This window comes from Amia ocellicauda, chromosome 2 (genome assembly GCF_036373705.1).
Source record: "Amia ocellicauda isolate fAmiCal2 chromosome 2, fAmiCal2.hap1, whole genome shotgun sequence".
NCBI lineage: Eukaryota > Metazoa > Chordata > Actinopteri > Amiiformes > Amiidae > Amia > Amia ocellicauda.
In genome coordinates this window covers 9,049,808-9,188,506 of record NC_089851.1, presented here as the reverse complement: position 1 = coordinate 9,188,506, position 138,699 = coordinate 9,049,808, and the positions used below count along the sequence as shown (strand labels likewise).

The window sequence follows — 138,699 nt, the reverse complement described above, 5'->3', positions numbered from 1 at the left end:
CAGGCTGAAGAGTTTTGGTTTCTTCGGTCTGTGAGAATACTACATTCCCTTCAGTCCTGGAATGAGTGTGGTTGCTCTCCTCTGAACCACCTCCAGAGCAGCGATATCTTCCTTTTTCTAGTGCAGTGACCAGAACTCAACACAGTATTCCAGCTGAGGGCTGATGACTGGATTGTACACTTCTCATGTTTTAGATTTTACCAGTATGTATGGTACAGCCTGGGACCGATGCACTGCCAGGGTAGTGTTGTGTCCCTTCTATATTGTTCATGTGGACATTTTTCTAGTTTCAGTATTGTTTTAAACATATACATCTGTATCATCAGCCTCTATCGATCCACTGCTGCATGAAGGTGTTTCCACTTGTTTACATGTACAGCATCTCTTTTCCAGTATACATATTGATGTTTCAACGTTAATAAGTCTTAATCAGGGTAGAAATGACATGTTGGCTCTTTATTACTTGTGTATACTGAATAAGTAATCCAATTGAAACTTTTTATTTTCCTTTCAACTTGAAATGTTACTCGACTGACTATATAGAGAGAACTTGGAGAAATGCAGTGAGATCACGAGAAGTGCTCCAACTTTGAATCGTAATGTTAAAAGGCACTTCAGTTGAAGTTTTTTCCTTTCCTGTTTTGTTCCACTTTCCCTCTGCTCATCAAACATTTAAACAGCCTGCTACATTATGTTCTGTGTTTTATTGAACTAGGTTGGCGGGGTCTGGCCACTTACAGGAATTATAACAGCAACTCTATTCCTGTGCCCATTTTCTGTAACCAGTACAGTTTCTACTGACAATAAATGCAACAAAACAAAGGAAATAATTGCTAATGCCTTTATCTTAAAATAAACGTATGGGTCATATGCGTATATATATATATATATATATATATATATATATATATATAAGTATGCAAGGATTCCCTATACAGTACCCTAATGTTTTATCATCCACTCTATCACCTGCTACAGCGTTGGCCTTTTCCAATAGATTACACAAGGCCAACCATATGGGGCTGCAACACTTCCTGCTACGACAGTAAAGTTTAACATAAGTCCTGTGATTGGAAGCGGAGAGAATACAGTGGGAGAGGCTCATCCACGCACGTCCACACACACACAACATAAATAACAACACAGTACACAGTGCAGTACTATATCAGAGTACAATACTATATTGTGTATTACAGTACAATACAGTGTATTAAAGCACAGTGTATTACTGTACATTAAGGCTATATGTAAATATAAATTATATGTATAACAAGCATTTTGCTGAAACTCACCCTAACTAACTATGTAATATGGATGCATTTTGTCTGTCCCCAAGACAAACAGTTATGCCCCCCCCCCCCGCCACAAGTATTTAGAATTTAGAACCATATGATACTTTTTTGTCCCATTTGGAATTTCTAGCTCTTGTGTGAGATTGCGAATTATATTTTTGATTCTCGTATGATATTTTTTGGGCTGTACTGTACAACACTTTTTCTGTTTTTTCCTCATTGGGCTCATATTTGCAAATTAAATGGGTAATGATATAAAAGACCGTAAAAATGTATTAGTCTTGGGGGCTATTTCTAGTGTTTGATCAGTAATATCAATCCATAATAATAATAACTCTATATTGTTCTTGTATATATCATATCTGTTCTTCTCACTTTTGGTCCTGTTTCCCAGACTGCATCACCAGTTGCTGCACTGAAGTGTCTTCATCAGACTGTATAAATATCTCTCAGTCATGTGCTCACAGAACAGATGCCAAGGTGGAAGAATGCCAGGACAAATCAAAAGTGCTCTGGGCTCAAAACTCGGTCTCAAAGGAAGAAACGAGGTCTGATAGCTTATCACCACCAAAGAGGGAAATCCAGCATCTCGGCTCTCTGCCCTTCACTACACCTTTTATCACAAGGCAGGCCAGGGCTGTCACACTACTACTGGCTTTTCTTTGCTTAGTAGGTGGAAACCACTGGACAGAGAGATCCAATGGGTCACTCTCCGCCAGATCAGTCAGTGTCTACAACGTAGGCTTACCAAAGGACACCAGAGTCCCCAGGACAGCTGGGGATAGATCCAACGATCTTTAAACAACATCACACAATGCAATCTACTGTTTATTGTGCTGTATATCTTAAAACGTGGAAGTGCAGAAGTATGTTCACAGTAAAATAGCTACAGTGTAAAGCATACGCTTCGTTGAACATAACGTTGTTATCCCCTCAGATTGGTCCATTGAAACCCATGTTGATATTTATTTTACAGTTTCTATGGTATCTAATGTCATCAAAGCATCTAATGTACTAGACTGTATAGCAGTTACATGGTCATAGAGAGCTGGTTAAAGTTATAGGATCATCTACAAATCTTACTGAAACCCTGAAGAAAATTATACTTTTACAATTGAAAGAAAAATAGTACAGGACTGACTTCATGGTGTGTTCTGTAACGTGTCTCCAAAGATTACATATACTTGATAGTGTATTTTTCCTATCAAACTAAAGACTGCCAGCTGCTCCCAAACTCATGTAATGCTATTTTGAGGCTGTGATACAGTGGGACAGCAGGATTTCTCTATTTTAAAAAGAGAGATTTTGTTCTAGAGCCATCAGAGGGTGTGGTAGTCACAGCCAATGCCATTGTTCTGTAATCAAAGCTTTATTGTAGTTTTACCTGTTGAATATAATTTGACTATAACACTGACACTGTTACAACCAGTTTGGTCGGTTTGGATAGAAGCAATTCCTGCCAATGCTATTAGAATCCCAGTTCAGTCATTTTCATTATTATTATTATTTTAGGATTTGGTCAAAGGTCTTTTCTTTCACCGTCAATCAAGTAACTCTATTGTTATGGAATACTATATCAACAAGGAGAGTGAAGCTGAATTCGAGTAGACATATACAGATTGGGCAGGACAATGTGAAAAGGCATCTGAAGATGTACATCTTCATTCCTTCCAGATGTGTCCTGCTGACATTGTACATTGCTGTGCTGAGATTTATGGTCTCCTACAGAGACCAGTGTTGAATAGATTCCAGTGGCTCTGATATATCAGTGTCCTAAGTCTGGACAAATATTTCATCTTGCTGGTAAAAAGTGAAGATGATAAAGATAAAGATAATGAATTTAGTGTGCTTTAAATTCCTGCAAGCCCAGAGAAATGGTTTTGGTAAACTGTTGAGGTGGACTTGGCATTCAGACAAGGGATGTCTTAATTCGCCCTGATATATCTTTTATTTTCTAGAACATAAGAAAGTTTACGAAGAAGAGGAGGCCATTTGACCCATCGTGCTCATTTGGTGATCCAAGGATCCTATCCAGTCTATTTTTGAATGTTCCCAAATTGTCTCTTCAACCACATCGCTGGGGAGTTTGTTCAGATTGTGACGCCTCTCTGTGTGAAGAAGTGTCTCCTGTTTTCCATCTTCAATGCCTTGAAGCCCAATTTCCATTTGTGTCCCCGGGTGCGTGTGTCCCTGCTGACCCTGTTCAGGTCCCTCAGTCTCTCAGTAGGACATTCCCTTCAGACCTGGAATAAGTCTGGTTGCTCTCCTCTGAACTGCCTCTAGAGCAGCGATATCTTTCTTGAAGTGTGGAGCTCAGAACTGCACACAGTATCCAGATGAGCTCTAACTAGTGCATTGTACAGTCTGAACATCACTGCCCTTGTTCTCAATTCTACACTTTTGACAATATACCCTAACATCCTGTTTGCCTTTTTTATTGCTTCCCCACATTGTTTGGATGGAGAAAGTGAGGAGTCCACGTAGACTCCTAGGTCTTTCTCATTCTATTCTCATTCTATTCTCATGTAATACCTGCATGTAATTCCTTGCACTTGTCCACATTGAATATCATCTACCAGGTGTCAGCCCACAACTGAATATTATCCCTCTGAATAGCCTGTGCTGCCGAGATTGTATCTGCTGAGGCACCTATTTTAGTATCATCGGTAAATTTGACAAGTTTGCTAACTATCCCAGAGTCCAGATCATTAATATAGATTAGAAAAAGCAAAGGCCCTAGTACTGATCCCTGTGGAACTCCACTAACAACCTCACTCTGCTTAGAAGCGACTCCTCTAATCGACACCCTCTGTTTCCTATACATCAACCAGTTCATAATCCATCTACTTACATTACCTGTCTTTGGTGTAAACCTTATCAAAAGCTTTTTAATGAAAAATAACCATTATAAACAACAATCTACTAGTCCTAAAGTTTAAAATACATACATTGAATTTAGACTTATACCAAATATTCAGCTGAGCCGATATTCAGACAGGTAATCCTTTAAAAATTCCAAAACGTATTGTGATTTTGGATAATTTGCCTTGGTGAACATTCTCAATATCGTAGAATGCATATATGTTTCATAGATAAAGATAATAACAGATATCACATTTATAACGGTCATTTACCAGTAAAACTAAATTTAGAAATCTATTCATGTTTGGGGAAAACTGAAGAAAACTCGATTCTCAAAGTGGTATGATATCAAGGGACGACTTCAGAAAGTGTAAATGAAAATGGGTATGTGGGTATGATTCTTCCATTACTGCAGTCTGCTACTGTTTCACTTTTTTGCTTGAAAGAAATGGGGCTCTGCCATAATGTGTTACATTTGTGCTCTGACTGACTGGCAGTGAATGATGGCCACCAGAGAGCTGATTCAGTTTTACACTCCCTCATTTGGAAGCAGGTGCAGGAACAGGGAGTGGAATTCAGCCACAGCTTTATTCTACGTAGAGTAATAGAACAAGGAAACTGATTTGAAGACAGCCGCGTATGATCATAAAAAGAAATGCCTTCAAGGGATGTTGAGGCAGACACTTTTGTATATGCATTTTGTGTTTGAAAAATGACAGTTTAAATATTTGGCCACATTATTTGTCCAGAATTTAAACTTGATATCAGCCTATATGCAATATAAGCTACATAAAGATAATGCCAACTGTCATGCAACCAAAGCCGCTGTCTACAAACAAAAACTTTCAACTTGAATGGATACCTGAGTCTGTAAATTAACCTTATGGAAGGAACATAAATAGGAAAACCTACACTGTAAATCCTGAAGGCGTTCTTATTAATAATAATTTAGAAAAACAGTCATTTTTATATTTTTTACCTGAAAAAACTACGCCATCTGATATTGTATTCCATAACTCTCCTGTTAGAAAAGAAATTATGTTGTTTAGACATTTGTGAGCAAGAAGTAGTTAAAATATATCGATTTGATGATTTTAAGTGCTCCCTACAACAAAGTTAAAAATAATGGTAACTGTTTTGCAGTGAATATTTGACCTTTTATTAAGTAAGCTCAACTTTTCAGGGTTAACAGTATAAACTGGCAGCTCACATTTAATTATCCAAGTCCTACTAATGCGATCCTCCTGCAGTTCAGTGCCGGCACAATCTTGCTCAGAATGTGATCCAAAAGATGAATAGTCTTTGCATAGATGGCACTACATGCTGCCTATAGAGGAAGTAATACTAATGCATTGTTTTCCCCTTTAAGTATAACATGAATGTGGTTAATCAAATTAAAATGCATGCTAATTGTGGAAAGGTCACATCATGTAATATCAAACCAGAGACTTCAACCTTCAAGTCCTTAATATGAATGCAAGCGTGCACCTCTATGCTAATATAAGGATTCACTCTATGCACTTCGTATATCCTGAGTCTTTTCTGTGATATAAACAAAGGACTGGTGCCTCTTAAACACCTCTTCCACACAGAACATTTAATTCATGCTGTCATTATGCCGCTCCAATCCAGTTGTACCGGTTTTGGGAAGGCACCAGGCCCCAGTCAGAGCGCAGGGTGTTTATCGCTACTGAAGGCCCGTGCAATGTGCTGCAGAATCACTGTGGGATGAAGACCAGGGCTATTTTTATAATCAGAGGTTTGTCATAATGATGTCATGCCACAGTTATTACCATTTCTGGAAAATAAAAGCATGACTGAAGCAGACCTTCTAAAAGAGTTTTCACATGCATTCAGTGAATTGAAGTTGATTTCTCTGTATTATACATGTATTCTGTGCAAGTAAAACATTTTAAATAGCAAACTGTTCATCTAAAAACTTGATGCATAGCTTTCAATTATATTCAATATCTTCTCCAAAAGAAAACCAGCAAATTTTCAGGCACTTCCGTAAAGGTTGAAGTGCATAGCAGATAAAATGTTGCCACAATGCACAATAAACAGTGTACTTCCTCCATTACTGGAGGGTAAACCTATTTACTCTCATACAGAGCACTTTGTATCTGGAGCAGATATAAATAATATGAAAATATATACTTCTGCATGTTTGGTTTCAGTTTACCGGTGAAGAGAACAGAGTGTATAGTAACATCAACAAGAAAAGAAATAGCAGAAAAGAGCCACTGTGAATCTGTTCCCTTTCAGAGTTTATTTCGGGTTGCCTGTCAGTCACGGACAGAACTGTGATCTCCACAATGGGGCGTCTACTAACCAGCTGCTAATGCAAAGTCTGTTTTCGTCCAAGGTGGTTCACTCACAAAAAACAAAACCAGAAAATATTCTTAGGAAATGAAAATGAAACAGTAGATATCTTCAAAAATAGTGAGTTGTATTTATTTATTTATTTATTTTAAGAGTAACACACGTCACTCAATTACAGTTATATCCTCACAACTCAAAATAAGTATAAACTAATGTCAATACAGGGACCTGTAAGTGTATATTTATATAGATTCCCCAATGGGAAGGAATTGAATGAGACTTAGCGTATTTGCAATAAATAAATCATTATTGAATTTACATAGGAAATACAAACCTAAGTCCAAATCTTACTAAAGACAAAGGAATCCTCCTTCCTTCACAAAGACCTGTCCTGTCCCCATGTATTGTCTACAATTTAACAATTTATACAGTCATTAGCAGTCTGTTTAAGGACTGTGCTGGAGGGTAAGTTAGTAGTTTGCCTGTGTTTGGGTCCAAACATAAAATCACAAAATCTCCAATGATCAGATGATAATTAAATTCTGCTGTGACAGGTCAAAAGGATTTGGTCCATGTGAGGATTTACGAGTTAAAAAACATCTCAAGAACAAGGACTGTCTCCTTGTTGTCGCTACTACAGACAAACATAGATATACAATAAATAACCTGTGCACATAGCTATTGCTTCTTGATGATATTTAGGTATTTTAAAATTGCTGGTTTAGGAAATGATTTTCACTGGATTGATTGGGCCTACTTCCTGGCAATGTCTTGAAAATGTATAAGTTGTGAATACAGGGTGCTTAAAATTTGCCTTTTCCCCCAATCCAGTATCACCCCCTCTGATCTCACTTTATGATAACTGACTATGAAACAGGATTGTGATGTCATTTAGCTGTATTTTGATGTCATGAATCTTCTTCTACTTTTTTTCTTTCTTGTTTTATGTAGAATAGTAGCTTACCCTTCCACTAGAGTGCATTTTCTGGCACACTGTCCCATACATCTAGGATAGCGCAATTGGCCATGTCTGGCAACAGATGGCGCTACAAGCTTTTCATTCTTTAATAGAAGTGAAACCTTTAACAATTAACAGACTTATTTGCAATTTCACTAATGGTGCATGGATCGGGGTGGTGTAGGAAGACTCAAATCATTGTTTAAAAGTAAATATTGTCTCAGACTGGAATGGAGAGAGATACTTCTGATTAGCTGAGTTTGCAAAGATGTCACAGAGTGTCAAGGCAATAAAATCTTGGTCTCCCAAGAAACCATTTTGAAGTTTCTGCTCACTTATAAGGTGACGAATGCAGCGCAGGTAGCATTCCCAGTAACGACAGCGTGAGAGTAATCCTGCCGCTGACAACCTCAAACAAGCAAGCCGCAGTTTGGGAGCTCTTCTATTCAGACGTCTGCAGCAATTACACAAGATCCAGTGCATACCTCAACACTTGTTGTTTTGCTTATAGCATTGGAAAAATATCAATCTACAATAAAATAATACATTGATCAAATTTTAATAATATTTACTAAATTCTACAAACAACAACAAACAAACAAAAAACCTTAGCAAACAGTGTCACAGGCTGTTCATTCAGCTGAGTGTTTGTTATTTGTCATGATTAAATGAAACATAATTCCCAATTTAAGTTGGAAAATCTCCACGGTAAATGCTGATAAACATAAACCTTCCAGGACAAACATTAAATTAGGTAACACTACAGAGATGGTTTCATTCTTGGAAACACAATGGCAGATGTCATGAGAAGGCTGCTAAATGCCGAAGCATCTTTTATCACTCTCCCGAGTGTCCTGAGCTATTGACACACCGGCTTGCCAAGCACACGCATGGCGGGAGCGGTCTGTGGAGTACAAACACACCTGTGAATTGTTTTCTCTTTAAAGTTGGAATTGTTATCATTTTCATATTGTTTTAATCAGCTCAGAGAAACAGAACACAGTTGGTTAAACACATTTGGACATTTTATGACTGGCAACATAGATAAATGAATCAATAGATACATATACACCGATCAGCCATAACATTATGACCTCCTGCTTAATATTGTGTAGGTCCCCCTTTTGCCACCAAAACAGCCCTGACCCGTCGAGGCATGGACTCCACTAGACCTCTGAAGGTGTGCTGTGGTATCTGGCACCAGGACGTTAGCAGCAGATCCTTTAAGTCCTGTAAGTTGCGAGGTGGGGCCTCCATGGATCGGACTTGTTTGTCCAGCACATCCCACAGATGCTCCATTGGATTGAGATCTGGGGAATTTGGAGGCCAAGTCAACACCTTGAACTTGTTGTTGTGTTCCTCAAACCATTCCTGAACCATTTTTGGTTTGTGGCAGGGCGCATAATCCTGCTGAAAGAGGCCAATGCCATGAGGGAATACCGTGTCCATGAAAGGGTGTACATGGTCTGCAACAGTGCTTAGGTAGGTGGTACGTGTCAAAGTAACATCCACATGAATGGCAGGACCCAAGGTTTCCCAGCAGAACATTGCCCATAGCATCACACTGCCTCCACCGGCTTGCCTTCTTCCCATAGTGCATCCTGGTGCCATGTGTTCTCCAGGTAAGCGATGCACATGCACCCGGCCATCCACGTGATGTAAAACAAACGTGATTCATCAGACCAGGCCACCTTCTTCCATTGCTCCGTAGTCCAGTTCTGATGCTCACGTGCCCATTGTAGGCGCTTTCGGCAGTGGACAGGGGTCAGCATGGGCACCCTGACTGGTCTGCGGCTACGCAGCCCCATACGCAACAAACTGCGCTGTACTGTGTGTTCTGACACCTTTCTATCAGAACCAGCATTCACTTTTTCAGCAATTTGAGCTACAGTAGCTCGTTTGTTGGATCGGACCACACGGACCAGCCTTCGCTCCCCACGTGCATCAATGAGCCTTGGCCGCCCATGACCCTGTTGCCGGTTCACCGCTTTTCCTTCCGGACCACTTTTGATAGGTACTGACCACTGCAGACCGGGAACACCCCACAAGAGCTGCAGTTTTGGAGATGCTCTGACCCAGTGGTCTAGCCATCACAATGTGGCCCTTGTCAAAGTCGTCAGATCCTTACGCTGCCCATTTTTCCTGCTTCTAACATATCAACTTTGAGGACAACATGTTCACTTGCTGCCTAATATATCCCACCCACTGACAGGTGCCATGATAACGAGATTATCAGTGTTATTCACTTCACCTGTCAGTGGTCATAATACTATGGCTGATCGGTGTATATATCTATCTACTAACAAAAAGAGTAATACACATTGACAGATATGTATCTGTTTTAGAGAGTGTGGAGTTAATTATATTTAGGAGTGGAAAGGCTTTGTCCATTCCTGCAGCACTGACACCTCCCTCCCCCACAGCAGCAGTGGGCTGCACTGCAGACAGAGCACTCCCTCTCATTAGCATGTGCAAATGAGTGCTATGATTGACAGCTCCTGCACTTAACAGTCACATCATCTCTGTGGGTTGTAATCCAGTTTATATGAAAACATGCGTGACATTTATAATTATTCCGGTCTTAGCTGAACTACCCCATAACTGCTCCTCAATGGAATCATGCCCTGCTTTCGGTCCTCTTATTAGGTCTGAAGGTGTATACTATATTGCTTATACATTTCTTGAAATGTGTATTTTTTGTGGCAACTGCAAATCCCTATATAACCCAATGAAACAAATAAAGTATTGTCACTGCAGTTCCTGATTTGGGGGGTTCGTCAGCTGTAATGAGTGTCTGCCCAAAGACACTGGGAACGTCCTCTTTAGCACGAGTGCAGCGCGTCTGGCTCACGAGCAGGAGGCGCAGAGACCGAATCTCCTGGTTGCTGCAGTGAATGTGAACAGAAACAAGACAAAGTAGTTTCAGTAGTATTTGTTGTACTGTATTGTTGTAGTGCTGATTTACAGAAATCTATTTGTCAGGAGATACCTAAATGCTAAACAAATGAATAAACACACAAAGCACAAATGGCTTAGATATAAAATAATAAAATGAGTGACTTTTTTAACAGCAGAATCGGATGTCATTCCTCTTCGTGAATCATTTTAACTAGACTATGATTAATTCATAAGTTTCATATTTGTTATTTACTAGTTGAAGAGATGAGTGTAATGGCTTCAGATGCAGCTGACAGGGCCTCGATGTATTCCCCTTTTTTGTTCCAGCTGATGGGTTTTACAGGTGCTATACAACTGAATCGCTCAGTTCAATTAAACTCATCTCTTCACCTCCAGGTCAGTGTTTGTGTTGACTCTCGTAGTGCTCTAACCTAGCTTGTGTGCTACGAAATGAAAAAAATTAAAAGCAAACTCGAGTTTTCATTTTAATTTAAGGCTGGGAAAAAGGCAGATTGAAATCAACATTGAGTGGTGCTGATTACATCAATATTTATTGACAGAGTGGCACACAACACAAAGACGCCACACACACGAGTCTCTGTGTTTGAGGACCCATCTTAAGAACACTGCGGACGGCACGCGAGAACGAAAAGGTGATTTTCAATTGTGCCTGTGAGACTGTAGCCATGGTTGCAATGTAGCTGCTTGTTAAAGATGAAAGAAGGCCTAAAACCAGTTGTCAATAACAATGCAAAAAACACAAATCAGAAGCTCATAGAATTGATTGTAAAGGGATAATTGTAGCATAAGCACCGCTTCCCCCACACAAAAGAAACCTGGCTGTTCGGGAATAAAATATATGCATTTTCCCTTTTTATGATAAAGGAATGTCTATTATTATCTGCATTTACATTTAATTGCAGTGGCATTCATAATCAAACATCATGCATTTTCTTTGAACAAACTCAAAAATGTGTCACGAAAGTAAAAGGCGACTTGATAGCGCAGGGCTTTGTTCGGCACAGAGGATTACATTTTTGTTCGTGACATTTACCAGCATGAGCTTTTATTAACAGGGATAATGCAGGCAATCCACAAAGCTGGTCTGTCTTGAGGGATATTATGAGAAACAAACATTGTAAGGTTTTGAGCAGCATAATGCTTTTCAGTTATATATGCCCATTTATTTATTACAAAAATATGTACCTCTGTTTCAATTCTAGGAAAATTGTACTACAGAGAATATCTGAATTTAATTTCTTGCAGACAAAGAATATTTTCAAAGTTGGTACATAAATGGTCATTCTCTAAAACACAAAAACATTATTATTAAAACACTTTTGTACTGGTTGTATGACCGCACGTTTGTAATGCTTCTTGTGTAAACTGTAAGTTGCCTTGGATAAGAGCCTCTGAGAAGAATAATATATGAATAATGAGCTTACTACTTCGCATACTTGTATTTCCATTAATACTGTATTTGTGTTTTTAATCACATTTAGTTTCTTCTTGGATTTGGGGATATTATAAATGGTTTCAAGGCTCTTTTGACCCATCCTTATGGTTTAGGAATCTTTACAATAAGTGGGTTATGATAGGATTAGACTTAGACTTTCATATAATAAATGAGCTTTTCTTTTGGTTCTGTTCTCCCCCTTTTCAAACATCGTCCCCTTAGGTTTACATAGCTACCATTTTTTTTGTACCCACGGTTAAGATAATAATCGTACAACATTGCCTTCTATTACAATTTCCCTTACAGAATACCCTTCCTTCTATTAAAGTGGAATCATTAGATGAAGAGGAACAGTTTAATGGGAGTATTCCATAAATAAAGATTCGCATTAACCAATGTTCATTCTATAGTGTTCTTTCTTTAGTAGCATTTCATGATTTCCAGAATACCTCATAATTGTGTTGCATTGTATATATGTGGCATGTATGTATGTATGTCTGCATGTATGTATGTGGGTGTACCATTTCCATGGCAACCCTTCTGGCATTTGAACGATGATTAGAGTCTAGTAGTTCTTCTCATCTGTTTTTGTTAATGCAACGGGGGTTAATTGCCTAACCTTTGGAATCACTTCACAGAGAAGTAATTAGTCGAGGCAGAGCCCTGCGAGGTGCCAAGGCTGGTGACCTGTGCGTTTCCGAGGCTCGGTTGGATAAGCACAAGAGAGCAGGGCAGCCCTAGCAGTCACACTTCCATGAACCCAGAGAGACGGGGACACCACTACAGACCTGAGGCAAGTCTTGCAAAATGTGGATGGAAACCCATATATAGCGTTTGAAAACAAATAAACTGTATTATATGAGAATGAACCATATTGCCTGGCGTATTCTGGCACTTTTAGCATGGTTTCACTGATGTGACAGTGATGTAGTAGGTCCAACACGTCTTCAATGGCTTTACTACACTGGACCGTGGGAAGAGCATGACAGGCCATGAAAAACCTTTACTACAGCAGGCCATGGTTTACTCATGGTCCACTGAAGTAAAGGCATGTAGAAACCGCTCTAAATCAAGAGTAAAATCAGTGAACTAAAAAGGGTTATTAATGTAACCACTAGGTGGCAGAAATGTTTATGTAAATACATGTAAACAGTTTTTACTCCATGAGATGTTTAATCAGCTTAACGTTGTAGATGGGAGGAAGAAGCCAAGATTGTATTTAAACTCTGGCAAGTTTCCTTGTATTTATTTAGTGAGCTTCATATTTGGGCTGAATAGAGGTCACTGAAATATTGGAGGGACTTCAAGCTTTCTTGGAAATACAGCCCACACATAATAGTGTTTCTGTTTATTTAGTGTTTTGGTTTGGTTTCTTTGTTGTGGTTTGTTCATTGTAAAATGCTAATACAATTTCGCTCTGCAGCAGCAGTTGGTTGTTTTGTCATTTACTTGCCACTCACAAGGTCCATAAATCTGTTTGTCTTCATTTACTGTATGCATTACTCGCATGTCAATTCATTATTTGCTTGCTATTAATCTGTCTCTCTTATTGTACACAGTAAGACATGTACCAAATACTGCCGCCAGGGCTTATAAAATGGTTCTGCGATTATTTACAATACTATTCAATGCATACTTTTAAGTCACAGCTGTTTATTATCATGAATTGTGTGTGACCAATATTGAAAGAGCAGCGTACACCCCCTGCATCGTACTGCTTTGTTATTGTTTCCTGGTGTGTGTAATTACTTTGACATAATAGTTTGTGTAATTGGCCATGTGAAGTCTCTCTTCAGTTATAAAATATCTCTTGAGAATTCCTTAGTGCAGATTGAGCCGCAAATTGGGCTTTGTGTGGCACAGAGTCCCATTACATCGTATATCCTTTGTAGTGCTACTCTGTCCCCAACAATAGGGCTCTGCAACCCTGCTCTTAAACTGATAGTTTTCTCCTTGGTACCTTAAAATAGTCAATTTGTTATAACCTGGACAACTTTGTAACTTCCACCAATTAAGCAAATAATTGCTCCACTCAAAGCACAGTGGCAGTAGAAACCAGAAGATCCCAAGGCTCCCCTGGACCAGGGCTGCAGATCTCTGCCCTGCCATCTGGGAGGGTTGTCCCAGTCCTTAGGGATTAAGGCACATAGCAATTAAGCTGTAACAGTAAGAGGGAATCAATACAAACTCACACAATAGACTATCAAACAGTACATAAAATAAATGAGACATATATATATATATATATATATATATATAAACATATACATATAATTTATCTTTTAACTACAAGCTATCCTGAGTACCATACATATATGAAATATGAGCAGATATAGTGGCATCCCGAAAAATTCTATGGTGTTTCTAAAACATAAAAAATCTATCTTAACTACTGGCTAAAAGGCTTTGTTAGTCTATCCATAGGCTTGTGTATGTCTACAGAAGAATACAGATGCGTAGGCTTCCTCTGAAATATTCATATTTCGCTACTGAGCAATAAAGTGTCCCTAATAAAAAGCAGAGGTTTCTGTGGAGAAAATACAAATTCATGGGCCGCAGATTAAAACGTATTTGCTATTTGCCATATTCAATTAGAGCCCTTATTTCTGCTTTCCTTTGCTCTTGAGGCTCTGTGTGCTCGGAGTGGTTGTAACTGTTCTTTCAAACCTGGCAAGGTAAAGTCCTAGCAGGATCTGTCATGCCATGATCTTGGCAGACACTCCAGCTGCACGGACAACCCTGTTTAGAAGGATGTCCTCAAGCATCGGTCAACAGAGTAGTGGCAGTAGGGGCAAAACAAGGGGAATGTGGTTGAAAAGTGTCCATTCCCTTCTTTTCCTGATGGGAAAGACAGAGGCTGGTTTGTCTACCAGAAAAAGGAAGACGAATTTATAGACATGTTCAATGCAACGCAGCCTACACCCATTATAAATCATGTACAAAATGTTAAATCAGAGCCTTAGGACGTAGTGAGACATTGAATATACTTCATATAGGAGTGTGTTTACTCATACTACCATTTTGAGCATGTACTTTTTTAAAACAAGTATCCAGAAGCAAAACAACATCCTCAGATTTGACATGCCGCATCAGATTGATCAAATCTGTTCTAGCTATTCCATGCGCTGTTCTTGTAGGTGGTACAGAAAAATACACTTAACTCTGTTCATGTTGCAAGACCAGTTGTATTCTGATCCCTGGGTATCATATTTAATTTATCAAGTTGATTGCTTACACACTTTTGGGCCGCAGAATGCTGTTTGTGTTTCTGCAGATGTTTACAGTGACAGGAATTTAAAACAAAAAAACAAAGAGGGGCAGCCTGCCAAAACCTAAGCAGCTAATTTAGCACACACCATTACACTTTAATTTAGCAATAACATGCAACAAGATGGATTGAATTCTGTTCCTTGTAAATCCATCAACTCCATAGCTCTTTGTATCTTTCTTGGGCAAACTTTGTATCTCTTTCCCCACCTATCTCTCGCAGATAATTACTCATTTACTTTGCTTTCAGGGAGCATGGTTTCATGATTGCAGTACATTTCTGGGACTATTATTCAAGGTTGACAGTGTGTGTGAAAATGATTGAATAAAGTTTTAAAAAAGGTTTCACATTTTTTAAAAGTATATTATTAAAATTTACAAATATAATTCAATCATCTCTTTGTCTTCTTCAAAACTCAATTTCCTCATGGTACATCCCCCAGGAAAACACATTTGTAGTACAACACGGATCATTATTCCTTTAACCCTATTTATTTCACAGATGGGTTAAACATTTTTGGGACTGTACACTTATGGCCAACAAAGACCTTCACACAGAGTAATCAACACCAACTGGAGCACTTGTTGCAAATGCAATCAAAGACCAAAATCATCATCAATCAGCCCAAAGGAACTCCTCCTGGAAACCTCATCAGCTCTATTGATTGCACAGAGGGTTGCTTCAGCAATAATACAAAGCTCAACCCAATGATGTCACGTCACATGACTTGAATTCAGAAACAGTTGAGCTACTGTAGCATGTGAGAGGGTGCAAGAGGAGCAAGAGGTGTGAAAGGCCACTGGGCTGGGTAGCTCCTCTGTTCTCTTTGGCTCCTCACTAAATGTTGAGTGAAAACAGCTGCTCCACTTTATCACTATGAGCTCCACATAAAGACTGACAGGAGCAGGACCTCCGTGTGTCTGGGCTACTTCCCCAGTAAACAAGGTTAACAACGTCTCTATCCTAAACATGGAAGTGTGTGCAGCCCAATACACAACGTATGTATTGTTTCCCATGTCATATTGTTGACTATAAATAAAATATAATCATGTTTTTGTCTGTTTCAGCAGTTGTAGCTGGATTTCATGGGAAGAGGCAGTTTGGGCTTTTCATTATAGACAGACAAGGATAAATATTAGAAATGTAAGCAATAATCCTATAGGCTGATTATGTTTGTCGTAAAATGCTGTGCAGGGATTTATATGAATTGTCATGTTTTTATGTAACCGGTTTATTGCTAAGGTCCCCCTAATTCATTGTAAATGTATGAGTCTCTTCATACTAATTTGTATTTATCTGGCCAAATTGCAGGTGACCTCCTGTTTAAACACAGATTACATGAGCAGTGGCTGGATCTGGCCATTCTTGATTAGGTTTCTGTTTGAATGATGAATCAGAGCAACCTTAATCCCTTAAAATCACAAAAACAAAAATCGCAGTGGATTAACACACTTTTGATTCAAAGAGAGGAGATAAATATAGCTTAGACTAATTTCTAAACAAGCTTTGAAGTCAAAAATATAATATCCAAGGAAGAGCGTGGGGGTGAAATCTTGGGGAATGTACGGCACACACAAGCTGGACAAACTGCCTATTATGCACAAATAAACCTTGGCATGTTTTTCTTCATGTTTAAATGGCAAGCATGGAAATATGTTATTTGCACATAATGGAAATAAAGTGATGCAAAAGGTGCAGATTTGATACAATGAATATTTTATATAATATCTTCAATTTGGAATGATAGCTTGACAAATTACAGTGAATCAAAGCACTATTTCTACTGTTTTAATCCTAAATATGTATGTATGTATATTTGTTGAGGGGGGCGTGTTCATTTTTTAAGGTATATTAAATGTATTCTTGTCTAGGTCCCTTTTGCATGTTTTGAATTGCAGTTGAACCCTTGCACCTGAAAGATAGGTGAGCGTATGCAGTCCAGTAGCATGGTGCCATAGGTTTTGTATATGCAATATATACCCTCCAGTAGTTGCACAAAATCTTCATTATATCCTCACGGCATCAAAACAAAATAAAAACCACAGCCATCCAGACAATAGTTCTCCTAGCTTTATCGTGTCTCATCCTGTTTCTGCCGTGAGTGAGTGCAGGTAGGTGCTGTATAGGTGTTAAATTGATTTCTGTTATTCATTTCTGGTTGGGGCCCTTCTGTACCACCATTGCGAGATTTGGGAGCAGTTGTAAGAGCGATAGAGGTTTCTCAGAGTGTCGTGCAATTCTGAAAGCTTTGAAGGTGATTATAATCTTTTGGGACAGATAGAGATCAGTATATCATGGTGAAATTGAGATTGAAGGCAGTGTAGAAAGATGTGTGCATAGATTGTGATGTATTACCCTCCCCCCCTCCCTTAACCAGTGAAGAAAGATGTTTAAGGGTGAAGAGGAAGGAACACACCAGGATTTTGAGTATTTGGGTCGTTTTGTTTGTATCTAAACCGGTGTCAAGTGAATGCCTTTAATTAAGCTTATGTATATACAGTATATACATCTGTAAATCATTCAAACAAAATATTTAAAAGCTAGCATGCACGTTGCAGAGAAGTCAGTTTGAATGTCAAGGGGTGTTCAATAATTCCAGGTTATGATAGGTTTGAATCTCTAGACTACACTTCTGCTTCTGGGCTCAAAGGCAACCAGATGAAATGCCTTGCGATCTTTGAGCCATACCACTACTATTTTTATTTCTCACACTTGAAAATATACATTTTTTTCCATGTCTTTTCTACGACAGTTATTCACTAATAAGTGTGCATCCTGTCTGATACACATCATTACAAGATGCCTGTGTCACAAGAAAATTGGAAACAGGGTTTCTCTGCAAACTCATTAGCCTTCTCATTCTGCTGTACTGCAGAACAGCTCGTATTCGAGTAATTAAACAAGCCATGCAGCCTTATTTCTCCAGCTCACCCACAGTCAGATAATTACTTACATGACAATGCATTAAGTTCTGAAAAAAGAAGAAGAAAAAAGCAAATCCTCTCATCATTTTCTACTGATCCAAGAGGGTACCTGTCATACTGAAAATAATTTAAGGAATAGGCCAAAGGCTCGTGCCAATCAGTCTTGGTTACAGTATTCCTCTTTTATAAGGGTTTACAGGTCTCTAAAGAAGGGACAGTTCTCATTTTGTTTCGTCTTGCCAATGCGACACACTGGCTGTCTCAGAAACAAGGCAATTGAGAAACACTTGGCTACATTGTTCTTGGAAGTACAGAATGTTCAGTGAAGCTTTTCTTTCAATGTTACCAGTCAACTCCAGTCAACAGTCCTTGAAATTGTCTGCTGTGCATTTTGTGTAACTTACTGCAGCTGGAGCAGTCAAGCTCCCACAAGCACATGCACAAATCTCCCCCCATCTTTTTTTGCTAATCGTTTTTTTTTTCTCCCTCTCCCTATTTTATTGTGCAGTTTACACCAAAAATATGTGAGCTGTCTTTAACCCTTAGTGTTTCCTCCGGTTGAGGGAATCATGTTGATGAAGAAGGTGTACAGTTAATAAATGCTTTAAAAAGTGCTTACCGAGATCCTAAATCACCTTAATTAAATTGCACAAAACAAAATCAAAGTTTATCATTTTGAATCAGCATCAGACATTTCATTTTATGTCTAAGTGTCGTGCTTTCCTGACTCTGGTTCTTGGGTTGCCTGTGCACATATGATCTGCATTGCAATGAGTTCTCCTCTCTCTTGCACATATCCACACACACAGCTTAACTAAAATCAAAACAGAACGGTTGGATTGATATCCTTTCCAGGGTCAAGTCTGCTCTTCTAATCTGTCTTTATCAATCATCTCTATGCATTCGGTCTCACACCAGAAACCCTAAACCCCTTGGAAAGAGAGTCTGTAATGCTGCTCTCCCCCAGGTGGCATCAAATGCACTCCATACCTGCCTGACCGACAGTCCGGCCCCCACTCGCGCTGTCATGTCCCAGGTCAACAGACAGTTATGGCTATTAAACGGTTACTAAAGGGTTTCTAAAGCTATTTCAGCATTAAATCATTCTGGGCATGTTTTTATCCCCCTCCACTAAAAAGTTAATTGAATTGGAGCCTTAATCCTTACATGAATAGATTTTAGAAGGAATAATCTATAGGGATTAGTGTGACTGTATTCGGGAGGCATTTATCTGTTCACAGGCTTCCACAGCACAGTATTTGTGGTATTAAAATGCCAGGTAAGAGGTGAGAGAGAACAAGGGAAAAACAGTGTATGTGGGAGGAAAACTTGTACAGCGTCCTGCACAATGGGAAATGAATGAGATTAATTTGATTTGACGGTGACAAATTGGGTAGGATTAGGTAAATGCGAGCTCCACCAGCTGCCACTGCTGCAAGTGTCTACAAAGAGACCCTCTCCTCATTGGAAGTCACTGGGGAATCCAATACAGACCTCGTTTCAATCTCTTTCATAACACAGGCTTGGGTTTACTGCCACATCAATATGCCAGTTTCAACATTCAGAGGTGTCTGAAGCCTTACGTCATAATATAGTTCCAGGTTTAAAAAGTAACAATGATAATAAAATAAACACAATTAAGACATGTCATTTGTTGAAACACTAACTCTGTCACCCCCTTAAAAAATAATTACCAAAATTGTGCATGTGTCCTGAATCCATTAAACATCTATTGAAACATTCTGCACAAGAGATAAGAAGGTTCACAGGGATTTTGTGGTATTGAAAAAAGAGAGGTTTTAAAGGTAAATCTAAAAATTTATCTTTTTACTGGTATTGCAGTAGATTAAAAATTAACCAGACTGAATTAATCTACAGGGGAAAGAAAGCAAAAGGGTTTAAATGACAATTCGCTCTCTGGCACAGTATGAGATTCTATAAAAAGCAGACTACTGTTATTATAATTATATTAGTTTACCAGGCATAGAGGGATTTTTTTTCAATAGGGGACATCAATCAATTAATCAATTAATCAATCAAAGGAAATGCTAAAGTAAACAGTTCCTAGCCCTTCCATTTTTCTTTGAGCTAATAAATTATGCTTCTCAAAGTATTTCCTTTTTAACATTAGTCACACAGTTCTGCCCTGTCTGTTAATGATTGCATTAACAGGGCAGAACCTATGAGACATCAGTGTAATCCTGTGAAACACGGTCAGAATTCATAGCATTTTGTAGCCCTTATTTTACGGTATGATGAAAGCTTGGGCTTTGGGCTGGTTATTGTGCTACACAGGACCGCTGTCTTCACGACTGGAGACCACAGCCAGGGGGCATGTGTGGAATTGATATGGGAGAGAAACTGTGATGTCAAGATATCAAGAGATGCTGCTTCACACAGAGAGTGGAGGGTGCTTGGATTTAGCTAGCCATCGTCTGGATACCTACTCCACAGAATCGATCAAGACATGCCTTTGAAAGAGCAGGATCTGCCAGTAACACATTCTCTGTAATGCACAATCACTAGTTAATAGTGAAGAGATCTTCATGGACCAGATGGCTTGTTCAGGACACTGGCAGGCAGCAGCCTCTGTTGATGGCTAGAATGCTTCACTGGGTTGGTAAATAATGAGGGAAAGTCGAATAAATTACAGTGTATTGCCTTTTGGGAGATACAGGCCTATATTAGGGGTTAGAGAAGAATACTGGGGTATTAACAGCCAACCACTTACCATCACCTGACTAGTCTACAGAGCTGCAGCCCGTCTCTGTGTATTCAGATGGGATCTGGGCAGCTCATTCTTTCAAAAGGCTCGGCTTTATACGAGTGTGAATGCTGGTTATGAGCTGTTGCCTCACAGTGTTATTTCTAAAGATCAGCACATTTTGTTCTCATGATGTTTCTTATGTTGTTATTTTTTAGCAGAAACACTTTTTCCTTTTTCTCACAGATGATTAATTCATATACAGTATACCCTAGTTTCCATCTAAACGCTGCTCTAATCCTCGTTCTGAGGATTTGGTTGTAATCACTCAAATCAGGGTAATACGTACAGGAGGGAGAACAATGTTAATTACATATTGTATAAGCAATGATAAACTTACTACAGTATCCTTCATTCAAATTCTGAGAGGAAAGGAATTTTAATGGTGGTATTTGTGTCCTGTCATCTTAATAGTTGAAAATAAAGATTTGCAAATATATTAATGCAATATTAATATTCCATCTCAGTACATTTGCATGAGCTTCACCATCAAAATATGAAATTAATTGGTACTCCTTTTAAAAACCAAAGTAGTACAGTCATTGTCATTTTTTTTTCAGCATCATAATTGAATAAACATGGGTAACCTCGACAACAGCAAGACAAAAGAAAATAATCAAACTCAAACAAAACGGCCACAATAGCAATAGAAAGTCCACTTCAATGAGACAACTGCGACCAAGGACACATACAAATAAGCATCTTAAAAAAAAAAAAATCTCCTCATCCACTCCTTAAAGACACCTACCTTGTCCACTCCAAACAATGAACTGCAGAGGAAGTTATCATTGTAACATTGTTTTTTCTTTCTTGTGCATCTTTTTGTAGTTAAGAGACTCAACATGCAAAGGATAAAATACCTGAATCTCTCTAGCTTGTAATAACATTCAGTGGGAGATCTGCCCATGATGTACAAGGTCCTAACCCAAAAATGTATTCAGATTCAAATCAGAGTGGGACCAGAGAATCCAAACAGAAACATGTTCAATAAGTTCAAGTGCATTACTGTCTGGGCACAGCAGGCACTTCATTACACACATGGTGGATGTAAGAAGTTGCTATAGTTTTTAAACATAGTTTCCCTCCTTAAATTATGCATGACCTACTATGAATATGATTTTTCTACCCCCAATCCCCCTAAGCATCCTATCTATAAATATGACCATGGTGTACACAGCTCCTTGAGAACTCAAACTTTTAAAAATATGTGCTTCCAAAACCTTCAATAGCGAGATAAAAGGGATATTTTTAAAAGGGGCAATTATAATGCCTTAGAGTTTGTTTACACACTGCTTTGAGAACTTGTAAAATCAGTACATCATTATTACTTTAAGGAACTCTTCTGAACCAGATTCATTTTAAGAATTAAACAAAAAGTTATGTTGTTATTATACAACTAATTTAATGAATCAGGATATAGGCTTACAAGAGACCTACCACTGACTGAAATGGCAGAAATAGCATATCAGTTTGTCGACATGTCCTTAATGCTTACAATTATGGGCATATTATCTGTGTATATACCCCTGTTGTTTTATTTTTCATTTTCAAATGTTTGCCATTCTTCACATTATTGTAATAAGTGTTTTTCCAAACTAGGCACCAATAAAGCATCGCAGCTGCACTGGGGAGAAAATGAAAGACAGGTGCGGGGAAATCATTGTAATTAGCAAACATTTCCAGCGTCCATCGAGACTCAGGTTAGGATTTAAATCGCATCTAACATCTGCTCGAGTCAGTGTGTAATATTGAAATGATGTGATGGAAATGCTGATGCGCTAGAAAAAAACAAAATAAACAATAACGTAAAACTAAACTGATTAAGACCTGCACAAACTGCTGATTTGTCACGGCAGGGGGACATGTTCAGAGACCATTTATAACGCAAAGATGAAGAAAATGAAATCTTAACAACGGCTCTTGTGCACGGTTTCTAGTTAGGACTAGGTAGTTTTATTAACCATATTAATAACTACACAATTTCACCTTTTGTCTTAAAATAAAATGCTGTCACTTAACAACCTTTGCCCCTGATTGTATTCAATGTGCTTGAGCAGGTCTAGGGACTCAAACTAAAGATGGGTCTGAGTTAGCCTGCATGCATGTGAGATCTATCGTTTTTCTTTCAGTACTTTTTATTATGTCCAGCATTGTGTAGGACCTGCCCTGTGGTCACTGCGGACTGTGTGGACCAGGGGGCTGTGACTGCGGCAGGGACAGCACATTAAACTGAAGAACATCCATAGTAAAAACAGAAAAATAAACTAGTCTATCTGAGAAGTATATTTGGTTTATGTTACAGCATAATTTAACCTCATTTTCAAAAACCTTTGTTGTGTTTCAGTGTTTGTTCTCTGTAACTTCAGTCTTCCCTGCCAAGCACATGTAAGCGAACAGACCATCTGTAGCCTCTCACCATCAGCCGGACACGTTTAACAGAGGCCTGTGCCACGGGCATTCCCCAGCCCTCTACACACAGCGACACCCATGACAGTTGTCCTGCCAGATGATGAGTCCCATACCTCTCTGACTCCGTGTCCACCGATCCAATTTAAAGCTATTAGCCCATTAGTTGTTCAGAGATCTGAGCGCCAGAGGTGAGGCCACATCCTTGTCAATATGCTGTCACAGTATCTTCTCTTGAGCCAGCTAAGAGCTACTGAAAGCATTTCTCCATCTGTAGAATTACTCCTCAAAGTGTTGTTTCAGACTCTTACACAATAATGTTGTGAACTTCCACAATAATTCGGCGGTGTTACCACACTCATGCCTTTGTACTACTACTTTGCATCATTGTTTATTACAGTTAGGGGGTTGTTTTCTATATACAGACATCCACCAGTGCATGTTGAGGTCTGTTTTATTATTTTACAGTGGCTATTTAATATTGTTCATTCAAAACTATATATATATATATATATATATATATATATATATATATATATATATATTTAGTTGTCCTCAGGGGAAGGTCACAGTGTTCAGGAGCAGAGAAGGTGGTTCCTATCAGAGCATTCCCGATCCCAGTGCTGCTGTCTACCGGTCTGGCTGGAGATGTGTTTAATGTTTTAAACCAGATCAAAACAGCTGGGGAGATTGTAACTGTCACGGTTTAACAAGTGGGGGCGACAGTCACATCTGGTGAGGTGTTTACAGATAAAAGGGGTAAAAAGACTGCAGCAGCAGGAGATCTGTGGAGGGGGAGCTCCCAGCTGGAGCACAGCAGTCATGGAGAGACAATGCTGAACAAGCACAGCTGGAGGAGAGCTGGAAACTATCTGTGAACAAGCCCGGGATGACAGAGACCGCCATGAAACGAGTGGTGCCACAGCAGCCTTGCCAATTTCGATCTCTGTGGGTGAAGTCCACACAGTCTCCGAGGGTGGCGGCTTCGCGGCGTACGTTTCTATTTCCCCAGAAGGAGTAATCACGGTCTCCCCCCTGAAACCAGCATAAGCTGTGGCAGGAGCAGCCTCTTCTTTCTCTCCACTGCCGCACTCTTAACACTTCATATCGCACAGGGTCACGGGTTCATCACTAAACATGTTTTAAATGATACCCTTGGAATCATTCAAAGCCACAGTGAGCATCATTGTGTGGACAGGGCTTTTGAAACAGTAAATACTGTCTTAATCACAGTGTCAAACTGACTAACATTAGCGAAAGCAGGTGTACCTCCTATAATTATTTACCTCCTATAGTTATTTTGGTACTTTGATTGAAAGTTTATTATATATATATATATATATATATATATATATATATATATATATATATATATATATATATATATTTATACATATTTTGTATAAATGAGAAAAAGTGAGAACAGGGTATCGCAGTACATCTTTATCTTCAGAAACTTTAACACCAAACTGAGACATAAATCACTGGTTAAGGTCTAATGGGAAATGTATCTATGATATAACTGCATCTAGTTTGGATGCCCAACCTAATACAGGATAAACTGTTTATGAGGAAAATATGAACATGAATATTTGTATTTACAGGTCAGTTTAGAGCACATAACATTTTAATTTCTGATATTATACAACTATATTACTTATACAGCGTTGTTATGCTAAGCATGTACTTTATAACCACTGGGTTTTACCCAAGAGCAAAGCGGGGATCAGCTTGAACACTTATGGCTGGATTTTAAATAGTATGTATACAAGCACAAACACAATTAACTCTTCATTTACTTACCTATAACATTTAAAATCAAGCCCTTAGTTTTTGTATTGGAAAACACAACCTCCCAAACATCTTCCATGAGTTTTCTATGGACTGATATCTCTATTACCTAGTTTTATGAAAGAAGGGTTTAAATACAAAATAAATAACGGAAGACTGTTTTTTGCTGTTGTCACAGGATGTAAAACACAAAGACAAGAAAAGGATCTAATGCTTACTGGAGAATGTAAAACTGCTTTTAACCAGTAACTGGGTTTTTAAGGAAGTATAGTATGATTCAAATTATTCTATTATTAGTTGTGGGTTTATAATACAACTATTTAGCTGAAATGAAAAAAATGAGAGTACCTAGCAGAGAAAGTTAATTTTGACTGTCTGGTTTCATTGGAACTACAGAATGGCTCTTTAGTGCTTGTTTTCCATTAAATTGCCCCATACGAGTGTTTCCGGAGCTCCCCTCTGCGCTGGCCCCTGCGTATCCTCTGAGCGGAGGGCCGTGTTTCACAGCTCAATGGGATCCAGTGCAGGCGGCTGTTTTGCATGCAGTAAGGAGGGTACTAGGCAGGTGGTTTATTTGAATGTGACGGTTTAGCAAACAGGCCCTCTCTTGTCTGGCCTCCTGGAGCCCAGTCACTGCAGGCAGCTCGTGTCTCTCTTCAAATACCATCTCCGCCAGGGAGCCCACTAACCCAGGACAACCGGCACAGGTGCACCTGAATCGCTGCACAGAGCCGCTGAGGAGAGAGGAAGTCCATACTCAGTCACACAGCTCTCGCTCTCGTCTGTGCCAGGGGACGAGCAAACGTACTACAGAGGAGCTCTCTCAGATCACAAGAGCACGTCCTGTTTTCACTGCCTGAAGAAACTCTTAATACGACTGCAAACAAGCACTGACTTTCTGTGCCGTGACTAGTTTATTTATGATTTGTACATTTGTCCACATTTCTCAGTTGATGAAGTCTAATCGACACAGTTATTGCTTCAGCTGGAATCAAGCGAACACAGTCTGTTTACTGTTGCAATATGGGGTGGTAGTCTAAAAAAGACAACCATCGACTGTCTTCACCGTCTTCACCTCTGAAAACTAATACCGGAGATGCACTGATTTCTGTAGGCTGTCAAAGAGTGGTTTGCACTCATCCAAAGTGCGGCGGGTCAGCGAGCCCTGCCTTTGATCTAGACTCGTTTTATGTTTCACCAAGCCTTAATGAATAATAAATCTGACAGATTCATCTAACAGATAACACCTTGTAAACCTGCAATTTATAATTGAAAGCGCTGGCTTAGGATGTGTAGTGTAAAAAATGTCTGATGCAGGGGAAGTTCAATGGCTCCTTAAAGGCAAGTAAATGAGGCTGCATGTTTCCTTGCATTTTCAGAGAATTTGAGCTCCTGTGTCCTGATTGGTCCCATGGAAATCAATTGCAGTAATCAGGCCGCTGTTCATATCATTAGAGGATCCACTGAGACAGGAGACATGATGGACAGCTAACCGTATAACCACAGTGTCATGGATCTGGTTATTGACAGGTCACTTATTCCTCGTTGAGTGACAATAGCCCAGATTAAGTCTAAACTTCCATCTGCTCTGTAATCGCATAATAAGCCCACATATGCAGTGGTCTGGTTTTAATGGGAGTCGGCTCCTATCTCAATACTGGTCAATGGGATTTGTTAAATGTTGGAATAAACTCTAATGTCTGAATTTATAATTGCACCTGCAGAACCATAAATTCATGTCTTTCTGTATATATATAACAAGCAAAAGACATGCATTTCAATTTCTCAATACTTTTTACCTGTAATGCATCCATTATGCCATGAAGCTAAAATTGCTTTTATTCTGAATGGCCCACGACATAAAAGTAAACCATTCATTTTTTAGATATACAATTTCCCAGACTCTTGCATGGACATCTGCACTTTAATTTATTGTAAGTTTTGAAAGGTGAATGTTAATGAAATAAATAATTAAACTTGTTTAGGGGAATTATTGTAATACATTTAGAACCGCAGTACACTGACACATCATTTTCATTAATATTACTAAATAAAATGATTATTAAAAAAACAACAACAACAGAACCATCACCAATCCCAGCACATCTTTCATTGCTGCCTTTCATTTGTACGTACTGCTTGAATAAAAACGTCTTTACGGTCACTTTTAGCTTGGTTTATAACATTCATATTATCATAAGGTTTTCATAATTAATTTATATTAAAGGCGGACAACCTAAAAAAACTATTTATTTTCACAATATTGTCAGTACTCGAGCCCGCCAGCCGATTTCAGTCAGACACATCTAGTATACGCATGAGCAAAATATGTTTCTTAGATGAGGTAAAAACATCCCCATAGCACCAATACATTATTTGTTTATGTATTTTATATTAAAATGGTGTAATCCTAACGTATTCCTCAGCCTGCTTAGTTTCAACAATGCTTGTGGGTAACAATTGTTTATGTAGATGTAGAAGGTATATGGACCAGGTGGGATTTGAGCACCTCAGTGTGGACCTGCTGAGATCTGGAGTTTACAGTGTAAACCCAGAAACAGATATGGGATTCAGACAGCCAATATTAAAAAAGCAAAGATCACGTTTCCTCTGTATTTGGTTTACCCCGTGGCTGTAGGTAATTCAAGACGGAAAACAGGAGACGCTTCTTCACACAGAGAGGCGTCACAATCTGGAACAAACTCCCCAACGATGTGGTTGAAGCTGAAAGTTTGGGAACTTTTAAAATAGACTGGATAGGATCCTTGAATCACTTAGTTATTAATGGACACCAGACGAGCACGATGGGGCGAATGGCCTCCTCTCGATTGTGAACTTTCTTATGTTCTTATGTTCTAATAAGATGTGGAAGCTGGAAAGATCCTTACGTGAGAAGCTGGATGAGGTGAATCAGATCTCCATTTAGCCAACCAACTGACCAGCAGCTCCCACTGAAGCTTCCAGTCCTCCGGTCCACGACAGGAGGGAAGATGAGATACATTGTGATTATTCTTTTAATCTGTGAAGTGCTTGCAAAGGGTGCTATACTCAATAAAAAATGATCGATTGATTGATTATAAAATGACCTGTGTTTGATACACCAGCTCTCACAAGTCTATCAGATACACTGATGCCATTGTGTTGAAGACATCTAGAATTGTATTGAAACAGGGTTCATTGTTTTTATGAAAAGCTCATGTCTCTTTATTTGACAGTAGCAAATCAAATCCAATCTTCTCTTCATGTTTGGTTTTATTGTTGGCATGCAGTTGTACAAGGCCTTGCTGCCATAGCAACCCAGCCAAGGCTCTTCCACTCTTTTGTCGAAGCGGGGCCGACGTTCGTCCGTCTCCCAGGAGGAAAAAGAAAAGGTCACTGCACCTCTTTATTCTTAGATCAACTGAAAGAATCTCCAGAATACCCATTTGAGGGGCATTTTGTCAGAAACAACAGGTCAATCTGCAAAGGCAGGGTTCAATATGTGGGCCATCCGTGGGCCTCGAGGATCGCGTCTCTTAGAAGACAGTGATGATTCAGAATGTTGATTTAACTTGATGGTTGTTTCACATTCCTTCCAAAATGTGGTGAACGCTGTAACTGTTCACAGGATTTGCTGTTTTCCGGGTTTGAACTGACTTGTGTCTGCACATTTCAAATGTAGTAGCATCATCTCTTCAAGGCATGTTCCTGACAGCATTACTGACTCAACACACTCTTGCATTTTGTTTCTCTTACAAGGCACTTTAAGCTTACAACAATATTATTTTGCTTAAGAGGCTGTAGGGTCATATTAAGTTAACGGAATACATTTATCAATGGAAGTTACAGGCATTTGCAGGAAATCATGGAATGGGAATACATCTCAGGGTACTTGGAAAGAGGGTCCCAGATGTCTTCTGATATTCTGGGACTTGGATAGTACATTGTGCTGCAGATAGAACCATGTCTTTATATATTAAAGAAGATATAAAGACACCATTATTTAATGATCACACGTTGTTCCTTCTTGTAAAGTGAATGACATTTTAATACCTTGCAGTTCATAATTGGGGCAGCAGTTTTGAAAGTAACATTATGTTACAGAGATGAAAACATCTGAATATGACAATCTTAAGCAGCTCGGTTTTCCCCATCTGATTTAGAGCAGATAAATGTGCCTTCCTTTTTATTAATCCTTAACATTTCATCTTCTAATACCTTGTGTGTATGTCCTGATTTTGTCATTTTCTCTTCTGCTCGTTTCTGCACCGAGTGGCTTATTTTGTCATTTCCTTCACTTCTAAAATGCATGACCTTTTCCGTGCTCTGATCCATGTCTAAGAGAATACTTTATGTCCAAAAAGCCCACGAGGTCATTTTGAAGCTTTTAAGGGAAGAGTTATGATGGGGCAATAGGAGTGGAAACTTCAATCATTGATTGTTCCGTTATTTCACACATACAGATCCTGTATTTTTCTGTGGGAATGACTGAGAGCAGGGGGTGTATGCAATTTCTTCGTGAATGTGCGTGAATGTATTACCGTGTGTTTGCAAATAAACTGGTCAATTTTAAACTGAATTCAAAGGTGCAAACATAAAAACGTGATCAGGGAAGTTTCAAACTCATAATCTCCTGTGAACAAAGATAAATGCTTGCTAGATGTAAATTGCCATGTATACATTATTGATGACAAACTGAATAAACATTACAAGAAGAACAAAAAATAATCAGTACATTAGGTATGCACTGTTACACCTGCGGAATGAAGCTTGCCAGGAAATAAATATACTTGTCGGTTTGGATACTATTTTATTCACACTATACACAGTGTAGAAATTGAAAAGCCAAATAAGCATTTGTTATTTACGCAGTGCAGTAAAACCAATATTGTGGTTTATTTTATTTTTGTTTGAACAGACATTTCTGGGTTTTTTCTTCCATATTCTTGACCTTCATCTCTGCAGAACCCCACTCGAAAGCACATCTAAGCCCCTCTAATCCTGCTCTCTTATTATACTTGTATTGCTTCTCTATAAGCAGCTCCCACAGGCCTTGCTGAAATACTAATGTCCTGCAACCACGTCCTGCAGATCTGTGCGTTACAATTCCTGTTTGTGAAGTGTGTGAGGATTTCTCTCCAGTGTTGTGCATCGAGCACTTTCAAGAGCTGTTCAATAAGGAGCCACGCTCTCCAGCCCAATACAATCAACTGATTCCAAATATCTTAACAACAATCTCGGCCTTCACTTCTACCTTGACACTCCAGAACATTGTCTTCTCATCAAATCAGGACAACGCCGACTGAAATGAAAAATGTCACTCTACTGTGTTCACTTTTCAGATACACGCTGCTGTGAAAGGACGACTGTATTAAAAACGGAGAAGTACAGGCTTAAAATGAAAGAGTTCTTTTTTCACCCCCTCATAATCAATTGGCTGCTTTCTTTTTGTCTCTCTCAGAGAACCCACTCTGCCGCTTGCATGTTGATCTCTGCCTGTGACGACATGACACAGGGCATTAAGGGACTCATAAATCCGAGAAGGACTGCTATTTAGAAACGCACTGAAGTTTGTTTCAATGTTCACCTTTGTTTTTTTTAAAAGCCTTTTAGATTTCCGTTCACAGACCTGTGAGTCATGCCTTTTTTTGTTCCCTGCCGAAGCCTGTCCTTGAAAATCTTGGAACACTTCTGAAAAGTACTGAGCTGAATATGGTTTGGTTTACTAAGATACTAAGAAAGAAGCTATGTTCCCCCTCAGTACAGCCTCCAATGAGTAATAAAATCACAAAGAGACATTGTGAACTGTGGACCTCAATAATGCATCTACAAAAACAGAGACAAGGCTTGATTGGCCTATTGTTCCCCATAGACTTGGGAAAGCCTAGCATGGGAAAGTTCACACTGCATGTCCCGAATGGTATCTGCTCTGTGCAGGGCTGTGGCACTACAGTTCCCAGTGTCATCACATCCTGCAAACTCCAATAACTCGGGTAGCAGATGACAGTGCACAGGGAGAGATTTAATGTTTTGACAATTAGTTGGAGCTACAATTGTTGCTGCTATATAGAGGACTGGATATGGGTGCTCTGTGCTTAATTTGAGGGTTTTTCTTGGGAACCTCATATTAAAACCTCTGGGCTCCATAGTCAATATGGTGTCGGCCAACTTTTAATTTTATACACAGAGGAACATGGCTCTGACCGCATGAGACCCCAGTATCTTTGAGTTGGAAGTCTGACAACAGCATGTCCTAGTGTTGTGTGTTGTTATACTATGACTGGTAGTGGGTTAGATATTGTGTTTTGAAGGAATATTGGATCAAAGTACCAAAATGCCTGGGATTTGGTTGTAAAAGTTAAAACTGGAAGCTCCAATGTGGCCTGATGGATCACAATATTGAATTCATACAAATACATTGTGAACTGGGATCAATTTGAGACTACTACTGCAGGAGAAAGTATTCTGGCTCATTCTGCAGCAGTGCCTTGACTGTATTGTAGCACAGCTTCGTGACTTGGGAAGAACATGAACTGTGACGCCATGTAAATAATTGTCTGTACATCCTATAGACGTATTTTATAAATGACATTTAGGAAGTGTAATGTTTTTCAGTACCATTAGACTTAATGGACCCTTTTTATACAAGTTGTTTTCTGTGGGTTATTCATTGGCAGCAGATATAATCCATTGTTGAAAAGCCTTTATAGTTCAATGCAGTATTGACTTCAGACTGCATGCTTTATGTTTACAGCACATTTATAAAAGGCAGAACTTCAAAGGTTGCCATGGGACCCCGCATTGCTAAAACACTTAAATAAAAGCATACCTTATAAAGCAGAAACCATGCCTGGACGATGAGTGCTCATAACAGCATAGCGTTCCTTTAGCAACTGGGCTGTGGATTCAGTGGAGTAGGTTCCCTCCGTCCTCATTAATTCTTTTTTGCCCGAGGTTGTTATTCACTGATCTCCCGTCTACATATTTGAGGTTCTGTTTCTTAAACAAGCACAAGTAATTTTTTCAGGGGCACCACAGGCCAAAGGTTTGCTAGCAACAAATAAAGCACTGAGGGACCTGAGGAACAGTCAATAAGTAAGCTTTTCATCTTTACTGCTGCTGTGCCACTAACAAAATACAAACAAACCTATTTGACCATGACAGACACCACACTTTGTCAGATACCACGTATTTAGACTAATAATTTTCTTACCTGATAAAAACACACCCAAAAGATGCTACATTGGCTTAAGGCATGGAGAGCTATCTGCTCTGAACTATCTAGCCTCACCAGAAGCGAGCAGGAGGCTCACCAAGGTGTACTGTGGGAACAATGTTGCATTGTGCATCTCGTAGACTTTATTCAGATGCAAGTGGAAACAAACTCCATACAACTAGACTTGTATCTCACATGGGATCAATGTTGAGCACTGGACTCCTTCAAGAATTAGTTAATTATTGTAAAGATCCTTTAAATCAGGGGTCGAGCTCAGTCTCATCTGGCTTTTATTCCAAGTAAACTGCCATTAACATACTTGGTCTGATTGAATAACTGGATATTTGTAATACACCTCTGCAGGCTGAGAGTGATGTTAGAAGTAGCACATCATCCCATTTTTTTAAGCCAACAACAGTAAAATACCTTAAAAGCAATATTATATACAGCCAATGAAACAAATAAGTAGAAGAAGTAATCAAGATGATCCAGCTGCAATGAATGCTGGATGACAGTGGCCCATGAGGAACAGAGTCCCCTGTAAACCCTGGTGGTTTAAAGGTCTCCTGAACCCGGTCTTTGCACAAGAGATGTGTGAGGTGTCCCAGCCCTAGAACACAGTCATACGCATCCAGATCAAGCAGTGTTTGGAGGGAGGGAGGTTAAAGCCCTGCCAGCTTGGGGTGGGCAACTACAATTAATTTTCTGCTCCTCATTTTCCAATAGACCAACTGATCCACAGGTGAAGTGGTGAGAGGAAGAGATGATTCAGCCTGATGAAAATCATTCAGGGCAGATATAGCACATGCAACACATTTCAAACAAAGTACCAGACATGCAGGGCAGTTCTGCTACCAAAGCACATTTGGATATGAAATATAGAACTATACAAGGGACTTTTCACCATTTCTACACATTAAGAAGGTTAATTCAAAAAGTGATTACCTCTCATTTCTCCTGCTCCAGCCTTGGAGTTGTCATGTTTAATGTGCCTAGGACTGTTAACACATTTCTCAGCTGTCATGGCTGACGAAGCGCCTCTCTCTCTCTCTCTCTCTCTGCCAGAGCCATGTGCCTCCATTGCGTGCTAAGCTTTGTAATTTTAATTGATTCCAGAAGAAAGACCCTAAAATTGAGTTAATGTAGTCCCTTCAGGGAAGCACAGTTATCATACAGTAAGTTAAATTCAGTTACTGTAAGGAAGAATAAGTGAACTAATTCAAGGTTTTCATACTCCATTAACCAGTAAGAGTTCACTTTCTCAGACGTCCATTATGACAAAAGAGGGAAATATTTGGCCTTGAGAATGTGTTTTCGTGCAAAGATCTTCCGTATATTGTTAATGCAATCCTTTTCATGTCAGCTAATTATAGGAGGTTATATTTGGATCCAATACTCAATTTGCTGTAATTGTGTTTGTATAGTATCTTGCAATGTTTTATTTATAGAAAAGTAATCGGCAAAATGAATAAGTACAAATGTATGCGTGGGTGGAGCTGGAGGACAGACTAAAGCCACAGTCATTGGCTGCGTTGGGTTCCTTTCAAATGCGCAAAGTGGTTGGTAGACTTTTCATTGAGTTGAAAAATGACAGACATGGAGACAATCCTAATGAAAGCACTGAATGCTGCGTGGACCTCGAATGAAATCATGGGAAGTGAGCACTGCATTGTGAGCCTTGATACGTTCGTTCTGCATTTGGCCCTGCCCCCTCGTACCCAATTTGGAACCTACATTTTTTTAATTTGGCTCATGCCGTATCATCTTTGAGTCTTAAATTAAATGATTCAATTTTGATGGGGGAAACACTGAGTAACCTAAAGAGACACCCACTCCACACCTCCTCAACACACACACACAATCATTTAACAAAGTACAAGAGACATCTGCTGGTCAACATATAATGCCCTGGGGTTTATTTTTTTTGTGAGAGTTCTGTCACAATTTTTTTTTTCTTTCATCTTCCAGGTGGGACTAGAAAACCTCAAGGATAAATTATGCCATTGGATTGGGCATTCAGATTCAGGTACTGACAAAAAACTACTAGTAGTCTTAAGTACCATACTCTTCACAGAAGAGAGCTCAAATATTTCCAAAGGAAGGCACCCGATATTTGTGGTTCTGGCCTTGCAGCCTTCTGGAGAATCTTAAAAGGAAAAGCTGGCGTTATTTTTTTTTTCTTTTTTTTTTCTTTTTTAGAAATTGGAATGATGATACACGTACAGCAATTACTGCATTCATCTCCCTTATATCCTTTTTTTATGAACAAGTAACAAAAGAATGAAGTCTTTCAATACAAGGAGCATACAATCATTATCACAAGAACGGAAAAAAAAAAAAAAAAAAAAAAAGATACAAAAATAACTCCATATTCTTTCTGAACATTTTTACAAAAGAAAAAAGGGAGGTAAGAGCTATTAAAAAAATAGCAAAGAAAATGTATCCGGGACTCCATTTTCATGAAAAACTAGGGACAAATTATATAAAAGCAGCAACAATTAAAACAATAACAAAAATAGTGCTTAATCAGAAGCTTCACTGGCTTCTGGGAAGAGACTTCACCCCTAGTTTGTTACTTGTCTTGGGACAATACAAATGGAAGATCCCAGTAAGTAATAGCAAACCGATGCCTTTCCCCCCCCTCCCCCCCAATTCTGTATGTATGTCACCATTAATTCCACATGATACACAGAAAACTCAGGGACCCAAAGGGGAACCTAGTTATGTTCACAATATACAAAATACCGAGGAGTCCATAGCTACCTAACACATTTACTACAGCACAGGAACCAATGAAGGTACAGTGTACAAAGAAACTGTAAACACAGCACAATAAATAGATAAAACAGCAGGGTCCGCACCATGCACATGATGTGATGACATTTCATCTCTATACAACTCTCACATCTCACACTCTTACCAGTTGCAATTTTTTTTTTTTTTTTGTCATTTTTCCCAAGTGCAAAACATCACAAATGAACAGTTCTGTATTCAAGTAACGTATATACAAGGGTATTACAAATATGCAGTACTGTACATATAATTGCCATATTCATAATTTACAGATGTTGATTCCTCTTATTAACAGTAACAAATAAAAAATGAAAGCATGAGATGAGCATTGCAATTAAGTCCCAGCAGTTGCCATGGAAACACAATGTGCTGCATTCCGCCATCCCTTGCACTCACAATGCTACCGATGCATAGCACCTGAACGGGTTCCCACGCCGAGGTCCTGCCCACAGGCACTACGTGACTTCCATGGCCACTGTATTGTCCGCTATACTGTTTAGTGCTGGCTTTTCTTTATCATGGTTTTCCCTGTAGCGAGAACAAAAAAAAAAAAAAGAAAAAAACACAGAAGGTCACTTCCTTACCCCAACGAACCTCTTCACCACGGTCACACGTTCAGAACTTAACGCTTCTTCCAGGCAAAGACGCCGACAAACTATGCTTTGAAATGGGAAACATGCACAGTGGCTGCAAAGCAAGACTGGCTGAATTAAGCTCTCTCATGAAGACTGACAATCCCGAACGGCCATGAACACGAGTGCAATGGTGGACAGGAACTGCCTGCAATTCTATAGCAATCCTTTCACAAACACACAAAATTATATATGTGTGTGAGCATATTCTTTATCATTTGGAGCTTATAATGCATGTACACACACAGCACATACACACAGAGCTACACTTGGGTCAGGAGTACCATTTACAATTCTTGCATATTTTAAAAATGAATCATGTTGCTTAGATTGAAAATGTACCTGCATAGTACAAACTAATTCAAGGTCTGCATGTTGTTTTGCAAATGTCTTGGGGATTTAAAAACACTTCTTATTGTGTCCACTTTACAAAAGGCCTCTGATGCAGCCTTTGTTTTCTGACAAGCACCCGACACAAAGCCCGGCGCAGATGCTTACCTCGGTACTATATCCATGGAGGACGAGGCGGTCACCTTGGGCATTTGACAGTTGGTCGTTGCAGCCAACTTTAAGGCAGATGAGGGAACCGTGTTTATAGTCCTCGGTATATGCCGTGCGTTCAGAGTGGCGATCGAGTTCACCGCCCCCCCTGACGAGGGCATGCTCAGCCGGATGTTATTCCCGATCAGGACCTGAGTTGTGGAGTTGGCGGCAGTCCCGTGGTGACTCAGCGCACTGTGGGAACTTGAAGTCTGTGTGTTGTTGGAGGGCTGGAGAAAGGTAGAACCCACCGCCGTCGTCGACTGGCTTGTGTGTACAAGTGCAGTAGGTGCGGAGCTAGTGAGGTGTAAGCCCTTGTATACTCCTGAAAGAAGAGGGCAAATTCAAGCCATGTCCAAGAAGCACGTTGTACATCACCCTGTTCTAGCCATGCTGGTGCTCAAGGATTAAAAGGCAACAAGTCAGGGCATCGTATACAATTCCTCATTATAACTGCATATCATCTATTTTGTCCAAACAAATAAAATAAAGTAAAGCACCACATATAAACAAACAAGGCAATGCATTCCAAGTTATTTTGGCCCTGGGCAACATGCAGCTACACTTGAAATTTGCTGGCATGTACACAGTATTTACATGAGCCAAACAAACATTTGAGAATCTGCCATGAAAAGGAACATGGAGAACTTTGAATGTAGGGGTAGGACATCCTCTAATTACCTACTTTAACCCCACAAGTTGCAAAGCATACACTAATATGACATTTAACAACTAAACTGGTTCTCACCCCCTTTCCAAAATCCAAGAGGATGAGACCAGAAGTGCATTTTAAACAAATCTGAACTCTCTCTCACCTGAGGCCTGAAGGATACCATTGACTCCGATTCCCAGCACCACCTCTTCCTTCGGCTTAAATGACATGAGCTGTTCTGTCGTCACCAAAGCAGAGGCAGCATACTGGGCAAACTGGGAATCCAATGTCTTTGATACCAAACCCTAGGCAAGACATTAAACAGCACTTCAGATTGGATCATCAAATGAGGGGCTTGAGGAAGGAAACTCACGAAACCGGCTGCATTTCAAACACGTACTCATGGCCATTGCAGAAAACGGTTAAACCCCACACAAGCTGTTCACCTCAGGTCGACACAGTGCAGCGGTATTGTAGCGAGCAGAGAGGAGGGGCTCACCTGTGTACTGTTGGTGGCAGAGACATTATTGGCCTGTTGCTGCTGGATCTGTGCGAGTTGCTGTTTCTGCATCAGTGCGAGCTGCTGCTGATGTTGCTGGTATTGTTCTGCTGTGAATGCTAAGGAGGGACATAGAAAGCTTTAGTCAAAGTCAACAAGTCAGTCTGGAAGCTGGTAGGGGTGATATCTGCCCTTTTTCTGCCATTGTGTTTAGGTTAGGGAGTTAGGGAAGTACTTTGTTTATTTTAATACGTTATATGATTACTTCTCTTAGTCAGTTTTGTTTTTTGTTTTAGGGCATCAGTGCTTCCCTTTATAAATATCTGAAAATAAACAGCATCATTTGTCACATAAACCCTTTTCTGTGTCTTGGTCTGGGAGCGGGCTCTGTTGTATACCTCGTACCCTTACATTAATTGGTCGTAACATTATATATAATGCATATTTAGATGTATAGATCCACAAACATTGTATTAACGGTCATTGAGCTACTTGAGCGCAATACGTAGTACAAAAATCATATTGATGTAGGTCAGAAACATTTATAACAAACTGACAATGTAAAGCAAAGTCCACTACGAATGTTAAACTGGGTTTCACAGAAAGCCTTGATACAATCTCTCAGTACGAGATGGACACCCTCTGCCAAATCTACACTATGGCCAAATAAAAAAAAGTTTAAAGAAATCCAATTTGTAATTACCAGCAGCTGTTTCAGAAGTTAAGGCACTGGTTGTATTTGCATTAAGGAAAATATGAATTTCAGATAAGAATGCAATTTTAAAATGCTAGCACTACAAAGCAGCATGAGGCAGGTTTCCAACCCAGTAATGACCTTAAGAAAATTGCTAAATGAACCCATGCATTTTTCAAAAGGAAACCCATCAATGAGCTCCATCAAACGTTACAAAACCCCAAGCTTATTCAAATACTGAGAAAATATAAAAAAGCCATACTGACAGCCCAGTAAATAAGGAAATCATATGTGAACATGTAAACATAATACTAGCATCTGTAATCTGAAGATTTCCACGATGTGCACTTTCATAATTTTGCCTTTTCATTAATTTAAAATTAGTTGAACTGTTCTCGTTTATTGCCATGGGCTTGGTCCAAAATCTCTATGGATCAAATCAAAGATGACTATCTGTTGAACAACCATTAAATGCCAGTTCTTCATAGAGATTTTATACATGTGCTCTAACTGGTGCTGTTAACAACAGGTTAGGGCTTTTATTTTAGTGGCAAAATCTGCTTGATAAAAACACATTTAAATGGTTAGTTAAGAGTGCATTTCAATGTTTAAAATCGATCCAGAGTTCTAATCTCTCTAAACGGGTTAATTATAAATTGTCACTCGAGTGAGAAATCTAATCCTGAAGCATAATGGGATTCATGTTAATTCACTAGTGGGATAATTACATTTATTTTACAAGCCAAAGGAAATAAAAAGGAAAGTGGTGTCATTACACATCAAAAGGTGTAGTACCCTAAAGAGTGATACAAATATTGAATGCCAGGAGAATCTATGCAGTCTAACATCCTACACATGGAAGGCCAAATAAGGACAACATTCATAGTTCATATTTATATTCACAGAAGGATGTCTACACAATCAATAAGAAAGCTAATACATTAATAATGTATTCATTAAATACTTGCACTGACTCTCGAAGCTTAATCTCAAGCAGGCAAAAAAAGCCAAGATGTGAATGCAAAATGCCTCACTATTTAAAAAAAAAAAAAAATCACTAGGTATCTTAGTTGGAAAGCTTCTATAAAACCTTTTGCTGTAGAACTCTTGTAAATCAAGCATCGTTGCCCCAACCCACCTCCGAACAAAAAAGCCATTACTGAGCAGACGACTCTACAGAACCAAAATAAATAAATAAAATCAATGAAACGTCTTAAATAAATTTCATGCATGGCGGCACTTTCCAATTACCTCTTGAACACAAAGTTTCTAATTCTCTTACCCTGTAAGAACCTTTTGATTCCTGCTAAGATCCCCAGATGCACAAGTCAAGAGAAGTAAGAGAAATTGCTTGGGTATACATAGCCATAAACAAAAAACACAGTAGAACAGAAATAAATGAATTCTCAGTGAAGTACAGAGCACACTACGCAACATACCAGCAATGGGTGTGGAGCCAACCCCACTTCTATTTTGGGTAGAGGTACCGCCAGCCTGGGTCCCAGGTTGTGCCGAGGATGTCCGAGTCAAACCCCTGTACAGTTTCCTTGAGGAGACTTCTACACTGTCTGTATCATGTAGTGGTAGTGTCCGGGGCCTAAAATGTCTCCATCTACATGATTTAATGTTCAATAATATCTGACTGAGGTCTCTAGAAGGATTTCTGTCCGAGGTATTTGTTTCTGAGGTACTGGCAATCTTGTCAACTGGAGAGAGTGGCGGAGAGGCAAGCATTTCCGGATCCAGCCGATGAAATACATTGTCAAAGTCCGTGTGTAGTCTGTCCAACAAGACCCTGAGGGGAAGAATAAAGAGGGACATGAGCAGCCATTAAAGTGGCATTATGCACCTCAGCCATCCCGTTTTGTCTTGGAAATAACCTGCAATTTTTAGCCATCTTAAGAAAGGAACCACCAGTATGAAGTGTGAGTTAGAGAACATGGTGCAACGTTCACAGTCAACACTTTCTGCTGCCTTCTGATGCAGGCATATTATTGCGATCATTTAAAAAGATTCACAAATTATTAAATTTGGAGAATGGACACAAAAAGCATATTTCACACTCAGAACCACAGTTTCAGTTGCCAAAAAAATCCTCTAAATGACATTTTCTCTGACTCCTTCACCGATGAAAAACAAGCATGTGCTGAGCTGCAGTGCTACATTCAATTTAGTACTTTTGTTAACATGCAGCCAAAAAAAAAAAAAAAAACTGTCATGCATGCTTTTCCCTTACAGTGCAACTTCCAATTTGCCCAGTCAATCCAATATCTAATCTATTGATATCCAATAGTTTCAATTCTATCCATTAAGAAAGATTTTATTATTTCACAGATTGCTTATTTCCCTTCACCTCACTGTGGTAGTTAATTACTTATATTTGTGCACAAGATACTTCCCTTGATTATAGTCTTTCTGCCGTTTATAATAAAAGCAATTAAAACATGGCCGCAGAATAAAGTTACAGATGGTTAATTCAACTAAAATCAGAGCTGCTTTGGTTACGTTGGGAAAATAAAAGGCCCTGTGTATGATCTGAATAAATTACTTATCAACTGGTCTAAACTGGCATAGCCTTAGTCACAGTTCTCCCCTATAAAGCCAAACTGCAATGGAGTGTGAAGTCCAGGCTGTACGGGAGGCCTGTTTCCAATTGATCACCCCCATCTGTTGTGGAGACCAGCAGGCGGTTGTGAAAATACCATTGGAGTGCAATCGACAGATGAGGTACAGTTGGTGAGGCAGATAAATCTGTATGCAGCTTCTCACAGCACCGTTATCACATGGAAAGCTCATTTCGGTCAAGAAGTTCAACTGTGTAGCAAGATGATAAATATGCCAACCTGCCACCTCGCCCGATGCGCCGCCGTGCAAACCCCACGCAGCGGCGGGGAACAGAGAGCGTCGTGAGGCAGTATCTGTAGCGTACATCTCCCAGACCTCCCTCCGAGGGACTACACCAGGGCCAATTGCCAGTTTGGTCCAACCTAGACTGAAAGGGGGAAGAGAAAAAATAGCTGCCATCATTTACTTGTTGTGACCAAACATACCTACATGCAATTGGAAAATTACTTACAGCATAATATTGACAGCCTGCCTTCCTACGGAAAGCAAATGGACCATCTGGGTCATTTTCTTCCTCAGCTTCTGAGGAACCTGAATGAATCTGGAAGAAAAAGGAAAAATGAAACATTTGATTGCTACAGGTTTGAGATATGCTGCAGATCCTAACCATTAGTATAGGTCAAGCCTGTAATCCTACAAAAAGGACCAGGCTAAATTGACCTAAATTACATCTGAAGATTTGTCGGGCTCTCGAGACTCATGATAAATACCTGGGAGAAGGGTTCTTCATCGGAGCTGGGGAAGTCGTACTGATTTAAGTCCTTAGGATTGAAGACTGGCAGTACAGAGGGACCTGATTGCTGAGGAACAGCCGAAGTAGATAAAGGTAAGACTTTGGGCTTCTTCTCATACTTCCTTTTTGTTCTGACAACTTCCGTCTTCTCTGGCTGAAACAAAAAAGGAAACCAGAGATTCATGAGATTGCATGAAAACATTTTTCTTTTAGTTCCCAACGGATATTATTTCTTTTCTCTTTATAAAACTACACAAATATTGTCTACTGGCTGTACGGAGTATGATACATTAACTAGTACATTTCCTAAACATTCGGGGAGATGGATTGGATGATGGAAATGAGGAGACATCTCGTTCTCCCTGACAAACTCCTCCATCCCCTCAAAGGCACTTGAACCTCACCTTAGGTTTGTATTCTTTAAGCTCCAGGTGATCCTGGTGCTTGAACTGATTTGATAGGGGAATGATTGGCATTGTGTACGTCGGTTTCACTAGCTGTCGCTGAGCCAACACCTCGGCCATAATCTCACCACCAAAGTCCGCTATACTGTACCTAAGCAACAGTTGAAAAGAGCACGTGTGAGGATAATACAAATTCAAAACTAGAAGGCACAAGTTCAATTTTGAGTACAGCCCTGGACAGATCATACTGAAAACCTTGTGGATGATGGTCAAAACATTGTGAATTTAAAGATTAGTGTTCCTGGTGTGGCATTTCATCTATAGGGTCTTTCCCCTGCTGCTTTTGAAAATTGTGAAACAATATGAAAGTTGACAAAATCCATAAACAGTCCCAATTTGCTCGGTTCATATTTCAACTCAAGTTGACGGACGATCACACTGCTGAAGCACCAATCCAATTTTTATTATGCAAAAATATTCCGCAGTGCGTTCAGTCTAACTGCGAGATTGATTAAACCAAACCTTGTGCATCATCTTAATGTGAACGATGTATAATCAGACTGCTTCCCTGCAAACATCAAAACTAATTGTGAAATGTCAAGTTCATCAGGAGAGTATTTTAAGAACATGAAAGGTCAACGCGAGTTATTTTGCCAGGTTTCTGACCCTGAAGGAGAAATACGAAGGTAATACAATTGTTCTGAAGCAGACAATCACAGCATCAGTCTGTGGGGTAGAAGTGGACTGTTCATTTATCTGGTCCATTGAGTCATGTGTATTTAAAAAAACAGTGCTCCTCACCTCTTCTCTATGATCTCCAGTGTCAAGTGCAGCAGCTCTCTTTTACTCTTCTCTCTCCTCTTAATCATCTCCAGGATGGTCACTGCTCGGCTCAGATCTCTCCGCAGCTTCAGCATTTTCTCATACGATGCCTCATCGTTCTTCCGATTCTGTGAAAAAAGTTAAACAAGGTGTTCTATACACACACTTTGATGTGCACAAATGTAGATGTTATGACCTGACAGAGGAGGAAAGGAGCCACGTACCATGAAACTATCTGTATAAACTCCGGAAAGATGCACTTATGCCAGAGATCTGATTCAAAGCAGGAATTAAAAGTTAAACCTTACCTCCTTTTGAAAGATTTTCACGCCTTGGTGTCAATTAATTTCAGGCATCAAATCAGCGAACCACTAAGTATTTCTGTGGTCAAATTGTTTTTAAACTAACCTACTTTGACACAGTAAAGCACGACATGGAAGGTAAATGTGTGGAGGCTCCGGCCTAGTGTATGGTAGCTCTCCTCTCCACCCTACCTTGCGCGTCTGCATCTTCTCCGTCCTCCTGCGGAAGGCGACGTAGGGGTCGTTGGTGCTCGAGCCATCCCGCTTCTCCTGCTTCACCAAGGGGATGAGGGAGGCGCTCTTGCAGCCTTTCCTCTTGCGCGTCCAGTACTCGAACACCTCGCGGATCAGCTCGTCGTCCTCCTTCAGCAGCAGCTTGGCCTCCTGGAGAGTCACCAGCTGAAGGTTAAGAGTTAATTCACCGACTCAGTACCCAGCACTTTCGACAAGATACTGGATCAAGAATGCCGCATGGCTCCTGCTAGAACGTGGGAAATGGGGTCTTGTGCACAGTATGGTTTATGGGAATAGACATTCAGGAGTTTCCATTTCCGTGCCCAGACGAGCGCAAGTAAACAGTGAGATTTGGGATCAAGGAGATTATGACAATTGGACCATACTGGGGTGAAGTAGAATGAGTATTTTACATTTTGAAAAAAGGCTATATGGTTCAGAAGAAATACAAGTTTATTATCCCAAAACAAATTAAAAAATGATATACAAAAAAAATAAATGACTAACCTCACACCCATGCCAGAATGAAAACATGATTTTCCAGATTAAGATGAACACTCTAGCAATCCAAACAGTGTTGCCGTTACCTGCTGTCCACTGCCCTTTTCCAGCCGGTCAATCATCTCCTCAAACTGCAGAGGAGTGATCTCCATCTTCTTCTTCAGCTTATTCACAAACGCCTCATCCTCCGAATCCAAGTCGTAGTCCGGCTGCTCAGCATCCAGGCTGAAAGCTGGGTTGCGGCAACAGGAGAATTAGAAATGCAGAAGGTTACTCTCCAGGATGTTGAGAGACTGCCATAACGGCAATGATTAATAATTACAACTACATGGCTGCTTCTAAACATACAACTCAAATTCCATACTTCAAGTTTCCTTCCATGCATCAAGTTCAATAAACAGCAGCTGATTAATGATTAATTAAGTATGATTTCAATTTCTTGTTTTCCAGATTTAAACATGTTCACAGAAGAAGATTAATCTTTAGATGATTAGGCCTATAAATACAGGACTACTTTCAGATTTGCAAACCTCAAATAAAAAGCTATCGCAGAATACACTGCAATTCTAAATCAGACAAAGAATTTTAACAAGAAAAACAAAAACAAAACAATTGAAGCACAAACTATGACTAAGTGATTTCAGAATCACTCCAACCTCCACCCCCAGCTGTCAGATTTGTTACTGAAAGCAAAGCTGAACTCAATATAGTTCATTCCTACATCATGACAGAATGGTCAATATTCTATCACCAAAAAAACAATGACTGCATCAGATTTTACCTTTCCATTTCAACTAGTTACACATAGGATGGTTAGTGTACTAATAATACCATTAAAAGGTTACAATTGTCAAAACCTACACAATAACAAGGAGCCCATTAAATCTAGTTCTAAGTAAAGGAATTAAAACTATTATAAAACACTGCAATATTGTTATACTGGGGTAGTTCGAGTAGATTTAGCATGAAATAACACCTTTGGTAGGGGACTCTGAGGTCAATTCCATTTAATCAACTCCAACCGTACTCCATTAAACACAATGGTGTATTTAAATAACTAATAAATTTCTCTATATATCTTACTGAATCTTACATTTATAGTAGTATTGTATACACCACATCTATAATGTGTATATGCAAGAAAAACTAGGTGGAAAAGTGTCTGCAGACAGTGTCCATGCGATACATAGACAGTATGAAAAAAGGAGATGTCAGGTTTACCTTGAGCACTGAAGTGAACGTAAATCAATAAATGTCATTTGAACGTCAATTACATAAATTCCAGTTCCAAAATTGATCTTAAAAGTGACCATTGGAATTCCAAATAAACCCGATCTGAAAGTGTCCGGACATGAGCCATTCAAGGCATTAACCAGTGACTAAATGGTCCGTTTGTCTTATATAAGATTAGAACCTAATTTGCGGAAGTCAACATGAAAGCTGCGCAAAGTTCAACACCAAGAATCGGTAATCTGATTTGACGGAACAAGCAAAGCAAGTTGGGGTTGATTTCTCTGACTTCAACTACACTTTAAGCCTAGACACTAAATAGTATTAAATTACTGATGCTGAAATGTGGAACAGATGAACAAGCTAATCTTCAAATGTAAGATGCGTATTCTAAAACATTTCACTAGAAACATCTCATGATCCTAAAAGCAGCAGATAACACCACTAACCAACAGTCCCTGAAGAAAATTTGATGAGAATTGTAAAGAACGAGGTGCACGAAAATGAAAACAAGCGTTTTAGACTGAACACCTTCACCATGATTTAAATATTACCAGGATGACAGACCCATTAGACTTAATCTCCCCCATTGTTCTTTAACACTCTGGGTTATTCCCCTTACTGTTCAGCTTCTTAGTGTAATTAGTGTAATAGTGCAGCAGTCAGTAGTTAATTACAGACTTGTTCCCACAGCTAATACAATATATCAAGCTAGGCCATGAATAATTCAGGAAAGAAAGTTATAATTGTGCCCTGCAACAATATTAATTTGGACACTGATAACTTTACTAATCTAAGCCAACTTCTACAAACGCGATTAGAGAATTGCTGGAAACAAAAGCCACTAACACCTATATTACTAGGAAATACAACATTCAAAATAAATCAAGTTCCACCGCTGGACAACTTGTGATGGAACGAAAAAAAGGAATATTTGTATGCAAACAGGATCAGTGGACAGCTTTGAAACCCCTTTCTCTGACCTTTTTTGGGTGGAAAATGCAGTGAAGCTGATGAAAAGACAGGGAAAGGGATTGACAATATATTAAATCATTACCGTAAATCTCTAATATCCATTATAAGAACTGCCAGAAGACCAACTGCATAGGTTTAAATCTCCACAAATACTGTACATCTTTAAAACTAAATCTCTCCCAATTTAGAATGAAATTCAAGTTTTTAAGTCAACGGGAGGTTGTCTAAAATAATACTTTTCTTGCAGTACTTACGCTGTATGTGAATGAGCTGCTTTGGCATCTTGAACTCCCCAGGGTAGAGAGATTCATAGTAGGCAATGTTGCTTTCTGCCTCTGGAACCGGAATAACCATATTATCCCGCTTCTCTCCGTAAACCTGCTGCGCCGAAATCGCCCGCTGGAGATGGTGCTCCTATAGGAAGGAGGAAAGAAAGTTAGGACTCTCAAACTGACAATGTTATACTTGTGTTTAGTCAGTCATCTTTCAAAATAACAAGTGTCTCATTGATCAGAGTATTACATTTCTTCAATTACAGGCTGCAGTGGCCACTGATCTTTTCTGGGTCATATACAAATTGAAGACATGCTCTTTGAAAATCCTGTGACCACCTGCCTTCTTTATAACCAGTAGGCTTATTACCTTACTGCCCCTTGGTGGTTAGTATTTTGTTTCTCCTTTCAGTATTTTAAAATGTAATGTTGAAGACATTTAAGTTTTTTGAAAACAAAATGATGAAATAATGCTAGGGCTCTGGATTGAACGTTTCACTATACCATCATGTTAGTTCTGTAAACTTATAATTAACTTTCTAAATAACTTGCATCTCTGCAAGTGCATATTTATAATACTTTATGGTTATATTACATATTGTCACCAACATTTTGGTTGCAGTATGCCAAAAACTTCCCTAAACATTAAAAGAAAACTGCACACCCATAACATTATATATATATATATATATATATATATAGCACAGAACACAGTAGAACACTTCCAAGTTTGAAAGCTATGAAACAAATCCATTTAATATGTTCACTCTATTCTGAAATGCTTTACTTGTTCTACAAATTAACTTTCTAATGGAATATCACAAGATTCTCACAAAAAAATTGTTCAAGCTATAAATAACTGCCCTGGAGTTTTGTATTTTTCCCCATTTGCATGGTTTTAACTATGTGCATGAGCAGTGCATTTTAGAATCGGAAACTTTTCTACACATGCAGATAGAAGTGTAGTTGGCAAGCATGTAAAATGTGGAAAAAAAAGATACCGCTTTCATTATTCCAACTGGTGTTACATACCAGATTCTCATTTTCAGTGCCCTCCACGTGAGCAATTACACTGACTGACACTACACAGTCAACACAACTCAAAGTGGTGAGGTCTCAAATGACTGGAACATGCATTACGTTTAGGTCAAACTAAAGACAAAGCATTGGAGGCAACATTTCACCTCCAGGGATTTCTTCAACGTGAGATTTGTATAAAATGCAAAAGTCACCATAGCAATACCAATTCAACACAGTTTGTTAAATCTCATCTTTTAAGAAATATTCAAATCTAAAGCACAATACAGTTTATAATTCACATGTCCTATAACTGCAAGGAGAGTTTTAAAAGCAGATTATGGGAGTTTATATAGCCACACAACCACAGAAGGAAGAAGACATGCTTGTGGCTGAAATCTACATGCAACTGGCCAAGCCGTCAGGATATTGTCCAACCAACCAAAAGCTCACCCATAACAGACCACAACATGATGAAACAACACTCAACATAAATCATGAACAATATTAACATGGTGGACATTCAAAGTTAAAGCAAAACTGAAATGTAATCTCACCTGAATTATTAAGCCTCTTTCTTTGTATTACAATACCAAGACCCGAGGAAACAATGTACTGTAGCTACTACATACTAATTGATGAATTTATGGAGATCTACTTTTCCATATTACCATGTCTAGAATTAAACTGATGAATCTCAGAACAGATAAGTATACTGAAAACCAGGGAACATTACAAATAAGCATTTGCAATCTTAAAGGAACTATATTTGTAACATGAACAATGACGCTACACAGCTGCACCAATAGCCAATATGAAACTACAGGATGAGATTTGATCTTCAGATAAAGACCCACTATACTTTAATGAAGAAAAGAGCTTATTTGTGTAACAAAGCAAGTGTTATGAATCTAGATTGTGCTTCGATTTGAATCTACCAGTTGCCGAAAACCTTAGGATCCGTGCACAAGAAAACGGCTATTCTAAGCATTCAAAAATGTATAGAAATAAGACAAATGGGACATGCTGAAAGTCAGACTGAGAGAGCATAAAGCCTAGTAATGCAATGAAAGTAAAAATATGTTAGACAATGGAAATAACTAGACACTTTTCACACAAAACCAGGTAACATGCCAAACATATCCATGGGGGTGATAAAGGGGTCTGTGTCTCGTCTTCATTTTAGGAATGGAAAACAAATCTGCATAATCAAAAACAAATCGAGCTAAGGAACAAGTGCAGTGATTGTTTCATTAGTTTAGAAATTGAATTCCAGATTGGTTATTTACCACATTAATGCATATATCTTTGCCATCACTGTACTTCATTTCATCGGTTGGTTTAGTTTAATTTCAACTACTCTAGGGACCTACATCCACCTTAATTCTACAGACCAGGAGGCCAAACCCAAGCATGGATGAGGTCATGAACTTGAGTAAGATTCTTATAACTAGGGAAGCAATTATGGGAGGGGTTGGCCCTAACATGTGTTTCATGTTCTCTGCACACAGCTGTATCAGAAGCATTTAGAACCTCACAGCCCACTGCACGTCTGAAACACTACAGTTTTCAAATTATCTCCAGCTGTTCACCAATGGATAAAATCTAAAGCAGCCAAATGAAAAATGTTGCAAGTATCAACCCTTTCCTTCCTGCAAGTTTTAGAAAAGACACTGAAACAATTGTAAAAGCATGCACAAAGTTTAAGAGTCACACAATTACTACAAAATTTGAAAGTAGTACAAAAATACTACAGTATTTAATAATTTAAAAACAAAAACAAAAAACAAAAGAACCTTAAAACAATGCATTGTGTTCAAGACTGTGTGGATCATGTTCTTTTTTTGGACCCTAAAAGTACATTCTACACTCACCCTAAAGGATTATTAGGAACACCATACTAATACTGTGTTTGACCCCCTTTCGCCTTCAGAACTGCCTTAATTCTACGTGGCATTGATTCAACAAGGTGCTGAAAGCATTCTTTTGAAATGTTGGCCCATATTGATAGGATAGCATCTTGCAGTTGATGGAGATTTGTGGGATGCACATCCAGGGCACGAAGCTCCCGTTCCACCACATCCCAAAGATGCTCTATTGGGTTGAGATCTGGTGACTGTGGGGGCCAGTTTAGTACAGTGAACTCATTGTCATGTTCAAGAAACCAATTTGAAATGATTCGACCTTTGTGACATGGTGCATTATCCTGCTGGAAGCAGCCATCAGAGGATGGGTACATGGTGGTCATAAAGGGATGGACATGGTCAGAAACAATGCTCAGGTAGGCCGTGGCATTTAAACGATGCCCAATTGGCACTAAGGGGCCTAAAGTGTGCCAAGAAAACATCCCCCACACCATTACACCACCACCACCAGCCTGCACAGTGGTAACAAGGCATGATGGATCCATGTTCTCATTCTGTTTACGCCAAATTCTGACTCTACCATCTGAATGTCTCAACAGAAATCGAGACTCATCAGACCAGGCAACATTTTTCCAGTCTTCAACTGTCCAATTTTGGTGAGCTTGTGCAAATTGTAGCCTCTTTTTCCTATTTGTAGTGGAGATGAGTGGTACCCGGTGGGGTCTTCTGCTGTTGTAGCCCATCCGCCTCAAGGTTGTACGTGTTGTGGCTTCACAAATGCTTTGCTGCATACCTCGATTGTAACGATGGGTTATTTCAGTCAAAGTTGCTCTTCTATCAGCTTGAATCAGTCAGCCCATTCTCCTCTGACCTCTAGCATCAACAAGGCATTTTCGCCCACAGGACTGCCGCATACTGGATGTTTTTCCCTTTTCACACCATTCTTTGTAAACCCTAGAAATGGTTGTGCGTGAAAATCCCAGTAACTGAGCAGATTGTGAAATACTCAGACCGGCCCATCTGGCACCAACAACCATGCCACGCTCAAAATTGCTTAAATCACCTTTCTTTCCCATTCAGACATTCAGTTTGGAGTTCAGGAGATTGTCTTGACCAGGACCACACCCCTAAATGCATTGAAGCAACTGCCATGTGATTGGTTGGTTAGATAATTGCATTAATGAGAAATTGAACAGGTGTTCCTAATAATCCTTTAGGTGAGTGTATACTCAGGCAGAGCTATCGCAGACCACTGTGCACGTTTTAACAGATCATAGTCCCCCATACAAACAGATCATTTTACACACACAATTATATCCTTCTCTTTTAGATTTTTATGAAAGTCATCCAAATTTGCTTCATATTAAATTTACAAATTAAATATTCCATATGATTTTTCGTTTTCCATTTGAAAAATTATGCAATTTAAAATAGGTTTTGCTAAAATCGGTTACCCTTTGTGCTAACCTTAGGTTCTCAAAAGTATAAGGTAACCACATAGCTGAAACTGGTGAAGGATTAATTTAACTGGCCAGGGAAAAGGTCTGTAGATCCTGATGGAGAATAAAGTTTAAACATAGTGAAGCTGCTAATTTTAGCATGTAGCACTGAAGATGCCAATTCTGCACATTGAACCCATAGGGGCTTTGTGTACATTTAAGAGTAACATTCATATATAAATTAGCAATATCAATTTGTACTGAATAGCTGTGCATCGAGAGGAAATCAAGTGTCATGGGACTTAGTATTCAGAATTTTCATTAATGCATGATACCATTATCCATTTCTGAATAATGAGCATGCAACAAGATGAACCGACTTAGCCTTTTGGTATTTACAGGACTTAATTGAAGAAAAACACAAGCAAGCAATTATGCATCGTCAAAATACATATTAGAGAAGAGAACATCGAAGTCACACTGGTAATATAAGATTCGATTTGAGAAAACATGAAAGGGGCTAGAAATATCTTTGAGAGAATTTGAATCTCACAAATATACACAGACATTTTAACTCACTGAATATTTAGATGAAATCGTGAGAACGATTCTCCCGACATGAAGCAACTTAAAATCATCCAGGACTGGTAAGCCACATTCAGATCAATGATCTCGCTATGCAGTACAGGAAACAGTTCGCGCCTGCCAGGCAGCAGACACAAAAGGTTAAGGCTCATTTGTAAGACAGGGAAAGGCCTATAATTCAAAGCTGACATTCAAGTTTAAAACCTGCAAGAGCCAAAACTGCAGACTCCCTTTGTTGTATTTTCACAAGACCTGTGGCATTTACACCGATCAGCCATAACATTATGACCACTGACAGGTGAAGTGAATAACACTGATAATCTCGTTATCATGGCACCTGTCAGTGGGTGGGATATATTAGGCAGCAAGTGAACATTTTGTCCTCAAAGTTGATGTGTTAGAAGCAGGAAAAATGGGCAGCGTAAGGATCTGACGACTTTGACAAGGGCCACATTGTGATGGCTAGACCACTGGGTCAGAGCATCTCCAGAACTGCAGCTCTTGTGGGGTGTTCCCGGTCTGCAGTGGTCAGTACCTATCAAAAGTGGTCCAAGGAAGGAAAAGCGGTGAACCAGCGTCAGGGTCACGGACGGCCAAGGCTCATTGATGCACGTGGGGAGCGAAGGCTGGCCCGTGTGGTCTGATCCAACAGACGAGCTACTGTAGCTCAAATTGCTGAAAAAGTGAATGCTGGCTCTGAAAGAAAGGTGTCAGAACACACAGTGCATCGCAGTTTGTTGCGTATGGGGCTGCGCAGCCAAGGACCAGTCAGGGTGCCCATGCTGACCCCTGTCCACTGCCGAAAGCGCCTACAATGGGCACGTGAGCATCAGAACTGGACCACGGAGCAATGGAAGAAGGTGGCCTGGTCTGATGAATCACGAGTTCAAGGTGTTGTCTTGGTCTCCAAATTCCCCAGATCTCGATCCAATCGAGCATCTGTGGGATGTGCTGGACAAACAAGTCCGATCCATGGAGGCCCCACCTCGCAACTTACAGGACTTAAAGGATCTGCTGCTGACGTCTTGGTGCCAGATACCACAGCACACCTTCACAGGTCTAGTGGAGTCCATGCCTCGACTGGTCAGGGCTGTTTTGGCGGCAAAAGGGGCACCTATACAATATTAGGCAGGTGGTCATAATGGCTGATCGGTGTATAATCGTTTAACACAGGCAGCACAGAGTATGCTACAAACTGCAACAGACTTTTGAGAATTTGAAAATATATATTGGGGGGAAAAAAATGCAGAATTTGTCAAGTCGGGCATCGCATCTCACTCCGAAAGGGATGGTTTAGTGCTTGGCCATGGATAAGGACAATGGATGTTAATATAAGTTTCATATTGTAATGGTGTGAGAATGCCATCCCTTTAATATTTTCTTAGAACTGACAATATGTAGACAAAAGTTGCTATAGCAACCAATGAGTTTCCTGCAGGTGGCACCCCCCCTTTAATGATGTGGAGCGGGCAGAACAGGCCCAGAGCAAACCACATCTCCCTAATGGAGAGAGAGAGACTGCCTATGCAAACATCTCAGTGCATAATATGACCTAGGCAGCAAGGAGGAGATTTAAAAAAAAAAAGCCACAACGAATGAGAGGACAATGCCCCAGCAGGTGTCCACCGTTTGCCACACACAAAGCACTTTAAGTGCCATGAAGACTACACAATCAGTACATCTATTAGCCTATACAAAAGTAATTCCCTAGTAGTCAAAACTCAAGCTTGGTAGCCACCTTCCATTGAGCTATATGAACACATCTACAAAAATCTAAATGAGAGGTAAACAACGCTGTGAAATAGGGCATCTGCTGGTTTAGTGGGAGCAGATGGATTCTCCAAAACTACCTAAAAGGGTCTCCAAAATGGGTAGGAAATTTCACACACAGAAAATAAATGTGGTCAAAATAAAAGTCATAATATTAGTCAGTGTAAATATTAACATTACAGTGAATTGTTATATAGCAGAAATTAATGGACAGCTAGTAAACCCGTTTTAAAGCTTTTAGACTATTCAGGTTTGCAAACTGCACCCAATTTGACCACCCTGGAGAAATAAAACCTGCTAATGGCCATGGCAACGAAAATGGTGGAAGAATGACTTTAGACTAAGCTGCAAGTGGTTTTGAAAACATTATACACAATCTCTATGGAAAAATCTCAGTTTACTTCAAAACATTATGAATTTGCATTTCATAGATTAGATGGTTTTCATTTCAAATGAAGTTTGACTACATTGGCAATAGAAACCAACTGAAACTGCAGATGAAACTCTAGGAGTAAAATGCTTGCTTGGTGAAAATAATCAAGATTAACAGTTAAGATATACAGGGCCAAGGACTGAACTGCTCAGCTTCCCCAGCAGAAAGCAGCATCATAGAAGGCCCAACTACATTAGTGTTGAAAACTACTGCAGGGCATGCACCTCTCATCTCCATGCACCACTAATTTCAATTGTACTGAACGTGTGCACAAATTCTGGATTCTGTGCCTGTGGGAAGAATGATTCACCAGTTTCCTTGATGAGAATCAAGTGACAACCAGCTTCTGTTTTTTGAACATTAAAAATCAGTAAATAAGAGGAATGTGCTGAAAAAAAGAAACCAGAAAGCAACAGTATCCCTGGATCCTTGGATCGGGGCTATGTGACCGTGAAGTAACCATTAAATCACAGCCAAGCAAGTAACCATATATAGAAATACACACAAACACACACACTATACATATATATACACCAATCAGCCATAACATTATGACCACCTGCCTAATATTGTATAGGTGCCCCTTTTGCCGCCAAAACAGCCCTGACCCGTCGAGGCATGGACTCCACTAGACCTCTGAAGGTGTGCTGTGGTATCTGGCACCAAGACTTCAGCAGCAGATCCTTTAAGTCCTGTAAGTTGTGAGGTGGGGCCTCCATGGATCGGACTTGTTTGTCCAGCACATCCCACAGATGCTCGATTGGATCGAGATCTGGGGAATTTGGAGGCCAAGTCAACACCCTGAACTTGTGATTCATCAGACCAGGCCACCTTCTTCCATTGCTCCGTGGTCCAGTTCTGATGCTCATGTGCCCATTGTAGGCGCTTTCGGCAGTGGACAGGGGTCAGCATGGGCACCCTGACTGGTCCTTGGCTGCGCAGCCCCATACGCAACAAACTGCGATGCACTGTGTGTTCTGACGCCTTTCTTTCAGAGCCAGCACTCACTTTTTCAGCAATTTGAGCAACAGTAGCTCGTCTGTTGGATCAGACCACACGGGCCAGCCTTCGCTCCCCACGTGCATCAATGAGCCTTGGCCGCCCATGACCCTGACGCTGGTTCACCGCTTTTCCTTCCTTGGACCACTTTTGATAGGTACTGACCACTGCAGACCGGGAACACCCCACAAGAGCTGCAGTTTTGGAGATGCTCTGACCCAGTGGTCTAGCCATCACAATGTGGCCCTTGTCAAAGTCGTCAGATCCTTACGCTGCCCATTTTTCCTGCTTCTAACACATCAACTTTGAGGACAAAATGTTCACTTGCTGCCTAATATATCCCACCCACTGACAGGTGCCATGATAACGAGATTATCAGTGTTATTCACTTCACCTGTCAGTGGTCATAATGTTATGGCTGATCGGTGTATATATACACACACACACACACGCATAAGTATACACACACATTATGCCTATCAATTGTGTTACGGTGGAACAGTTTTACAAGTATGAAGTGCAAACTAGAACTATCTATAAATATATCTATCTAAAATAATTACATCTGAAAATAACGAACTCAACTTTCATAATGTTCTCCAAGGACACAAAGCAGCCCAATATCCTGAACCCTGATCTGATTGGGGTTTAGAATATTGCCATGAACACTTTGTAGGGAAGTAAGAATCCCATACAGGGCTGAATTTACAATATGCAGAAGAATGCTGCTCAGAAAACCACATTAAAACCACAATAATTACATAAAAAAGGGGTGCATTTTAAGAGGATGGACTAGTTACAGGCAATTCATTAATTTCCCTGGCCTTGAGATGAATTAGTTTTTAATTATGAAACATCTGTGGGTCTCTGCGTAGGAATCTCAAAACAATGCGTTAAAAGGGTTACAAATCAACTCAGCATTGTTTTTTTTGGGGATTGGGTTTAAAAAATGGGAGATCTTGGTTTTGTTAATTATTTTGGCCGAAGGCAAGAATTCAGACCGCAAGGCAAGAAAAAGCGGTTGGGACAATTACTAATTCTGCCTCCTTAGAGAAGCGACTTCACATCTGAATAGTTGCCTTTGTAACACCACTGAAACCTCAGATTAAAAAGGGTAAAACTACAAGGTCTCGATATAGGCTAGATATTAAAGTAGATTTTAAAATTCAAAGCAGTCCATTTTCAAAATATTTAACAAATTGGAATTAAAGAGAATGAGTATTTTACTTACAAAATATCCCCAAAATGAATAATCACCAAATTCAATCTTGATTCATATGGCATTAACCCCCCCACACAAATGTTATACAACATCCAATACAATTAAACTTGTGAAGGGGCATCATGTATTACTTCCTACAAGGAATGTAGAGAAATTACATTTTGTAAACTTTAGGATCTGAGAAATCTGGATTCAACTACTACTAAAATCATATAAGGCAGTGTTTAATTTAGGCACTATTAAACAAATATTCCAGTATAAAAATAAGTGCCATCATAACCTTAAAACACTAATGAGGAACCAACGTTTATGCTATATAAGAAACAGGTGGTACGAAACTTCACAGAATGAAGAAAAATGTAACATTAAAAAGTACTAAAGAAAAACAAGCCTAAGTGCATGCCAATCTATTGCAAAGAGCACAAATTGTACATTTCTGAATAAATTACTCTTCCTGGAAAGAAAAAAGAAGAGATCGTGAATCTCTTGATTCAATTACCTTAATAAAAAAAAAATATTATATATATATATATTATTAATAATATCATTTGAAAAATTCACCTACAAATTCAGCTTGAGAGCTTGGCAAGAATGTGGTGAAATCAGACCCCATTAATTAATCCCAATTAACAGCTTAAAGAGGCATTAAACCCAGATAATTCAGCCCTCCTGGAATTTGACATCACCGGTTTACTGAACCAGCAGACTGAATTTAATGACCAGTTTCTTCTGAAAATATTATTCTGTCGGACTGACTTAAATTGCATCAATAATGACAAAACCAATTATGTGCTCAAAGGTTACATTTTCAATGAGGAATAGCAATGCTGTATACTGTATGTAAATTGAACTAGCTGATGAACACAAATGTACAGTGCATAATTATAGAACGTTTGTGCAAATTGGAAAATATATAGGTTTGTATACCATCCCATCCCTACTTTGTACACAATTTCCACGGTATAACCGTAAGCAAACATATCGCTATAACCAAGGCATGAATCATGCAACGTAGGTCCATTATATTTTACAGAATAAAATATGCTCAACTTGTTTAATATATAATGGATCTTATATTATTTTCACAGCTTTAAAGGCAGGGAGTGACAGCAGAAATAAGTGCAAAGTAGGCAGCTTTCATTATTACATTAACATTTGCTCAAAAGCAGAAAAAATGCATTGCTGCAGGCCTGTTCTTTTTATTTAAGAGCTGTGATTTTTTTTAAACATCGGATTAATTCGTTACGCTGCAGATAAATCCAACATACAAACAAAAATGTATACATAATTAATGTGCAGTTTATTTGTTGAACAGATTTAGGAAATAATTGGTCATACTGCTTAAAACACTAACTTAATATTGATTTAAATGTCCCAGAACAAAAGACTACAGCTATATAATCGCTTTGCATGATAGAGAGGGTCTAGAACAATGTGTGCTCAACAGGATCATCAATACATTGAACTACTGGTCAAAGGTTTCATAAACATACAAAACATGGTCATTTCTAACATAAGCTAAATGGTGTCAATACAAACAATTGTTTGATAATTGAACAAAATTACAAACTCTCAAGCTTTCTGAATTTCATATTTAATATGCTGAAGTTCCTGGCTCGGGACCGATGCTTGTTCACTTCATTTTACATTCTTCTTAAGAACTGTCACTTCTGGCTCGTTTTGGGCTTATCATCATAATTTGAATAATCATGTTTAAATTACATGACATACCAAGTTTGACTATATTGTAAATTTTTCATATTTCAAATCAAATTTAGTCGTGCTATCACTAATCCATAAACAGCAGATTGAGTAAAGCAGGGTATACTCAAAGATGCAGATAATGAATTTTTCGTACTGTATACAAGCTACTTTTTAAATGTCTGAATAAATTACAGGGTGATGGTCCCTGATGTGTAAATAAGTTGGATGCATTTCCACCACAAACACAAACCAGTGTTCTGCAGCACCTACAAATAGTGCAGTGTTTGAAGATGGTGCTCCTGTCTTCTCATGTAAACAAAATACATCCATGCAGTAGGAATACATTTAATACATTTTGCCAATTGGAAAAGATCAGGCATTTTGACAAGACCTTAATCATTGGTTTGTTTGGAAACAGACATTGTACATGACCAACTATATAGAATCAAGCATATACATTTCAAAATAAGGAAAAGTATTTAGAGATGCCTTCTCAAGTGCAAGTTTAAGACGCACAACAGGACAGTGTGAATAAATGTATACATCCAGCTGAACGTTACATTTGAATACCAAGAGACAAAAGTGCTTAAGACTACAATTATACACGACAGGATTTAACTACACCATTTTAAAATGTTAAGAAAATAATTTAAGAAGAAGGGTTCAAACAAGTCTGGCAGGGATTAATCTCCAGCAACAGCAGCTATTCACCATAACCGAGTTGGATTACTAAACGATAAATATATAGTACATAATGTATACACAACATAAGCTTCAGGTTTTACTCATTCCCTTTCACAACACACAGAAAGAGGTTAAGATCACACAGGGACAGGTTACTACAGTTTTCACATTAACCAATCAATCATAATAGTGCACTTTGAGTCACACAGCACTGTAGTGAATCATGGTTAGCAAAGGCCTTTTATCTTCACAATTTCATTGTGTCGTTTTGAGCCATTATGTAATACAGTACACTGGAGGGGGACAGCATGAGCAGTTAAGAGATGTTATGCTGACAGCACCCTCCCCCCCAGTCACTGATACGTTTCTGTACAGACATCCCTGCTGTACAATGTATGCTACCAGTATACCAGGGAACCACTGACACAGCAAACAGTAGTGAAATCTCATCAGTTCCATTTAGTGATGCTACATCCTCATGGTAGCATTCAGGAAGAGGGCGATTCCATGAAAAGGTGGGTAGGCAGGCTAAATTGACACATGCCTGATTGCTTTCACCAATGGGCTAATTTTAGTGTAACAATACATCAAATTAAACAATCTGATATTCATACAATAAAATATATACCAAATATTCTGAAGTGATTCAAATGTTCAATAAGTATGTTGTGCATCAAAAACCAAGTTTGTTTTGGGGAAGATTAAGCAGGAAAGCAGGAAAATTGAAAACGATGAAAATCTACTTGTCAAAGTGCTGACAAGTAATTGGCTGAAGTATGGAAAGCTATACCCACATACTGGAATCTTGTCTACATGTAGACCTATATATTCATGGAAATAACCTGAACCTTAATTTTGTACAGGTTAAGACCCAAGTGTGACATGCATTATACAATGATTGTAGCAAAGATTCCTGAAGTAAATCTATTGGATATCAATTCAAAAAGCAAGAAATAACTTGTGGTTTCTAAACAGCTTTATTTTTATAAATGGCTAAGTTACAATGCTTGTAATGCTTTCAAGGCAAGATTTCTGCCTTTCAGGTAGTACAATTTACTTGCACCTTGAGATGATCGCAGGCCAGAAACACAAGGGACTGTAAATAACTTAGGGGGACACCAACTTTTGTCTTTTGCCAGTGCCCGTTACATTTGTATTGATGAACATCATATCAAAAGATATTTAAAATGATCTGATAACCTTAAAATGTGCAAAAGAAACCTTTGCGGTAGCAGGAAAACACTACAGAGCTTCAGATTTGAAAACATGTCACAAAAACAACAGGCTAATTCTGCAGCATTAGTTTACAATCACAAAATTTAAGCAGGGACATGTTGAAGAGGGGGTGCATGCGTTTGTGGTATGGTATGGTTCTAGACACACAATGTCCATACCATATGCAGTATAACTGTCATCAAGCTGACAAACTGCCTAGAACCACTTGAAACTCAAGGTTAATAATTTTGAGTCTCTCAATTGCAAGGCTGCAGAAAACTAATTTGATCGGACTTGGGTTTACTTGAAATGATTTGAAACAAAGGATTGCAAAGCTTAAACTGATTACTGATTTCAGATTACTGAATGACTACTTCGTTTTAGTTAAAGGTGATACAGAAATGGAAATGCATTACAACCAGTTTAAGTTGTACCTTTAATGACAAACTGAAAACATGAATGCCTCTGTGAAAACTTTCCTGCGCAGCCCTGTTTCTCACCGTACAAACAGCAGACTAGCTCCCACAGCTCTTCTTCAATTTTAAACATGTATCACCTCAACCATTTTAATTCCAAACCCATTCAACAAAACACAATTGAAATACACTTACTGTGACAGGCTTACAAGTGTTCATGAACTCTTTTCCAAGAAGTAGTTTCTTAAGATTTAAATTACCCAATACCGATCAAATCAGTCAGTACAAGCCAAATCAAAGCTATTCCAGTCAGATGTCAAGATGCCTAGATAGACTGAAATCCAGGTTAAGCATCTTGCACATTTCCCATGGTATGCAATGATATTCAGTTCCCTAAACCACAGCCGTTTGATAACTAGGTGGTTTGTGGTCATGTTTGCTCTATTCCCTGCAATGTCTTCTTACCCTCCACTGATAGCAGTGCTGACTAATGTGCTCTTAATCCAAATGTCTGTCTGTTTACACAGCTCCAGTGCTCTATGACCAAACTACATTTAGGTCAAATTGGTTGCAGTCTGAGTGCTGAGCTAATCACTGTTGGAAAGATTTCCTTTGCAAAATAAACAACGGCCATGTAAGTACTTGTCTGTCCCATATTCACATGAGAACTTGCGATGTTTCAGTTACTCTGTCATCAATTTGGACAATGTTAAACATGGCACTGAAAACCATATTGTTACAGACTTCATAAACATTTAGTTGTTTCAACAGAAAACATTCACATTACTCACAAGTGTAATCAAGGAAGTTTGCAGCTATAATAAAACCCATCATGTGCATCAATTTAAGAACTTTTACTTGAATGAATATGAACACCAATTTCAAATTCCTTAACGCTCAACTCGATCTCCTGAAATTAAGATTCCAAAAACGTGCTACTATCAAAGGAACTCATTAATATAAAATCAAAATCTCTTAAAAACCAACTAGCTACATTTTGAATGTCCAAATTCAAAAGGTTTCTCAACTATTGAATGTTTTAACTACTTAGGTAAACCAAAATTAACACAGAAAAAAGAATAGCAACAATTTGTTTCATATAACAGTAACGTCCTTCCAGATTGAACATGTTGAGCAGTGCTTTACTGTAAAGTAATTATCCTGAATTCTCTCATTTTGGCACATAATTACAGCATGGCATGTCTATTTGATTGCAGTTTTCTGAGATACAATTATAATGCTCCTGCAAGGCTTTGTGCAGAATTCCTCTGAAAGAAGAACATTCTCAATATAATGTTACAAAGTGAAGTTTTGCCGTTAATATTGTATAAAGAGAGGACAAGGCCAAATGTGGAACAGTTTCAATAGGATGGTAGAACTTCAGAATACAGTGCGAGAGACCTTTGGCTACAAGGAGACAAATTAATAATGCTGTATATTTCACTTACATTGTTGCAGAGAATCACATGTTACTTGGTTATGGTGCAATTTAGCGAGACCTACTAAAGAAAGTTCTTAAGATCTTGTTTTTGTAGAGTATTTGATGGAATGGTCTGGAATTCCATTTAAAAACAAGGCACAACTATTCAGAATGAAAAGGAAGGTTTACAACCTCACCGCCCTTTGAGGTATTGTAAGCTTGTAAATGTACAGTACTACAAAACAGGCAGTGAATACATCACAGAAAAGCAATGTAAGCATTGTGCTTTCACAAAAGATTAAAATGTTTACATTTAACTCAAGTCTGTGTAGATGATTTCCTGTGTATACTTATGGACATGGTTGAACATAAAATAACACCTCCCCTCATTTACCACAAATGTGACTAGGTGTCTAACACACACAAGCACCTTCTGGTGTGATTGCCTTTTAATGAACACTGGCACATACACTTCCATACAAATTATAAACAAACAGCATTTGTGGCCTCGTTAAGATTAAGTGTTGCTACAAACTAGAGAATGTTCTAACTAACAATTAGCAACAGTTCAACAATACAAACTTCAGAGATACTAAACGGTGCCGGGGAGCTGAACAGACTCATGTGAACAGAGAAAAAACCAAACAAAACAAACACAGTTTTAAGTTGTTAAAACATTTTCTAAATTAACTTAAACTACAGTTAAATTAGTGTTTTTGATGGGGACATGCATCATTTCCTGTAAGATTACTGTAAATGAACAGTCCTTGGGTTTCAGGTGCTCCGCTCTTAAGTGTATTTGTCGTTAGTCTTAAGGCAGAAGCAGTTCCCGCCAACTTGCTTCCCCTTAACTCTTACTTCACATCTTGTCTGCATTTATTAACCATTACAATCTAGGATGTAGGACTTGTATTTTGTATTAACGGTATACTTTCCTATAAATTGATGGATTATGTTTTGATCTGTACATTACTGCACTATTTTGTAAGCCACTCTGGAAAAGGGCATCTGCTAATAAATAACTACTTATACTCCTGGTACATTTAAATGCCAAAGAATACATCTTTGTTTCTAAGCAGGAAAAAGATGAAAACTAAGATTTTTCAGAATTCACTGGGGTAGCTGTGAACTTTGCAATGTGATCATTTAAGGATGTCTATGCATTAGCTGATTAAAATGCAGAGTGCATGGTTACCTGAGTGGCATAAGGATCTCAGACTGCGTTTCTAAGTTTTCCAATACAACACAATCCTCCAGGAATAAAGAAAGTTAAGTTTATTACATCTGTCCATTTTACATTTGATTTTAGCCTGAATGGCCGTTTCAGTTTTTATTCTTCATGGCTTTCAAACATTAGATGAATTTAGAGCATTAAATAAAATTAGTGATACTTTCAAAAAAGTATTTTATAGTTGATTTAATTGGAGCTGGTACAAACAACAGGTTTTGTGTTTGCCACAGCTGCAAGGATTACAAGCAGTTCTGCAAGCTTTTTCAGCAGTATGTATAAGACAAAGATAATAAGTAAAGATATGAATAACTCACAGTTCCTAACTAGTAACTTACTGGAAAGTTTCCTATATTTTCTAACAGTTATACAGTGGGGATATACAATACACAGGGGGCAATTTTACCCCAACAAGCAGCCACTCACTGGTCAGAGCAGAGCTGGGAGCCATGCAGTTCAAAAGTGTTGCTGCTACAAATCTCTGTTCAATAACACATTTCACCTCATAGTAGAAGAGAATATCAAGGATCTTTGTATTCCTCACATACAGTGTTTAATATCAAAAAGAAATCAACAAAACTTATCAATGTAAACTCAATTTGTCATGACATGACACCTGTTTACATTGCATTTCACTCTGAACACAGAAAACAAATGAGGTAGTTATTTTTCTGTGGATTGTGTAAAACCATTTCAACTAATACAGACTGTTTCTGCAAATTACTTGTATAATATAAGCAAGTCAATAAGCCTAGACTATTCTTTAGACTGTCACTTCAAACAAATCACAGCCCTAAGTAAGATAAAATGCCACGGTCACTTAGTTTTAAAAGTTGGGACTGTCCCTTTTTCAGCAGTGCAAAGCAGACATCTAATAATCAATGGGTCAGTTCCTTTATGCCTGTTCCAATGAGCCCCTTTCAACCTTCAGATCTCCAGGTTCAAACATTCCCATTTATTGCACAGCAGAAACCTATGCTATTTACATGCAAAACTAGGCACAATTACAAAACTATAATAATTTTATACCATTAACTACAATACCCAATTTTGTTCTGAAAAATGAACAAGCAGTTATTTTTTAATTTCCTATGCTACAAATCCACGAAAGTTAATCATGAATATCCATGAGGTATATATCCTAAAATAAAAAGTCTGGTGCTCCTTTCCACCTTTTCCACACTGCACAGGTCAGCCCACAATCACTCCACTGCAAGTCTCAGGTGGCCAGAAAGCCAAGGGTTCACTACTGTGCTGCAAGTCGAGGGAGCCAAAGCAGCCTTGGCTGATTGAAGAGTCCACTGCATCCCAGCCATTTGCTGCTTGGCAAGTTGTAGCTACCTCATAAAGAAACCTGGTCACAGTCAACTGAAGCAAGGGTTCACACTCCAATCAGTAGCGTCTTGACTTTATAGAGCTCAACCTGTACTTCTGGGGGAAGCTTTTACCCGCTGAGCCACTTGGGAACACACCATTACCATTTAATTACAACTCTGAAAAAGGCATGAAAGCCATACTTTGAGAAGTCACACGCCATAGGTCGCTCTGCTTCTTCCCTTTACCACTGATATTGAACATTGGCTGTGTATATATGCTGGTAAAAAGTAATGGCAGAGGTTGCATCACAAATTATTTTAAAATGGTACAGCTGGATTATACAATTTGACAGCACTTTGATTAATACGGTATTTAAACAATTCATGCTTTTGATATTTTTTGGTTAAATATTTTCAAACAAAAACCAGAAGGTTTTAGAAGTGTAACCAGCCATAACCAACATAGGTCTTTGTAAATAAGTTGTGAAAGGTACTGTCAAGCATGTAAAAAGCCACTGCTACTCAGTACTCTTGAGGCTAAAATCCCAAGCTAGTTCTCAGTGACTTGAGAGAAAGCTTAAAAATAGAAAGTGCCAAAGGGAACTACCCCTTAAAAAGGAACTGCTGACTTCTCTCCCATTCACAAAGCCCTTTTATTTTCCTGAGTGCAATGGCTGCTCAAACCCCAGCTGGTTTGATATAGATTCCAGATCTTCAGTTACAATTTCAGTTACAATTATTCTAGTACTGAAATCCTAGTTCCTAATACCCAACTTCCTAATACTAAAAACCTAATACAACAAACTGCACCGTCCAACAGGTGCATGCAATGTTGCAGGAACTAAAGCATTTGAATTCAGGGAACTATAAACAATACTGAATTTGGAAAATTGACCGCCGCCAAAATTCCTACTTAACTCTTATAATGGACATGCCAAGGAATAATTGCTTACACTGCACCTTCCAGAACCCTACACCCCAAATAAAACACCAGCATGTTTAGCAAGGTGCCGTGCAAAGGTGGATGAGATATAATTGTTGTGTGGATGAAGCAGATGGTACTTTGATTTGTTTTCTATTGGACCATTTATACCAATTATCACATATGATAATGTTTGTGGAAAACCAAGGTTACGAGGTCAGCTTTGGATTTTGCAGTCAATACTACCAGAAACCATGTCCAAAATGTGTGGTAGCTGTACTTAATCATTGTCATATGGGGTTAAGTAGATATACAGTTCAATCTTGAGAAGCCACTACTGCTTCTATTAATTTTAATTGAGGCAGGCTTTACAACTCAAATGTATATAAATCTGATAAGCTGGTAGGTATTTGCTGGCTGGCCTGCACAGAACTGTACAGAACTGTACTTGACATTAAACTTAAAACCATGTCTAAAGCATCCATAAAATGTATGATCATAGTGGAAGTAAATGTCTTGAGTGCAGTCGTGCCAGCATTTCTCCAAGTGGAACACGAGGCAATTTGTACCCACAGGGCTTGTGGAACAGACCTGGGACGGGCCAGCTAGGTGTAAATGTGTCCAGTTAACTGTTAGTATCAAATTTTTGTTGCACCTATAACCTCAGCACAATATACAGTGAGGGAAAAAAGTATTTGATCCCCTGCTGATTTTGTACGTTTGCCCACTGACAAAGAAATGATCAGTCTATAATTTTAATGGTAGGTGTATTTTAACAGTGCGAGACAGAATAACAACAAAAAAATCCAGAAAAACGCATTTCAAAAAAGTTATAAATTGATTTGCATGTTAATGAGGGAAATAAGTATTTGACCCCTTCAACTTAGTACTTGGTGGCAAAACCCTTGTTGGCAATCACAGAGGTCAGACGTTTCTTGTAGTTGGCCACCAGGTTTGCACACATCTCAGGAGGGATTTTGTCCCACTCCTCTTTGCAGATCCTCTCCAAGTCATTAAGGTTTCGAGGCTGACGTTTGGCAACTCGAACCTTCAGCTCCCTCCACAGATTTTCTATGGGATTAAGGTCTGGAGACTGGCTAGGCCACTCCAGGACCTTAATGTGCTTCTTCTTAAGCCACTCCTTTGTTGCCTTGGCTGTGTGTTTTGGGTCATTGTCATGCTGGAATACCCATCCATGACCCATTTTCAATGCCCTGGCTGAGGGAAGGAGGTTCTCACCCAAGATTTGACGGTACATGGCCCCGTCCATCGTCCCTTTGATGCGGTGCAGTTGTCCTGTCCCCTTAGCAGAAAAACGCCCCCAAAGCATAATGTTTCCACCTCCACGTTTGATGGTGGGGATGGTGTTCTTGGGGTCATTCCTCCTCCTCCAAACACAGCGAGTTGAGTTGATGCCAAAGAGCTTGATTTTGGTCTCATCTGACCACAACACTTTCACCCAGTTCTCCTCTGAATCATTCAGATGTTCATTGGCAAACTTCAGACAGGCCGGTACATGTGCTTTCTTGAGCAGGGGGACCTTGCGGGCGCTGCAGGATTTCAGTCCTTCACGGCATAGTGTGTTACCACCTTCTCACCAAGCTGCTTGGCGATGGCCTTGTAGCCCATTCCAGCCCATGTAGGTCTACAATCTTGTTCCTGACATCCTTGGACAACTCTTTGGTCTTGGCCATGGTGGAGAGTTTGGAAACTGATTGATTGATAGCTTCTGGCTCCCAGGTGTCTTTTATACAGGTAACAAGCTGAGATTAGGAGCACTCCCTTTAAGAGAGTGCTCCTAATCTCAGCTCGTTACCTGTATAAAAGACACCTGGGAGCCAGAAAGCTTGCTGATTGATAGGGGATCAAATACTTATTTCCCTCATTAACATGCAAATCAATTTATAACTTTTTTGAAATGCGTTCTTCTGGATTTTTTTGTTGTTATTCTGTCTCTCACTGTTAAAATACACCTACCATTACAATTATAGACTGATCATTTCTTTGTCAGTGGGCAAACGTACAAAAACAGCAGGGGATCAAATACTTTTTTCCCCTCACTGTATACACTGTTTTGATAACAACAATTATCCTCTTTCCATTTACCTTGTAAAAGAGCAATCTGAACTGCTATAAAACATTGTAATGATGCATGTCTGTGTACTATAAACTTTTTCAACTGCCAGTGTGGTGTATATTGGGGGGGGGAGGGGGGGCATTTTGTAGTTTGAGATGGTACATGTTATAGCCTACATCTAGATTTTAAATGATATATATCATATTGGTCTGAAAGGGAGTTGAATATGTTCTTAGCACAATTTACAAGTTCTGATTTGCTGAAGCAAAAAACATTCAGAACAAGTATACCAAGTCCACATGATACAGACTTCTAATCTTCTAACAATGTAGAGGATTCAAATTAGAAAAAACACAAAGAACAAGGAATAAGGCAAGTGAAATAAAGCTAAGGAGCAAGTTATAATAAGAACATGTATCGAAAGCATACTTACTTATAAAAATAAATAAATACATACATGTTTATTTGGTTTTACATTCTGCAGTGAATCTCATGCACAGTGACGCCGCGCACACACTGCTGAGTGCCGTGGTGAAACAAAAACACCCATAGAAAAACACTGGGCTCATGAACCAATAAACGTGCGTTTTACTAAAACTCAAACCCTCATTACCAATAGAAAGTATTTTTGAAAGATGTGCTACATTTGTGTATCCATGGTTTGATGGTTTACTTTCTTAAGACTAAGACTAAGATTACCGTATACTGTGGCATAGAGGCACATTTTTATTGAAAAGATAATTAAAATAGCTTTTCAAAATTCACAATAGCAATTAAAAAATAAACAGTAAATGTTCACTGAAGATGTTGACTGGATATCAGCAAAAAGTCTCCAAATGATCAGCAAGCTCAGATCACAGTAAAACATCTAAAGAAAATGAGTGGAAAACATCTCTCAGACAATGTAGGATACAACTGAAACTATACATTTCTATTTATAAAACTATTTCAAATCCCACATCGTGTTTTGGCTTTGATTCATATTGCAATATATTTAACAAACGTATTCAATAAGTTACACTTTCGAGGGCATTTTTAAATACATATATTTTTTTTTAAACAAATGCAGCTGTGCTGCCTGAACTATAAGCTGCCACTGTTGTATTGGCAGTATTCAGCACGGAGGACTTGTGAACCCGAGAGAACCTGACGCCTGTAAAATGCCAATATAAGCTAGACCAGCACTTAACACTATCTTATTTGCTCTAATGTATAAAACATGCACATCCCGTATTCTAATGTATTTAATTTATTATTACAATGTTTGATTTGTGGTTATTCATGATATTCATGTTAAGTTTATTATGTACAAATTTAAAGAATTTGAAAATGTCTGTTTTGCATTCTAACAGAAATAAAAGGAAATATGGGCAGATACATTGGGAAATCAGGAAATTTAGCTTCCCAATTATTGGTATTGGACCCCAAAAAACCATATCAGTCCAGCTCTAGTCTCTTGCTAATGGGGCATTTGCAAGAAATAAAAATAAAAAAACAGCTGTTGCAAATGTGGAAATTTCATCATGCAGTATTTATCTGAAAGCCTGATCTTTGGACTTGCAATGAATGATGTCAAAATCAAATCAGTTAGCTGGAGTGGGATCTTTTATTAAGAAAACAAAACGGAGGGGGGGGGGGGGTTGCAGACTGCATTGCATAAGTTAAAACTGATCCCGATTTAGCTTTTTTGACAATTTAAATCAGTTTTCATTTAAACGGTTTAATGGCGTGTTTATTTTTGGCCCCGTTGACGCTAAGCATTTATACCACATTAGCTGCCTTTATGCTGCGGTAAGTGGTAAAAATGGTTTCCATCTACATTAGTGTTTAACTCCAGAAACCAGACCCAGAGTCCAGCTCCAAATTAGATTGTATCAGTTAGTGCTGCTAAGGATGAGTGAAGTCAATAATAAACTTGTTGCACTTGGTATCCAATATCCCAAAACCTTCTACTAGTTGTATCCTGCAAAGATGCATGTTATCGGATGTACACTTTAAGCTACTAAAATGCAAAAAACACAAAATTGTCAGCAGAGAGTAATCATTGCAATGATCATCAAATCAAGCAATGGTAGGGATGTGTGTATTTATTCCCATAATAGTGTATGTAGTTTGAATCTATTTTATAAGCACCAATAGAGTATAAACAGATAATGTACATTTCAATAAAGTTTCCCCATCGCCTTTTCATTAGTGATAAAACATGAAGCTTCTGTAAACAAATCAAGCTTCAAGAATCAAGTTAATAACGCTGGAAAATGTGTTTCAAATTTTGAATGTATTCCAGGTTTATCACAGGCCATCAGCCTCCTCACCCTATTGAATTTAAATAGCATTCCTTAAAACACCCAATAAGCTGTACAATGTCAGTTTAATAGAATAAGTGACATGGTGCACTAGATCTGAGATTCTAGTATTTAAGAATATAGGTGTGGACTAAATAGGAACCAGATGTAATGTCATGCATGTAAGAAATTGATAGATTCCACAATTGTAATCACAATAGTATTGTAGGTGTGTATACTTGCATATTTAAACACACGCACAAATACATCTCAGAATAAAGAGCTATTGTTATCATTGCATTACACAAACATTGAGCAAATCTTAATCTAATACTTCTCACTTGTTGCCAATACTGCTTTTCATTTTAGCTTATACCCACACAGTTCATAATTTTGGGAATAAAGCAAGAATATTGAGGTGTGACCTGCAACAGTACATTGCACATCCTGAGAGTAAAGCTGAAGTGCACTGAGGGATTAGACCTATACAAATGGTGAGCTCTGCTATCATCCAAACTAATTGAACCAAAATGATTGTGTATGGATGCAAAACTTTTGACTAAATTAGACAGGGATCATTAGTATGGATGCGCAGAGCTGAACACAGTTTTGAATACCATTCTCAAGTTATGTAGTGTATATAGGCCTTGAAAGTAACATGAAAACCTGTCAAACACAGGAAGCTGCAGATATTTCTATTCAGATTTCCAAAAAAAACATCCATGAGTAGTATGTCCCGGGACCCTTGGAGATTTCAAATGTTACTGTTCAGCAAGGTAAGATAGAGGAGTTTTAAAATCCTGCATTAAGTTACTACATATTGAGTAAATGTGTGCATTGGGGCACATCTTAAGTATACTACACTTTTGCTAAACCACCAGATGCATTTGTCTCTAGACTCGGAAAGCGTGGTACAGGTTGAAATCAGTCAATGTGTCCAAAATCGAACAAGATGCAAGGTAAGTTAACTCAGCTGAGAAACACCATGTCCCAGCACATTAAAGTATTATTCAACCAGCCTTATGAAAGGTGTTTTCTTGATTGAAATATTGATTTGCAGTTAAATAGAACTGTCAAACCCACCCTTCTTTACCTGGTATCAGATGCAATGAACAGTACCACTTTTTGGTACATTTCCCTTTCTTTCAGGACACATTTCAATTTATACAAGTTAAGATAAACTTTCAACATCCCAACATTAAAAGGTAAGCATAACTATACATATTCAGAATGGCCTTAGTTAAATTACATAACTGTAGCAGAAAATATCTTCAATTATGTTAAACTAATTGGAAAGGATTTTAAACACTTAACTTCCAATTTTATTCCATAACAAAAGTCTGGCAATTCCAAGAAAGGTTAGAGCTCTTCACTGTAAGTAAATACAAAAGTACAGCTACAATATTCAATCATATTAGCTTTTGTTTGTACTTATACAAGGAGTGGGCAATAGCATTTAAAACCCAAGCAAAACAGTGCTCACAGGTGCTAGGGAAATGCACTTGCTATTTACAGTGAGCAAGGAGGAGTGCATTTAAAACACTGGTTTTACAAACAGGGAAGTGACAAACTCACTAGTCATCATTGCGAAGTCTCAACTCCATCTATAACGTAGCACTACAATGTTTAAACACGGAGGAGCGGCTCACTGCTGGCAGCACATGGCAGAGCAGTAGCGGACAGGTAAACTGAACGGACACTCCGTTGTGCTCATTCAACGTGTGGCGGCGGCCTGAAGACCCCGGTCAACCAGCACAGCCACACAGAGCGCAGTTTCCCGCACAAGAGGCTCGCTTTGCTCGTCTCTGTGGAAGAAACACGCGTACCGCCACTTCAACTCACCGAAGACCAACTGCAAATGTTAGCAACTACTACATCCGCCAGCCACCTCCAGCTGAAGGCCTGTGGCGATGCTCCCGTTGCATCCGCAGCGCCCGCCTCGGCTCCGGCGTCAACTCAGCCCGGCCGGCCCCTGAAGTGCGCCGGCAACCTCGCCATGCCAGCACACGCAATCAATCCACACAGTGAATCGGGTCTTGGTACAGCGATTAATTTGGACCAACATGAAAACTGGGTCAGAGTTGTTTTGCGTCACGTCTTGTCTGTACAAACACGGCACACCGAGCTGCGTGTCAAACTACATGCTTGCCACGAACAGCACCAGACATCTCCATCCTCCACTGCCCCAGCACTGACCATCTCCCCAATACGCTTGCATTTGCACTGGCGACACAGTTCTGCCTTATTCCCTGCTTGCCGTCTAGCTACAAATGATGCATAACTAAGAGGAAAAGCAAAAAAAAAAAAAGCATGACTTGTATAGTATGCACATTTCGCAAATGCACACTATTGAGCTCCCTGCAATTAAAGCAGATGGATGCAATATGAAGTCAAAAAGCGTGCATACTCGAAACACTGCACAAATCAAGTATCCTAATGGTCACAGGCAAGTTGATCAAAGCCGCACGTGTTTTAATAGTATGGGAGATTAAGCAGCATTGGAGAAGAGCGCAAGCCGGGGAATGAAACTTATACCAACTCCTATATTGTGTGCAAATCCCATGCGCTTTTGCACAATGGAGGTCGTGCTTCCTTGTCGGTCATCGTGGGAGCTAGAAGAATGAAGTCGGCAGACGCTGTCCGTGTGACACCGCAAAAGCAACACACACGCTGCATCTGTACTCGCAGCTCAGGCTGTCATGTTTTGTTTTACAATATCCCATGTGTGTCTGGCGAGGCAGGGGCCCCTCCGGCTCACCGGCGCCCCCTCGCAGCGGCTCTGCGCCGGCGCACCAACACAAGGCCCATCCCAAAGCAAAAAGAAAGTCAACAAAATGGCGGATTCGGGCAGAATCACGTGACCCCTTTGTGCTTTGCAAACCCTCTCCGGGAAAAACAAACCGCCACAACCGGCCCCCAGTATACCATTTGCAACCATTACAACCTTACACGTGTGCACATGGTGACAAACCCGACTTAGCACGACAGCATAATCCTAAACTGGCCGCCTTTCTGACAAGAGAGAGAAACGGCGGCCATTTTGTGCAAGCTTGCGCAGACAAGATAGGGGCGCCCCTCATATTGCCGAAACCTGGCCATATTACCCAACGTAGGTTTCTGGAACTGCAAAACGTACCGATTCCTCCTCTTTCTCCATCCCTGTCGGCATCTGCGGCACGGCCCGGTTAATGGAGGCATATTCGTGCAGGTCGGGTAAGTCCTCGCAGCGGAAGACGGGTAGTGGCTTGGAAGCGTCCAGCGCCCGTGCCCGAAACGACAATTTACTCATTTTTTACGATGCGAGCTGCAGCATAAATCTATCCGATCCCCCTGAAATGCGCCACTGTCCCGGGGAGAGCTCTCATGGATGTGGTCTGTGGCGTCTCCGGTCGTCGGGGTCGTTCGATTGGGTACAAAAATATGCGAGTGGCGAGGCGGACGGAGCCGGGAAGGCCCGGATCTTGGTCGCTCTCTTTCGGTCTCTTTTTTTCAGTCGCTCCGCTCTCTCTCCCTGGTTCAATACGCCATGGCCAACATGGCGGACATTAAAAACTCTTTAACTCTCCGTTCGCTCCTGGCGGCCCAACCCCCCGATCACACGCCAGCCATTCCCCACACGCTCCCGTGTACGTGCGCGTCCGCGGCGCCGGGGGAGGGGCGCGCACCGCTGGGGGGCACGCGCACGTGCGCGTGCCCCCCAGCGGTGCGCGCCCCTCCCCCGGCGCCGCGCACTGCATCCCTCTCTTTTTTGCGGATGCTGTGCATCTCTTTTTGCGCATTTCCCCCAGTTTTACACTTGTGCATAAAAACACAGGCCGTTTGTACTGTCGTGTTTCGATAGGACGAGCTTTTATTCAAATGCACTTTTGCTGGACACACTGGATGCCAGGGCTGCTGCGCCACACACACTGCTCTCGGTTATCCCCCAACCTTTGCAGATGTCGCCCTCTACTGAAAGCACATGCAACAGCGTTGGTTTCCTCACATGCGTTAACCATTACTGTACTTCAGGGTAGCATGACTTTAAATCAAGTGGATTACACTAGGGGGAATGGCTCTGAATGATCAGCACACAAGGGGACCAACAAGAGGACAGGCATTGTGTTTTGGATCTGCACTAGTAAGCAGTCATCAAAAATCACAACCAAATATTAAGTTGTACGAGAAGGCTTTGTCATTTGAAAGTGAGATCAGTCAAAGTAGACGTCACACACTACACAACTGGAGAGTGGATTGGACGTCTCTAGCACTAGCAGATAGAGAATCGGTTCGTTTTAGGCCGCTTCTCGCTTTTGAGAAATCTTCTATTACTGATTTAATCGTGCGCCCCCCACAATACAAATGGTTAACAAATGTACCATATTCACATTGCAATTAAACCACTGGCATTCAATCCAATTAAAACAGTTTATGCAGTTTAAGTCACAAATGATTTTCCCCAAATCTGCACTACCTGAGTTACAGGAAAGTCTACAGAAAATATAAAAGTAAATCAAATGAAATTATTAACAGATCACAACAACATTCGTGACATCATTCATGCACAATGTCAGAGCAGTTATTGAATTTGTGTAAACAAATTAAGCGCTTAACTTTAAAGATAAATCTAGTCTTGGATAAAGTAAGGCTTTACCCAGTCTTCGCCTGTGGCGAATTTTGTTAATTTAAACTTAGAAATATTTACACACTTTGTTTTGCAATACATTTCTTCCAATTTAATATAGCAATCTCCCTAGGGCAGTGGTTCCCAAACCGGTCCTGGGGGATCCTCTACCCTGCTGGTTTTTGTTCCAACCGAGCTCTCAATTACTTAATTGAACCCTTAATTGAACTAATAATTTCCTAAATCAGAGACTTTTAATTATTTTAAACAGTAGGGGTTAAGTTAAGTATAGAATTATATTAAAAAATGTATTGAAGAAACAACTATTTTCTTACACAATTTAAAAAGTAAAATCTAAGTAGATTGTTACTTCAATTAAGGTTCAATTAAGTAATTGAGAGCTCAGTTGGAACAAAAACCAGCAGGGTAGGGGGTCCCCCGGGACCGGTTTGGGAACCACTGTCCTAGGGGAATATATTCATTTTGCTGGGTTCCCACAGTGTTTGCAGTTCAATGGCATGTGGAAGCTGTATCAGAGATTTTCAGCACCAAGGGGGAAGCTTCCCTGTTCCTCCTATATACATTTTTCATGCTTGTATTGGGAGAAAATGAATTTGTAACCATTATTTGAAATCTGCATAATCACAGAATCTTGTACAGACTTGCACTTGAGGCATAAGTCACACAAGCCCCACAACTCTGGGACATATCCACTAGGGTAGCACTGGGCAATGCAAGACATTTCCAAGGATGCCAGACAAATCGATTCACATGGCTACTTTAGGAGAACTATATGTTGCCCATGTGTTTTTCCAATCATTCTTGAGATCAAATGGAAATTTATCAGACAAACTCTGTTCTCGACATTTTGTACACCTGACACTGCCACTGAAGAGGTGCACATATTAGACTAGCGATAACAAAACCTCCTGTTGCTTCAAATACTTGCTTTCGAGGACACAGATATTGGGGAGGAATTCTACCAACAGGGTGATGTTGAGGCATACATTTGTTTTAATGTATATTGATGATTATCCACTAGCTAATATCTCTTAGACCTGAATATTAACATAAACTTAATGTAGATTGCTTGGACTCATTTAAAATCATACATGATTTGTGTTTTTTGAAGCCAATTAAACATTTCATTCTCTGGATTCATTGCTTTATTCATTTAGATCACTAGTCCTAAATTAAATTAAAGAGCATCATTATTTCCATTTTTGATTCTGAAATAGTATTTTTCTGGATTATTGGTTTTGTAAAATAGAATAACTTGAATTAATTTGTCCAACTGTGTACCACAGAACTGAGTGATGATTTATAGTTATATAAATACAAATAATGAAAACAATCTTTATATAATTAAGTCTTCAGTGAATGTCTGAAGTTCATTAGAGCTGATGTAATTGGTTTAATCTTATGTATAAAAGTGATTAGACCTGCTCCTCTGGTGCTTATTCACACTTAACCACTAATCACTGAAGGAGTTTAAATAATAATTCTGGATTTACAGTCACCATTTGCTTAAAAGAGATTCTGGTTTTCATGAAAGTCATCTGTACAGCTTGACCCACCTGTTTTATTTAAAACAGAGTAAACCGAGCAGAACCAAACATTTCTCATGTATTATTAACTGGTGTTTCTCAGCATCTCACTGGCCTTTTTATTTACGCTATACATACAGTCAGCTATGCACAATCTCCTTATGCATAGCTCTGCTTATCTCCTGCTATAATCTTTGTAGTCATAGAGAATATTGATATGCCCGGGTAGAAGCAGCATTTCAGTGTAACTTAAAAATGAGAAGAATGGAAATGGAAATAAAAGTTTGTCATATGAAATCCACTTTGAATTAAAGTTAGTTTACTTTTTTTTTTTTTAAAGACTAAAACAATTAGTTGACATTTGACTACCTTTACCATCAATAACAGCAAAGGAGGGGGGAGGGGAGTACAGATATCCCTAAATGTACAGCGTCACGTGTAAATTGTTGCGTCAGATTTGTGCAGTGGAAAGTGTGGTCTGACAGCTGACATTTCAGGTTTCAGCAGCTGTTGGACTCTCTCAGGATTCATTTTAGAACTGTTCAAATTGTCTTCATTTGATTTTCAACATCCTTACTTGTAACATAACCAGATCTGGAGAGAAAACTTTCAATGCACACTACAACTATAATGCCATAGAATAAACCTGACAATACTGAAATGCATCTGGGAAAAAATAAACAAAATCGGAAGTAGATAAAACCAAAACAGATTTTACAATTTAATGTAAATGGTAAGAAAAAAAAAAAACTGCTTCCGTGTCTTAAGTGGAAATGTATTATACTGTAAGAGACATGATTACTGTTCTATTCGCTTACATGCTGGGAAGCAATTTAGTCCTCACTTCCAGACAATGACAAGTTTCAAGAATACTTGCTATCAAATCCAGTATCATTTCAAGTGCCTTAATTATGGATCATTATTGTTACAACCAACTTAATGTAATGCTACTGCAACAAGTAAGAAAACTGCCTCTGCAACTCTTACAACACCATCAGATAATAAAAACTGATGTGTTTAGCAGCAAATGTGGTAACAACAATCCCCTCTGTACTTCCTTCAAACAAAGATTGATTTCCTTTACATAATTAGTAAGGAGGTTGCACAATTTTGTTTTAGCGGTCTACCTTTTGTAATGAACACTTTTCGTGCCTTTTGAACCACAAAGAATAAATCAATGAAAACATTTTCAATAGAAACCAATGACCGGGGGAGCTCTGGGGGCGCTGTGCCAAAGCACCAATCTGATAGCTCTCAAAGTGAAATGTCAGAAACAGAAGTATGATAACTTGTAATCTGCCACGGTCCTGTACAATTCTGCTCAAACCAGCAAACAAAAACATCACGCTGTGCCGTACCTCAAACTGATTTCTTTGAGTCTTTGAAAGCTAAAACCCCACCCCTCTGGCAATTGTACAGACACCAGTGGAGCTAACAATACAACATTCCTAATATCTGATCTATTACACATTCATGTTAAACAAAAGTGGAACAGCACACAAGAAAAGTGTACTGCTTTTTACCTCGGCAATTTACTCGGTTGCACATCTGTACTGAGCAGTGTGCCATCCTCTGCCAGCTTTGCTAATACAATGTCTCCATGTTAGTTATTAATAGAGCTGCTTTGTCAACTAAGAACTGTGAAATATGCAATCCCATCCAGCTGCTGAGACTTCCCCTTCCTTTGCAGTAAGTCCAGCTAGACAGGAAGCCACCACAAAAAACAAAACCCACATTCCCCATTATAGCTAAACACATCTTACCTTTTTCTCATATTAAAAATGCCCTTCCAACAAAGGTCCAAGTAAAAAATCCCAACACAGAGGTGCAAGAATCCCATTATTATCCACTTGAAAAGATCCAAAATGCAGGTCTGAAAAAAACAAAACAATTGAATGAGACACAAATGCAGTGTTAGCTCACCAGTGACCAATACCTATTGTAGGTCATTCTTCCTACATCACATTTTAGTCATCACCTTATTTTTGATGATAAAGCACCAACTTGCATCAAAGGGAACAAAAAGACCGGAGTGGAATACATACACGTCTTTCTGGTACACTTCAGACAGAAAATACGAACAAACAAACAATTCAGTGTTACCTCTTATGCTGTCCTTGTAATGACATTAAAACAATAAGAAAAGAAACAACGGTTTTAAGCCTCTTTGAGAGAATGAGAAAAAAAAAAAAAAACACCCTCTTTAAATACAGTGTTATAATACCTAGTAATGCACCACTTAAGAAGCACTATTATGCTGTGGTATGCAAAGCAGATGGCAGGGAGCAGCTGTGCAAAACAGCAAGAAAACGGCTGTCGAGTCTAGGCCAACCACAGTACTAACTGTCATACTAGATCTGCAACCCTCTCAGTACAAGAGAGGAAGGGAAAAATCAGATTCAAACAAATCAGACTATAGATTATATAGAAGTAGTATTTTTTTTTAAGGCAGTGTGTAAATAAGTAATAAATCAAGTGTTTGAGCAATTGGACGGTAAATCACTCGTAAACTTGCTACTAGAAAAGCATAGAGGGAAAATTCAGATAAGGAGCAAAATCAACAAACAAAATAACTTGTAATCGCACTGACGGTTTGCCTTTCATGTGTTCTTAGCTTAGGATGATATCAACACATACTTGAACAACTAATGTAAAAGCAGTGCTGAATCAAGTGACCTAAATAGCAGGCTATCTGCAGTGTACAGCACCCTAAAGAGCACAGTGTAGCAGAAAATACAGCCAACTTGTTATTCTGCATCAGCGGAGGGAAGTGACAACAAGATGATTAGGACTCCAATACAGTATTTAGAAATGGAAGGAAAACAAGTGGCGTTTAACGGTGAGCAGGATTTGAGCATTTAAAGCTTAAAGAAACTGCATTTCGTTGCCAAAGTATATCAGTAAAATAAAATACAAATATTATACAACAGATGTCATCTGCCACACATTCCCACTAATCCATAGATAATTGTCGTGTGGTGCCAAATCCCACACAAAGCAATATTTCTGTAGTAGTCTGCTTATAAAACGTGTCCAGGTTTGTTATAACTTACAACCAAGTGCTCTCTTACTGGAGAATTCATAACACAAATGGGTAGAGCAAGACTGTCAGTCAGCCACCCCCTCAATATCCAGAGTTAAACATTTACAGATGCCTGGCTTCTCCACGCAATTTAACCACACTGCCCTCCTTTGCCACTGTCAGCGTCCACCTCTACATTTTGCAGTATTTTAGGCCTCATCTATTCCATCTTGACTAATCTGAAGTAATCAACCGGGTTGCTAGGTAGCTTATCCAATCCTCCTTTTACACAGCTTCAGAATGACCTGGTGGATTTCATAACTAAATGAAAAACAGATGCAATCCCACAGCTGGCCCACACTAATTGACGGCCTCTTTCAGCATCCATATTACTTGTGTAAAACAGTTCTCACCAAGCACAGCTGTATTCTGCGCACAAGTTTGCTTTTTTTCCACATGGATGCTCAGATCAACATGCAAGAACTGCTCTCAAAGGTTACAATACATTTGTTTGTTTCGGTAACACATCTCTGTTGACCTTTGATTAACTTATTTTGTGGTTAAAATAGTCTCCCACCTGGAAATGTCTTACTTGTAGGTTTACTACATTGTAATGCTGTTAAACAACAAATTAGTGTTTATTTGCTGAAGTTGAACAGAGCAAGGGTTTTTGATGTACATCTTGTCATGGTCCTTAACTTTATGCAACAGATACAATAATCTATAACTCCAGTCCCTGTAACGATTATCCTTTTTGACACCAGTCTTGAGAGGCTTTTGAAGAATCGAAAAGCCAAAAATGTATGAGATTCATCGATTACAGATGTAAACCCGTTGTATGAGTTTATTTTGAATAAGCAAGTCTAAGAATTTGCCAGGTAGCAACTGGAGTACAGACCCTACTATAAAATGGTATCGGTCTGAAGCTGCGAGCATCCATATAGACTTGTCTGTTCCAATGCTTTAACAGTGCGACGTCTGTGAATATACGGACAAATTGTCGGCCAGTGATAATGCAGTCTTTCAGGAGAAATTTACGCAAGCCAAAGAAAGCTTCAATGCTCAAAACATTTCTTGTCTCAGCTTGAGAGATGAGCTCAGGTTACATACAGTAACTGTACAGATCTCACACAAGTGGTAGATTTCCCACAAGTTTGAAGTTCTCCAACACATTTGGACAGATCTGGCAGAAAGCCATCCACTATAACTTATGGCCTGCACACTATGTGTCTTCAGCTATAAGGGTCACTGCTGCCCATCTGGTTCAGGAGTTATACAGTCACACACATTTAAACTGAAATTATATAATCAGACATTGTTATTGTAATGTGACATTTTAAGCTAAGAAAAAACCTCAGAAATTTGATATAATTTACAGTTATGGTTTTTCCAACTGCAGTAAAAAAAGGCAAAACAAAACTTCAGTGGACTTACTTAAGAAGGGGGTAGACTATATAAATATAAAATCTTTAAGCCTTTATCTACACAAACATTTTGCCCTGCCGTGTTTTAAAATGCATTTTCATTACAGCAGACAACACACTGAAACAGGGCAAAGTTCAATTCCATATTTACAAAAGGACTATGGCAGTTTGCAGTTGGGGCCCTTTGGGACAGGAAGTGGATTTAAACACACGCCAACTCTAAGTCAGTGTTTAAGAATAGGGACTCCGACATGTCTGCTTTATAATAGGATTGAATTCTGGTATATCCTCGGATGTGGTGTCATGTGGAAAAGTCAGGCCAAGTTACTGTAAGACTGGAGGAAAAAACAAAATGACAGACTACTAAACTAGTACACACTTAATTGAACCCAAGAGCCCAACATTAAATAGATTTGATAAAGTGGGCTGTTTAATATTAATAGATTCATTTTTCCCCCACTAACATCTTACAGCAAAATACACCCACTTTTAAATAACTGAATTAGAAAACTGGAGGCTTTTCAAAGTTTGATGTAGCCTACTAGTTTTTAAGGCTAGAAAGGTAAATAGAAAAGTAAATTTGTCGGTTTGTGTTCTGCTTTATAGAACATACCTGATTTAAGCCTTATCAAACGAACATCTCTTAAAAGTCACCGTCACAATCTTGTTTTTACATGCCTGGTTTTAAAAAGATGTCAACATCTACTAACACTGAAAAATCTGTTCCTGCAGAAAACTGATACACAGAATTCCAAACAGAACTTGCAAATGGAAATAGACTGCACAGAAATTAAGTGATTGAACTATTATACGCAGAAGTCATCGTAAGCCATGTTAAAACAAATGGGGCCATGGTCAATGGTTTACACAGACTTGTAACTGGGTGAGTCTGGGAGTTGTGTGTAGGATTCACCTGGCACCAGTCACAGCTTGAGAAGCCTACATTCTGTACTGGTAGCACACAATCAATAATACATTTAATGGGATAGAGAGGAGAAAAAAAGTACTGCAGTGGCAGCACAGTCAATGCATTGCATATGTAGGAGACTTCGTGCTGAAACAGAGGATATGAGATGCTCTTCTGGCCACTCTCTTTGCATTATCACAAGGGAAAAGCAGAAATCTAAAATACCTCACGATGTACATAAACAGCACTGTTTTCAGCGTAGCTTTGAACATAGTACATTACAATAAATAAATCGTGCCTGTCATATTCCTTAATTCAATTATATAAGAGGCTGGGGATAGTGCATCAAATGGAGTACGACGCTCCTCTCAGAGGTGGCTGCACTGAAACAGCTGGTTCAGTCAGGGCTCTTTTGGGAACGGTACAAATTATTTTTTATTATTTAATTACTTAAACGTTAATGTTGGTCCCAAGTCTGGATCCACGGGTCCCATGCCCATGTTTGGAATTCGTCTTTTACCATTTCATTCCACCCAAATGGCTTCTTCCAAGATGACGTCTCATGACGGACAGCTGTAGCACTGCAGACCTCTTTTCTGTATTGTGAATAGAACCAAAATCTAGAAACAATTTACAATGCAAGGCCCACATTAATAATGACATACTGATAGACTACTGAACATGTATTAAAATACAGAAAGTAGAACATACAAGCTACCTCTTTAAGATCCATTACTATTCCCTGTTGTCTAAACACTTAGGTTGTTAATGCATGACTGTCTGCAGATCGCCTTCACGCATCCCTACATCTATTCATAGAATGGCTTTAATTGGCCAAGACTGTAATTATCATAATTCATGTTATCACAACAAGAACTTAATACAAGTGTGGTATATTCACCACCACCCCACCCCATACAAATAACATTTTCCTTGACAAAGAAAAGATCATGTCCTCCCACAGAGCGAAGATGACTTGCAATTATTTTATTTTTTCCTGAACACTTCAAAATGTACCTTTGGAGAGCTTTAAATCCTACCCTGCTCCAGAAATGAATGTCCAAATGCCCCAAATTGTTTCAGTGAGTTCCAGCTGATCCTCTTCAGTATTCAAAAAACAAAGCAATTTACATTTTCATGCAAGTCAGTGCCTGGTAGCTAAAAGCCAATTACTAACAACTTTGACTGTACTAGAGAAGACGTCCCATTTCTATACTCTAACATCATTACTGGCTATCATGTGTGAACTGAAGAGACAGTTTTATTTCTGGGGGGGGTCTGCTCTTCAAATCTTCTTTTTGAATCTTCAAAACTGTATTCAATTTAGAATAAAATATCACAATGTATCTTGATTATTTCTTAGCAGACACTCTCCTACAGGTCAAATGCCTTATATGGTCTCATTTTTCTTTAGGTATTTAAAAGGTCCTCCCACACCAACAAAAACAAAACAAATATGTCGTTACCTGGTTTTAAAATCTGCTTACATTTTAGGTTGCCTGTCACAGAAAAACCTAAATAAGTGTCCCAGCTGTGGGTATGAAAGTACAGTCTCAACAAGCCTTTGCATGTCTTTTGAATTTACTGGCATGCTTCTCTTCCAGATTAGGAGCAGAATCTCATCTGAATTTAATTGTGTGGATTTTCAAATCACTGAGACACAGTGAAACATATATTTTGCAATTGCATGATTCAAAGCCAAGTTAGTTTTAAAAACAGAAACGACCTAAGAATACAGCGATCTGAGCTTTTCACCTTTTTGATCTAAGGCTGAAACTTTTTTTTATGTGACCAATGATGACACCCTTTCAAAATTATCTTCGTTCAATATGGTTTCATTTGAAAATGAAAAAGAAATTACAGAAGATTGTTTTTACACACATGTTCATATGAATCAGAAACTCCAGGTCCCTCTCAAAAGTTAAAGCAGGTTTGTCACAGCTTCCAATTAATGGTATCTTTTGAGCAAAGCATAGTTTAAAATAACATGTCAGTTTCAGTCTGTTTCTTCCTCATTACACTCTGTGCTCCTGGGTTCTGCTGCCTGGTGACAAATACAGATTTACTTGGCTAACTGTTTATTTTTCAGCAACCATGAAGATGCAGGGCTTGGATATGCCATGGATAAATTGGTTCAAGTGTAGCAAACTGTGATTTAACAAGAAGCACAGGGCAGGGGGAGTGTGGCTCTTACAAGACAGTCCACTCTGGGGATTTGCACTTTCTTCGCCCCAGATACTCAAAGATCAAACCTGTAATTAAATACTTAGCGAGAACAAAGGCCTGCAACAACACAGGACTAAGAGCAACATTTGGTACCAAGTGAAATGCAGATGTGCGGGTATATTTGATTATCTGCCACCACAAAAGCCAGTTAGCCATCTCCAACCTTGGGATTAGCAGGCTAAAAACAGGAGGCCTACTTCTTCCCTGAAGTTTATGATCAGGTTAATATATTTTAAATACAATATAAAATACAATCACAGCCCAAGTACCAATTTCCCCAAAATAACCACCATCTTCAGATGCAAATTATAGAGGAAACCCTCATGTATTTTGTATTACAATCTGCTGGTGCCTACCACCAGCTAGGCCAATTCAATTGCTTAGATTTTCAAAATGCACTGAAGCATTTAAGCTGCAGGAGTCTTTACAGATCCCGAATGTACAATCTATATTTCAGTAAACACAATTTCAGAACTAGCAGCAGCTCATTGTACTTGTACGTTTGACGCCGACTTTTATGTTTAAGCGATTTTACTAAGCGCGGTAGTGGATTCTTGGAAAAGAATGGAAAAAGTACAGGGTCAACAAGAATAAGTATTATACCAATTTGCAATGCCTTTTATACCAGAGGCTCAGTTCATATTTGACAAGGCCTTCATATGCTTGTACAACCCAAACTGTTTTATAACCCCACACAGGCAACAGGCCCCTGAGGTACCAAAGGAAACAATGAGGTAGCAGTAAGCTTAATGCACTTGTAACACAGAGTATAAACCCTAGCCAAGACAGTACAACACTGCTGAAAAACACTGTCTCATCTCTGGAGTCATTCAAGCTGCATTGGTTCAGATCAGTAATACAGTTGGTAAATAAGCCCTTCCCAACTGATCATAATTTGGTTCATTACTGGCCAAGGTCAAAACTGATTGAACATCTAAAAAATATTTTTGTCAATGCAGGAAAAATGTAGTGCTTCAGGGCAAGAACGTGGATACATTTGTCCCAGTCAAACAGAATTTAATTAACTGAATTATAAGGCTATGTTGTATTTGACAGATGGCAATGAGCACCATTTCAAGGCATGGCACCGTGTGCAAAAGACTCGAACAACAGGCAAGTAGTGCATTTATTTCCTCCCACAAAAGAGAAGCCAGAAGAAGATTCAATCACAGGGGAGAAATGTGTCTTTCCTCTGTGATGGTCCCCCCAGGTGCATCAGCACAGCTGTGCATAGCGAGAGACCAACAACATCCGAGAGCTGATTCAGTGTAGATAGGCCCCCCATACACAGTCAAAGGAAGTAGTATATTCCCTCTTACACTAAAACTGAATTACAGAATATGGAGTGTAATTAAGGTCAGACCTTAATTTCAAGAAAAATACATACATTTATAAATTATATACTCATTAAATTCAGTACTAATGCATCTTGCTCAGATTTGTATTCTTCCCCAACCTAAAGTAGAGCCCCGGTTTACGTACATTTTGGCATACCACATGCCATGGATTTGTGTACTGGTATTCTGGCTATTAAGGCAACATTGGATTGTTTTCTCATTAACTCCACTTCCTGATCAATCATTCTTCATGTCCTTTATGACTATTAACACCAGATTTTCAAACTATTTCAGATTTTCAGATCTCAAACTATTAAGAGTTGGTGCTTTTTACTGCGTCTACAAGATCTCGGTCAGGTCCCAGTTTTAACTGTTCACTTGTTAGTCTAAATAATTGATCTTGCTGCATTTTCACTGTATTGCTTTGTATAAAATGCACTTTATGCGTAAGCTTCTTTACTTACTCTTTAGGCTTCCCCATTGTGAAAGTAATAAGCATGTTTTGAACAATCTTCTGGCTTGGAATTAAGCTCTATGATATTCTGTAACTATTTATAGGAGTTAACTGGATAATTAGGGGTTTGCATCAGTGATATTTTGCAGGGGTCAACTGTGACTGTACTTTTGTTTATGCATATTATTAGTGTTAAAGCAGTTTGTATATTTAAAGAATTATGTTGCCGTGTTTATTTTTAAATGCAATATTAGAAATCTCAGAATAAGATTACTAAACTGTCTCCGTTTCCATGCAGATGGATGAATGTTTCCTCTTTCAGGGCTATGTATTTTTACCGTGACATGAAGATTTTCTTGATGAATATTAAAAAATTCTGTATTTGGATATTTCATTGCCAGGCCTGTGCTCGATTAGTTGTCCCTGAACATTACAATCCATGAGCTCGGAATCAATTGCTGCGATATGGCAATAAAGGTTCTTGTTTTCCTTTGTTTTGCTAGTTTCGTCCTTGCCATATCTTCGGCCGAGTGAAAAGCTATAAAGGGGAACTCCACCGAAAAAACATTTTCTCAGGTTATTCAATAAGTAGACGCATTCTGTGGAGTGTGTTATTCGAGTCCAGCTCATTCTATGTACCAGACATTAGAGATTAAAAATTATGCTGTGATGTCACGGGGGTGCAAACACTGGATCTGCTTTGCTGGAAGTCAATGGAGAAAATCATTACAAAAAATAGCATTTTATGCACGTTCGATGGCCCCATCACCTGTTTTTTTACCCTGAAAGATCCATCAGTTTGTAGTCATGAAAAGTGTATTTCACCCCCCAGAACTGTGGCCATTATTTTACATGATTATTTTATTCCAGGCACTGCCGTGTAGGATACAGCATTCTCCAAAGGGGAGAACACTGGTACATAGAATGAGCTGGACATGAAAAACTCACTCCACGGAACACGTTTCTACTTATAGAATAACCTGAGAAAATATGGATTTTCGGTGGAGTTCCCCTTTAATCAGATGAAGTCATTATCACGGCACATAAGAGCTTTGACGTTGGAGTTAGCTGTGAATTTGTCTTTCCCATTCCCACACAGCCTTAGTACACTACAGGAATATACATCAACATTGACTGACATTATCAATAACTTAACACTTACACAGACCATTTATTAGGCGATCTATATACCCTTAGAGTACATTATTTATGTTAATGTCCGATACAGATATCACAACTGATCTGATCAGCTGTGGAGATTGAGGGGTATACTAAGGTAGGGTGAAGGTTTTTAACAGACCCATTAGATTTGGTGTGTGCGTGTGGGGGGGTTGTAGGATGTGGGTGAAATACAAAGTCTACAGATTTACTCAGCACTGATATTTCAAGGCTTCTTCTAGATCTGTGGATTTTAGGTTGGCTTTATTCTCATGCATTAGAGGAAACGCAGTCCATGTTTTAATGTCAAGGCATTAACTTCTACCTTGGCATTAGACCTCTCTGCTCTGTCCTGGGAACGGGCACGGCTAGTTCTCTCTCCACGGGCACGGACACTCCAGCATACCCCGGACCCGCGCATTAGCCCAGCCCCTCCCGCAATATTCATCTAGAGTGCTCCTGCATAAGCAGATGCAAACCGATGGTACCGTAGACTCCCTGCGGCTGCCAAGACCTGTTTCTTCACTGGCTGCAGTGAGCTGGACAGGTTGGCAGACTCTGTAAAAGGATCCTTCTTCTCCCTTCCCCAGAGAGGTGGCGGCGAAAGGCAGGATTGTACCTTTGAATTGATAAAATTGGAACATAACCTGCAAAAATCAACAACTGGAGACGCCAGCAACATATTTAGGGGAAGACTCAATGGGCCTTTAGTTTGTCCCGCCCTAATCTGCCATTCTTTTTGGCACGTCTACGGCTCTACCAGTGGGCTTCCTGTCCTGACACAATAATTTCATGGTGCCCTTCAATGCATGGAAGCTCTAGACACAAAGGCACAAAGGCAGACCATTATGTGGATTTTTCCTTTATGGGGGGGGGGGGGGGGGAATGGAGGATTTGGTGGTCTGGAGTCATAGTGTATTGGCATTTGTATTGCTTCCTCTATACTTGGATCTATATAAATGCAAAAAAGGTAAAGCAAGGCCCCCCCCTACCTACCTACAACAGTTAATTAAACCCTAAATTGACAGGGAAATATGCCTACACTGGATCCAAACATTTGGCTACAGAGCAAAAATATTTTAGCACATTGCACTCATTCCTAATAAAAAACACACTCTTAAGCATATCTAGTTAAATGTATGCATTAACTCTACTCAAGTTCAAATACGACATTCCCTCGTGTTCTGGCTTGCGCTTGTATCCATGGGATAAAATAGCTTGATGGATTTTAAACGGCAATCAAAAAATCAGCCATGTCCGCCACTTGTTACCTCAAACCCAGAGCATCTCTCAATCACGGTTTACACTGGACGAAGTCAGAGGCCGGGAAACACTATTCACACATTCATTATTATTATTTGTAATCCTCAGCTTACACCTGGCACTTTGTTTTTTGCGCATACCACAGACAAACATGACAATGCTCACCGTAGGATAAATATTTATTAAGCAGGGGGCTACTTCTGGGCTTTAAGCAGGTATGCATATCTTAACAGAGATACCATATGACATTTTAACAAATTACCAATACAGACATGCATTTTACACTGCTCCTTTCTCATAGATGTAGGTTTGTTTTAGTCAAAGGGATTTTTGTTTGTTTGTTTTTTTAATTAAGTTTAGACAACACACACATATATACCTATATAAATCTGCATTACCAGTGCCCTCCACCCTATCCCCCTCCCACAGAGTTAACAAAGCCATACCCTCCCAATCTACCTGGAAAAATGAAAAAAAAAAAAAGAATTGCATACATTTTTCATCAGCCAATTCAGAAATGCACCCCCCCCCCCCCAAACATCAAATAAATCCAAAGATAAGGAACAAAAGGGTGTTGAATTCTCCCCCGTCCTTATCAAACAAAATTAGGTCAGATTGGAGGAATGCAGGAGGGCTACAGCCAATACCGAGTGGAGGATGCACTGAACATAAAAGAAAGGGCATGTCCACTGCCAGAGGAAAACTGGACACCACAAGGTGTGCTGAGGAAAAGCCATGCGAAACCAACAGCATCTGTGGTTTGTCATGACTTTAGCTTCTCTCAGACAGAGCACAGAAAAAAGGCACAAACAACCAGTAAGACAAAGACCAGGCTTTCAGAGGGGAGAACTGAGAGGTGGCAAAATGTGCCTTAAAACGCAGACAAATGCCATATTACTAACGAGGTGGCCAAGTCCAGTTGTCAATAGCACACGTTTCCCCTTGAGACCTACGGTTTGCAAGAAAGGGAAACTGATCAACAGATACAGTATTTTGGATAGGCGGGGCTACAGTGTATCAACTGCAATTAGATCACAGGCGGCCGAGGTGCCTTGGGGCATCCCCACAATGATTTCAGAGCAAAAACAAAGACGAGCAGCTACAGCCTACACACATCATCCGTCTCCGCCCCAGCACAAAAATCAACTGTGCACAATGCCATCGTCCCGCTTTTCCCGTCTTTCATTAAAATTGACAAATTAAAGCTCCTAGACCGGAGAGCCCCACAGCGCCACCATCACACATCGATGCGAACAAAAAGCTGATCTCCCACCGTGCGCAAAAGCCCCCCAAACCCCCCAAATGAGACGGCAGGACACCCTACCGACCCAGCCTGGGGGGGAAACGACACCCTGCCCATCTGCACGCAAATACTCATCAAATGCAGCCGCGATCAAATTAAAAGTATCTGCTGGAGCCGTGCATTATCGCAGACAGCCACCATCATAACTTAATAGCAGCCGTGCTAAATATGTCAACCTCCACCTTTACACGGGCAAGGACAGTTTCCCTCTCCCACAAACACGGACATTGCTCTTCCCTTTCTTTTCCAGCAGGTCGAGGGAAAACTGCACGCAGATCGGGGGGATGACGGACCTTTCTGGGGAATGCACATTACTTATATGTGAAACCGTGCAACGTACGCATTTTGCGTTGCAGGCATTTCTCTCCATCTGAGAGAGAGAGAGAGAGAGAGAGAGGGGGGGGGGGGAAAGTCCAACAAGATGGATTGAAGTTTGTCGTTTTCGTGCTACTGAAACAGCAGCAACATTAAAAAAAAAAAAAAAAACTCTCAATGGGTATCTGTGGATATGCGAAAAGAGCAAGGCGAGGGACTTTGCTGTAACATTTGCCAGAAATCAGGGATTGACGCGACACCATGGGCGGAATTGACACGGCGAGGCAGAGGAGACGCTCGTTTTCAGGCATTAAAACACAATTAGCATCATCACCCCGCAAACGCACAACACACTCCACAAATGCGCGAATAAAAGACAAACTTACCCGCCAGGCAGCCAGGGTGGGTGATGGCAATCCTGCCCGGCACGATCCCCCACAGATACGAGGCATAGTTGGTGTTTAGCAAACAACAAACGCCATGCAGCAAAATGATTGTCAAACATGTTCTCTATTTGTTCCCCTCCGGTGGCTCTCCGGCGTCCTGTGATAAGGGATCGCTTTCGCAGTGCCGAGCGGGTATGGAGATCAGGAGAGAGAGAGAGGGAGAGAGGGAGAGAGGGGGGGAAAGGAAAAAAACACCAGAGCGTTATTTGAAGAAGATTAAAAGCTGCCCAAGCCAGAGCAGACTCCGGTATGGGGTTAACAACTTTGCAATGGCACGCAGGCGCGCTGTGATTGGCCGGCGAGTGGCACCAATCACCTGTGGAGAGCCGGGCTGGTGAGCTCACGGCTCGGCGCAGAAAGTTCCCCAGCGCGGCGCACATGGCACTGGGCGGCGGGGGCACCTGGGCACCGGTGGAGAGAGCCCCCACGGGCAATGGCCATCTTGAAGTGTGCCTGTCTGTGCAGATAGCGCCTGTTGGAAATGATCGTATTTCCTGACTGTTTGGAACACAAACGTGTCTGGACATTTAAGGAATCGATCATCAGTGTACAACAGTGTTTTTGACCAATGTGTTTGGCAGTTGCTGAAATTAAAATACCACCGGCCTGATAGTACAGTAATGTATTTCTAAACAGAGGAAAAACAGCATGAGTGACATTGTTGAAAGAGTGGCCATGTTAAAATGGCAATGGGCCGGGCACAAGGCTGGAAGAACTGATCAGAGATGGACAAGGGGGGCAACTGAATGGATCCCCAAGAGCTGGAAAAAAGACAGAACCACGTAGAAGATGGGAAGATGAAATCATACACTTTGCAGGCGTGACATGGAAAAGAGAAAGTTGTAGATAGACGCAAGTGGAATCATCTTGGGGAGCCTTCATCCAGCAGTTGGCATAGGGTGATGGTGATGGTGTATATATATATATAAAACAGTGTCAGTGTTGATGCACTGACAGAAATGTTGAATGCAAGTAAGCACAATTACCTGATGAAATCTCAGGCACAGATCTTGTTTGACTAGGAACTGGATGATTTAGGGAGGCCTGTGTGTGTGGTGGGGGTTATTTACATAATAATTATAATTATAAAAAAACACTTTCACAGAGGTTGCAGTTTCCAGCCATTCCTGCAACACCTAAGTTACATTAACTAGAGCAGAGCAACCGTGTCTGCTGTTAACACCTCGTTCTGAAGTCACAAAATAACTATATGCACATGGTAATTGTGTGTGTTTATAAGTGAGTTGGAAAACAAAACAAAATTATAGTCTGATTAACATTTTACATCTGTTCTCTTATATCAAATGTAATACTGAATTACATTTCAGCTTTATTGGAGACGCCCTTAATTTTCAAGAGACCAAGTTAAGATCGATGACGGGCATCACATCCATATTGTCAATATCGAGACATGGCACACGTCAATCAGACAGCACCTGTACAATCGGTGGTAGTCCAGGAAATCTATATATGTTTACAAGGACTTTAGTAATATGTCATTAGCAGTAAATAATGAAAAGCAAAATCGGTATTGGGGACGAGGAAATGAAATACTACCCTGAATTCTCTCCACTGTATAGTGCCTTAGGAAATACACTAGCTCAACGATAGAAGTTACAAAGCCCAAGTTGCAAGTTTATTTTGTATTGCAAGTATGATAGCTGCACTGTACTGAAAACAAATTAATTGGCAGTATAGGTGTTATATATTGTTGCTTTTTATGATTAACTAAATTCCAGACTAAGATTCCAGATTCCTGGCCTGCATAGTGTCAGTATGAAAGTGCCAATATCTGAGCAGGATTGATTTAATAATAATGTTTTAATTATGTACAAAAACATAGGGATATTTTCAGCATTCATTTATTATTTTTAATGTCAGGATCATGGATGGTTATTGCTCCACATGTTGAGTTAATTTGTGACTTTCACAGATTTAAGTGTTTATAACTTGTACACATACCTACACAACAGTCTACAGCAGTATATCTGAGTTAACTAACAGGCCTTGAAGTGACATATTTGAAAAAAGAAAAGAAAAAAGTGTGAGTGGAGATCCAGATGGTGATGTCGATGGTGACTGCAAATCGAAATGAGAGTTCGCACTCGAATCAATCCAGAGTACAAGAGAATCTTTCAATATTAATTTCCTTTTAGGCTGATCTGTTATTAGCATCAATGAAACCATGAAATAAGTGAGACAAAATCTAATAAATTGAGGAGCAGTAGAAACAAACAAACATATGGGAAAGTATTCCCTTTTTTAAGCTGTGTGGTATTCTGAAGGATCCTTGAGATTCATTAGGCTTTTCAATTAAATTTAATTTCCTAAGAGGTTCGACGTATCCACAGACTCTGAAACATAAAAAGGGTAACAAGCCTGACATTGTCCTATTATCTCAGACTATGAAGATGATCAGATCTTTGCAAAATAAGGAGGGGGGGGGGGGTCAGGTCGGTGGCACACCACAGGACCAATCTGTTCTCTGTTTTCTAATTTTAACAAATAATCCAAAGACAAAGAGTAGGTGGAAAAAAATGTATAATTTTGCTGTCAGTTGAATCTAGTCTTGAATTGGGTAAGAATTAAATCTATAATAGCTTATGTAATCGTATTCAAGGGCATAATAAAAAAATAATCCACCTCCCCCGCCCCAATCCTCTGTACTGATGGGCACAGTACCTTCACTCGAGGATTTGAGTGCCCATCTTAGACGAGAGTGAAAGAAGTTATTGCAAGTCTGATAGCACTGCACTGAATAAAAAATGATTTTTCCATGTTAGTTTTATACACAATGCTGCTGCTATTTATGATGAACTAAATTCCAGACAAACACATTCCTGTATCCAGTGTGCCTGCACTGCTTTGTGTCTGCTGAAGTACTAATATCTGAGCAGGCCCGGGTTTTTTAAGGGATGCTAACATAATCATAAAACCTTACTTTCTATGGGTTTTGTTCCTTCCTGCTTCTTTAAGGTGCCAAATTCTACGCACGAATGTAACTAGCATTGCTTTGAATTTGGTTTATGTCTCCATCTGCCTTAATGTGCCTTCAGCATGTTGTATTTATTATCAACAAGGAAATAAAACCAATCACCTTGAGCTGTGTAGGAAGCATATCCACACTTCACTGGAGGCATTGCTCGTTCCTCCCTTAGGAGCCGATTCCCTGCTTGTTTCTCAGCCCGTGAATCTGGAAACAAAAGCCCATCCTGCTGATGGATGTCCTATCTCCCCTTTTCTAAAAGTGTTGAATTCGTATCCCATACCCATAACTTAAAAAAACCTAGAAACCTAGAAACCTGTTTACCTAGGATGGGAAAAAAAAATGGAAAGAGGGCTTGAATTCAGTCAGATATTGTGCAGAGAAAATTGTGCCGATGCACACAGTGTGCTGACAATAGAAGTTCCAATTTTATCTTACATTTTTATTCACCAGGACAAGCTAACAGCTGTTTTTGTCACCTTACTCCTGGAAGCACCACTAATGAAATCTTTTCAAAGGCCTGCCCATTCGCTATCAAAATAAAGGTCTCTCTCTCTCTCTCTCTCTACATATAAATATATATATATATATTTAGGCCTTGATTTTAATAAGTCCTCGTGCACTGGCTGTCTTGTCCTAAGGGGACCACAGTAATGGACTGGTTAGGGAAGGAATGATCTCATTACTGTTCGTTCTCTCTGGAGTTCTGGCTCCTGCTTTCTGCGGCCTGTCAGCTCAGTGTACACGCTCCTCCCCGGGAGAAAAACCTTCTTTCACTCTCTGGAAATAACTACTTTAACCAACAGCATATCTCTTGGCCAGCCAGAATGTCAACAGCAAGCAAAGTCATACACTTACACGAGGGCCTGTTTTCCCAGACACTGATAGTAAATATCTCAAAGGCTGTAATAACAGTCTCTCTCGCAGAAATCTGTTGATTACAGCACTACTACAATTATATTCAGTGTGAAGCTTGAGCACCGGCTGATATTGTTCAAGGAATTACTATTATTATGTTATATGATCAGGTGGAAGCATATTGCATGTGTCAGTACAATGTTCACCCATCAGCACGTGTAACTCATATGTGCAGTTATGTACATGTATGAAGTCTGACAAGTATAAATCTGCTTTAAGCATTTACTGGGTGTTTGGCGTTGTGTTTTATTAATTCATTATTATTATTATTGAGGACATTTATTTTGTAATAATTGTACTACTGTACTTTTATAACGCTTTGTTTCTTGTGTAAACGGCAAGTCACCCTGGATAAGGGAATCTGCCAATACATTTAAAAAATAAATAAATAATAATATATATATATATATAAATATGATTATTATTTATACAGGGGCCTGGGTTCAGCATCCCTATCTCTTTGAATAATACCATGTGTTTGAAGAAGGTAAAGAAAATCATAAGCAATGTGTTCCATTATAATGTAAGAGAAAATTAAATTAACCTGATGTTTTGCTGCATTTGTTTCACATGGATGTATTTTCTCTTCAAAGAGGAATAAACAGTGTTCGTGTTAAGGCTCCAATTCACCGGGAATAACCCCTGCCACCTACCTTAGGACACAAACATTATTGTTGCCCTTTATCTCTGTTCATGTATTGACTGTCATCGTGTGTTGCAGGAGTGCCTCCTCCTCTCTGTGTATTTTCAGCTGCTGTCTCTGCTCTGAAGAGCTCCTCTCCCCTCTCTAACTGCTGCTCTTCACAAAGACACCACTGATGTGACACAGCCTGTTCGCCTGATGGTGTCTTTTCACAGTCCTGGCACTTGCTCTTGTCTCCTACATCCCTGCTTCCTTCTACTCTCTTCTCATCAGGAGGGGGGAGGCGGCCGCAGGCGGGCAGACCAGAGATTGTCAGTACGGACAGTGTGGCTTCTGTGTGCCACCAATTAACTTCAACATCTGCAAACACATCCGTTACCGTAAGATCGACCTGCACACCGCTTGCTGTGAAATGCCACAACAAGGAATTGATCAATATCCAACAATTGTACCGATCTCTCCATAGTTTACAATTTGATGAGACAAACGAGCATTCAAGTTTCTGTATTAATGAATATTTTTCCAAATGACAGCAGATCTTGCAGGGGGCATATGGTGGATGCTTCCCTGAATGGGAACTGGGGTAAACTCTATCCACACCTCCCACACATACAAGCAATACTACCTGCTGCAGTAATCATGTTGTGGGACAGCAGAGAGAATCACTTGAGCTCTGTGGCCATTTGATTGTGTCAAAATCCATCACAGTAAATTGAGAGATTTGAACCTCAGTATAGTATTACATCAGAAGGCAACCTAATAGGAACCAGATCATAAATACCCAGAGGCCCTGTCTACCCATCTCAGTTTCCACCTTGGGGGCCAGCTACCCTGCCCCCAGCGAGAAGCCATTCGACACATACCATCTGCTCAGGAGGAGACAGGTTGGGATGCATGGGACCTTGTGTGCTCGGCTAATTTAGTTAGTGACCAAACATATGGGAAATCAGAGATATGCTCTTTATCTGTATTACTATTATTGTTATTCCTCCTAGTATTCAGACTCTGTTCAGACAGATTTGTACACCTGGTTGTAATGTTTAGAGTCCACAGCAGCCTGTATCATGCCTTTGTGCATGTGCAGCACATTGTATAAGAGATGTCACGTGATTCTGATGCAAACCTCATCCTTGTCTCCACCTTGTGGAATTGAATGGGATTGTCCTTTATTACTGCTTACTACTGGCAAAGATTCAAAACATGTTAGATAGCCATGTATATAAGTAAAAGTATATTCCAAAAATGAACTTAACTATGCAAAATGAGTCTACAACATCCCAGACACTAATCCAATCTCTAAACCCAATCCCATCTTTATTTCCCAACCTAATCACCCCCAATCCAATATTCAATCCAATCGAAATTCAATATTGTTTTCAGACAAGGGCTAGACTTGGTTGCGATTTCACAGTGAACCCAGACTTCCAGAAAGGTCAGGGTTATGCTTTAATGGGTCACCTAAGAAGATCAGCTGTGGAAGGACTGCACCCCTCAGTCCTTGATGTTGCCAAGTGACTTAAAAATCCAATTAGGACTAAAACATTATTATTCTTACTCTTACTGTATTTGGTTGCTTGAAATGAATATATTTTGTAACTACATCACACAGGATAAGGGTATCAGATAAACAGGCCTGGAATAAACAGGTGATTTGATATTTTATTAAAAAAAATTACTTCAGTTAAATCACTAAAACCTGGGATGGAATTAAAACCTGGAATTGCCTACTCCAAACTTTGTCCAGCATTACTTTAATCCCAAACTTAATCCTTCACCAACATGGTTTCTAACAAATTGTTAGGAGCAAACTCTAGCCCATGATATAGTTAAAGCATACATTGTACTTAAAATCTGCGTGGCAATTGATTCTTTAAAATAATCTGAGATCTGACAGATGTGTGTATATATATATATATATATATATATATATATATATATATATATATATATATATATATATTAATCAATGTTTTTAAAGAATATCATTTTGACTCTCAGAATGTGGGGAGGTTCTTATAGACACACACCAAGTAGACACATATAATTTGGTATTTTTCCAACACGCTTGACACAAGAATTGAACTTTCTAATTACAGCTACTAGAAAAGGGAGTGCGAGTATAAGAGATTGACAGGTCTCAAACTACACAATTACTGTTAAACTACCAACATTTTCCACGCTGATCTTAAAAATGACCCTGTCAGCAAAACAGAGGGAGGAGAAGCAAATACTGCTGATATCTGAATCCTCCTTCAGATCCGCAAAAGAGAAAATAAACAAACAAGCCACATGTGGAAAACCCCTTTATTTCTCTGTAAATTAGACTTTCTGTTTGGACTTAGTACCTCAAAGGAATCGTGCCTGTTATGTTTGTTTTTACAGAAAATGTAATTGTCGTTGGATGTAGCTATTTAGAGAATACTTCACAATGACATCACAATGCTTATTTCGTTAACAGGAGACTTTGCCTCCTGGAGAGACAGACGCTGTTTGAAAACGCCATCAGGTTATGACTCTTTTCCTGCTGAAATTATGTGACAAAAGAGAGTAACGCACTTTGCTCAGAATAACTCCAGCACTCTCCTTTGTGGGAAGCTTTGAAGAGGAAATGATCTGGACACTATCTAGTACAAAGCTTAGTGCCGGAGAAACAAGCTCAGAGTCTGTGGTCTGCTTCCAAATACTGTTATTCATTTGAAATCGATTTTTACTGTTTTCAGTCACAAGGAAAGAGAGTCTTTATTGTGACTTGAAAATGAAGGCAACAGATAAGTAAAACAAAGTGATGTCATAAAAAGGCACGTACACGGCATTTATAATTTTTTGTCCATGCGGTCCCATTTTACATAACAAAATACCCTTTTTCGTTTTGTTTCTTCAATGGATTTAAAATGTACAACATTGTGACAATACCATCACTGGGCCTTATATTTGGGATTGAGAACAGTTGTAACAGCACTCCTGTAGATTGGGTTGTCACCCTGAAATAAAATGAAAAGTCCGGTTACCATAAACACACCAAATAATCCAGAAACTATCCATAACCTTTACAACATAATGTATTCCATTGAGAGAAGTGACACTAAGACAGAAAGGCAAGAGTGAAACACAGTTAAACATTTGATCTTCAACATTTTCAGTCATTCAACTCAAAAGTTGCAGTTTGGTTAATTAATACCAGTTTCACTTCTGTGGTGCAGTTTTAAGCGTGAGAGTGACAGCTATTTGCTATTGGGTGTTTAGAAGCTGTTATGATCTAATACCAGAACTACAAAACCCATATAAACGACAGCCTTGTGTGACCTTTAACCATCTTTAACAACAGTACCGTAACAATCCACTACAACCAGACTATTATCTGTATTGAAATGTATAGATGGTTCTAGTTTTGATTCCTTATTCATAGATGCATGAGGGCACTATAAAAAAACACACACACTTTGAAAAGACACGTTTTGCATTTAAGCTGTTTACTCACCATATCCCACTTGGTGTCTACGATCTCTTTCTGGAACTTGGCAAACTCTCTCTTGTCGTGGATGGTAGTGACCAGTTTCCAGATGATGAGCAGGGCCACTCCAACGAGCACGATGGAGCCGCTCAGCACCCCGATGATGAGCAGGACATCTGGGCCCGAGGGACACTCTGCTGGCAGAGGCAGCCACACTGGTCAATACACTGCATGGATTCGTTAGAAACATTTCTTATTGTTCTATCTGTCTTCAAAGATACTAGACAGAAACTAGCTAGCTTACTAACTTGCCTTCTATAATGTGACGGTGTGCTTCTTTTATGTTTCGCGTTATGCTGCGGGGAAAAAAAAATAGATTTGAAGAATATACACCGATCAGCCATAACATTATGACCTCCTGCCTAATATTGTATAGGTGCCCCTTTTGCCGCCAAAACAGCCCAGACCCGTCGAGGCATGGACTCCACTAGACCTCTGAAGGTGTGCTGTTGTATCTGGCACCAAGACGTTAGCAGCAGATCCTTTAAGTCCTGTAAGTTGTGAGGTGTGGCTCCATGGATCGGACTTGTTTGTCCAGCACATCCCACAGATGCTCGATTGGATTGAGATCTGGGGAATTTGGAGACCAAGACAACACCTTGAACTCATTGTTGTGTTCCTCAAACCATTCCTGAACCATTTTTGCTTTGTGGCAGGGCGCAGTGGACAGGGGTCAGCATGGGCACCCTGACTGGTCCTTGGCTACGCAGCCCCATACGCAACAAACTGCGATGCACTGTGTGTTCTGACACCTTTCTATCAGAACCAGCATTCACTTTTTCAGCAGGTTCAGCTACAGTAGCTCGTCTGTTGGATCGGACACACGGGCCAGCCTTCGCTCCCCACGTGCATCAATGAGCCTTGGCCGCCCGTGACCCTGTCGCTGGTTCACCGCTTTTCCTTTTGATAGGTACTGACCACTGCAGACCGGGAACACCCCACAAGAGTGCAGTTCTGGAGATGCTCTGACCCAGTCGTCTAGCCATCACAATGTGGCCCTTGTCAAAGTCGCTCAGATCCTTACGCTTGCCCATTTTTCCTGCTTCTAACACATCAACTTTGAGGACAAAATGTTCACGTGCTGGTGGTCATAATGTTATGGCTGATCGGTGTATATACAGTCATAGACCAAACCTGTGTGTCTCCTTACACAAAACGCAAATAAACAAAACAACAACAAAAATATGTGTATATAGTGGCCAATATAAAAAACATGCACTTACCATCTTGTTTAAACAAAATATTGTTGACCTCAGATCTAGCCTTGCTTGAGGACTCATTTGGTTAATGTTTGCAAATTGTAAGCACTTCACTGAAATGCTTTTTGAGGTGGCAACACGAATACATATTTAACTACTTTTTTATCGCATTGCAAATTCTCTCTCAAAGCTTTATCCTGGCACAGTTTCTGTTAATGTGTAATCACAGTGTAAGAGGCCATGAATGCATTTTCTAATAAATAGGTGTAACGGGACTCATCGCTCATCGTGTACATGAGCTCGATACAGGTGACGTAACCCCTCGGTATAATCAGTACAGTGATAAACTTCCACATCTGAAGACCTGCTCTTTTATCGCTCTGCTGGGTGGAGCTGTGCATCGCGACGTTTTTCCTTTACCAGTGCCGACACGTACTGCAAGGTTCACTCACACCAAATAAGAAAGAGAAAAAATAAACAAACAAAATAAAAAAGTGAATGCACAAATCAGGCACGCACCTCGTTTTTTAGCGACATGAACCTGCGGGTGTTGGATTGTGTGCTCATCTTGATACACAAAGTGGACCCAGCAGCTGTCCTCGTCCTTCTCCCTGCACTTCTGTAGGCCACCGCTGTGGTGTGCTCGTGGCAGGTTGGCACTCTCCTGTACCAGGGTGATGTTCAAGTGACTGCATTGCCTCTCACAGTCCTCCTGCCTCAAGCCCCCGTTGAAGACCCTGCACAGAACACAATCCCTGTCGGGGTGGGGGACAAGGTATCACTGGGAGAGCTTTCAAAATGTGATGAATGAACAGGGTCTGAACAGCGTGATTGTCAAAGTGAAAATCAAACTGGAACAATCGTTTTTCTTTCTAGGCTGAATCAGTGATCAACAAAATAATAAATCATAAAGACAGATCAGGGCCAAGTCCCCATGCAGTGTCCAGGCAACGGAAGTAACTTAACACAGCGCCCCCACCTGTGTACAGCACACACATCTGAGCACGTGGGGCATATCTCACAGGTGGGCCCCTGGAATCGACTGTCGCTGCAGACGCACACCCCACAGGTGCAGTTCCCCCTGCCGTTGCACAGCTGGCCTGTCCTGGCCTGGCACGTGGCGGTGCTCAGAGGGCAATCGCAGGCGTCTCCAGCAAACCCTGGGAAGCACTTACACACGCCGCAATCGCACTGCCCTTGGCCTGAAAACCACAGAGTACGAGTGGGTCAGTGCATCATTTGTCTTGGCTTTGCATTGTACAGAATGACACGCCTGTCAGACCATTACTAAGCAAATGTTTCTACCTTGACCTATACCTACTAATACCTACAGACTTTATAACCTTTGCCAATAGTTAAACACCACTAGTGACATGATAAACCCTTGATTTGATTTTTAGCAGCAGCTGAATTATGTCTTTATTATGACTGCACGGCACAAAATGAACGAACAGGCCGACATTTAAACAACGCTCCTCGGTAATACCTCCACAGATCAAGCCCTGATGCTGGTCACATCTGAAGTTATCACATTCACAGTATTTGCCATAGTAGAGGTGGCTGGGATTTCTCCTGCTCTTGTGGCACACACAGCGGCCGCACACACACTCCCCGTTCGAGCTGCAGGTCTCTGAGCCGTTGTCCTTCCTGCAGGAGTCCAGCATATGGATGGCGTTGGCTTCATCGGTGTCGCACTCACAGAAGCTACCAACATGACCGGCGTTGCACCTTAAACCAAAATAATTAAACCGTAAGGGAATGCTTAACCACTGCTGAATCCCATACTTATCCTATTGTTAAGAAACATACCAATTCAAACTGAGATGGAGGGTGTGAAACCTACCTGCAGATCCCACATTCATAGGCCCCACTGCCATTATTACACTTGGGGCTGTGTGGAACTCTGTCCTTGTGACACTCGCACTGACAGATTGGCTTCAGGACAACTTCCACCTCCTCACTGAAACCCTGAGCTTTGAATGCGACTCGGAAGTCATCGGTACCTCTCGGACACTTGTGTGCAACAATGCTTATGGTAAATGTCACCTACACAGACACGCACAAAACGAATCGAGAGAAACAAACGTTCAGACACACCGGAGAATCGACAACAGGGTATGACAATCAGCAGAACAGGACAGTCCCGGGGTCGCGCAGTGGAGAAGGCACACACCTCGTCGCCGAATGAAATGTTGGCGCATTTCCGGCCCTCTTCCCCAGACCGGCTCCTGTTGTCTTTGCAGAGTGTGGTGTAACTGATCTGGAAACCCTCAGGTAATCTGCTGTTCTCCATGAGGATTTCTGATGTGAGGGCCTGGGGGAAGACCAGACCAGCAAACCAAAGTGAACTTATCAAAATAATTCACAGGGGCCACAAATTGCCTGCTTTTAGATATCATTCTAACTCGGTAATGGACTGTCATGATGTATACAGCTGTTCTGTGTAGAAATAATCATCACAGTTCCAAAAAAGGAGTACTTTAAAAACGCCCATCCAATCTACAAGAGTAAGGATTGTCAAAGCAGTATCATGAAATGAGACAGAAATAACTTGCTGTCTAAAAGCTGAATACAACAGTGGACTAAACAATTTGTCAATGTTTTCTGAAATTAGTCCCGGAGACTATATATATGTCTACTTTGTGCTTTATTGTCCTTCATCAAGTTACTAGACTGACAACATCCAAAACACAACTCAATTGCAGAGATTTATAATGCTTTGAGAATGAAATGACTGAAGCTCACAACTAGACAAGAGAAAGCATCCACTCACACTATAGGCATCAATGATCAGCTGCAGTACGTTATGGGAGTTGTTTGAGAGAATCCCGACTGCAGACTTTGGTAAGAGGTACTGCAAGCTCTGAAAAGAAGACAAATCAACTGAAACAAATGCACAAATATAGATGCAGCAGAGCATGTGTATGCCTACCTCAATTATGTGATGATCTGATTTCAAACAATTGTGTCAGGGGGTTTTGTTTTTACACCAAAATGACCAGTACAATTCACTAACTGTGAAAATACTGTATTGCTTTATTCTGGGTGGGCCAGAGGATAGTTAGCTTGAAGGGGAACCCCAGCCGGTCATCTCAAAGGCATGTCCTGCTCAAGTGTACCTCTGCTCGACTCATTTTTGACTCACACCTCATATACAGGCAGAACATCATGGGTTACGGCAAAGATGGTCTGAATGTTACTCTCACTTAACTTCTGGGCGAGATGACCGACAGACGGATAGTCCTGCGGAGTAAGACAGCACAGAAACATTATTTCCGAATGATCCCGAACGCCAACAGCACAGATACAATATATAATCAAGCACTTTTGCAGATAGACCTAATATATACGTAGTTAAGAATATACGTGGTTGTCATGAATGGAGTTTTTATAATACTGTCTAGCATCGGATTTGTGAACAGCTTTATTCTGGGTGGGCCAGAGGATAGTTAGCTTGACAGTGGAAGGTTAACTCCAGCCGGTTGTGTTTGCATGAGGGCTACCTCCTACACACACTGACAGAGCCAACGCACTTACCATTGTGCTGGCGACAACAGGGAGAAGCACAGTGGAATGGGCTAGTCTTGGAATCAAACTCTGCTCGTTAAGCCATCCAGCATCACAAAACTGTCTGCCTTTGAATATTTGCTTTGTTGTAATTCGCTATATGTTTTGTGCTGTGTGGACTGGTAGTTTGACATGATATTAGACCACCTACCCGATATGGACCCATCGTGTACATGTTGTTTTTCAGGTGACACTTTCCATCATTGGGCAAAACTATTCCACCCAGTTTTCCGTCTCCAGCGAAGTGGAAGCCAGCGTCGGTGGAGAACACCAACAGGCGGGTGACATTCCTCCAGCCAATGTCCTCCTGAAATGAGTACAATAAAATAACACAACAATATTCATCAAAACTCATCTGCGCATTATGCTATTCTATATTCTGTAGGGGCATCATGAGTACAGTCTGTCTATTCCACTTCCCCAAATCTAAATAAGTGTCTGGGAATCCACGCCAAGCAAACAAAACAACAAAACTGTGAGGATCTGAAAGGACAGAAATTCTGCTTTCCTTTGCGTTTGTTTTCCTTGTTTTGAGAGGGGGCAGTTCAAAGCACTCTTATATTGTCTCAGTTGGCTTGTGTTTGGGTGTTCATGGTGAGTGATCGATTGTTACTCACCTCACACACTGCTGCCTGCATCAAAGCATCGAAGCCTCCCTCAGGGGAGTCCAGGTTTCCTGAAATACGCTGCCTCCCCACCAGCTCATTGAAAAGACTTCCGTTCTCCGTCAGGCTGAGGACGTTTTGAAAGCTGAAGGGCCTCGCACAGGCCTCTTTCCTCTTGCACGGATTCTCCAGCATGTCTGTGGTGGTGCTGATGTAGGGCATCACAGTCTTGTCCACAAACGAACCGAACCCTACAAGGTGCAGAAGACATCTGTAGAGGTATTTTTCTTTCACAAACGCAGACGGAATCTGTGGTCAGGAATCGTTTATCGCAAGGCCTTTGGAGACGGTGTTCTCGGGCATGGTTCCCTAACTGTATTTAGATCATCTTTGGAAAACCATTTACACAAATAATTTGGTGTACAACAACCCCATATAAGGAAGCATTCCAGCAAAGCAAGATTGAACAAAAACAGTAATATTTCACAGATACACTTCTGCTTTTTCAGTCTAAGATTGATTATTGGGTCAGAAAGTATCATAAGTATATAGGGCAAAAGTCAAGGTTAATGAAATACCAATTTGGGCTTAAAAATAATAAACTGCTTATTGAATCAAGAGTGTATACAGGTCATCTTGTCAGTGGATTGAATGAAGTACTGCAGCTTTAATTTTGAGAGCCTTACAATATTTCACCTGGGAAGGATACATTACCATATTACGCAAGAGAAGGATTAAAGTGAAGGATTCTTAAGTCCTACACATCCACTTCAATCCTTTTGTCTCACCCTCCTTCAGGGACAAGTGACAGTCTGCTCAGCATCTTTGTTCACTTTCCAAATACCCCCTTGTCCAAAAGGAAACGAGAGAATGAAAATCCTCACCAATCCTAAAGTCATCTGTGATGTTCCTCATTTCACTCATCAGATCAGTGCCCAGCCTTTTAATATTAACCAAATCATCTTCCATGGAGTAGGAGAGGTCCATAAGGTAGTACAGGTCAATAGGATAATCCTCCACTCTTTTGAACTTCACCTCAAAGGTCTGGGGTTCCCCTGTGAATAGACACCAATATCTGAGTGCAGCTTTCTGCCATTAACATCAACAAAACACATCACCAGTCAGTTTTGTCTTCAATACATTGTGAAAGAGGACATACTTGTGTATCTGTACCATATACTTTAATATTGCTCTCATATCCTTCTTTTTGGCAGAGGATCCAATCTCCCGGTTAAAAACCACGAAAGATGCAACAACAGTGTAAAGAAACAACAATGGCCTACAATTTTTGTATTCTTTTGAATTTTGACAGGATGATATAGCTGCATGTTGTGTGCCTACCTATACGCAGGTTTAAGAGCAGTTTCTGGGGCTGTAGCTGTGTGATTTTGCGTGGCTTCGCCTCCTCCCCTCGGCGGCGAGCTGTGACATTGTCATTCTGCTGCACCACAGTGGAGCCCCTGGGGTTTTCAATCTGGGCCTCTGGGCAGCCCTTCTGCACAAGGCCCGGCACACTGTCACAGCGCCCGGACACCAGCAGCCCGGCTCCTGTGAAGTTCTTCACCGAACGCAAAGCAATAACCAATAACCCACACCGAGCAAATGTACAAACAGAAACATTGCACAGACAGGGAAAAGGCAAAAATGAATGTCAAAATCCATTTCCACATGTATGACACATGAAAGAAAAGGGAAACGAGTTTACAAACAATATGAAATATAACTGCTTAATTGCCTTTCAGTAAGCAGTTTATTCCAGCTCTTTCAAACTAACATTTGCACATACTGTAGAACTACTTTCCCTAGTGTATTATTACTCAGGTCATGAAATCTGTTCATGTATTTTCCTTCATACAACAACAGCACAGTTTACATGCCTGTTAAACAGAACAGTCGAGAAGCGCTCTCTCTGTGATGACGCATTGAAAATCCTTTGTGTCTGCTGTTTGAAATACATTAACATAAGCCATTGTTCCTTACATTAACCTCATCATCATTTGGGTTATTTATGCCCTACACTGTCATACCCCTTACTCTTGCACTTATACTACACATGTTGTACCAAGTTTAAAATATGAATCAGTTCACTTTTAGCCTTCACATCGTTTAGTTTTGAAATACAGATTGTATATATTTTTTGCAAGGAGCTGTAACTTCATTTCGTAAAAACACAGAGAACAGTTTCTGATTAGCACGATGATATCTATACATGCACTGCTGAATAATAAAAACATGTTTCTGTGAGCTCTGATATCATATGAATTTGGATTTGTGTACCTCCGCGGCACACCACGCACAGCTGGGTCCGGACGTGAGGCAATCCTTGCACGTTTCAGAACCAGAGGAACCACATTTGTGTTTCTCTGTAAGGACAGACAGAGCTCAGCTGGCACATCTAATGATATTTCACACACAAACAACCCTTAACCACATTTACTACTCTAGTGATGTACTGTGACACTGTTTAATTCAAACGTAATGGTTAGTGTTTTGTTGTTGTTGTGTTACATTGTTTTACTAATTCGTATCACTGTTCTGCATTTCATTCTGTATGTAAAGAGCTTTGATCTGTCCTGGGCCTAAAATGATATAAAAATGAAAATGTATTTTGTAATGTAATGTATTTTGTAAAATGTAATTTTGTTTATCTTCCTCTACTTCTTGTTATAATAAACATTATTCTACAGATACTAATTATATATGGCTAATGATAATAATACACACAAAGCAACAATTATCTAAATGAATAACATCTAAATGTAGTCTGTTCGGTTGTGTTTTTATTTTTAACTGGTCTCCACTATATTAATAAGGTTAATATTTAACTAGAGTTAGTAAATGCTATGATTTTAAAATACACTCTACCTTGATGTCCTTTCATCTGGTCCAACAAACAGCACATCAAAGACATAATTATTGGAAGTTTAAAATCCATCTGTAAAGAACAAATATAAAAATATAAATATTATGATTATTATTATTCCAACTAGCCTTTATTCGGGTACTGGTTATTTTCAAATAGGTCCCACGTTACAAATGTCCTGCTTAATATAAAGCTTTATCATTTATGATTTCTAGTACAGTGGAAGCTCTGATGAATGTGTAGTATATTTAATAAGTAGCATGGTATTTTAAAATTAAGAAGTGCAATAAAATATTTAAATAAAGGAATACACTTTTCCAGCTTGCATTATTGTACATTTATTTTTCTGGGGGAAATATTCTCAGTGTTATTTTTGTCTGCTACATTTCCATTTCAACAAAAAAGCGAATAAATCAATAAACATAAATTTACCTCAACAATCTGCTCCCTCTGCCAGCGCTTGTTGACAGTGAGGCACTCCGTCCAGCCCAGTAGCCCAGACTGCTTAAGGTCCAGCTCAGTGTGCTGTGTATCTAGTGAGAAAGAGAAACTACTGAGAAACTGAAGACGCTTTTTTTAACCCTCAAAATGCCAGTTTCTGCTCAAGATGCATCCTGAATATAGAGCTACATTTATGAAACCATTCGTTACAATGTCACCCAAACTGTCAATCTCATCTGTTGAATTACTTTTTTGGTGTATCTTTTAACATATGCAATTAATAGAACAATGAACGTTTATTTTGTATTAGTACTTTATAGCAAAGACTAATATTAAACTTCCGAACTTCTACATAATGCACTTGTGAACTGTAATATAGCTTTTGGCCAAACATTTTCAATATTTAAACTAATTTAATGTTAATCAAGTAATTTGGGCTAGAACTGGGCCAGAATAAGTGTCGAGGATTTCAATGTATGCCCCACTTCAGTAACAAAACAAAGTGAATGATCACAAATGTCTTTATTGTAATGCCCATTCTCTGTAGAGTAACACTTATTACCAAGGTTGTATTCTGATGAGGTGGAGGTCTCAGTGTCTAATAGCGGCAGACAAGGCCGGAACAACCTTTCAAAAACTGGAGCCATTTGATTCTTGGTAGCGAAATGGGCTAGAATTGGCTGATGGAAGTCTTGGTAGTGACTCGGGCTGGGATTGTCTAATTCTTGGTCATGATGCAGGCAACTATTGACTGATTTAACTCTTTGTAGCGATCCAGGCCACAGTTGGATTCGTCCAGGCCAATTATTACTGATACAGGCTGTGACTGGGCAAGACTAGCAAGTTTGAGGGCTAGAAAGAAGCTGGACAGGAGCAAACAAGGCATGCCTTAAGGGATTACCATGTCATATAGGACAGGGCACATTGTAGGGGACAGCTAAAATGTGATGGGTCTGAGTTTCTATTGCATTTGGAGCGTTTTCATGTCTACAGCCTATATGTGTATTTGTGTAGCACTGAGTGAGTGTGTGTGTGTGTGTGTGTGTGTGTGTGTGTGTGTGTGTGTGTGTGTGTGTGTGTGTGTGTGTGTGTGTGTGTGTGTGTGTGTGTGTGTGTGTGTGTGTATACTGTGGTTCTCCAGGATCAGGGCTAGAGATTCCAACTGTGATGAGAAATTTGGTAACAGTTGCGATTTTATTTTTGTATTAAACAAAACAAGCCACGTATAAGAACATAATAAAGTTTACAAATGAGAGGAGGCATGTATTGATGGATGTTTTTATGAATGTTTTCCTTTAAGTCTTTTAAAGAAATGTTTTGCTGGGGGGGCTAGAACCCAATACCCCGTCATTTAGAGTTCTGTGCTCTATGGACTGAGATAACCGAGAGATTGCCATGGTGTTTGATCATGTACAGAGAGTAACGCTATAATGAATCAGTTCACACTCGCAACAGTGTGACAGGAGCACTGCCCCAGCTCACATCATGGCAGTCCTCTCTTGCTTTGTGACTATTAGCCTTTATATACTCCCCTGAACATTGGCGCCACCTCCAGACCACATTTCACTGGAAGAAGGGCTAATGAAATGCCTTCAATTATATTTATAACAAGATCACTTCTGTCCATAAATGTTAACAATCACATACCAGCCAAAGTAGAGTAAACCTCAAAAGATATGTGCAAGTAATATACATTAATATAGCTGTAACCGTCAACTAATGCAACTGTATGCGATTAAACCCCCCCCACTAACGTAGGAAGACCCATGCCAAGCTCTGTATTGAAGTCGGCTGTGTTAGTGCGCCCCCTAGTGGAATAGTCACACTACCGTTAGCAGCCTGCACAAAACAAACAAATTACATTAAACTAAAAAAATATGATTATATACACTGAAATTAACACATGGTGTGGGATTTCATTCATTTATGTCTACGAACCTATTTCAACAGTTTAATCTCTTTTTAGTTGTGCAGGGAATATCCTCCATTATCCTCGTAAAGAGATGATCTTGTGACATTAGTTGTACAGCATTAGTTTAATAAAAAAGGGAATCAACTCTCACACTGGACTGCAGAAAGCAACATGAAAACCTCCATCTTAAATACATTTCTTGGAAGTATTGCAGCCTATATTAGATAGATGCCAACCTTGTGTTGCTGTGCACATTGCGTGTCCAATTGTTTCAGGAGCACCTGCACTGAGTAGGCTGCCAGTGGCCTTCAAGTCCTGCTGTAGGCTATCCCAGAACTGTGTAGAGGACACCCATCCTAATTAACTGAAGATATATATAAGCTTCAATTTAGATAATTAGAATGTAAGAAACTATAAGAATCTTTCAGTGTTTTCAGTGTTATAGCCATAACTAAGTCATTTTACATCCGATATTGCAGTGGAAACTCAGCATGTAAAGTAAATCTGTAGGATTAGTGAAGGATACAGGTTAAATAATGAATAAACAAAGTGGTGCAATCAATGGGTTATCTGACACTTTGAACCACAGAATAATTCATTCTGACATTAATATTTGTAGGTTTCTCAAAGTGTTTAGGTTTAATTGATAAATGTTCTGAGTATTTTTTTTCAAATGTCTTTAGAATATATAATAGATCAAATAAGAGTTCGAATTCAAAGGGGTGTGAAAGAGTTAATCACAAAAAATTAGTTTTCTTAAATGTCCTAATTTAACAGCATTGATTTGAGATTATGGTAATTACCTGCGAAATGGTACAAAGTGTTGAAAGCACATGCATATTCAATGAGGTGAAAATACTTCTGATCCACTGTTTCATCAAAAAGGCATAAATAACATCCGCTGGTATCTGTGGACTTGAGCATTTCTTCCTCGCATAGAATGACAACACCATCTAGTGGATACAATTGTTACTTAAATAAGCATTACCCCTTTCAACAACGTATTCAGATAATTATATACATGTTTTGAGATGGGCGTTTGAAGTGTTTTCACTATTCGTATAGTATTCTTTTTTCCTTTGAGAATTCGAATAGTCGACAAAAAACTTTTTGAGAGGGGAGGGGTGGGGGTTGATGTTATTGTATATTGTATGCGCTGGATATCTGTGACCATTTCATCCACTTTCCTTTCTTTTTTGAGAAAAGTTACTCAAACAGTTTTTCACAAATCCAGTTATATATTTTTCACAGATAATCAATTACAATCAATTACAATAAGTGTCGCAAATTTAATAACACATCTAACATCGTGTGCGGCATTAACTTTTATTTTGTGTGGAATTCCTTTAAAAAAAAATTGTCCTACCCTGTTGTCAATGGATCAGGTGGTGGTATTATCAATCGCTAACTTTTCAAGGGAAGGATGTACTTCTGCCATCGGTAAATTGGCGTTGGCTTTACAGGCAGCTGGACGTCTCTCTGCGGCACACAACTGACCCATGCGCACTCAGTGCCTTTTGTTTTCCAGAAAACCGTATATATACCAGCATTAACTAATTAGGTTTTACCAATAGAATTTTTAAAACCACGCATACTTGTTTAATCTCGCAGAAGTCGATTACTCTGAACTATTCGAATACGAACATCCTCACATCGAATATGCGAATAATCTTGGCCATCCCTAGTTTCGAGTGCTTTTCATACAGTAAGCTGCAGGGGATTTGGTGCTTATCTGTACGGCTTCTCAGTAACCTTTTGCAAACTAGGCTCTAGCACAGGGGTGGGGAACCTTTGTCCTATCAAGGGGCCATTCGAGTGTTCACAAATGTATTACGGGCCGCAACCTTAATTAATACACCTACATCAAAACATTAATACAGATGAAACTTACATTCTAATGCAAGAACAAATCACTTTTTTCTAAACACACACACTGCAGTCAAAACATAAATAACTATATAGCCTACAATAAGCAAAAAGCTCAAAAACGGCATACAACAAGATAACGAAACAAGTATAAACATATATATTGGAATAATTCGGACCTGGCATTTCACTCGCAGTGTGTTCACAGCACTGGCACAAACCCACTAATGATCTGTCATTGCCAGTATCACTGATGCCCCTGAATCAGTCATGTTCATATACACGCATGTCCAAAACGAGCTCTCTTCAGTCTCCGTTTCCAATCCATGTTTATTTGCGGGTAATCACTGCATCAGCTCAATCTGACTACAGTTGTAAGAAAACACCTGTAATGCTGTACAATGCGTGTGTTTCTCAAGCACATGAAAGACTGTAGACAGGTAGAGATCACCACTGGAGCGCCAGACTGACTCTATTGTAAAGGGCAGGCAGGATTATGGGTTATATTTGAGTTATTATGCATTTTAATGACCAGTGAAAATAACCCGATTTTTGCTATTCTAGGTAAATGTGTTTATAACTTATTTATTTCCATGTTTATGCAGTTAAAACACAGTAGAGATGTTCATTACATAAGCTCAGTGCTTCTAGTGTTAAGTAAATTAATTTTTTCAAATGGACCCCAAGGCCGGAGCAAACAGCCTCAGGGGCCGTATATACGGCCCGGTGTCCGGACGTTCCCCACTCCTGCTCTAGAGCTCCGCGCTAGTTATGAGTATAGTGAACCAGTCTGTAAAAACCTCATGTGAATTTAAGGTCTCAGCATTCAAGACCCCTCAAATGTTACCATTTCATCCTATTGTTGGACATGAGTAGAGAAATGAAAGGGGTGCCTGAGAATTCACAATGACATCTCTCCATCTATGGCTTTCTTCAGCAGGCGCCATGTTGTTTAGGTGGGGGTTCACTGTCATGTGTCAAACCAGGCAGGAAACCTTTGGTGTGAAATGTGAAATCACATCCCTTTAGCTTCTACCAAGAACCTCTTGTGGTTATGTACAGATGTGTTTACTGAAAATGAGACTGTTCAAAACAATATATAGATCATTTGCAAGATCTCAAAGATAACCGTTATGGTGTGAACCCTAGCCATTTGAACAATAACTGTGCATGCTGTAGTTAGTGTCAAAAGCTGCTTTGGCAAGATAAGCCATATCATTATGTAACATTTTCAGAGAGGTGAACATTTCTTAGTACTTTGTTTCATCGTGCAATTTTAAGTAAGTTTTCTCCCCCCTCACGGTGTGCAGATGCCATACAAAAGTGTAGAGTATAAAATAATCCCAGGTACAGGGCTCAATCACCCAGACTATTTACTGGACTGTTATTTAAAAAACATTCAAAAGCAAGCACATAAAAGCAAAATGTACTCCAGGTAATTTTTGGTACTTTATTTAATAAATAATTTCAGAAACAGTATTGCAAAAGTGAACATAACGCTGAAATAAAAAGGCACTTTAAAACAAGAGTGTGATGTGTCATACAGGAGGCGCTTTAAGGCTGTTCTCTTTCCTTTAAATGAAGTTTTTCAAAAAGTTCATTCCCTTAACACTGATCTTTGTACAGAATCCTTTTGTATTGATCTTTCAAATGGAATAAACCTCAATAAAAAAAAAAAGTATAAAGATAATTATAAAAAGAAGCAAGCTAAGGCTGAGGAATTTATGGTAAAACACTTAAAATAAGGCTTATTTCCGTAAATAAGGCAGTTATTTTTGGCATTGCTGGAAACGGGTTTCGAAACGGGCCTGAATTTATTAAGCAATCAGCCCCCACTTCCAGAAAAATACTTTCACTTATTTCACTTGAGACTTCATTCACCAATCCAATTACCTATCCCTTGATGGAGGAAAAAAAATTAAACCTCCATGTATTTACTTATTGAGTTCCAAATCTATCCATCACATGCACAAAAACCAACTAACTCACAAAACCAAGTTTGTTATAAATTCAGGCCCTGCCACCCATACAATGGATACAAAAAAATTGTACACAGATCTCTTCTGTCATAATGGGTTGTTTCTATGAAATGCATAATCTGACCCTTGCCGATCTTGCATGTCGTGTGGCGAAATGTTTAAAAAATAAAACATTACAATAAAAACATAAAAATGAACAAAACAAAAAAAAGCAATAAACCAAGTTTATACATACTGTACATTTTCCAAAAAATGCATACAAAATAAAAACTATTGTTAGTAATAATTACTGAAATAGTGGCCTAACTTAATGCTAAAATACCGTGACTACAAAAACAAAACAAAAAATAAAATAAAAACACCCCCCAAAACTACTTTGCATACAGTGTTGTGTAGAGAGAAGAGGGGCCCCATCATTTGCCCTCATATTTAGGATTGACCACAGTTGTCACAGCACTCTTATAGATGGGATTTTCACCCTGAAAAACAAAACAAAAAGCAGAGTGAATAAACAAAAAAAAAATATTCATATAGAAATTTTGATTAGAGATGCACAGAAAAAATGAACAAAGCATAGTTACGAAGTCAATCTTTCCAAACTACAAATATGGGCCTTACATGCAAAATTTTAAGTTGCAATTATATAAAACCTTTCAAGTATATACAATCAATTCTCAAACTGTCTATACATTTGGTAAGAACGCTATTGGATGGTACACAGCACTAATACCTACAATGTCAGACAGTCTAGTAAAAAGTCTATTTACATAATTGAAAATAAATGAATGCCGACAAGCTGATGGCTCCTTGTGTACAAGATGCTTGACACCTTTCTTATACAAAGGAGAGGAATTATTAGCCTTCTACTCTGGTTTCGACTGAACAAAACAAACCCAAAAACCAATGGATTGTGTTTGAAGCATTTTGCAATAGTACCATTTTACACTTTAGCATGCAGTTCAAACATTAATAAAAATCATGCAGCAGCACTACAAAACAGTCTACAATATAAAAATCCCTCCACGCATTATAATTGGGAGTTATAACATCTACCATCCGCAAACGGGACACCTGAGGGTGGGGGGGTTGGTACTACAAAAAACAACCCCTCCTAACAAGAGTTATGTTGAAACTCACAACAGATAAACTACAAAGCAACATTTTTCACCCCCATCAAAATCTCCTTTCCCTTAAAGCTTGTGGAACTGAACTATTAGCTCCTAAACAATTCTACAAGTGCAACTCACTGTCAATGCTCCCAGTTATAAATAAATTGTCCACTCCATGGCACTGACACACTGTACATTCTTTACTTTGGGGAACACCTACAATTTATTTGTATTTATTATTTACATTCAATTACAAAAATAGGATGGAAAGTACACAGACAGGACATCCTATTCACAGTAACACCACCTCTCTCATCTCATTCCATTTCTATAAATAATATAAATCAGACCTAGGGCATACTACATTTAATGCTGATGGAAAAACTGTCTACTTGGCACATCCCACCCCCTAAACTTCGCCTCATGATGGGGGGGGGGGAAGGTACGGGACAGAAGTAAGTCAAAGGGTGATTCTGATACAGGGATGAGTGGTTAGCACAAAAACCCACACTGGAAAAGTTCATGCAATCAAAAGAAGTGGAAAGGAAAGAAATACAAACGGAGACTTAGAGAGCCGCAGCTTTACGTCCATAGTTTGGATTCTGGAACATATTAATAGGACTCTTGTATATTGGATTCTCTTGCTAAGGGCAGAAAATGTGATAGAGGTGTAAGAAGGTGCAGGAACAAGGCAAGGACAAGATGAAAAAGAATGAGAAGAAGCATTCATACAATGGAGTGGTAATGAATAATTAAAATATGTACAGTTTTTTTAATATTCTTGCATTTGCAAAGACTAATATCCCATATAATATACCTTACAGCTTCCCAATTATAGCTAGTTCGTAAAAAAAAAAAAAAAAATCCTTATAATCATCCTGTTGGTGTCAGCAACAGGATTTCAACATCAGTTTGGGGTCAATGTCTCCCATACCAAGATCAGACCACACTACTAACCATGGGACTGGAAAGAAAATGTCAAAATGTGCAACTTCAAACAGGCAGCACGAATCTCTGAGGCACTGGTGATCATGGAGAATGGAGGCGTTCTAGGTTTGAGGTTGTAGGTGTGGATTTAAAATGTGTACATCAATATTCACCGCTAGATGTGAAAATCTAGAGGTGGACGTCAATTCAAAAATGGAGGGCTGGGGTGGAGCAGGGTAGGATTTAACCACAGCACAAAGACCAGGATACAGCTAATATGACTGATCAAGGACTACAGTGTACAAATAATCCTACTGAGAACTGTCCATTTAAGTACATGGAGGATTTGGTCTGTCACAAAAACTACTTGGAGGAAAGAAGTTGAGTTACCCTTTCTGCATTATACACTTACACTAATAAAAATGAAACATTAAGTATAAGCTAGCTAAGGATGGCTTGAGCCTGAAATGATTGGTAAAAATACCAGAAAACAAAAGTAGACCAAAAGCTGTGCCCTAGATTGTGAACCTGTTGAGCACAGACACAAATGTGCATTAACAATGTAACTAATATTTGTAAACCAAGAACAATTATCCATGAAATACAAACAATCTAGATAAGAGGGAGAGAGCAGCTCACCGTGTCCCACTTGGCATTCATCTTCTCCTTCTCGAACTTGGCAAACTCTCTCCGGTCGTGGATGATCATCAGCAATTTCCAGATGAGCAGCAGGGCCAGGCCTATGAGCACAATGCCTGCCACCACTCCGGCAACAATTGGGATGATATCCGGCCCTGCAGGGCACTCTATTCACACAGGAAGAGAAAAGGCACTATATTAGAAAGAATCCAGAAGACAAGACTATTCTCAACTCCATGTTCTGCACTCTACCTTCCGACAACACAGATTACTGTAAAGCAAACATCCACTGCATCCAGACTTACAGAAAAGGCAACAGGATTAATAACCTTGATTTTCTGTGTAGATTTGGTCAGTTTAAAAAAGAATAGAAACGTGAATTTAAAAACATTGCAGTCATTTAGGCGCTTTTCACACTATTTCCTGTGATGATTTCTGTGCCACCGGATAAAAGATAGGAATCACTCACCTTGAGTCTCCACCACGTGGACTTCTTTTTCGGTGTTGTTGATGGCGTAGGTGTAATAGAACCAGCAGTCATTGGCGTCTCTCTCCTTGCAGTGCATGAGGGGAAAGGCCTGGTTTGGCTGGGGCAACTTATCACGGTCCTTCACCTTGATGAGGTTGAAATAGGAGCAGTCTCTCTCGCAGGTGTCCTTCTTCTCTCCAGTTTGAAATGCCCTGCACTGCACACACTCCCTGTGGAGATCAAACCCATTCCATGACAGACCTGATTTCTGTTTTTTGCATTCACTCATTCTTTTCCATAGATAACAAGTGGGGCAAACATGTACACTTTTCTGTATGCTAACATCTATATAATTAAAAAAACCTACAGTGCCTTTCTACTTAACGTCATGCATTTGATGCATCACCCTAAAATGACATGCTTGGACCATGAAAACTATTAGAAATGTAATGTACTGTGAATGACTGATTTCTCAAAAGAGTTCTCAAAAGACTGACTGCCCCACCCTCTCTCTCTCTCTCTCAGTAAGAGGGTGTTGGCAAGAAGGAAATCCTACACTAAATGACTCCTGTTGGCATTTTAAGAGTTTACACAATGTCCTTTAAAAAAGCTAAGCTTCTTAAAGAACATGGTCAATGTTTTTTTTTTATTCACGTTTGGGGGTGGGCGAAACATAACTTCTTAATCTTTTTAAAACATGCCTTACACAGTAAGTAATAAAATACTCAAATTTTTCCAAGTGCTTGAACAGGCAGCAAAATATATATTTCTCTCTTCATATAGATCCTTTTTCCGATTCCCTTCACAGTCCCTTCGAAACCAGATCCCTCTGTGAAGCACATTCTGATAAAACGGCTTAAGCTAGAACTGTCAAATGAGCTGTTTTAGTGCAATCAGTGTGTATAAAGAAACCTCACTGTTTTCTTGGAGCGAGAAATGTGTGCAGTGGTCACAGTTGTATGTATTTAACTGCACTGATGCTGTGAACACACAAGAGTTGATTAAATTCAGATCAATTAAGAAAGATCTGAGTGGGTTAAGAAAAACAAACTACTCTTGACTTTAAAATTCAGAGTCTTAGGATAAAACAGATGTTTCAGTGCACTTAAAAAAAATTAAAATAAAAAATAAAAACCTCTAAGGAGTGTCCTTGTGGGCAAAAGTCATGCAGCCGCCAAGTTGTCTAGCCCGAGATATTTAAGACACAGCTATACTATTTTCGCTAGTAATCCAATACCACTCTCCGCCAGTGACAAACCCCATTACCCTATTTAAAAGGCATTTTACCATGTATATAGAATAACGCAATCCTCCAGCAAAATGCAGTCAACTCACTTGTGTTCGGTACACACTCCGGGGCACGTTGGGCAGATCTCACAGGTTGGCCCTTGAAATTTGGGATCTGTGCATTTGCAGGTGCCACACTCGCAGGTCCCTCTACCGTTGCAGATCTGTTTGTTGGATGCCAGACATGTCGTAGTGTCCAGGGAACAGTCACAGGCACTTCCAGTGTAGTTCGCTTCACACTGGCACACCCTGCAGACACACTCACCATGTCCTGCAAAATCAAACCAAGAAACAAACCGCTGTGAGATTTCCTTCTCTATTAACATGACTATTGTAGTTCTCCAGTTAATTTACAGTAGCTGGGAATATCGGACTTCAGCTTGAGTTTACATTAACACAATATGCATTATAGATAGACCTACAGATATTGGTATATTCTTATACTAAGCAAGGATTTCATCCATGACATTCTCAACGGCAATCTATAGCATTTCAAATGATTACAAGGCTTTTTCAAATGGTATCAAATATTAGCAAACAAACACATATGCAGCATGTTGATGGGTTTAAAAAATAGCTGGACAGTTAGTAATTATGTATAGGTTTTTAAAATATCTTCCTACCAGGTCACTATCACAGTCTCCGCCTAATGAAGTCGGAAGTTGTCATATTGTCATAACAGTAGGCTTATTAAAGCTACAAGAGTATCACAACCAATCTAGTTTAATTCACTGCTTAATACCAATTAAGTTGGCACAATGATCTGAATAGAGGGGTGGGGGGCAGGACAAAACAATACCTCCGCAAATCATGTTGTTGGACCTGTCGCAGTTGAAGTTGTCACACTCGCAGTATTTGCCGCTGTACACCTCACTGGGATTCTCCCTCTTCTTGCACACACACTCCCCACAGATACAGTCTCCATTGGTGCTGCAGATATCGGTGCCGTTGTCCTTTCGGCAGTTAGCGTCCAGATCGTCACTGTTCACCTCTTCGGTGCTGCATTCACAGTGTCTGCCGATACGGCCTTCATTGCACCTGAGACATTGAGTTAAACATTGAGTAAATAGTTTAAATGTCAAGTGTGACTGACAGAGGAAATGTTGACATCTAGCAATTCCTAATGAAGCAGAAAGAACATAATGTTTAATAATTTTACTAACCATATTTTAAATGTAACTTGTCAGATTTTGTAGAAATTGTACTTTCATTTTAGTGTACCGTCACCCTCATTATGTAAGGACATTCAACTAAGTTGTATTTATTCTTATTTAAAATAAATGCATAAACCAACATTAATCTCATGTTCAAGTTGAAGGGCTCTGTATTTACCTGCACGCCCCACACTCAAAGGTGCCGTTGCCATTGTTACAATAAGGGCTGTTCGCCTGTCCTGCGTCGTGACATTCACATTCACAGATGAAATTAAGAAGAATTTCCACCTCTTCAGTGAAGCCCAGAGGTTTGATCTTGATGGACTCACTCAGACCATTTTTAGGACATTTGTGTGCAGTAATACTTATGTCAAAGAAGACCTGGAATAAACAATGCACAGCTCTTAACATGGAAGGAGAGTAAAGATCACTCCAAATTTGAAGTTTTAAGGAACTGTGCATACAATATAAATGAAAGTAAACCAGTATAACATTATTTTATAACCCATCCATCAGAAAAAATTGATGAGACACATGGGTTTACATTGTGATGTGCAAGTCTTGCAAGTTACAATTTAAGTTAAAAATAGATATGACAGGCCAACAAGAGCTGAATGGGTTAAGAACCGAGCTTGAACTCAAGAGGACGGGAAAGGCTGAACTGGGTGATGCAACTAGAAAGAAGAACTTATGTCTCAGGAAATGAGTCACACTGCAGCCGACATTAAGAAGGTAAAAGCGCGTCAAGAAACAATCAAAGGTTACTTTGTTTTCTGCCTACCTGGTCACCAATGGAAATGTTAGAACACTTTCGACCATTTTCTCCTTCATTGACAACCCCATTCTTGCAATGTGACTGATACTTAATGGTCACTCCTTCTGGCAATTTACTGTTCTCCAGGATGACCTCCGAAGACAGAGACTAAAGAAGAAAAACAGAACATGTTCAGTTAGCGATGAATAACAATAAATGGTCAGCCTCATTGTGCATGGTTTTCTACATTTAGCTCAATACCTTTGACTGGCCTTAATCAAATGTATGGAATGCATATCGATTGAGGAACACTCACATTCCAGCAGAGTTCTCTTTCTCCCCTCCTTCCTTGAACAAACAACCCTAATTTGCAATTCGTTTAAATGGACTACATTTAATTGTAAGGAATCTAGGTCTCTTCAAAACATTGCATGAAGGTCTTTGTTATTTTCTCATGTTTTCTGCACTTATGTTCTAAATAAGGAAAAAGTTTTGAGAAGCATTAGCTTTCACTCTACGTAAAGGCAAACAAACCAACAAAAAACGTGGTAAACATTTTGCACTTCTCCTATAATATGCTTAGTTCTGCATCTTGGTTAGTATTGAACACAGACGTGTACCTTATAAGCATCAATAATCAGATTTATCACGTTGCTGGAGTTGGCAGAAAGGGTTCCTACAGCAGATTTTGGAATGAGGTTCTTCAGTTCCTGGAAAATCAAAAACTAAATATTTAATGAGGCGAATTCATTGTAACAAGTCAAGAAAACAGTTCCACTTCTTAGTAAATCTGAAAAGGCTTGTTTGGTTCAAGTCTTAAATATAGCTGGGCATATCAAACATAGAATTACAGTCTAATTTCAGTGTTAAAAATGTTTAACCCCTCTCAAAACTATTTCCAAGTCTTTGGAAAGGGTTTGCAATAAAACAAAGCAAATCACCATGTAGCTTGCATATACGGATATTAATTTTGTTTCAGAAATCAATTTGCCACCACAACCGTTTCACCAAAGCACTTATAGGTACAAATATTTTAATCTGGAGCAGACGAGGCTGTTGAGGACAAATTCCACAGGCCATGAAAGACCAGACACTGGATCCTCTCCAAAATAAAGAATGCTTGCACTGAAACCGATTTAAAAATAAAACATATAGTTGTGGTTATGCAGATATTTAAAAAGGTATTTTCAGCAGAAGATGATGCATTTAAAATGAAGAAACAAGTCAATACAAAACAGATGACCTTGTAAACAGACTGGAATTCTTCAGTGACGGCGAAGATCGTTTGAATGTTGTTGTCACTCAGTTTCTGCACTAGATGTGCAATTGAGGGATAGTCCTGAAAAATGTAATAGAAATACATTCTAAATTTATCCATCCTAATTATAAACAATGTGCAAAACACTAAAATAAACAATAACTCGGAAGGCTAAATATTTTAGAACCTTAAAAAGCAGAAGTTGAAAAATTTCATTTCATTGTCCAATAATATAAACTTCAGTATTAATGAGAACCTTGGAAACAAAGTAATCTTACATACTTAGCATGCAGAGAAATATACAACATACCCTGCAAGATCTGAATTAGAACAAATTATACACCAAATTATAGTCTCACAAATACATACATAGTAATGGCTCATTGTGTACATCCCATCTTTCAAGTGGCATTTCCCATCATTTGGCAAAACTATTCCACCCAGTTTTCCATCTCCAGCGAAGTGGAAGCCAGCGTCAGTGGAAAACACCAACAGGCGGGTGACATTCCTCCAGCCAATGTGCTCCTGAGAAGGAAACAAATACAGTTTTCATATCACCAGTGTCCAAAGAACCTTGCAATTCCTCTAGGATAGCCTGAAAAACACCTGGATGAATGAAATGTAGTGTGCAAATTCACTCACTCATTGAAGAGTTTTGTGCTCATTAACAGAGAAGCACACAGACGTACTTACTCCACAGACAGCAACTTGCATAATGGCATCAAACCCTCCTTCAGGAGAATCCAAGTTTCCAGAAATCTGCTGCTGCCCTACAAGAGTGTTGAACTGGTTTCCATCACTGGTCAATCGGAGCACATTTTTATAGCTGAAAGGGCTAGTGCAATTCTGGTCACCAGTGCAAGGGTTCAACAGCTTGGCTGGAGTTGTGCTAATATAGGGCATCACAGTCTTCTCCACAAAGGAGCCAAAACCTACAATAGAAAACAAAGGGTACATTACACTATACTGTACAATGCCTAACAACTGAATTGTCTTTTCTATAATCTGTTCATCTGTTTCTGTATGACTATCACAAAACTGGAAAAATAACTAAATAAATATCCTAAAGTGCATTCAAAGCTCTGTCATAAAATACCAAATGTTGATGGCCAGATGGATTCAAAAGTGTGCTTTGACAGAAATGCAAATAGGAAGTGTTCACCCTCTGTGAAGTTTTTCACATTTTGTTGTTACAACTGGAACTGTTGATGTATTTAAATAGGATTTTCTTTACCTTGATTTACACAACCTAATGAATACACTGCCCAACTGTAGGACCTTACGGGTACAGGTGTATTTAATCTGAAACAATGTAAATAATTCGTATTGTACACAGATGGACTCCATTTCATTTATTGTGTAAATTGAAGGCAATTGGTTGCACCTGATCTTATTATGGAGTGTCAAAGCAAAGGGGGTGAAGACTTATCTAATGACTGAAGACTTTTTAGGTTATTCGTTTTTCCCCACATTGCAAGTTTGGAGTAGGTTGTGTAGATCCAAAAAAAAAACACAAACAAATTTAAATGCATCAAGATTTCAGGTTGTAACAAAATGTTAAATAGTACTTGGGGGGTGAATATTTCCTGTAGCCTGAACTGCATTTCTTGAAAACAAATGACAGAACCAAACTTCCTTTAATTGTGCATATTGAATTTCAATGTCATTACCACAACACGCAGAATGAGTTCTTACCAATTCTAAAATCGCTGGTGATTTTTGACATTTCATGCATCAGCATTGTTCCCAGATTTTTGACGTTTTCCAAGTCATCCTTCATGGAGTAGGAAAGGTCCATAAGGTAATACAGATCAATAGGATAGTCTTCAGCTCTTTTGAAAGTTAGATTAAATGACTGTGCTTCACCTGGAGAAGAAAAAAGAAAAACTCTAAAAAAAAAAATGTACATTTGACATTTTAAATAAACAATAAAATGCTCAGTCATGTTATTAGTGACCTAGCTAGTGTTACTATTTTCTTCACTAATCCATCTACATTAACCAAAAACACTCCGGCTCCAACACTGCTTTCAGACATTGGTGTCCATCCACGCACAGAAGTTTGAGTATCTTGGTGTAAACACACAATAAATTAACAGGATTATCAGGATTGATCGATGAGGCTTTGTGCAATTTACTGAGCCTAGACGCATACCCCTTCAAACACGGAAGCCATCACCTTGTAAACATTCGGGAATGCAGAGGAAGTGCACAAGTGAAATCTGCAGATTTTATAACCTGGATTGTTTTGGGAAGAATCTTATACCAAGACAAAATACATCTGGAGCCGCTCCACGAGCAACATATTCAGCTAATATTTCAGGAATCCGATAATCTTTCATTATAGGATTAATTACCAGATCGTAAGTTCAAAGACATCTTCTGAGGCTGAATCTGAGTGATATCCTCTGGTTTCATTTTTTCTGAAGTGTCCTTCCTGTTGGTCACTGGCTTGTTGACGAGCACCGTCTGGCTGCCCCGGGGGTTCTCGATTAAGTCGTGCGGACAGCGCTTCTTCAGGGACTCCAGTTCATCACATCTGGCAGAGGTCGGCTCGCCTTGTTTTAAGAAGTCCTGAAAATGGCGGTCAATTAAAAAAAAATATATATATCACTCAAGTGTTTTCAAATCAAGGGTAGCAGCACCTGGTATATGATTGTTATTTTAAACCTAAATATTTAAATTGAAAGTCTTGATTACTAACAACATCTGTATGTTTATTCTATATTGTCCTATTTTTTCCCCCCCCACTTAAAAAAAGATTTTCTTTTTCTTTTTGAGCTTAGAATAGTGAAGTGTGGTTTCATATTTTCCTACTTAAGTATCTGCAACCAAAGGATACTTTGTTTCCCAATTAAATATTTTCTAAACTTGCATAAGGTGTCTTGACACCTAAAATGTTTCCATATTAGGAATAAGAAAATATTTCAAGAAGTATGCACTGCAGAGATCAAGTAGCTGTTATGAAAGGCAGAACTCCAATTTCATTACATCAATAGAAAAAAAGGTTTTGCATTTCATTCTCTAATGCCTATGAACATTTTACATTTGAAAATATTTGCAATTCAGTTCCAAGTAGCTGATAAATATACACAGGACACAAATATAGTACAAAAGCCTGAGCTATGAAATAAACATTACACATGAAGAAAGTTACATCATTCAATAATGCAATGGAGATAATTTGTTTCACAATATATAGGAGACATTTACAGATGGCTATCCAATTAAGTAATATTCACGCTGTGCTGTCAGCATTTTTGTGACTTGCTGATAAGAAGTAAACCAAGTTCTCACATAAACCCCCCCCCAAAAGATCACTGTCAGAACCATTTACCAGTGGAAGTGTAGAGCTGTGTTAACTGTTCAAAAGATAAACCACTTTCTCATGAGTTTGATAAAGGTTTATATGAAAGCTGGTAACGTTAATTAAATAATTACCTGAGCTGAAGGGCTCTGGTACAATGTAAATTAAATATACAAAGTAACCATCTCATTTCCTAACACTTGCAATTAAGACATGAGGAACTTACAGGTTTGGTGCACCATCCACATTTTTCTCCAACTTGAATACACTCCCCACAAGACTTTGCGTTTGCTTTTATACATTCATTTCCCTCTGAAACAAAGAAAACTTGTAAACCGTAATGTAATGTCTAAAAACATTTAGTTTGGCATTTAGGTTCTGACAAACCCATTTGAGTTTTCCAACACCAAACAACAGGAAGACGAATGTATAATTTGTCATTAGACTACTTGTTATTCTACTGCCATGTCAGACGATGGAGCTTTAAACCCCCTGGACATTTAGATGGAGCAACTCTAGGTTAGTTTCTTCTTTCAAACATTACAGCACACACAGATTAGGCTAGGACAGCTAGGAACTGGTCAGAGGCCTTAATTTGCATTATGCTCAGTACACCCCCCCCAATGAACACTAGTGTAATCTTTGAGGACATGCAAACACAGTAAGTCTATCTTTTTCAAATACACAATTTACAGGTTTTAAATACAAACTATATTAAATATATTTAATAAAAAAAACAAATTACCTTGCTGGGCAATGCTGTAACACAAGCATCCTAATAATGTTGATATAAAAAGTAGCTTTAGGTCCATCTGAAATGAGAACAAAAAAATACAACATTAAGTGCATTTTAATTGCAAAATTAAATGCCAAAGATCAGTAATTATCTTTTATTATATATATATATATATATATATATATATATAATATACACACACACACACACACACATACATACATACATACATACACATACACTCGCCTAAAGGATTATTAGGAACACCTGTTCAATTTCTCATTAATGCAATTATCTAATCAACCAATCACATGGCAGTTGCTTCAATGCATTTAGGGGTGTGGTCCTGGTCAAGACAATCTCCTGAACTCCAAACTGAATGTCTGAATGGGAAAGAAAGGTGATTTAAGCAATTTTGAGCGTGGCATGGTTGTTGGTGCCAGACGGGCCGGTCTGAGTATTTCACAATCTGCTCAGTTACTGGGATTTTCACGCACAACCATTTCTAGGGTTTACAAAGAATGGTGTGAAAAGGGAAAAACATCCAGTATGCGGCAGTCCTGTGGGCGAAAATGCCTTGTTGATGCTAGAGGTCAGAGGAGAATGGGCCGACTGATTCAAGCTGATAGAAGAGCAACTTTGACTGAAATAACCAGTCGTTACAACCGAGGTATGCAGCAAAGCATTTGTGAAGCCACAACACGTACAACCTTGAGGTGGATGGACTACAACAGCAGAAGACCCCACCGGGTACCACTCATCTCCACTACAAATAGGAAAAAGAGGCTACAATTTGCACAAGCTCACCAAAATTGGACAGTTGAAGACTGGAAAAATGTTGCCTGGTCTGATGAGTCTCGATTTCTGTTGAGACATTCAGATGGTAGAGTCAGAATTTGGCGTAAACAGAATGAGAACATGGATCCATCATGCCTTCTTACCACTGTGCAGGCTGGTGGTGGTGGTGTAATGGTGTGGGGGATGTTTTCTTGGCACACTTTAGGCCCCTTAGTGCCAATTGGGCATCGTTTAAATGCCACGGCCTACCTGAGCATTGTTTCTGACCATGTCCATGCCTTTATGACCACCATGTACCCATCCTCTGATGGCTACTTCCAGCAGGATAATGCACCATGTCACAAAGGTCGAATCATTTCAAATTGGTTTCTTGAACATGACAATGAGTTCACTGTCCTCCACAGTCACCAGATCTCAACCCAATAGAGCATCTTTGGGATGTGGTGGAACGGGAGCTTCGTGCCCTGGATGTGCATCCCACAAATCTCCATCAACTGCAAGATGCTATCCTATCAATATGGGCCAACATTTCTAAAGAATGCTTTCAGCACCTTGTTGAATCAATGCCACGTAGAATTAAGGCAGTTCTGAAGGCGAAAGGGGGTCAAACACAGTATTAGTATGGTGTTCCTAATAATCCTTTAGGTGAGTGTATATATATATAGATTCAACAAGGTGCTGAAAGCTTCTTTAGAAATGTTGGCCCATATTGATAGGATAGCATCTTGCAGTTGATGGAGATTTGTGGGATGCACATCCAGGGCACGAAGCTCCCGTTCCACCACATCCCAAAGATGCTCTATTGGGTTGAGATCTGGTGACTGTGGGGGCCAGTTTAGTACAGTGAACTCATTGTCATGTTCAAGAAACCAATTTGAAATGATTCGACCTTTGTGACATGGTGCATTATCCTGCTGGAAGTAGCCATCAGAGGATGGGTACATGGTGGTCATAAAGGGATGGACATGGTCAGAAACAATGCTCAGGTAGGCCGTGGCATTTAAACGATGCCCAATTGGCACTAAGGGGCCTAAAGTGTGCCAAGAAAACATCCCCCACACCATTACACCACCACCACCAGCCTGCACAGTGGTAACAAGGCATGATGGATCCATGTTCTCATTCTGTTTACGCCAAAATCTGACTACCATCTGAATGTCTCAACAGAAATCAAGACTCATCAGACCAGGCAACATTTTTCCAGTCTTCAACTGTCCAATTTTGGTGAGCTTGTGCAAATTGTAACCTCTTTTTCCCATCTGTAGTGGAGTTGAGTGGTACCCGGTGGGGTCTTCTGCTGTTGTAGCCCATCCGCCTCAAGGTTGTACGTGTTGTGGCTTCACAAATGCTTTGCTGCATACCTCGGTTGTAACGACTGGTTATTTCAGTCAAAGTTGCTCTTCTATCAGCTTGAATCAGTCGGCCCATTCTCCTCTGACCTCTAGCATCAACAAGGCATTTTCGCCCACAGGACTGCCGCATACTGGATGTTTTTCCCTTCTCACACCATTCTTTGTAAATCCTAGAAATGGTTGTGCGTGAAAATCCCAGTAACTGAGCAGATTGTGAAATACTCAGACCGGCCCGTCTGGCACCAACAACCATGCCACGCTCAAAATTGCTTAAATCACCTTTCTTTCCCATTCAGACATTCAGTTTGGAGTTCAGGAGATTGTCTTGACCAGGACCACACCCCTAAATGCATTGAAGCAACTGCCATGTGATTGGTTGGTTAGATAATTGCATTAATGAGAAATTGAACAGGTGTTCCTAATAATCCTTTAGGTGAGTGTATATATATATATATATATATATATATATATATATATATATATATATATATATTTTTTTTTTTTTTTTCCCCCAGGTTACTTAACTCTACCACCAAGAGGAATTCAAGATGTTCCCTTTCTTCACATTTGTGAGAGTCTACAGTGCAATAACCCCCAATAACCTACAAATGGACTGGGAAGCAAACAAATAAGAGGCTTAAAACATTTAGATTACATTTCTGTAATGTAATACGGGAAACACCCTGGCAGTTATATACTAAAATGTTATATTACACTGATATGCTTCTAATCTAATACAACAACCTAGACTGTTGCACCTATTTGTTAAACACATTTTAAAGCTGCATTTCTAAAGAATTATAAAATAGGGTAGCTTCACTTTTAAAGCTGTACAGTTAAATAATTCAATCAGAATAGTTACAAATAAAAAAAACAAGAAATAAGATTTTAAAAGGGGTTCTAAGCGGGGAAATCATATATCCATTTAACATGTTTGTATCAATCGCTGCTCAAGTTAAATACAGTAGATCACTTGACAGCTAGGTTTCATCTGGAGGTAAAAGGGGAAACCCGAATACCCGAACATAGTGCAGATGAAAGGTAGCGTTACTCGAGTGTCACAAGGCCAAGAGGGTCCATTCAGTAAATGGCAGCCCTGCCAGTTGCATTCTGTGTTTAGCTCACTGTAGTTTATTACCAGTGTTGTATTTACAGCCCCGTCCCTCTGGGCCAGTGCTAAATCCAGAGCTTTACACTCTAGTCTGATCCTGCCCAGCTGATCGATCGCCGTGTACAGCACTGTGTTGACCGTCACAGCCATTTATCAACTAGCTGACAGTTCACCATTTACTTTCTAATGCTGAAAATCCTGTTCTGGGAACCCATTCAATTAGAGCAACAGCAGCTCCCATTTTTGCCATATTACCAGCAACGCAAACAGCAACTAAGGACGGGCATTTTAAATGTTTTCCGAGGGAGCAGGGGGGTGGGGGTGTTGGCAGTACTGTGTGATTTAAAATGTCACAACCCTTAATGTCACAAGGATAGCTTATTTTTATATTTAGACTAAGGTTTTTCATTTTATCTCACACATTTCAACTACAAGCAATCTAATACTAGCGTCCTTTTGAATATTCATGATTGAAAACTGAATTCCTGCAATAAATGTAATCAAAACATCGTTCCATCTTGCTGACACTTGCCCAAATTTACTTCTATCGACACTCCTATCCTCCCCCGCCGACCTGTTAAATCCCACATCGAAATACTTGTAAATAAATTCTAATCTTAAAACAAAAATTGCTTGAGTTTTACATTCTAAAAACTAGCAAAATCCTGAAGCGACTCAACTTCCTATACATTTCACACCCTTGAAATAATCTAGGTATTATGAAATTTGTATTCATAAAGTTTACAAACTTCCTGTTCTAATACTTTCCTGCAGACTGACTTTGTGAATAATCATTGTTTATTCCTTGCCCGTATCAGATAAGCAACCAGATTCTGACCATTTACACAGATGTTTACAGTATGATGCACCACAGGAAGTCCCATTTTATAGGTCCATAGTCCAGTGAGCAGGACAGGAGTCATCTTATCCTTTGCGCACCAACCCGACTATGACTAATGCCAGACAGCCTTCTCCAGACTGCCGAGCCTAGCACATTGTGTAAATACGCTACAGTCAAATGACTGTCAAATGACAATGCAGGACAAAAATGGATGTAGCATTCTTCCGGGGTTGAATCTTTAAAGATCTGGATAAGGGCCCCACAGTGTTACAGAAACCAGAGCACAGTGCAGCACATCTGTTGCCATATTTGGTGAGGCGATCCCTGACTCCCTGTCAGCTCCTCCACATTCCCCAAGCCCCCGCCCCCCCATCTCACAATTACCCATTTCCTTTAACTACTATGAACAATGCAGTCCATGGCGTTTCTATATTGATTATGCTTTTCAACTGAAGGAGTATGCTTACAGTGCATCTTGAGTACAGTAGAAATAATTTGACCTTAAAGCTGCCAAGAGCCAAGAAAATGAACTACAGCTGTGCTCTGACCTCTCACCATCCCCCCCTACCATGGCTGGGAACACAGAATCTCACCCACAGAACTGCTTTCCCTACAGTAAAACTACCCACACAAGGATGACATAATGCCCCCTTAACAAAGAGAAGCGTGAAGCACGGCCATGACGTGATGTGAACAAGCTGCCGGGACACGGGAGAATATTAAACAGTCTCTCAGAGCAGACAAAGGACAATCAGGACATTCTCGCTGCCCCAGCACTCTGAGAATCCGTGCGTCTCCCTGCTGTTTTGGTCTGCAGACGAACATGCACTGGCTCTGGAAGAATCAGGAAATGCTGCGGATCACTGCAAAGTGTGCTGTTCTTAAGAATCCTATTAAGACCACTGGAGATGGAATTAATAATTTATGATCTTAGTCTGCATTTCTTTCTATTTTCAATACAGTTGGACAATCCAAAAATAGACCTGATTTATCACTGAGCACAAATCAAATACCTTTAGGACAAACAACTGCTAGATGAGTTATGATTGGTTACTACTGCTATCACCATAACACACTTATGGCTTTGTCCTCTGCAGTTAAAATGTATAAAACCAGAAAAAACAAGTTATATTCAGTAGTTTAACCCCAAATTTTAATTTACCACAGTATAAGTGCTACGCATATGAATTTGTACTCATCCATGATCACCAACTGACACACACAAAACAACTGTACCTGTGTTTAAGTATATATACACACCTGTATATTTATATTAAAAAACAAAACAAAACAAAAAAAAACCTTTGGAGCAAATCCAAACGCACTATTGCCATGACTGCATTAGTGTAAATATTAAAACTAGTTTAATGGTTCCAGTGAAAACTTTCTTGCACAATTTCCTAAAGGTCGATTGTGAATGATACTTAAGTTAAATGTGATCATTTGGACTATGGAAAATTATATACATGTGCAAAATAAAAATTAAACATTCAAAAAGGTTCTTATCATATAAAAGCTTGTAAAATGTAATTGGGTTGTTACTGTTGCAATTCAAGTTCTTTCCAATATAAATACAACTGAACATGCCACACTTCTCAAACAAGCACACACCTGCCTCTCACACCCTTTGTAAGACATTAGCTCTGTCTTGAGTTTTACATGATTTGTTTAATAATCTAGAACTATGAATATCAAATACATTTTTCACTCTGACTTCCCAAATATTTAACTTTGTTAAACATTCTACAGTAAAATCAATACATAACACTTGTCATTTTAATTTATTTTAGTCTAATTTAAGTATTAGCTATTAAACAAAGTCGTTAATATTCTATAGATGAAATAAGATCGATCTTTCAAGAAAAACCTGTATTGGACTGAAATTCCCTCACCAGCTGCAACCGCATGAAAAAAAAGTGCCCACTCCAGCAAATTAATATGGAAGATTATGCTCAGATGCCTAATTATAATTTGTACGCATACAAAACAAACTGTGGAAATGAGCATGGGTAAAGTTCAATCTGCTTGTTCTAGCCTCACCCCGTTCCTGAATTCAGCTCTCTCATTAGATCAAGTGCCCAATCCATTGTTTTCATGGGTACCGAAGGATCAGAAATCGGAGGCCTCTGTGTATTAAGTGTGAACAGAGCAGTGAAGCAGGCCCCTCCTGTCCCATGTCTTCCTCTGTTGTTAATCAGGAAGCTCATCTTAATCAGACAGGAAACCGTAGATACTGCTTGGCGGCTGGCCATCCTCTTGTGTAAAGCTGGAGCATAAATAAGGAGAAAGAGGAGGGGAGAAAAGGTTCTCTACTGAAAACCAAATGAAAGCCAGATACTGTGGGATTTGGGAGAGCAAACTGCACATCTATGTAAACAAACCAAAATGCACAGCACAATTACAGTTCCAGTTCGGTACGGTACGGTACGGTTCACCTCGTTCTAATCCTCTTTTTTTTCCCCCCATTTATGTGTTGATTTAGAAAGAGAATCAAATGCAAGCGTGTTAATCTAAAAATACTGTGGACTTGTTCGCTGGAACAATCGGATGTTAAAGAGGTTACTAAGAAGTGTCTTGGGAAAACAGTATTTACAGTATATAACGTGATTAATCAGGAGCTCTTGGCTATAACAGAAGAGCAGTCTAAACATGGCACATGGCTATGTATAGTCAAGACTGACTTACCAGTGAACTATGGATTTCTTTTACTCTTGTGAATTATCATGCGCCATCCCCTGAACTTTATAAATTAATATCTAGTTGCAGAAAGCAGATGACTAATTCTTCATGACCACTTTTCTCTATTTAATTTAGTCATAATGAATACAAGTTAACACAGATCAATCTCGTTCTGTTCTACACTTGTTAAGTGTGCTCCCCGTCCTATATACACAGCTGGTTTCACAGACCTTGATTAGCACTTGCCTTGAACTGTAACTAAAATAACTGGTCAAACACTGATACTAGTCTGGGTCTGTGGAACCAGCTCATAGTGTAATGCAGGGGTTGGCAACGTTTTTGGCGCAGTGTGACAAAACAAAAAAAATGCATCCTTCACTTTTTAAGATGCTAGCGTCCCAAGTAGCCTTCATTTTAATGAAATCTCCAAGAACAAAAAGTGACCTCACACACAAATACGAGTAACATTTTTGAAAAGGGCTGATGTGCCAAGCAAAATTTTGTCGTGTGCCAGTGCCAGGGGTTCCAGCCCCCTGGGTAATTTGCCTCATAGAAGAGCACAACAAAAATAAACACTATTGCACAGCATACATCTAGGCTAGTGTTGAAGTTTGTTAAAGAAAGAAATTGGTTTAGTCATGATGGAAAGTACAGAAACAATGCAAATGCATATGTGAAAGACTTAATAGTAACAATGAAGAAACTTCTTGAAAGTGTCCGTCTTCACTGTGGTTTCCCAAGGAAACTGTCAAACTATAAGCAAACTGTTTAAAGGAGTGCAAAAGAAAAAGAAAAGATTCTGTTCCTGCCGTTAACTTTTTTTGTGTTTTACATCTGTAAGGTTGGAGTCTCACTGGAATTATATTCTTCAAATTAAGCAGAAAACATGGTGCAGAAAGATGTCCTAGAAGTATGTGGTATAGGTAATAGTGGCATCAGTGGTGACAGTGGTATCAGTTCTCTGAACAAAACAACAAGATAAGGCTGTTACTGGAATGGAACAAAAAAAACAGCACTTAATAGAAACTAGATGAAAAAGTATGTATGTAATATGTGCTAAAGCTATCGAGCAAGCAGTAGGCAAAGTCATTTCAAAGAATTCAACTGGTCAGAAGAGAAGATTTTTTCTTTGCTCATTTATGTTTTACTTTTTGGAGGGGAAGGGCTGCTATGAATGATGGGGACACACTACATTTGAAATAGCAGCAAGTTTATATTCCCTTTTACACAAATATTGTAAAATACAGGAATTAAGTGATTTCACAGTATTAATTTATAGTAACAAACGGGACAGTAATGAAGTTATTTAGTCAGTACTCATGTTTATACAAAGCTCAACCATTATAAAAAATTTTAGATGCCATATTTACTGCGGTTACACAACTTTCAGTTGTCATCTTTAAAAAAATAATAATAATAAAGAATCCACTGTGCAGACCTTGGAGTCTGCCATTTTGTCCAGCACTGTATTGTAAAATCACATTACAAGTACATTGATTCATAACTCAATCGCAGAGCACAATTTAAATTTAGAACTATAAATATAACCGCATTGCTCCAAGATGTGCTTTTAAAACTAGTTTTCTAAATGCAGCTGCTCTGAAAATATAGGCCTAATCAAATAATGGTAACTGACCCTTACTATGTTTGGTTGTAAAAAAAAGTTCCATACAAAGGTTATCTTTTGCTTGAACAAACTGTACAAAGCACTTTTGATGTACTCCATCTGGTCAAACATATTGAACCAGAAAATACTGAAAAAAGCATGCATTTTATTATTTCAACAGCAAGTTTTTTCTTTCAGTAAGTAAATGGGCGGTGGTTAGGGAGACAAAAGTTTTGTCAAACTCACATTGCATATTATGGCCTTTCGATTATTTGTTTAAATGGAATAGGGAACATCTTACTCTGCAAAGAACACTGTTCCCAGTCAACACGCGTGTAGAAGTGGTCTTCCTTTACAGTCCTTCAGGACTAGCTTTGTCCTGTTATGACATACCATCTGCTTCCTGCCGTTTCAGCAACCACATTTTAATTTGTGCGTCATCCAAAAAATGCAAGAAAATGTAATGCATTACAGCAGGCGTTGCCTTTAGTCCAAGTTAAAGGCTTACCGTATGGGGCTGCTGGAAACAACAAGATAGTTTACGCTGCTGAAACTATTGCATACCAACATAACTGGGATAAAGTGACTGAAACTACCAATTGGGTCAACTGGGTGCCAAATTATTTAACAATAAAGATGGACATTATGTAGGATTGTAACATTTTTGGAGAGTAAAAGATAGTGATTGTATATGATGAAGGCCAGAACAAAACAAACAAAAAAACATAAGAAAAAGACAAAACCTTACCAGCCTGGAGCAAGATTATTAATTTTAAAGGATACCAAGTACTCAACTTTCAAACTAAATCCCCCAAACTAAAGCATTGGTTTATGATATGAAACGAATCATAGCCTGTACCACACAATGCTTTGAAAAGTACATGGTAACTCCCCCTTTAAGATTATGGCATACCATCCGTCACATTTGTAAATATATTGTATTTGAGGTTTTCCCCACATGCAGCTCTTCAGTAGCATGCCACCTGATACTTAATATAGAAATAAATCTCTAAAGGCAACAAATAGATTCCCAATTTCCATTCAAATCAATTACATATTTTACTATCAAATGGTCATTTGAAATGAGTCTCAGTATTATAATTGTGACAGCCTGCACAAACAGCTCACACATTGGCCTGACAATTACTTATAGGCTACCAAGTCCTATTTAATATGGAAAAACAGAACTCCACTGGATGAATTTAGTTATTTGTATGAATACTTTCCCATAGAGCAAACAAAAGATCATTCATTCTACTACCTTGGTTCAATGCAGTTTTAATAAAGGACACAAAAAAGACAAGTCCTCAATTACTCATCCTTGTAGATTAGGTTACCATCTACATGAAGAAAAACTATTAGACAAGGACTGTTCTGAACGTTTAATTTTAACACTCACATGGTTTCAAATTGAATAGCTCAATACATTGCTGGGGCTGTCCAAGGGCACACAAGTCATGTAAATGCTCCAAATCAGGCTACAATTAAACTTAATCTTTCATCCCATCTTTGCAGACTGATGTAATTAACAGGAATGTGCACTGCAAACTGTGATGAAGATACAAACAGATGCTAACTTGAGATATCGACCCATCTATAGATTAATAAATAAATTAGCAAAGGTACAAGAGTGAATTTCTGCATCAGAATCGAGGCTGGAAAATAACATTTTCCACTGTCAGCACAACTTCATACAAATCTTCCCTGTCCTTGTCCCTATGTGTGTGTACAAACATACACCTAGGTGTGTGTCTGTTTGGAGGAGATGGGAGATGACCAATTCTGTCAAACTGCTCATAAATCAGATGACTTGCCAGCCCCCCTAACAGCTGCTCTGAGATTTGAGGTAACATCTATTCAGCTTGAATGACTCACAGCTCTTTCTTCTACACTAACAGAAGACAGGGTCTTATCCACTCCTTTAATTAAGTGCCATAGGTACTACTTTGAATAATAAGTTAGCTGGGCACATTGGATTTGCTTACATGAAAGATTGAACAGACTTGAAAGATTAAGCTTTAGGCCTCTAAGTCCAATATATACATGGAAAAACATTTGCCTTGACACAATCAGTGGATTTGGATCTGGGGTCTATCCCTTACCGTTGCTTTATGATCTTAACACATTCAAAAATACCCCCAAAAATGCAAATATCATGCTCAGTAGACATACCTCGTGACTTGAAAAGGTTACTAATGAAGATCGACGGATCGGGTAAAGAGACAACTCTAGGAAACAGTAACCGCACCACATGAAACTCAGAAAAGCTCTTTCCAGATTAAAATAAATGTCAACTTTAGAAAAAAGTTGAGAATGCTGAAAAATACCACTAGAAAAACTCTGAAGTCAAATTTTGTTTCAAGAGAGAAAACTGCCACCCTTTTATAAAGCAACTTCTGGGAAATGCCTTGGAGGGGTATTTTTCACTGTCTAGTCTTGTATCTGTTTTGTCTCGTCTAATCATAAAAAGACCTTTACACGATGAAAAGTTGAGAATACAACTGCAGAAGAATTTTGTGAATTACTTTGGGGGGGGGGGGCGAGGACAATGGTGGTATACTGGTGTCACAGGACTGTACCCCTATGTATCAGATGCCAAAGTAATTCAGTTTTATTTTCTGTTAATGAGGTCAACTCCATGCAACTATAACAACTCGCATGTCACTCATTTCCTAAACACCAAGTCCCAGCGCTAAACTGGGCCCGTCTACTTCCGTTTCCCTGTCAAAAAAAAGTTAAAGCTTTAAGCCTCATAACCAAAGTAAAACTCATAATGAAGATACTGAAATCCACTAGGTAAAGGAAGCACATGGGGGCAATCTTTATTCAGCAGTGCTTGGTAACACTCAGTAAACATTGGCCATTCACACATTCCTGATAATTACAGCCAGATGTGTATTATGTCAACTTACAGAGAAACACCCTCTGGCTATGCTGTTCTTTCTGGAAACGATTTTGCAAAGGCGACGCACCTTGTTTGGCATCATGCATGTTAATTCCTCAGGTGATGGCTCTGACCACAAAGATACTCTGCCTTAAACAATGCTTGCCCTGCGGTAATGGCATGATACACTGGTGAACCACACAGGAATTGTGCACTAATGCCATTTCACTTCTTTTTTTTTTGTGTGCATAGCATGGGAGTGTAAGCTTAGGAAATATAAACTAGCCAGTATGTTTATTGTATTGGATGTTACCTGACTGACCTTTAGACTCATTAATTAAATCTGAAACAAAGGACAAACAGTAAGGAGAAAAGGCTTGTGCGGCTGTGGTGAAAATCTGGGCTTTACTGGGACGACTACGGTATATTTTATAGACAATGACTTTGGGGAGATATCAGTAGTATATTAACACAGAAAAACACACAAAGTAAACATCTTGTGAGCCTCGATAAACAGGAAGTTTTCCATTTTTTCTAAGCCACAATACAATGTAGCTGTGCCTAGATTTCCAGAAAGCAGCTGCTATTTTTTAAAAGGGAAACCAATCCTGTCCCAGTAACTGTTCTGATCATCACCTCAGTAAAGGAATAAAACCCACTTAGGAGACGTTTACAATGATTTGTATTTTTGGGAGGGACACAGTACTAGTATTATAACGGGCACACTCCCTGCGCCTTTTCAACCCGTTTGCCTTATTTGTCTGTGTTCAAGTGCTTGCTTCTCCACAGCACTTCAAACGCCATCCCGATGCCCATGTTATGCCCATGTTATGCCCATGTATTACAAGGTGGAGGTCTGTGCAGCGTCGCCCACAGTGGGCCCAGGGACCTGAACCAGCCCAGTGCACTGGCAGTCCCGGGCAGCAGACACTCCCTAAAACGCTCCGGCACATTATACAGGCCGATGCGTGTGTGCGCTTAAACAACACATACAGGAGGAAGGGAAGGTCAACACACTGAAAAGGAAAAAAACTTTTTTTCGAGACAAAAGAAATGAAAAAACAGCCACTAGGATTGCGGGATCCAAAATAGTACAAAGTCGTGAAAGTGCAATTATCTAAACACAAAGGTCTCTCTCTCTCTCTCTCTCTCTCTCTACAGACTGATCACTTCAAGCCCTGTGTAAAAACAAGAAAGAGAGAGAGAGAAAGAAAGAAAAAGAGAGAGAGAGAGAGAGAGAGAGAGAGAGCCACCGCGACGTGTTACTCTTGTTTCGCCATTTGTATCCTTGAGCTGCACTTCTAAATAAGGAGGCAACATTGTTTCCCGTCTTCGGCCGGGAGTCGCTGGGGAATCTGGGCCTGGTCCAAAAATATCCAATATGAGCGATCAAAGCAATGGCATCCCCTTCTCAGATCAATACAGCTATCGATATATATTATATATATATACACACACACACAGCTACATTCAAACCCACACTGTATATGGAGATTTTCACTCGTTCAAATTAAATAGCCTACAGTATATACTTTCACCCGCCCATCCACACCCAAAAATATCCCAAACGCATTCCGGGACCTACGGCAAGACGTGTGGACATGGACACGGTTCATCACAGCCATATCCATATTAAAACATCGACATCAGACTTAAAAACACGTCTGGTGATTATATGAATAAGCTAATCACTGGCCCAATTGCCACATGACGAACAAATCATATATATATATTTTTTTTAAATATATTTCCTTACCTTAAAATGTGTTCATAGAAGCCAAGCCGCTGTTTTTGTGTTTAAAGCACCATATGTGGGATCGTAAATCTCAGGCGGTTCTTGTGAGGAAAAAAAAAAGATCCAACTCGACTGCTGGTTAAAACATCAGCAGCTGCAAGTACTTTTTTTAAAGCCAAACAAATGTCTCTTCTGGTCTCTTAAACCATCTCCCCGTTTAACGTCGAAGGAAGCACGTATGTATGTTCAAAAGACGAATATAGTTAAGAGACAACGATTTCTTCAACGTAAACGTCGGCTCCTATACAAAAATGACCTTTACAGAGGCAATAATCCTGCTCCACAAGTCCAGCCAGAGGCAAAAAAGAGCGCAGTTCGCAGCGGCGCTACAGCCATACTTCAGCGCCCAGCCCGGCCCACCACAGCCAGCGGAAACACGTCACTTCTGGGGCCAGCCTATACTTTAAAAATGATTTTGTGAGTGGGATCAATGTGTGACTCAGTTTACTAGGTTTACTTCTTATTATTTTACAAATATTCAGTATCCCAATGACTAAGACAAGCTACAATTTCATTAACACTGGGAGGCAGCCATAATTATGGGGTTACATGGACAATATGAAATACAGATCTTAGTTTTATTTGAAAATACATGAACCTTCTCAGGAGAAAATACTACAATGGGCATTCTGTTATTTTTAAGATTTTATTGCTGTATTATATGATTGGCAGGTAAAACTGCAAATACGTTCTTTTTCACATTTATATCAGTTGTTGCCCGATCACTCCAGTTTCACATTTATTTTTTCTACTCTCTGATGGAAGAATAACTGAGGTTAAGTCTGGAACTATGATTCGAACCAGTATATTATTATATAATATTTAAAAGTGAGACATTAAAACAGTTTAAGCCATAATCTGTCAATATGTTGGGGGTAACATGTTGTTTTACTATTGTTTAATATCAAGACCACTTTCTTTGCTATCTTATGCCTTGTTTATATAGCCATTGATCAGGTGACAAATGTTATGTTTGAGCTGTAGATGCATGTAATTAGCTCTTATAGTCTGGAAAATGCTGTTATCTGATTTTTCCCATTTTCAAGTTATATAGTGTGCTTTTACTGCACACCAGCCACCAATAAAAAGGAGAGGAACACGATTACAGTCATTAAGGCCAGGGGTTTTAGTTGGTTTTCCTGTTTTCTCCCTTCGGCCCTCTATGGTTCTCTATAAAACATGCACTTATCTTCCGAATTCCACTCAGCAGGCCTCACCCTGTAGCTTGACTAATTTGTTTCCTGACAATTTTGGTTGTTTCATCTGTATTATTTTTATTATGATTAAAAAAAATCCCCCAAACAACCCAAATACTTAATAATACCTTTTATAATCAACTCCCAAAGCTTTACAAAGTTTTAAAACAAAGAAGCATTGAAACTAGTTTTAGACAGGTTAAGCTACTAAGAACTACAAGCTATCAAAACTGACAAGATTCTGACCTTGAGTAAGAGGGCCATCTAGACAAAGCAATTATTAATACAACTTGCTATAAAGTATTGGTGTGTTTTCTGTGGCTACCAGTATCTAAGGTTACAAAGCTGTAGAGCTACACTACCAGTCAAAAGTTTTAGATCACCTACATTTTTCAATTTTGTTGCAGTTTAATGTGTTCTTTCTACAATGGAAATCAAATATTGTTTGGAAAGTTCTTCGCAAAGCTGTTGCAGAAGTTCTCACAAATGTATTGCACTTGTAGGTTGCTTTTTCTTTCACCCTTCTGTCCAGTTCATCCCATGTTTTGTGTCATTATCTTGCTGTAGGATGAACCCCTTACCAACTAGGCGTATACCAGAGGGTATTGCATGGCGCTGTAAAAAGCTGTGGTAGCCGTTTTGGTTCAGGGTGCCACTTACTCTGTGCAAGTTGCCGACTCTGGATCCAGCAAAAGAGCCCCAGACCATCACCTCCTCCATGTTTGACAATTGGTGTCACACACTGAGGAACCATCCTTTCACCTACTCAACGGCATACAAATACCCTGTGTGATGAACCGAAGATTTCAAATTTAGATTCATCGGTCCATAAGACCTTCTTCTAGTCTTCAGTAGTCCACTGGCACTGCTTCATGACCCAGGCAAGCCTCTTTTTCTTATTTTGCCATCTTAGCAATGGCTTTCTTATTGCCACTGGACCTGTCAAACCTGCAGTTCAAAGTCTTCTTTTCGCAGTTGAAACTGAGACTTGCTTACTTCGACCGGTGTTAAGCTGTGCTTGAAGCTGCCTATCACGCAAGCTGTTGACTCTCAGAAAGTTGTCTTCTGATTGTGTTGTGGCTTTGGCTCTGCCAGACCTCTTCCTGTCAGAGTTCCCTCCAGTTTCCAAGTGCCTTTTGATGGTGTAGGAAATTGTACTTAAAAACTGAGCTTCAATTTCAATAAAAACTGGACAAATTGGGGTGTTCTAAAACTTTTGACCGTTATTGTATGTGTCATCAAAACAAGTAAATCATGGTAATATTAAGTAGCTTATATCTTAATACTTATAGGGCACCGTTGTATCTAAGATTCCTCAAACTATACACCTTATTGTTGTGAAGGCAGTAGAATTTTTTTTTCGTAACGTTTGTAGTTGTTCAGTCCTTCCACTGTCTACTCAAGTAGGTACAATTTGACATAGTAAGTCATTATGGGGTTATACAATAATAAGTACTTTTGCATGATACTAGATATGTTTTACTTGTATGGTAGTATGCAGATTAATAGCAGTGGTAGTTTGTAATAGAAGTAGTAGAACTATAATTTATGTTAGGAGTCATATGTAATTGTAAGCAGGTTAGTAGCTGTAGTATAATAGGTAATATAATAGGCAGGTATATTCATGATAATATGTAAGTTACTATAAGTGTATGTAAGTAT

General features: G+C 39.4%; 3 protein-coding genes across 7 annotated transcripts; all 3 read right to left on the bottom strand.

Annotated features, from left to right (window-relative positions):
* Window positions 1–34,023: 34,023 nt before the first annotated feature.
* Window positions 34,024–88,874, bottom strand: LOC136763613 (enhancer of polycomb homolog 1). 4 transcript variants are annotated; one of them, XM_066717756.1, is made up of 15 exons: window positions 88,587–88,874; window positions 76,555–76,664; window positions 46,027–46,186; window positions 43,654–43,799; window positions 43,025–43,231; window positions 42,510–42,658; window positions 41,709–41,859; window positions 41,282–41,458; window positions 41,023–41,112; window positions 40,790–40,938; window positions 39,386–39,741; window positions 37,253–37,371; window positions 36,917–37,058; window positions 36,060–36,426; window positions 34,024–35,457 (listed from the first exon to the last, which is right to left on the bottom strand). In XM_066717756.1, the coding sequence occupies exons 3-15, from the start codon at window positions 46,124–46,126 to the stop codon at window positions 35,385–35,387; spliced, it is 2,226 nt and encodes a 741-aa protein (XP_066573853.1). In that variant the 5' UTR covers window positions 46,127–46,186; window positions 76,555–76,664; window positions 88,587–88,874; the 3' UTR covers window positions 34,024–35,384. The 4 variants fall into 4 exon arrangements, with proteins under 4 accessions (XP_066573853.1, XP_066573838.1, XP_066573828.1 ...); XM_066717741.1 differs by lacking the exons at window positions 76,555–76,664; window positions 88,587–88,874 and adding an exon at window positions 71,778–72,248 and having other exon boundaries at window positions 43,025–43,216; XM_066717731.1 differs by lacking the exons at window positions 76,555–76,664; window positions 88,587–88,874 and adding an exon at window positions 71,778–72,247.
* A 6,609-nt stretch (window positions 88,875–95,483) lies between these two features.
* Window positions 95,484–105,438, bottom strand: LOC136763602 (integrin beta-1). The gene is made up of 16 exons (XM_066717724.1): window positions 105,371–105,438; window positions 104,941–105,010; window positions 104,353–104,438; window positions 103,417–103,633; window positions 102,960–103,130; window positions 102,088–102,326; window positions 101,622–101,777; window positions 101,051–101,146; window positions 100,677–100,766; window positions 100,077–100,217; window positions 99,747–99,949; window positions 99,390–99,631; window positions 98,883–99,105; window positions 98,423–98,658; window positions 96,672–96,838; window positions 95,484–96,174 (listed from the first exon to the last, which is right to left on the bottom strand). Exons 2-16 carry the CDS (start codon window positions 105,008–105,010, stop codon window positions 96,109–96,111), a joined length of 2,403 nt encoding a protein of 800 aa, XP_066573821.1. The 5' UTR covers window positions 105,371–105,438; the 3' UTR covers window positions 95,484–96,108.
* Window positions 105,439–110,587: 5,149 nt separating this feature from the next.
* On the bottom strand, window positions 110,588–136,184 carry LOC136763591 (integrin beta-1). Of its 2 annotated transcripts, XM_066717704.1 has the most exons (17): window positions 135,803–136,184; window positions 122,785–122,851; window positions 122,266–122,351; window positions 121,090–121,306; window positions 120,429–120,599; window positions 119,427–119,665; window positions 119,103–119,258; window positions 118,719–118,814; window positions 118,096–118,185; window positions 117,503–117,643; window positions 116,900–117,102; window positions 116,367–116,605; window positions 115,616–115,838; window positions 114,281–114,510; window positions 113,812–113,978; window positions 112,806–112,889; window positions 110,588–111,615 (listed from the first exon to the last, which is right to left on the bottom strand). In XM_066717704.1, the coding sequence occupies exons 2-16, from the start codon at window positions 122,849–122,851 to the stop codon at window positions 112,812–112,814; spliced, it is 2,403 nt and encodes an 800-aa protein (XP_066573801.1). In that variant the 5' UTR covers window positions 135,803–136,184; the 3' UTR covers window positions 110,588–111,615; window positions 112,806–112,811. The 2 variants fall into 2 exon arrangements, with proteins under 2 accessions (XP_066573801.1, XP_066573808.1); XM_066717711.1 differs by lacking the exon at window positions 112,806–112,889 and having other exon boundaries at window positions 135,803–136,183.
* Window positions 136,185–138,699: the final 2,515 nt, after the last annotated feature.

Bases quoted from the DNA above. Each gene is read 5' to 3' on its own strand.
- LOC136763613 (XM_066717731.1), bottom strand. From the start codon at position 71,930: ATGAGTAAATTGTCGTTTCGGGCACGGGCGCTGGACGCTTCCAAGCCA. The intron at 43,232-43,653 runs GTAACGGCAACA...CTTAACCTTCAG, and splicing joins AAAAGGGCAGTGGACAGCAG to CTGGTGACTCTCCAGGAGGC. The intron at 37,059-37,252 runs GTGAGCCCCTCC...TGTCTTGCCTAG, and splicing joins CTGCCACCAACAGTACACAG to GGTTTGGTATCAAAGACATT.
- LOC136763602 (XM_066717724.1), bottom strand. From the start codon at position 105,010: ATGGATTTTAAACTTCCAATAATTATGTCTTTGATGTGCTGTTTGTTG. The intron at 103,131-103,416 runs GTAGGCACACAA...GTCTATTCACAG, and splicing joins GCTCTTAAACCTGCGTATAG to GGGAACCCCAGACCTTTGAG. The intron at 102,327-102,959 runs GTGAGGATTTTC...TGCACCTTGTAG, and splicing joins CACAGATGACTTTAGGATTG to GGTTCGGTTCGTTTGTGGAC.
- LOC136763591 (XM_066717704.1), bottom strand. From the start codon at position 122,851: ATGGACCTAAAGCTACTTTTTATATCAACATTATTAGGATGCTTGTGT. The intron at 120,600-121,089 runs GTAATTAATCCT...TTTCTTCTCCAG, and splicing joins GTCTTTGAACTTACGATCTG to GTGAAGCACAGTCATTTAAT. The intron at 119,259-119,426 runs GTAAGTACGTCT...TTTCCTTCTCAG, and splicing joins TGCAAGTTGCTGTCTGTGGA to GAGCACATTGGCTGGAGGAA.